The sequence below is a fragment of the Centroberyx gerrardi genome, chromosome 4 (assembly GCF_048128805.1).
Source record: "Centroberyx gerrardi isolate f3 chromosome 4, fCenGer3.hap1.cur.20231027, whole genome shotgun sequence".
NCBI lineage: Eukaryota > Metazoa > Chordata > Actinopteri > Beryciformes > Berycidae > Centroberyx > Centroberyx gerrardi.
In genome coordinates, this window is record NC_136000.1 from 14,753,424 (window position 1) to 14,897,602 (window position 144,179).

The 144,179-nt window shown below is 42.7% G+C and overlaps 3 protein-coding genes across 3 annotated transcripts; all 3 read right to left on the reverse strand.

The window, feature by feature from the left end:
* Positions 1-3,989: 3,989 nt before the first annotated feature.
* Positions 3,990-9,418, reverse strand: LOC139924508 (annexin A2-A-like). The gene is made up of 13 exons (XM_071915543.2): positions 9,319-9,418; positions 8,461-8,518; positions 8,228-8,321; positions 6,936-7,030; positions 6,690-6,803; positions 6,411-6,501; positions 6,142-6,221; positions 5,994-6,053; positions 5,495-5,588; positions 5,267-5,362; positions 4,993-5,051; positions 4,644-4,766; positions 3,990-4,520 (listed from the first exon to the last, which is right to left on the reverse strand). Exons 2-13 carry the CDS (start codon positions 8,506-8,508, stop codon positions 4,461-4,463), a joined length of 1,014 nt encoding a protein of 337 aa, XP_071771644.1. The 5' UTR covers positions 8,509-8,518; positions 9,319-9,418; the 3' UTR covers positions 3,990-4,460.
* Positions 9,419-9,837: 419 nt separating this feature from the next.
* Positions 9,838-17,982, reverse strand: ice2 (interactor of little elongator complex ELL subunit 2). The gene is made up of 14 exons (XM_071915590.2): positions 17,777-17,982; positions 17,304-17,649; positions 17,092-17,211; positions 16,857-16,991; positions 16,574-16,690; positions 16,104-16,263; positions 15,278-15,459; positions 14,321-15,188; positions 14,046-14,218; positions 13,761-13,890; positions 12,209-12,293; positions 11,891-11,941; positions 10,920-11,163; positions 9,838-10,239 (listed from the first exon to the last, which is right to left on the reverse strand). Exons 1-14 carry the CDS (start codon positions 17,803-17,805, stop codon positions 10,078-10,080), a joined length of 2,802 nt encoding a protein of 933 aa, XP_071771691.2. The 5' UTR covers positions 17,806-17,982; the 3' UTR covers positions 9,838-10,077.
* An 8,334-nt stretch (positions 17,983-26,316) lies between these two features.
* Positions 26,317-68,558, reverse strand: roraa (RAR-related orphan receptor A, paralog a). The gene is made up of 10 exons (XM_071915551.2): positions 68,431-68,558; positions 36,852-36,937; positions 35,202-35,343; positions 32,780-33,175; positions 32,026-32,147; positions 31,789-31,921; positions 30,597-30,704; positions 29,426-29,536; positions 29,098-29,210; positions 26,317-28,689 (listed from the first exon to the last, which is right to left on the reverse strand). The coding sequence occupies exons 1-10, from the start codon at positions 68,459-68,461 to the stop codon at positions 28,525-28,527; spliced, it is 1,407 nt and encodes a 468-aa protein (XP_071771652.1). The 5' UTR covers positions 68,462-68,558; the 3' UTR covers positions 26,317-28,524.
* Between the last annotated feature and the right edge of the window lie 75,621 nt (positions 68,559-144,179).

Sequence of the window (144,179 nt, forward strand, 5' to 3'; positions counted from 1 at the left end):
GCCTAGCTGATTTCCATCTCTTGCATGAAGGTGAGGCTGTGTTTGTGCGTGCGTCTGTGTGTGTGTGAGGAGGAGGGGGGTGGGGTGGGGGGGGGGTGTATAGGGTCCAGTGGCCGGTCTGACAAGGACATCAGTGACAGGGCCTGCCTTCAGGAGATGGGATTAAAGCATCATGACAATATGGATTAGAAAGCCCTCTCAGTCAATCCCGAGCCTCTAACAGGTTAGAGGCTCAAAGCCAAATGTTGAAACACAAATGAGCCTAGGCGCTGTGTTTGTGTGTTCTCACATGCGTTATGTAAAAGGTCATATCTCTCTGACAATTCTCAAATTTATCACGCTAGCTAATCTCTGTATATTTTGTTAGCTGTGACACACACAATATTGATTTACATCGTGCTCTGAGGATGAAAACATCTCAGATTGGTCACCTCATCCGTTGTTGCAACAAGCGTTATTTTACATTATTACATTATGTATGCAGGCATGAGTATGGCTAATGGATGCATCTAAAGCAAAGCAGTTTAATTACCCACCATCATTCAGTCTTATCTAGCTGCAGAGCACACATCTTATTAGCCATGGTGTAAATAAACATTAATATGCAACCCTGATAGAGAATGTCTTCCCCCAGTTCTTGGTATATTATCCTCATAGCTGCAAAGTACACACACCCAAGCTGATCCAGTGGCATGTGCAAACAACATAAGAGCTGCTGAAGCAAGGGCCAGACCATTACAACCACTTCACAGAAAATCATCATTAGTGTATCTGGCTGGAGGCCACACAGCCCCATCAAAAGATTAAACTGTACACACAAGACGCACATGCGATACACATATACATCCTGTATGATATAAATCTCAGTGAAATTCTGCGCTTCCTCAATCTATGGGAGACATTTGATCAAACCGAGTGGATGACAGCAGCCTTAGTAAGCGGCTCTTTGTCAGATAATTCCCTTTTGCATGTTTGGCAGACCGCTGGGGTAGCGAGTGGCAGAATAGGCACAGGGGATGAGGGCTGTCTCTGTGGGCCTATACTGGGGAAGGGTAGACGCTGGATATAGATAGAAAGAGGGTAGGTTAACCAGCCACGGGGTATTCTCATCCCTTCAGCACATGGCAATAAAGAGGAAGCTTCAAGCAAAGAGAAAACTCAGCATCAAGTCCAGCCCTGAGCATCAAATAGTGCTGATCTGATAAACTATATAAAAGTCTGCCTAAGTCTGCCTATGTCTCTGGGCGCACTTTTTGGCAAATGGGATTGTGATTAGTGTCAGACACGATCAGTTCGATGTAAAATAGTGACATTAGTAACTTGGAATTGTTTTAGATGCACATAAAAAGTACTGCACCTATTAGGCGTATCTGTAAGTATATTGAACAGGCAGAAATTGAAAAGGTAGATTAACTTGATGTTGAACTGGATGTACAGTGCTTTCAGTGCAACAAGGTTCTGAAAATCTACAAGCTTCTCGAGAATGTTTTTGGCCTCTCGGGGATGACAGAAGTCGAACTCTTCAAAGAGCAAAAAAAAAAACGCCGTGCTTGTATACAATGCTCTTTTATAAACTTCTCGATATGTCTCTTTGTCTGCAGACGGACTGACTGCAGCCAGAACTGAAGAGGAGACAGGCCTTATTCTGTTTTCGTATGTTGTTTCAATCACCAGTCTACTGTACAAAGGAGGCAGCGTGATGGCGTGACGAGCGCTGCACTCATCTGCCTGCGCCATTGTCTCAGTTTGAGCTTCATAAAAGGAAGCGGCCCTGACGATGCCAGAGGCAGAGGATCCGGCTCTGCGGTCTGAGCGGAGAAACGGCAGCGCAGCACCATTCTTTAGAAGCAGTTGTCCTTCACTGTGGTGCCAACTCTCCCTGGGGCAGCAACATAAGACACAGCCTCTTATTTACCATATACAGGATCTCTCTCTGCCCTTAATGAGCCAGGATATTCAGCATCAGAGACAAAGGCCACGCTTTCACTGAAGAAGCTGTGGTTTTGCTGAATTAAATAATGATAATTAAGAAAATATTAATCAAACCCTGGCTCTCTCGGCTCTGTAGTTGTGTTGAGGGAGCAGGTCTTCCAGCTTAGCCTGTAGGAGCTCTCATTTAAAGTATGCCTGCGACCCACTGAGCTGCAGGCATACACACACACGCACACACACACACACAAACATGCACACAATTAAATGCGGACCTTTGTGGCCTACTACTCTATAATTAAACACCCTTTGGTGCTCTGCACAAAAGTACTGAGCTGGGTTCAGATGTGTCAAGTAGAAGAGGATGAAAAGAAACGTTAAGAAGCTGTCGATTCTCTAAGTTGCAAGTTCTGTTCAATGCAATGAATAAATAAAAAGCACAAACTAATACCTTCCCAATGTGCAGTTGGTATGTCTGGCGGGCCGGCAGCAGCTATACAGCTGTACTGTGAAACTTTAATGCTGGTGGCTGCCTGAAGCGCTGCCTAGGCCCCGTTCCCTGTGAAGGGGGAGGGGAGGGGGGGGGGGGGGGGGGGGGTTCCACATGTTCGCTCTAACTGGGACAAGTACTGGAAGAGGCAAGTTTCTCTGACCCCTAAGGTTTAAACAAGACCACTATACAGTAGCCTGATACCTGGGAATAGTCACTGATTGAAAAAATATAAGCTTTTCTCAGAAGGCTATTAGATGGCTCCTTTCAAATCTTAGAATATGAGCAACTATCTTTATTCTCAAATTCAGATGTTATTAAGTAATTATACTGGAATACTCTTCACCTTTTAGGTTCTAGAGTGCTAGTCATTTGACGCTAGTTGTTATGGTAATGGAAGGCATCCCATCTCCTTCCCAGCATGCTCTGTGTTTTGACATTCATGGGGTTAAAGTCCTCTGAATGATGAAGTGCCAGCGTTTGGGACAGTAAATTGCATCGTTTCAATTGAGAAGAGAGTTCCCCTTGGGTTTGCTGGAGGTCCCCATGGGCTGGCCTTGAACAGAACAGCATGTTGTACATCCACATAAAAAAGGGAAAAATATGGCGCTACTCTCCTCTTTATGATGCAGAGATTAATCTGTCACCGTATTCACGCATAAATCTCACTCCCTGCTTTGCAAAATACTGTTTTACCTTACTTTACACTATATTTTATTTTTTTATTGGCAATAAACATAAACCATCACAAGGGGCTAATGCTCTCATCAATATTATTACAAAATGATCATAAATCCAATGCCTTGTTAAAATTTGAAGCCATTTCTCTCCTCGGTTATTCAACCATTGAAAATGATATTAGACAGTAGCATTATTTTATCTGACAGAGAATTTCAACCCTGATAAAAGATGATATTCTATCATTATTGGGGGACAATATACAACACGTTATTTTCATCATATTATAAAGTGTATGTGTTTTCTTTCACATTCTTTCCCTCATCAGTGTGTTCAGTAGTACTGATCTTGCCTTTTGGGGCCATTTTTGCTTATACTCCAGTAGAAATGCCTTGACAACACTGTGGTGGATATTTCATCCTGAGAGACCACAAACTAAACAGCAGAAACACACTGTATAGAAGCTTGTTTAGTGGTATGCAAATCATCTTTGCCGGAGGTAAAATTAACATTTTTAATTAAAATATTAGCACCAAACAAACACAGAAAAACACACTAATGATTAAATCATCTTGATAGAACCTCTTACTGGAATATGAGGAAGATATCTCATGATTCTCTGTATGAACAGATGCTCTATGTATCATAGCTAACTCTGTTTTTATCAAATGACTGCGAGAGTCTCTAAGCTTGCAAATGTTGAAGTTCAAGTTTTGGATTTAATAGCAACTATTCAAGATTGTTAAAATTTGCCACTTGCAAAAATATAAGTATTTTTGTGTCTTCTTCAAATAAAATATACAGCATGGATATAACTGCTGTTTTTGTGCATTTTCAATTAAGTTTCCCGTTTTTAATATTTAAGAAATGAAATGATGATGAGATGTATAAATGTCATTCATGATCAAATATTTTATTTTATTAAAAAATCAAGATGGCATCTAAGCAGTTCCTCAGCAGGCATCAGATAGTTTGAGGCCAGGGAACAGAGGAGCAGTATCTCTCTGCAGTGGCCTTTCACACTACTATAGCGCTCTCTGGTGGACTCCTGTGTGAACTGTAAGTGAGAACTCCACTAAATGGGTCAAGATGCAATAAAAGTAAGGAAGAGGACTTCAAAGGAACTTTATTGCAAATTTTTTGGTTTTTCAAAAGTAAGCTGTACTTCAGAGTCTTCACATGTTGAAAAGCTAAAATTATCTGGAATGTATCATCCATGCTGCAATAGGTAATGTTGAAAAAAGTAGAACGGGTACTGGTCCCATATAGTTTTGCCGTTGTGTGTTATTTGTGATCCACTGGTCACCCTCCCACCCACCTTTCCTGCGGTGGGAAGTGAGGACCTTTTGATAATGTTTCAGATTTAGTCGTCTCCTCCACACAGGCTGAGCAGAGCCTTCTGGTAGTCTCCCTTGGTGTGTTCCTACAAAGGGAAGAGAAGCACAGCAGGTTAGAGGGGTTGCATGACAGGACAAGCCTAACAGACAAAGAGTCTGACTGCAAATCCATAGGCGGCAAGGGCATGTTGTATTATTCTGACACTTACAGCAATGGTCTTGTGCAGAGACTGTCCATAGTGGGTCTTGAACTCGGAGCGGATCTTCTTGAGGTCGACCTCGCAGCGTGACACCATGATTCTGGTCACTACCTTCTCTTTGGCGCCTTTACTCTGAGCAGACAAGAGGAAGTCAGCACTTAGTAAGTAGTAAGCACTCCATACTTAACTACTGCAAGTGATGCAACGCCGGTGTAAGACATTTGCCAACTTTAGCTTCTGTATTCCTGCAGGAAAATTGCACTTTCACAAGCAGATGTACTTCTTACATCTGTTCCCAAAAAGTGTGGCCCTTAAAATAGCCACATTTCAGCAAGAAAAAGAAATATGCTGTAACTACCTTCATGGCTTCACTGAGTCTGTTGGCAAAGTACAGCTGTTTGTTTTCAAAGCACTGAACTGGAACAAAAGGAGAACAGAATAAAAATACATAATAAATGTGCAGTACAACTTGCATTTGATAAATCATTTTCTATTGTAGGTTTGGAGGTGATTCATAAAAGGTTATGGGGCCTGGCCTACATAAATTTATAATTATGATGAGGTCAATAAGGTCATTCTTAATCCTCAAGTAATCCTCTGCATTAATAAAATTATTTAATGATGAAAGGTACCTAGTGTCAGGAAGGACTTTTCCAAGTCTCCTTTGACTTCCTTGCGAATGCTTTCCTGCATGTCATAGGGGCTGTAACTCTTGTACCTCTCAAACACTGGCAAGGAGAGAAAATTGTTAGTCATCGACTGATACATTTACATTTTACAATGCGCAAACTATTAAGAAGTATTAGAAAGTCTTGTAATGCCATATAACAATAATGTCATAACAAAACAGGCTGCAGTACCTTTCTGCAGGTGGGGTACACTCCTCTCAGACATAATGGAGATCCAGGTAGCTACATCAGTTCCTCTTCTCTTTACTCCAGCATCATAGAGAGCCTGAGTGGAATCAACAAAATAAATAATAAGAGAGCCATCCACAAAAGTTCATGGAATACATTTTTAACAGCAGTACCACTTTTTTTCATAGACATTTGAATATGAGTCTTACAAAATTAACTATCTGCCATTTGATAAAAGTAACATCTGCTCTGACAAAATTATTATAACATAATATATAAGTTAAACCACATTATGATGACTTTTTAAAAGATAAAGGTGGCTTAAGTCAATCCTGATATTTATCTTGACTGACAAAATGATAACACTTTTACCGATGGAATGCTTTACATTTTGAGATATTGAATGCTGAATTTGAGGTAATAATTATTATTATTTCTTTTTTTATTTGTACTTTATTTTTTACTTTACTTACTCACAGACCAAGTCAAATGGGATACTTACTCTGGCGTCTTCATCAATCTTTTCATAGTCTACTATACTGGATGGGTCTGCCCTCTTTGCCTGCACAAAAATAAGGCGTGACTCAGGAAACTGTTTTAACGGTATCATGTCAAATAAATCATAAAGGCAGGCACTGCTAAGATCTCACCTGCACCAGAGCCAGGAGCAGCTTGGCGAAATCCCCCGAGGTGTCACCTGCCACATCCTTATCCAGGTCCTTCTTGAACACTGTGGAAAACAACATTTACATTTTAGGCATTTAGCTGAAGGCGGGAAAGCCTCTAACCCCTAGGCCTCATGAGCAGTGCATGAGAAGCTCAGGAGAGAGACAGCACAAGAATATATAGATGAGATAGTTATTGCCACACCTTTGTATTAATGCCTGGGATGCTTGTTTAAGACATATTTTAGACTTACACTCCTTATACACACTCTTGATCTCCGCCAGCTCAGCGTTGCTGCGAGAGCACACAATCTCAATCAGGGTCTCTTCATCTGTTCCTAAACCCTGAAAGAGACAGAAATCTTCTCTATTCATATTTTTATACACGATACTTTAAGAGATAACACAGCTTGAATTCATATCAGAGACTGAGAACTACTGCAAGGGGGAAGTTTTGTCATTTTACCAGGAGAGGGCAGTGTAGCCTTCCAAGACAATCCACTGGTGATGAGTGCAAGGAATGTGTTCTTTACCTTAATAGATCCTCTGATCTCGGAGGCATCGTACTGGGCTGTGCTCTTCATCAGCCCCAGAACCACTGTCTCCAGAGAGCCAGACAGCGCACCCTTCAGGGCGGTGATCATGTCCTAAAAATACAACAATGGGATCTGAATAAGCACAAACACCCTGCATTATCAAAACAAATGTAACAATTGAATTCATCTCATCAGTCTCAGACAAGGCTGGTTTGACTTGTTGCCCTTGTTGGCCTACTGTACCTTCTTCGCTCTCCTTTCATACGCAAAGGCAATCTCCCTCCTTTGGGAGTAGGTCCGCTTGGTTAGGACATCAATGATGGTCTGCTCGTCCACACCTAATGTTAATGTAAAAGATTCCCACGCATTAGGAGAGACAAATGGATGCAATTCAGTCTTACATTTATTTAATAAATGTAGAAATCTGATAACATTCCTACAATCAACAGAACTAACATAAATTAGGACTGCCAGCAGTTATGAATGCGGTCTGCCCGACATACTTCAAGAAGAAAAAGAAAGGGTTAGGAGAAAGAAGCAAGAAGAATATGAAAGATAGTGGGAGGATTGGAAATATCAGAAGTCACGTATTTGCCCAAATCACAGCCTGCATTGGTGCATAAGATTGTGCCATGTTTCTTCAGCTCTAATCTGGAGTCACTCGCACAACCTTCGGTGCCAATGACAAGTCATGAATTCATTGAACCAGCTTTCACACTTTGACCAAGTTTGAACAATGCCAAATGAAGTCCTGTGGATTGTTTATTGGTGAGGGCCTGAAGACTCTGTATAGCTAGTTTGGAGTCATTTGAATGTAAAATGTGAGGAGCAAGCAGTAATTAGTTTTGTAGTTTTTTATATAAACGGTGTGACTGACTTCATAAGTTGCAGTGAAGCAAAGGTTCTTCAGATATTGATGGATGTATCTGAAATAGTAGAGGTCTGTGGGATGTACCACTGATTTAATGCAGATTTGAAAAGGTTTTTAGATTATATTGACTGTTGTAGCGCCACCGTGAGGACTACTGACACCATAGTGTAGTGGGTGTCGTTTGGCATGCGACTAGACCTGTGTGCATAGTTTTGTGTATTTTCATGCATGGGAAGGCAGTTTTGGTTGGAAGAAAAAGAAGAGTACACAGAAATGCAAGAGGGAGCGGCCGCAGAGCTGGCTGGCCTGTAACTAATGACAAATGGTCACAAGATATTTTTCCTCATTCTACGTTTTATGGTGCAATAACTAAAGAAACATCACTTCATTTAGAACATGATGTCGTCTCATGAACTTTGAGGGGGTTATCGGAAGGTGACAGAGTGAGCCGTGACAATGCTGTTGCCAGTTCAGCATCAGTGGATGACTGGGATAACGCTCTGCCAGCACTGAGGCGCTGCCTTGGAGACGTTCCCAGCATGGTCAAAACATTTTAAGCCAGGAAGCTGACTCACTAATACCAGCTTCCCGTATTCTTTCCAGTTGTAGAGAGAAGTTGCAGAGGGAACCACTGATCTCTATAGCAACATGTTCAGTATATTACCTTTAGTTTTGATAGCAGTCTCTATTCTGGCAGCATCTCTGTCAGGGTCAAAGTCCATGGCAGCTACCACAGTGGGGTAAGTGGGTTCATGGGCCTGAGGATTCAAAGCAAATTAGAGTGTGTGAGAGATGAAATCAAACTCATTATGAAACAAACAGTATGCAGTGTATTTATTATACATACTACATTGGAATTTACATGATGACAAGTTTCAAAAGAAGAAATGGAATTACCCCGACATTAAGAGACAGCTGACCCAGGAACTCTGATACCATAGCCATTTTGATTGCCCTGAAAAAGGAGAAGAGATTGTCAACTTCAAATCAGACAATATAAAATCTTGTCACATTAAATCTCATTGTAACCCTATCACTGACTTGTGCAACTGGATTGAACCATGCACAGGTCATGTTTGTTCTATGTGTGAAGATATGATCTCATTCCTCTGCCTGAGCCCCTTAGGCACTGTCTTATAAACAGAGGCAGAGAAACTAAATTCACTCTAGTCATTGCTTTTGGCACAACTGAGTCACACAAGTTTAACCATTTCATCACGAGTTGCTTCTTTAATGCATGTTTTCACTGCTTTTATTTGGAAATCAGTTGCTGTATTAAGAAAAAAATAACACTCATCTGTCACACTCAGAGTAGGCTTCTTCAAGAAAATAATTGTTATAACAGAAATGCGTAGTTATGCTGACAGTTGCCAACAAAATGGTTTCAATGCCTAGTTCAGTTTGACACACATCCTCAACAGAAACCCAGTGAGACACACCCTGGAAAAAGTGCTACCAGACTACTGTGCTGCAGACAGTCTTCTAAGACACAGAGGGATTATGCTACAGAGCAAGAATTCTTTCATACTTTTTACCAAATCTCAAGCAAAGAAACAGCATAAACAGAATGGTGCTTGCTTGAACTGAATGGAAGCTATGAGGAATCCGCACAAATCATTTGTCATGATTGCCATTAATCAAAGCATGGCATCAAGCAAGTTGGAAAACTACATGAAACCCTACCGCAGTGGTAACGTGATCTAAATTACACACCCAGTTACTCCACAACTTTACATGTTATTACTGTGAGCTTACCTGACTTGGCAAAGTTGAGATGATGCAGAATAGTCCTGGCTATGGTAAGTGGATTGGGTGTGGAGGGCTTAATACCACGGGGTGTGTCTCTGAGCAGGAAAAAGTCTTCCCCTTTCACCTCCCCTAACTCACATGCCCTCCCCTTTCCTTTCCATGTACTGTTTTCAGACTCCACCCTATTCCACTGGAAGGACTGGCAGCCTGCTTCAGCCTCAGACAATGCAACTGCAGAGAGCAACATAATTGAGCAATGCAGCTCATTGATTCAGTGGGAGAGCTTTGTTGAAGTTGTTCCAGAGAGACTATTCAAAGCCACTGGAGTTAGTTCAATGTGCCTTAAGGTCCGGGTGATCTTTAACACTGTGTTTACACATTTCAGACAATGGAAACCATTGAGCATAGAGCATTGAGCGCTCCTCACCTTCTGTATTTGCCATTGAGCATAGACTTCTGTGCACTACAGTCAATAATCATACTCCATACTCCAAAATGAACACTTATAGAAAGTTTATTGTTGCTGTTTTCACATAACAAACATTACAATTGCTGATAAATCAAATAAAACGTAAACAAAACTCAAGTAATAAAAGTATAAATACTATAAAAGTGCTTCAACGTTGACATTTACATTCAAGTACATAAGGTATTTCTAGTATGACAACTCAAGTTTTCCCACATTCTTGTCAATGGTCTGCTTTCCTTGATCCTACAGTATCAGCTCCTCTTGTGGTTTTTAAGCTTATTCTATGGTGTGGGATTTTAAATGCATTTCTGAATTGTCTTTTTCATCCAGTTTTGACGTTTATTGGCACGTTTTCCTTTGTTCTTCTTCTTCTTTTTGCCTCCTGCATTCGACTTGGTCTTTGACTGCCCGGCTGTCTTGGCTCCATGGTTGTTGGACTGTGATGAACTATCCTCTGTCTGTTAGGATAGAGATGGTACAAAGGTTCCTTCAGTTTTTACTAACATCAATGGCAAATGCTAACTGTCAAATCCTCCTGGTCTACCTAAAAACTTTAAAAAGAGTGTTATTGGCCATCACTGATGAATGTAGTGCGTTGTCTCACACGTAACAAGATGCATCAACTTCTTCAAATGTGTGGAATTTCAGACAAACATCCAAAGAATGTCTCAGAGTACACGCCAATAAAACTCGCTTTGCTGTAGCTGATATTTCTATGCTCAGTTCATGTTCTCCATTGTCCCCGTTGTTAGTTTTGGGTTGGATGTGCAGGAAAACTGTGCTGTGGAACAGTGGTTCAGCCCTTCTGATAAGAAAATGGCCAGGGGCTTTGTCTGCAGAGACCACATGGTCGAGAGAATGCTTAGCGGGAGAGTAGATTATATTTGCTTTGGCTTCTGGAGAATCCCTGTGTGTGTGTGTGTGTGCGCGCGTGTATGCGTATGTGGGTGGGGTGTTTGAGAAAAGGTGTGGACTTCCTAGACAACATTAACCTTTAAATCGCTAACACTTTAAAGTTTCACCTCATTGCGATCAGTTTTTTTTTTTTTTACCATGACCCCCACTGCTAATGTCTGTTTTGCCACTGTGCCATCTGACAAGACAACAGTAACTATGGTGATATAGACCAGATACGCACCTTGTGGAAGGGCCTTGGTGGGAAGGTGCAGGGCGCACGACCATGTTTCCGGTGGAAGGGCAAGACTACAGCTGGGTCGACGGGGATCCACGGCACGAGGCCGGAGGCCGGGGGCTGGGGGACTGTGCTGTGGACCTGCTGCAGATTGTACGTCCCCCGACTCACCTTCCCATCAGCTGCTTTTAATATGGTCACAAATGGTTCCCCTGCCTTGTGTCCAATCAGGTATCGTCCCGCCTCTAACCTGCAGAACCGCAACGCAGATATTAAATCAATGAGGATGTGTTAAAGCCACTTCCCACACTAAAGCATGCTGTAGCACTGTCGGTGACAACTTGATTTCCAGCCAAATGAATGGAATGTAGGTAAGCAGAGCCTTACAAAAGCAGCAGGTGACAGATCCTTTGTGTGTGGTTGAGTAATAGACTGAGTAAGTCTCCAATACAAACATGAACACAGACTAGCAGCATGCTTTTCTGCCTGAAGCTGTCAAGACAAGGCTGTGATGTAATGGTCCTCGTGACGTAAAGAGTGAGCGATGTTAGACATGCACAGACAAAATCTGGAGATGTTGTCCAACTAAACACTGAAAAAATGAATGACACAAATCCCACACATTACACGTTACTGTACAGTTTTGTACTATACATGTAACCCACATTCATCTGTCCATATGTACAAATACTTACAATTATTATATAATTCACACTTGTGTGTCCACATCAGGACTAATGAGCCCAAAAAATAACACATCTAACCAAAAGATGTCAAACTTAAGCCAACCCAAACATTTTCCCCAAAGTTATTTATTGAAGGCAGTTTCAAACACAATAAGCTGGCATGGAGAAGTAGAAAAGTGGGGGTGGGGATGGGGTGCTGGCCAGAAAAAAAAAAAAAAAAAAAAAAGAAAAACTAACAACTAAACTGTATTCTTTTACAGTCTAAGATAATGAAGGCCCTCAACTACTTACCCAGTAATCTTTTTCAGTAAGTGATGAAGGATGTTCAGTGACTTAGATGGCCTGTGGATGGGAAAGAGAAATCACCACATTACATTTCATCCACTTTGGTAGGGATCTAGATTTCAACACTAATTTACACGACAAAAACCAGATTTGATGATGGCTACTGATGATGAGGGCAGACGCCTTTCAGCTTTCTACTGGGATACAAATAAACCGACTGGATCTCGTGATGAGATCTTCTAACCCTTAAGTACTGTAACATAATCATGCAGGGGTGATTAAGTTAAAGTTAATCATCGGCACATCTGTTCAAAGGATACTCACTTGAACTCACAGGAGATGTTCTGATTCCAGTCTTCAGGCAGCTTTCTTAGCAGAGCTACTTTTGATGTGTGTGCATTGATGTGAGCTAGTGACAGATAGAAAGAGAGGGTGAGAGAAGGAGAGAGACACTGAGAGAAGAACAAGAGCTAATGAGCGTGTACATCAAGAGCTTCACTTCATCATCAATGCCATTGCTAGTGCTTACAATGCAATTAGCCTGTGATGATTTGCCAGCGTTGTTGCAAGCTTGAGTGGGTGGTTCGAAATGCTCGTTGGTCCCCATCCCCCTGAAGCAATGAGCTTTTCCTACCTCCCACTCAAGCTTGTAACGCCTGGCAACTTAAACAGTGTCTTCCTTGAAGTACATGTCAAGTACAGGGCCTGAAACTACAGCCATAAATACACAGTAGGAAATGTCACATGATGAACCACATGATGAACCTCGAACCACTAAACAGAGGAAGTCTCTGATTAGTTATATCTGTTGAGTAATGTCATTAAGTTGGAGATTCCCTATACCGTTTCATACAGCTTTAATGTCATCACTGATATAATGTCATCACAGATATATCATTGGCTATTCCTATTCATGCACTGCTGTTGACAACCTAAGACACTTTGCCCTTCTCTGAGGTTGGAGGATCTGACAGTAGCACAGTGTTGTTTAAAATGAAACATTATAATTGCTAAGTCTAGATCTCTTTGTCTGATGGGGGGGGTTATATCCACTTTTTGGCACTGCCACTTAGAGACTGAAGTTAAATACAAGCTACCAGCATACAAGCTTCTATTGACCACAATACTGAGGATCCTGCACAGTTAAGGACTAATATTTCTAGTACTTTACAAGCTAACAGGCTGGAGGGCGAATAATTTACAGACTGCCTTTTATAAAAGCTCTATACATGAGACAGTGGAATGCATTACGCTGGGTAGACAGTAGCCTACATTCCAGGCCAACACCTACAGAAGGATTCACATCCAGTAGTGCTGAGAGTGAGACATGAAGTCACACTGTATAAAAAAATCAATTAATCAACCTATAGCATAAACATTAATTAAAAAAGAAAACATGGGTGGAGTCTTTCCCATAATCTTGAGCTAGAGATAAGCAGCACATAACAAGTCAAGCCCACAATAAGCAGTAAGGGAATTTCATTGAAGCTGAAAGCAATATTTAGCTAAGCTCTGTGCACAGCATTCTTTGTTAGCCCCCATAACCAAAAATGGCTGTAGTTATGGCAACAGAGCAAACTTAATCACCAAACAGTCAAGAGGGGTGGTGAGTCATCTCAGGACTATTCCATTGGTCTGTGGGAGGATCGGCCCTGCTCACTCCACCAAAGGAGAATGAGTCTTTCCACAAGCAAATGCTCTTTCTCAAGCCACATAAATGTTACTCTGACTACTTTCTTGGCATTTATTTTGAAAAATGAGAGGCTAAAGGGGAACTCCAAATGCCCTGGGACTAAGGACAAATTGGAAAACTTTTCTTCTTTGATTTTAACAGAGGTTAGAAAGAATGGGACTGAAGATAGCAGTGATGTTTTACCTATGTAGGAAACAGTGCTGGAGTGGAGCAGTGTCTCAGCCCACAGCTGGCAAGCCTCGCTGCTGCTTAGACGCTCAACGCCGTAACACAGCTGGTACTCCAGCTTGGGCAGGACATGGACTGGCACATGCTGTTAGGGTAGAAAACAAAGAACAGAGGTAGCGCTGGCCCATATATTGCATCATATTTTAAGATATACCACGCAAAAGGTATGCATTTTTCCAATACATCTTCAATGATATGTATATAAACTTCTGGAGGATGTGTACAGACTGGCAAGCATACCTGGTTGGTGCTTTTAGGGCCTACACTTCTGGTATGGGTCAGCGGGACGGAGCTGCGCACCATGAGCAGTAGGTCCTGCAGACTGTAGAGCTTGTAGAGCAGGTTGCCCTCCTCTGGCGCCTCGTAGTCTTGTTCATCCTCCACACTTGCCTGCAAGTCCTGTGAAAGAATTTCTGGGAGGGGGGACATATGTTAATGGAGTACGTGGCTTCTGTAATGCAACATTTTTCGTTCACACCTTAAATACATAGAATAATAATGACAAGGACACTAACTTTTCTGTTCTGTTGTATTTAAGTTGACCACTGATGCAGGTCCACTGTGAGGAGCAGAGTAGATCTCTCCATCCTGGTTCTGGTTGCTCTCTAGATATGAGGACACACAGGGCTTGACCAGGGATGTTGGATGGGAATGAAGTGAGGATCCCATACATTGTGGGGGTGAGACGGGCTCCGGGGATACGGTAGAGCATTTGGCTGGGTCCTTGGAAGGGTTGAGCATGGCTGTCTGCATGCGCAGGATCTGTCCGAGCTGGTCGCCAGGTACCTTAGCTCTTTTGGATACTCTCCTGCGCCCTGTAGCCTTCTGGGGGGAAGATGACTGTGGATTTTCGGGTGTAGACTCAGAGGAGGTGAAAATGGAGGCATCCGGAGAGCATGGTGTGGTCTCGGTCTTGGGTTGTGTTGTAGGTGTTGCAGCTGGAGTCATGGGGTCATCAATGACCAGCCTCTCATCCTCTGAGTCTTCTGCCTCTTTTTCACATTCCTGGGCAGAGTCCTGTCTCGTCCGCCTGGTCTTTGGAACAGTAGGGCTCTGTGGGACACTGGGCTCTCTAGAGCCTGGTTGCGTTGTCTCCTCTTTTACAGAATCACCCATGTCTGTCAATGAGGTGTTCGCCTCGTCTTGTGAACTACTGCTGGTCCTTTTAGAAGCAAGACGCTCACTGCATCTTGTCGCCTTACTTATTGGCGGGGACCCAACAGCTTTTCCACTTTTAACATGTGTGTCCTGCTCATTCTGAATCTTTAGCTTCTTGGAGGGTTTAACGGTTGTTGTCTCTCCGAATGTCTCCAGGTCAGTCAGGTCCACTTCAAAGTCAAGACCATTGTTTTCAGAAGACAACAAACTTCTATGGGAGCTCTCCTGTTTAAAATAAATAAATAAATAAATAAAAATATTGTTCTGATGCAATGAGATGTCAGCCAATAAACCTACATTATGTGTCTACATACCGGTGGGAGTTGTTTCTCAGCAGCAGGAACCTCTGTCATTAGGTGAAACACTTGTTTATTGTTAGTCTTGTTGATGGAGAGCTTCAAACTCTCCTCATGGTAGATATGACTCCTTTCTCTTATTGTCACCTCAGTCTTCAGCAAGGGAGAGTCTATGTACACAGTCTTCCTCTGACTACTGCCTAGGATGAGACATAACAAAAGGGACTATGGGAAATAGTACCACCATGAGGCCATTCAATGTCAACACATACCATGATTCCAAAAACACTGAAACACAATCGTCTCTAAACATAGAATCAGATAGCTCTTTCCCTTGCAAAATGTAGATATGCATTGCCAACTTTAAACCTTTCTTTGCAGTAAATTCAAAATTAGTAATCTTATATGCTATGTATGTGTTATGAACATAAGGACCTATGGATGTTGCAACATTACAATTTGTTTTTTACTTCAAAGTACACAATGACATAAAATATCTATGTATGTGTTTGTTATTAATTAGATAGTTGTTGTGTGTGGATTGCAAATGCTACTGCATTTACACTTTGGTATTAATGTGGCCAAGTGCATCTCAGACCACCCCCTGTGGTGGTTTAGCCAATCAGTTCACTTTCCGGCGCATATACACTGCAATTTTTGAATGGTTAAAATGTATCTGGATATAATCCAGATTCCCAAGACAAATGGTAATGCCAGGTTTCAATGGTATCATGGGATCATTCAAAAGTAAATATTTTACTGATTGGAAGTGAACCTTGAATTGGCCCTAATTAAACTGAACTACACCATGGTGGCGTGGGTATGTTGTATGTTGATGTTGTACCTTTTCCTGGGTTTAATTTGACCCAAACTGGCAGCTCCCATTGGTCCCCGAATTCAGGGCCATGGTTGTCTAGCAGTCTGACCAGGGCATCTCGCGTCACACACACATGAGGCTCATAATAGGCACACAGCTTCTCAGCATTACTGTCACTACTGATCGTCTGTAAAGAGAAAAAAAGATTGTGGAAATTGGGTAACATACACTAGAATGTATCTATAACATCACTCTGACAAGTAGTTGTCTACAAGTAACTGGACTTTGACAGTACTACATCCTAACATCCTGTAGAAACACAGTTAGTACTGGTTTGTGTAAGTAAGACTTGAACACCCTCTGGTGTCTTTTTGTGAAAATTGCAAGAGCTGCAGTAGAGTTACAATAGACCTCCGGTCATGAATCCCATTCTGACTTTAAAACATCTTTGTGACTTACTTTATTGGAGTAATTAAAAAAGCAAGACAATTGCTTACAGCGTGCTTGTCCTTAGCTTTCTTAGCTGGAGGATTCTCTGATGAAACACTCTGATAATCCGATGCAAGCTGTGCATCAGCAGGCACTATCTTGTGGTCGGTAATATCCACATTGCCCTGGAGAAATAAAGGGTGCAAATATGGAAATAGATGAAGTGAATCAGAAAAGTTAAACATAAAACTGGACAATGCCATTTCGAAACAACTTAAGTATATGAGTGATAAGTATACACTAGTAAGACTATAACTGTTACTGTGTGATGGTAACACACAAGCGCATTACCATGATTAGCAGCTGTTTTTCAAAGGTCAGAGCGAGCCCTGGGTTGAATGTTCCCCCTGTCAAACTGGTGATCTCATGGATCTGGTAGAGCTGCGGAAATGTCCTTACACACTCCAAGCAGCTCCTGAGGAAATCCTGAAAAACAAATGAGGGATTTCGATGTTTAAATACCCTGGGACACACATCTCACAGTCATGGGTGTTGAAGATAGGTATAGGCCTTGTATTATCAATACCTCTGAATACTGCATAGCTCCCTGTGATATGTAGTTGTAATCGTCAGCGCACATTTTGGACACATCATGCAGGTACCTCATGAACTGCATCACTTCATTGTCCACTTTCACCTTCAAAAACTGAAATGTCAGAATAGATTGTTTTAGCAAAGCAAAGCAACAAGGGTGATTGGCAGTATTAGAAAACTGCATTGAGAAGACAATGCTTGTACCTGCGGAGGATCAATGGGTTTTTTTCTCATCAGGATGCCAAGGTATGTATTCTGGTCTTTGCTGGACAGACTGGACATACAGGGGAAGGGTAATCTGGGTTCAGGATAAGCATTACCAGGCTCACTCTTAACCTTTTTGCATTTCACTTTTGACTTCTTGGCGTCCTTAGCGTCAGCATCGCTTGCAGAGGGATCATCACCATCACAGCTGTCCCAACAGGTACTCTCATCCTCGTTGATGTAACTGCTGTCTTTAAACTCTGCAGCACCCTCTGTGGAAGAGGGGCAGGGGAGGGTTATATCCCCACCCCCAGACTCTTGTTTTACATCAACGTTCTCTGTAGGACTTTAAAAAAAAAAAAAAATCAAGGGGGGAAAAGGTCAATATGTCAGTTCAGTAAACACTTACTAGCCTTTCATAGCATAGTGAAAGTGTAAGTGAATTCAAGTATTTTGTTAATTTATTACTGTACCTTTGTAGAAAGGCCCAGAGTTCTTTCATATTAGGTGCAAGGGAATATTTGTCATAAGTATCTCTGGTAAAGAATGGAGCTTCAGTGACTGGAGGGTCGTCCCTTAGAATAAAAGGAAAAAGGGAATAATGTTAAAAGGCCAATGTTGTGCTTATACGTGCACTGTTGCCATTTCTGCTCTGGTTTGTTTCTGTTCTAGGACAGATGTTAAATTTCATCAACCACGTGCTGATCAATGATTAATGAATGATATACATAAAGAAGAACATAAACACAACAGAGCAGAAACTACAACAGTTCGCCAGAAGTCGCAGCAGACTCAACTCCCCAATGTAAAGTCAGATGGAATACAATATATAACTTCCAGTCACAACCTTCAAAATAAAACCCTTATTGATGAAAGCGTGTTTTAAAGTTTTTGCGCAAGTACTACAAAAGCGAAAACAAACAAAGCACTTAAGGAGGAATCTGTAATTGATGAGAATACAATTGCTGTTTTCTTTGGTTTTCTTTGGCAAAACGTCCCTTGCATAGCATGCATTACAAGCCATAGGCCTACTCAAGACGCTATGTATACACAGGGCTGCCAAAAATATAAAATCAAATTCTCAAACATCAAACGCAAGACAACTTGGAAGGTTATCTACTATCTTACAGAAGTCCATTTTAAGTCCAAATGCTATGTAATTGCATTTGGTCCCTTATCAGGGCTAGGCTTGAACCCAGCCATTGCCTTTAGAAGAGGTTGGGACATTGAATAGATTAAAATTGACCTTTATCAGATATAATACCCTTACAAGTATGGTGTAAGTAAGTGTGTTGAGAATTTCTTCTGGTAGCCTTGTAGGCTTCCCACGGGCTCCTGGCTACTACCGCATGCTGTGAAAAGGACATAACAGTCTATTTAAAAGCTAGAATTTCACTCCATATGTAATATTCCATTAAGTATTTAAATACGGCATTTATTCTATACAATTACAGTAATTTAACTTTTCCACGAGTGCCAGATTTTGCGCTTTAAGTTTGAAGGCACAATCGCCCTACTTCCGGTCTTATTCTAGCATCTCTAGCTGACTTGATTCAGCTGCACTTCTCCCGTATCGACTGAATTATTAAACCAGTTAATTTAGCTATAGTTAATCAATGTTTGTAATGTCATGCTGAAAATTACATAACGGCACTAATCACTGCCAGGTTATGTGTAACGTTACTTTTAAAATAAGTAGCGTAACGTTAACATTAGGTTAGTTGCCAGTGACAAACGTTAGCAACACTCAGTCCGGCCAACTAGCTAGTTATCGGAAAGTTAGTTGCATGGTCAGCGTAATAACACTTAAATGTCCCACATCTATGGCATTTCTAAAAGTTTGCGGCGTCATTTTACTTGCCATACTAGCTCCATGACTCCAAGAATGATAACTGTCACGTTTGAACACCGTTTGACATGCGACGGTCTTCTTCTTCTTCTTCTTGTGGAATTGTGGCAGTGTGTAGGCGCCTCACCTCACTGCTGCCTCCCTCTGGATGTTATATTCGACCAGCAGTAGAAAAAGAGAGTATTTCCCATCTATTTTTTCACTGTATATATACAAGAATGTTCTGGATTGATGTGACCAGCTTTCTAAAAAAGAAACTTAAGATGAATGTTGAAATAGATATGTTTGATGTATTGCTATATTTTAGTCAAGATAAGATTGAAAATAACATGCTGTATATCATACAACTATTTATTATTTTGGGAAAATTCCATATTCATAAGAAGTCAGGAACCAAGCCAACTTTCCTGCACTTTATTAATGAATTTAAACAATATAGCACCATTTTATCTAATGTTAAAAACAAAAAAACTATTAAGACCTTAAAGTTATTAAGCGAATATAATATGTTGCATATAACATAAACTCTGGCATTGTAAAATGTAAAATGTGTTTTTTTGTTTGTTATTATCTTTTATCTTTGTCTCTATTGTCTATGTATCTGTTTGTACCTTTGTATATGAACTTGTGTACAATAAAGAAAGTGAAAAAAATAAAATAAAATAAAATAAAATACTCGACCAGCAGCTTTTAGCCTATCAACGACTTTCTTAGTAATTCGGCTTTGGTGTTCCCTCTTTAGTCCTGCAGTTTTCATTAGCACATTAGGCTACATGTTGCACTGTCTCCATCACACTTCTCATCCCTATGTTTCCCCAGCACCAACCAACCCCCTCCTCAGCCCACAGTGCCCCAGCCCTATATTGTCAGTTTAATATCATTCTCTTTACACACATTAATTGAACTTCCCTTTCTAGGGAACACTAGGCTGAATGGAAAAGTATTGTCTTCCCCAAACATCTCCCCCCCACTCTCTCTGCCATAGCCTGATAATTCCCTGCCTTATTTTACTACTAGGCTACCCTAATTATGTCTGAAGGAAACCCTCACATCAACTCTTATTCTCGTCAAAGCAGCCTTAGCTGCCCAATCTGCTGCCTCATTCCCTGGCTGGGACCCAAAGGAGCCCCACCTTGCATCCTTGTCTCTCCAACCTGTACAACTGAGTCAAATTTGGGGAACACTTATTCCAAACCCCGTCCTTCCACTCTCTTTAGACCCATCTGTATAAATGTTTGATCTCCTGCATCCTCAGCCCCTAATGCATTCATGATGCTCACATCCACATCTGGCTCAGGTATTAACCACCGGGGGAACATGTGACATTGTTTTAGTGTATATCTATAAAAAGAAAATAATAATAATAAATCCTCAGGAAACATGGCAGTGTTGTGTATAGTCCGGATACATGTAGCTCAAAACCCCTATGGTTGCTCCTAGCTCAAAATGGTGGACACCTTCACAAATATTCTAATGATGGGAAAGTGCTGGGTAGACATGGAAAAATCATTCAAAATTCACACAAATTGATCCACAACTTCATCACATTGCGGTTCATAATGCTTTATCAAAGTGGCCATGCCATCGCAGGGAAATGAGACGAGATGAAACTTTAATGATCCCCGTGGGGAAATTGGGTCATTCATTAAAATTATATACATATTTCACCCAAACCTGCTACCGAGATGTAGAATTTGCAACTACTCATGAATTGGCTAAAAATGCTGAATGTGACAGTGAAAGCATCCGGAGAGATTCTCTGATTCTCTGAACAGCTCTAGATTTTTTATGTCACCACAGGTTTAAGTCTTAGTTCTCTGTTTTCTGGCTGCAGGATGGAGTTGTTCATGTTCACATGTGCTGTCCAAGGCCATAGGAATGATTTCTAAAATTGACTGGTATTCCCTTTTAAGGCAGAAGAATTTTTGTTTTTTTAATTATACATTTCAGCCCAGATAATTAAGGTCTGAATTTGAATTTTGATGCACGCTCTATCATGAGCACTAAGCAACTACTCATACTGCTTAATGGGTAGTGCTAATATTGCCAGGAATGCACTAACATTGAATGCACTTATGATCCTATGAGGCACTTTGGACAAAAGCATCACAAATGGCACTTGGACCAGAATGGTTTCTCAAGGATTTTTGTTAGTTTAGGATGTGTTTGGTTCCAGATATGATCTTAGACTGAGTCCCAGTGCAATTTTCAGAGCCAGTTGCAGTTCCACAAAACTCATTTAGATGTAAGAATTAAACTAATTGAACGACAATGCTTTTTTAAATTTATTTGTTTGTTTGGAAGGATTTGGAAGGAATTTTCCAACAGTGAGGGGCACCAATTGTGATTAAGTGGTGAAACACTAACTAGGACAGTTAATGAAATTAATGCGGGTCAAAAATATGCTATTGGATTAATTTTATTAAAAAAAGAGAGCAGACAATAGAGAGACAGTCAGGAAATAAAAGCCCATTACAAGCGGTAAATTTTATTATGGGATAACAGCACATAAAGCACATCTAAAATCGATGTGTCCAATGCACTTTTAATAAAGGTAATATTAAAGGTACAGTTTCTAAGTACAATATAACAACATTCATATTAGAATGAAAAGTATTTAAAAGACAACATTAAATTTCTTATTTTTCTTTACAGCTGTATTTACAAAATGAATCAAAATACTTATTTTCATATTTAAGAATCAGACAAGAAGGAGCAAAACTACGTTTGTGAATAGACTACCTGCTAAAGAGAGTTCAAAAGAGCTGGATAAAAAGGTACATGATCATCTGTCCCCATTTTAACATCAGTAGCAAACATGTGACTTAGAAATTTGTGACAACCACACACTAGTTTCGGCTTTCCCATAGTTTGTACTGCTTTTGCATGGAAAAAAAGTTCCACCCCTATTCCACCCACCCTTCATCTTAAGTTACCCCAACCCATTGAGCTCACATTAAACACAGAACATTAAAGAAATCCAGATGTGTTGTATGCTTCTTTTACAAACACATACAAATACTTGATATACAATGCATTAGTAAATTTTCTGTTCTTAGTGAAATAAAAAAGTTGATATAAAACAAACAGAAAATGAAGTAATGTGGATTGCCTATTAGTTTTTGCCTATTCCAAAAACGTTGTGCAGGTGAACCTTTATGTAATATTATCAGCAAGAATTTATTCGACCATTCTCGATCAACGTGAAACAAACTTCCCAGTTATGCTTCTCAAACAAGGTATGGGTGTGGGGTGACGTGTACACTCTAAAGAGACGGTCTATACATTGAAATCCTTTAACACGGTGTATCAACCCACGTGAAAATGATTAACGACACATAAAGAAAGAATCTGAAAACCTCTGAAGCATGTGAGAGTGAGAATTCATCCTCATGTACAAAATACATTGTCACTTCAGTACACGTCTGGAAAACCACAGAAAAAGACAATCAAAACCATGTATGCATCTTGTTACACCGAGAGGCACTCAGTGTGATACATTGTGTATTATTGCAAGCATATTCTGACTATTCTGATATTTGCTACAGAGTGGAGAGAAAAGGTCAACTTTGTCCTCAAATGGCAATCCTTTCATGTACATTTTTAATAACACTTAAATGTGGTGCAAAAGGTTTATGCCACTGGTCTGAAGAAACCACTGTTTCAGGATAGTCTAAATGGGGAATAAAGAATGCATACCGAGGCTCTGTTTAATCCAAGCACCACTTCCCTGCATCAGGTGAAGAACTATGCAGACACAAGAGAGGTAAATATTTAGTATCTTAAAACCTGACAAACTATAGCCTCAGTGAGTGGTTTTTACAATCAGAACAAAGAAAAAAAGAACACAATACTGCTGTTTCAGTTTGAATATTATCATTTTTCCACAAACCAGAAAAGCAACCTTAAATAGCTTGTTAATTAGCAGATACTAGCTTTGCTATAAGTCAGAAGGAAATAAGCGCCTTATCCCAAGACGAGCACACTGATACAGGTACTGGCTGGGTAATTTTACCACTATCATAATCATTATCATTATTATTTATTGAGTCCTAATATCAATAATACATCAATATGCAATGAAATGAATGGACTAATAGGGTGGCCAGGCCTAGGAATCAATACTTTGTTCACAAAATTAACTTACCTAGCACCACACATCAGGGCAACACAAAATAAATGTCGGCACACCCTATCTCTATTAAACTAATCCTAAGGGAGGGAAGCAAACTAGAAACAGAGTTATCGTACAATATGGTGTAATTGATAAACAGATAAATATTTTCACTGGGTAGGCCTTAGTAGCAGTATTTTCCTCTTACCTATACAGACAGAAGTTACAAAGCTACCTTTATACATGTGATCAATAATAACATTAAATATGGTGGATAAACAGCCGAGAATGAGGGAGAGAGAAAGAGCGAGAAAATAAGATATACAGCATACAGGCCATGTCAAGTTCTTAGTTCTCCACCTGGGAACAGAACTGGTCAAATATACAGATGAAACATAAAAACATCCAGGAAATCAACACAAAATAAAACAAACCAAAAGTGATAAATAAGAGGTGTATTTACATGCAGATGTTCAAAGCCTATATGCACAAAAATCAAAAATAATACACGACATATATTATTGCTTGACATTCGATTATGGCTAAAAGTTGCTTTTCATTTTTTAAACTATATTCTTAAATGTATTTTAATCATAAATCCTTATCAGCTGTGCTTTGGAAAATGAGTTCTGTTAAAATGTAATGAAACCGACTCATAATTCTGGGTAACACACCAACACTCCAGTACATGTAACTTTTAAGCGTGACATAACACTAATCTTCACAATTTATGGCCAAGAACACTCATCTTCACAATTTACAGTCCAGAATGAACGATTCATCTCAGGTTAGCCTATGGCCATGCTCTCCAAAATGGTAGCGATGTGTGTTTCGCTGCAAAGTTAGTCAACGTTGCTTCACAGTATTCTGCAGACCTATGAATTGTTGAAGGCATTATGTCATGCTTCTAAAACCTACACCTATTATGGATGGATCAAGCTCAGCATTTCCAAAACCTTTTTTTTTTTTTTTTAAAGTCCAAAGAAAATCAAAACCTATAGACTCCTCGTCCACATAACCCTGTTCTTGTGTAATTATTAAAGCCTTGTCTGGGGTTTATTTTATTCACACACTGTGAGAACAAACACATACACACACACACACACACTATTGCTTTTTACACACAGACAACAGAGCAGAGACAGAAGGACCAATACATTTTACTGTATATACACTGATTGAATAGCACACTTAGCATCAATCCCTTACTAAACGTGGGATATCTCAAGTGAGAATATACAGAAGGACATCTCTTTACAGGCCAGTCTAAAGGAGCAGTTTATATAGATACAAGTATCCATGTGTTTGATGATCAATTCCTGCTATCCTGCCAATATCGCAACCACACCATGAGAAATACATAAGGTGATGAACACAGAGTGATGGGGTTTTATTACTTATTGTTCTAGACTGAGAGTAAACTTCTCAGATAAAAAGAAAAAAAAAAGTCATAACTGTGAGTCAGTTGTATGAATTAAGTCAAATCAAAAGGATGATGGCTACTCTTCAGAGACCCGTAATTGTAACACAAGGCTATTGCTTGTTTTATATTGTAGAGCACGTTACAAGCAACTCAACCATTTAGATTTGACTGAAAAGATTGAACAGTTTCACTGCATGAAAGAAGATCCCATTTGCTTGATACAATGATATAATATTCTATAAAATATTGAGTTGTTTTATGTAACCATCAAACAAGTTAACTACAGCCAAATGGAGCATCCCAAAATATGACAATTAAATGATTTCCAAGAAACAAATCAACTGCCTGAAAGTGAATGACACGAAATCAGCCAGTCTCACTGAATCTCCCTCTCTTCTTCACCATCATTTAAAATGGTAAGTGCTGTACTGCATGTTCAGTGTGCTATGCCAAAAAGTTCAGCCGCTTCCTATTATGAATTGAGAGAGAGAGATTTGTGAAGAGCTCGTAAAATTCACGTAAGAGCAAATCACTCGCTCCACAACTGTCCAGAGGAAAGAGAGCTGCTTCTTCGGTCTACCTGTTATCTCCCTGAGCGTTCACACCTCATCCTCTTCTCTGCTCTCGCTGGGCCGCTGGGCCTCTCAACCTGGATTGTCTAGCAGTGTTCCAGACTGGGTTTCTTTTGCTGGGAGACTGAGGTTTACTAGTCATAGAGGGCTTGTGCATATCCAAATAGCATTGGATTATAACAGAGATTATTACTTAGGAACAGCATATCTACTACAACCCAAAGAACAACAGATTTAGTATTGCATAAGAATATTTGGTTTTTCTAACAAAGAGGGTTATTTTTAAAGTTGACCCTGATGACACCATTTGAAACCAAACAAGATTTTTTTTTTTTGTGTGTGTGACAGGAATATGCTGTGTATTGATAAAACTGTGTTTTCAAAAAGCAATGGGGTTTGTTGTTTTTACAAATGCGATTTTCTTGAACTTGACTTGGGGGGGGGGGGGGGGGGGGGGGGGGGGGGGCATAGTGATCTTTCAGTGGCTGAAGACCCCTTAAGGACATCGATAATGTAAAATTCTGAACAACTCAGCGATGGATTTCAAATGTTAATCTCAAACCAGTTCTCATGGAACATCCCTGAACAAAAATATGAACTAAACCTAATGAGGACTAAGAGTACAACACATGTCCTCTCAAACAGAAAGCGCAAAAGAAACTCTTCCCTGAGGGGTGACAGCACAAGACAGTAACGCCTTGTACAAATTGCACGGCAGAGGAATGATAGTGTGCAAACAGAAAAACAAAAAAGAAAAACAACTGGATTCTATGTTAAGGTTGGTGACAGACGTGTTATCATGCTTTGATGGGTTTCTAAAGGGATATCACTGTTTTTTTTTTTGTTTTTTTTGTTCGTTTTTTTTTTAAAGATATTTCTAGAAGCCGCTACTGAGATTGCTGGAATGTCTTAGCAATCCATTCTACATTATAGACGGGTAGGCTGGAAAGCGGAAGCAACGACTACTGTTTGGCACATCCAGGGTTTTTTCTACCACTTTACTACCACACTGACAAGAAAGACACACTCAACAAAACAGAAGCACAACAACAAAGCATTCTGAAAATAGCACTTGTCCTACCATTTTTATGTTTCTCCCCTAATCATACAAACAACAGCTAGTCTAATTATTGCGGGAATATAGTTAAGTGCTACCTGACATCTTTTTCTCTCCCTCTTTCTCTTTCATGAGTTTAATAACCAAAACATGTTACAAAAATAGAAGCTTTACTACCAGACAAGGCTTTGAATATTCACTTTCCCTTCACTCTTTCTTTTGTGTCCTGTTGTGGCGTTGCTGGGCCGAGGCTGTGGTGAGAAGGCAGATAAAATCACTCAACAATAACACTGACAACACGATTTAAGAGAGGTTCATAGATGTGCCTTTAGGTTAGACCTTGCATCATTGTGTCGTTCAGCCATTAACTGGCTTGCTGTATCTCTACCTTCCACTAGATGGAACAATTGGATTACACAAAATGCCTGATCTGTCCAATCCAACCGCAAAGCTATTCAAGGTCGATTTTTTAAATCAGACCTGGGTCAGGTAACATTTGCAAATTGTTTTCATGGTCTCTTTTAGCCTCCTTTACAGGATAGGTGGGGTTTGCCACAATGGACAACAAAATGAGTACCAAAAAGTTTAGACAATCATAGCAAAGAATATGAAAGACAACTTATTATGCATCTCTTTGACTGACAACTTAACCATACACTATCTAAATTTTCCTGATGCGCTACTCATCTAGTATTCTAAGCAGGTTAAAACAAATGCTATTTAACCCAGGTCTGTTTATAACACAGATTAAAAAGCCATAAAATCTTAATAATATCACTACAGGTTTGTTGGCTGTGTACTGTTACGTGTGCATGCTTACAACAGAGAGTTTCAGAGCTACGTTTTAAGAGGTGTGGTGTTGGAGGTTTTTGAGCTAACAGGTGACGGAGTGACTCTAACCTGCCTTCTCCTCCAGGCCTCATTGCTGACCAACCACCAGCCAATGCCAGCCATCCTAACAGACAGCCCTCACACCACTCCCAGACCAGTATCATCTGCAGCTCCCAGGACTAGCCTCTGTGACCATGGTTCAACTTGTATTTCTTGTGCACATGCAACACATCACTAGGTAAATATACAAGTCTTAAATTAAAGAAAGGTGCAAATAAAAGTGCCTTATCAATTCAACAATTAAGAATGGTCTAACTACTAATATCATACATGTTATTTAAAATAGATTCTATAAACATTACTTTTTTCTGTATAGTAAGTACTTATGACCATATACCCTGTAGTACATTATAAAACAGGTGGAATGGACCCTTTTCATTGTGTTGGTGCCCTGTGCTTCTCCAGGGCACCTGTCCAGAGAAGGATTAATAGCAGATGGCCTTACATGATTTCACTATGCAACAACGGTGGATGGAGTCTTTGACAGCTAAAATCATTGCGTTTTGACTAGAATTACCAGAATTCTATGTTTCTTTTTTTAAACGATTGTCCATAGAGAGGTGCCGATTGCATCACCATGCCGACGGACCCTCCCTCAAAGTTGCTGTGAGTTTTCATTCCAAGCACTGCGTCCAAAAGATACAACTGAACACAAGAGAACAGCGGCTGAACTTGACCAAGATGTGCACATTTACCAGCCATTTATCTCAGTCTGGGGGTATATGAATGTGAGACGTCCACAACTGCTTAAGTTCTGAATACAAATGCCTAAAAATGTTTTTGGAGCGTCTTATGAAAATAAATATTGATGTGGATTTACTTTCTAATTGAAGAGGTCTTCAGCTATTTGAACTCCAAATGTTGAGTGTTGTTCATTAATTGTTCATATGATTACAGGTCAGATGCACAGCTAAATCAAATGTAATTTTAAAAGATGTGACAAGAACATATTTTTTTTAATAATAGTTTTGGTAATGCAATAAATATTGACAAAAATGAATGACAATAAGTCATGGGATCCATGCTGTAAACGTGCATGAGAAGGTCAAGTTCACCCGAACAGAAAGCATTTGTCCCTATCTCCTCTTCGTGTCCCATGGGGCATCGAGTCCCACATGTCTTCCAAACAAAGAGAACTAAATTCAATAAAGTAAACCTTGAGAATCAAATCCCTAAGCCCTCCCCTCCAAGGTAAAAGAAGAAGTTGAACAGCGTGCCATCCGTCCGTTCTGGTTTGTGCAGGGCACCGTTAAAGTGTCTCAGATTCCTCCTCCACATTCCCCTACGGTGGTCACACTGGCACCTGGCAGGGCTGCTACCCGTCAACGGGCATGGACTGCTCAAAGTCTGATCCGAACAGCTCCTTGTATAAGGGGGGGAAGTGGGCACGCACAATGTCTGGATATATTGCTTTGAAAGCTGTAAGCTTCTCTGTATGCCTACTGCACAGCGCTCGCAGTGTCGACACTTTGCATATCAACTGTGGAGAGAGAGGAGACAGGCTGTTTAGATTCACAGTGAGGCAAGGACATGGAGCAATGGTAGTGAAAAACATTCCTCCCTACAGTGTATTCCCTCTCACACAGGGGCAAACAGACTTGTAAATATTGAGACAAGCTCTCAGGCACGAGGAAAACTTGACACTTCATCTTATGGAGCTGGTATGCAATTGATAAATTGCCACGTCTCTACAAAAAAAAAAAAGGCACTATCTGTAGCATTATGAATGCTTCCCCTGAAATCTCTGTTGGTTTAATCTAATGTACTCAAAATGGTTGATGGGCTGCGGCTTAAGATCCTAAACAGTGGGAGGTTACACTGCTACTAGTGTAGAGCAAGCTTGGCGGACAGGGATAATGGATTAAGCGTATAGTGTACTGCACTGTACCTTTGTAAGTATACCATCCTCTCTGTGGTTCTTCTGCAGGACGTGCTGGAGGGCCAGTTGGATCTTCTGCTGGAGTTTCTCCACCTTCACCTTCTCCTGGAGCCAGGACCGGTCTGGAAGCAAAAGTATCACAACCATTAGTTACTCTACAACGACAGGCAGCTCCCCTCACAGCCAGCTTGGCTCATGTGTAAAGTAATGACAGTGTCACTAATATATTAAATTACAGTGAGTATAACTGATAAAGGCAAAAGAGGGGGCATGAGCGCTGCTTGTGGTGGTGAATGTATGCCTGCCTTCTTTTCTTTGCACTGTGAGTGACACCTACCAGCAGACATCAACACAAAGGCGGAGAACAGGGCGATCTCATCCTCAGACAGGTGCATAGAACACAAGTTTTTCCCAAACTCGAAGACGGAGCTGATCAAGTCGTCACAGCCTGCCACAGCAAAGGACACAGAGAGAGGGCTTGGGATGAGGAAGACCAAAGAACAACATTCACTCTTGATCTTTATTGGGAGAGAGGCACACAGGGAGAGGAGAGGAGGGGAAAGGAAAGAAAAGGAGCGGCATGCTGACAGCACATGGGAGCGTCTTAGGCAGAACAGGCAATGCTTTTACTGAGTTTTGCCTCCCAGACGAGTCACTTTTGGCAGTTGGGTGGTGTTATGCAAGCCAAAATGAGGTCACTATTGAGTCTTTTAGTTAAATCAATTATTGGGGATAGAGAGAGACAGGCGGATGCCACTGCAGCTCTGGAAGCCCATCACTCTGCCTCCCCCGCTGCGGACCCCTCTGTACAGAACACATAGGACGCTGGGACTCTCGTTAGGGAGACCACACATGGTACGGCAGCATTGTTCCTTAGTCATACAGACACACATGCTCACACTCACTCACACACGTACACACACAGGTACGCAGACAAAAAATGGTACACTCACACCAAGACACAGAATTGTACATTTATACTGCCACTATGGGACACATTTATATTTTTTCCTCAAAAGGCATTTGGAAATGCAGGAGAATTCATGGCGGAGAGTCTTAGTAATGTCATGGCATTCAAACACAAATGCTATTTGCTTATGCCTGAGATGTTCTACACCAGACTTTCAATGATGGTTTTGATAGAGCTCTCCCAAAAGGCACTCAATCTGGCTTTATTTATTCCACAGTAACAGGAGCCATATGCAGCAGAGCCTTAGTAACATCTCTATTCTGCCATAAATAACCATTGCAGAGACAGCAATGCCAGGTGAGGCAGGGATGAGTGCTCAGTGTTTGCTTCCAGGCCCTCAGTAATGTGGAGAACAGAACGGCAGATTCCAGTCTTGGCTATTACACTAGGGAAGGGAGTAAGGCGGTCTAAAGAGGTAGTAAAACACACACGAACACATGAGCACACAGACACGCACCTGCTCACACACATGCACGCTCAAGCACATGCGCTAGTACACACGCACACACTCCAGCGGACACTTCGAACACTTACTTACCTAATGACTTGAACACATCAGGCCCGGCATATTTTCCATCAAAATAGACTGTGTTGTTTTGCGAGTCAAAGGCACGGCACATTCTGACAAACACAACTTCCAAAGAGCCTGTGGAGACAGACAGGAATACGATGCCGAATCTGATCTTTGTTTCTTTTTTCCCCAACAGAACTGTAAGTTACACATCAGTCAGGGCTGCAAAAACACATGATTGTACTTTGTGTTATTCCCTTCTAATATTATTTGAATAACACTTTGAAAAAGAGAAGCCCATCTTATCAATGAAAAATCTATTACCTGCCTAGATGATAATATCATAGACAGAAGGCTATTCTCCCATAACGACATGCTAGATAAAACGTTCTGCTTCATTCAGTAGTGACATTGCTTATTCATTCAACCTTTATTTAGCCAGATAGGTAGAGAATTTATTCTCTCCTGCAATTTGTACCACTCTGTGGGAGTGGATAAGAGGATAAAGGAAATGTAACAGAAGCCATTACTGCCTCTCAGGGAGATGCCACTGTTTTAAAATGTCATGTCTGACAAGGGATCTCTGTCTCTATTTCATTATTCATATTGGGTGTGCTAACGTAAATAACACCCAGGGAAAGACCCAGGAGAGGTGTTTGTTTGCTGCATGTATGTGTGTATCTGTGTTTATGCATAAATATATGTGATTGTGTGTGCTTAAGAAGATATGCATTGATACAGGCATACAAGCATGTGTGCACAGAGCCACAGATGCACACAATACTCTGTATGTGTGTCTACGTGAGAGTGTGCACTGCTCAGTGATTAGAGTAAGCAGACATCATCTGTGTCCGGGAAAAGAGAGGGAAATGGCAGCCGTCAAGACGACTAGTATCTCAGCTACGGAACATGCTACTTATCTAATGCTGTGTCCCTCCCTGCTATGTATGTAATGAACAGAGGAAAAGAGATGAGAAGAGAGAGAGAGAGAGAGGGTGAGAGAGTGTGTCAGATAGAGAGAGAGAGAGAGAAAGGAAAAAGGAAACAGGCAGGGTGGGGTCTTCTCTCTGTGACACTCTCTGTCTGTGTGTGTGGAGAAGGCTTTGTGTAGTCAGGTCAGCTACGCCCTTGTGACAATGCCAGAGGGGGGTGGTGGTGGTGGTGGTGGTGGTGGTGGGTGAGTTTGACGGCAGCAGGCCGTGTTGACAGGCTGTCATACCTGCTTTCAGCAGCACTATCTGATCGTTCTGACACAGCTCCATGAAGCCGTCGATGCGCTTGGCGAACTCCACCACATACTGAATGGCCTCTGTTATTTTGATAGCACACAGCTGCCACATGACTTCCCGGGGCTAAGAAGGGATAGGACAGAGAATGGGTTATCTGCTTTAAAAAATGGATTTGATTACTGTAACTGTAACACAGGCGTGGTGTGGTGGGTCTGTGGTCGAGCTACCTTGTTCTGGTAGCTCTCCATCTCCTCTTGCAGGAAGGCCTGCCAGGTCATCTGCTGCAGCTCCTCCCTCAGGTACTGACATGTCTCCATGTGGGACTTGGAGATGTTCTGGGCCAGGTGCTCTGAAATACAACCATCGTAGCAAACCCAGAAGATCATAGTCAAGATCTGAACGTTACTCACAATGCTATGTGAAAGTGAAGACCTCACTGATGAAATACGCCACAGGAAAAGAAGATTTATTTACTGAGCTTTCAAGAAGTAGGAGAGGCGGATGCGCGTGGGCTTTTTTTGACTGGGAAAAGGCTTGTTGACATTTCCTTTTACTGCCTCAAGGAAGCTCATAGCTTAAGGTTGAGGCAAAGCCAATCTAGTTATGACACAAATGCAAGGAGAGGAGGAGGGGCACCACGTTACTCATTGAAACAAAGGTCACATTTTCTCTGAGAGAAATATTGAGTATAAGAATTTAAATGGTTTTGAAAACACATCTGTTAAAAGGAGTTCCTAGGCACAGGGGAGCCTAAAAAAATGATTTCCCCAGACGCCTGCCCTGCTGGATCCTGATTGGCCCTAATTAATGGAAACTAATTACAAAAAAGAGGCTCTTTTAATGAGTGTTGGAGATGAGTCTCCAACCTCCTGCTATTTTAAGCAACCTTTGTGTCGTTTGCCCCACGGTTGAGTTGTTCTCCCCCCCTCCTCCATTTTGCTCTCTCTCCTCATCTCCCCCTGCCTCTCCCCTGCTCCTCACCTAGTTCAGCCATGGACACGGTGGGGGAGGTTTCTCCATTGGTGAAGGAGCAGTAAGGGAAGAAGCCAGAGCCGGGGGCAAAATCGCAGATGGGCTCCGGCTTGATGCCGTTGATGTCCAGGCCTGACTGGTCAGGGGATGGCTGGATGTCCAGGTAGAAGCTGCTGACCGCGGAGTCCGGCTTGCTGCCATCGGGGGTGTGACCGTCCATGTACCCGCTGAGGTCGTCATGGAGCTCTGTGAGGCCGTTAGCTGAGAGGCCGTAGGTGGGCGTGAGCGGCTCGGCCTCACCGGGCTGCTGTTGGTGGTCGCGCTGCTGCTGCTGCAGCCGATGCTTCTGGACCTCAGCGTAGAGGCTGTCCCGCTGCTTCTTCGACATGCGACCAAACTTCACCGCTGTGATTAGAGGGACAAAATATGTGTGAGACTCTAAAATTAAACTGCACTCTGTTGTATGGATTTCTATAAGTGTTTCTCAGTAGTATCTAGAGGCCTCTTTGCACAAGATCAAATAATTTATATGCAGCCCAAACAATACGAGAGCCCCAGTAAATGAGTGGATGTGTAACTATGGGCTTTAGAATGTCAGTATGCCACAGAAATTCAGCACAGCAAGGGAAAAGGACTTGAATTTCGGAGCAATCTTTTTTGGGCACAGTTCTAGTTTCCACTGGCTGTAGCTTGCGTACCACATTCAGAGGTCATGTGTCAATCCCCGCCCTCCTGTGACACAGTAACTCAACACTAATCTATGAAATACTCATATGTCATTACTAGACAGACGTACTAGCAGTTACATACGCTACTGGATAACAGAAAAGCAGATTTCCATGTTTCAGGAGGTGTCAGTAAAGACAGAGATCATTACTAAATGAACAATTTCATAAGCAGACGTCTACAGGGAGAGTTGGCTACATTAAAACTCAAGTGACTAACAGCTTACCAGCCACTCAAACATGAGACAGGCTGAGTTGCTGCCTCCTGCTTCAAGGTTTCCAGACTAAACAGTGGTGGTGAGAATGAGCCTCCTTGGCCCGAGTTCTGGGGGCCTGGCAGTATGTCAGCTGGTCACTATGTGTGTGTGTGTGTGTGTGTGTGTGTGTGTGTGTGTGTGTGCGCAGAGTGGAAAGTGAGTGGAGCGGAGCAGAGGAGAGTGCGGGCAGATGGGCTCTGGTGTGTTGAGTGAAGGCAGGAGTCACCTTGGTCTGTCCTGATTGTGTGTGCATATGTGCACGTGTGTGTGTGAGCATGTGTCTGTGTGTGGCGATGCAAAGGCACTCATAAGTGCTAATGTGCTCCTGTGTTCATGCACATTCATGAATATGTATGCATGTGTGTAATTGAATTTAAGCATAGTAGTGTACGGAAAGATGTGCCAACGTCTGTGCATGTATGGTCAAGTCTGCGCCCGTCTGTGTGCATTCCTGTGTGTGATGCGTGTGTGTGTGTGTGTGTGTTGGACAAAAAGAAAAAGAGCAGCTGAGATGATGACCTGGCCCGATTGCAAGCTTTCGTCGGAGTGCCGCTCCGCTCTGATACGATCTGCTCAGCCCAGCCCAGTATAGCCCAGTCTGGGCCAGCCTAGCCGCTTGCCCAGCAGGAGGCCTCCAGCACACACCCCCACCTGTGTGCTCCCATTACTGCGCCTCAGCTGCACCAGCACTAATGACACCTCTAACAACCTCCTATTTCATCAAACCTACTTTCTTTCACAGCAGCAAATTAGGCCCACGGACAATACGCTCACCTGCTACTGCGGGAATGTGAACATAGAGTAAACTCTCGTGCCCATGATAAAGTTTTCTTGACATATGTGTTGTCTCCCTTGGCATTCCTGATCGTACAATATGATTCCCTACGGTACAGCGTGTTTCTTGGCAAACTGTATTTGAGGTATATACATCCCGTGTGTGATGTATTGTGCTCATTATGCTTGTTTGTGTGTGTGTCTATCCACCAAGATGTCATCACAACCGATCAAGATGGAGCCATGAAGCAAACAAAGAAAAAACAAACAGATTCCCTAATTGGGCCGTGGAACAAATGACAAAATACCAAGCACACTGTGGCGACTGAAAGGCCATTATAACTTAAACTTGCCTCTGTTGCAGTAGGGTTGCAGTAGTGATTTTGACCCTTTCATGTAGTATCCAATATCGATAATGATAAGAATAACAATGTGAGAGTCTATGGAGCCCCGTGGGGAAATTCTCTCTCCACTTGCCCGCCTCCACAGGGAGGTCAGAGTGCATCGTCAGCGACAGAGCAGCGCCCCTGGTGCGCTTCCTCAAACACACTCCAGCAGAGCAGATGCTTGCCTAGAAGGGGGCTTGAACGTGGGTTCTTCGGTTCTCCTTTTACTCACTACGCCGCCCTGCTGCAACCACCCACCAATATTCTGTTCTTCTATCAATTTGCTTACCATCTCGTGACATGCCCACTGCCAGGCACTTCTGCAGCCGGCAGTGCTGGCAGCGGTTGCGGCTGGTGCGGTCGATCAGGCAGTTCTTCTGACGGGGGCAGGAGTAGGCCGCATTGCTCTGCTGACTCCTCCTGAAGAAGCCCTGCACGGGAGAGGGGCATGGAAATACTTCGGGTTATTGGATGAAGCACCGTGGGTGGAAAATGTTCTGGGAGTGGAGATCATTTTGTATCTTTATAGCGTTTCAGTGCTGACAAAATTCATTACCGGCATTGGTTGTGATTGATAGCGATTTACTCTAGTCCTACTGGAGATTTTTTTTTTTTTTTTTTTGGCAAACAGTTGAGATAATAATACTGCCATGGTGCTATTTTCCTGTCTGCTATGTTGTGATGTTGGACATTCAAAGAGTGCTGTATTGTAGCTGTGTGTACAGCACAAGGGTGGTGTGTTTGGGTAGGAATGATAACAGTGGATGGTATTTTCCTTCAGAGGGGTTATTAGTGTTGATTAACACAGTGCTGGCATGTGCAGTGCTAAAGGATGGCGCACGCACACCGACTGGATTCCTCATCCTTTGACTTAATGAATTGATTCCAGCACATCATTAACATGCCCCACTCTACTGCTCCATACACATATGTCTTAATTAGCTGCTCATTGGCTGTTTAATTACAAGAAAACAGCTGACAGCTGCCAAGTTGCTTTATAATGGAAGCCATTATGGAAGCAGGCTATAACTGCCGGTGACAAGCAGCACTCTTTAATAATGCTATGATTTATGGTCCAAACTCTTGTACTCGCACATATCATTAAAGGCCTCTCTGCCTGGACTAATTAGCAATCATTAAAGATACATTTCAGCAGTTTATTCTTTAGTGTTTTGTTTCTCTCAACTCCTGTGCGAGGGAGAGGAGCGCTGGGAAGAACAGCTGAAAGGAACCTCTCTCTCTCTTTCTCTCTCTCCCACACACACACACACAGACACAGACACACATACAGAGACACACATACACACACACACACACACACACACACACACACAGGAGCAAACAGCAAAGGTGCAGGCTGGCTGAGGAATGCTAATGATGCGCCTGGTGACAAGCACAGGGACAAGAATACACTCTAAGCACAAAATTCCCCTCACTGTGAATGGCTGGTGCATTTGAAACAGTACAAAAGGCGGCTTCAATGGAAGCGACACACTGTAGCAAACAGCCAACAATCTGCTATAATTCAAAGCACTCCCCTTTTGATCATTTTATTTCAAGAAGAGCAGGCTGCAGCAAAAGCAAAAACAGTGAAAAGACATGTCCCTAGGAGGGAAAGGCAGAGCAAGGCAGAGGAATAACTTTGTCCTACTAATTGTGGTTTTCTGTGATGTCCTCTGTGGTGCTTGACCACTTTAATGATCATGTTCTGTGTGTTTACACTTCGTAGTCCCTCTCCAAATCTTCTAAAAACTTCAGCAACATTTTCAAACGCTTTTCCTAGCAAGCAACTTTCGTTACTTCCTCAGTTTTCTGTCTTCCCCCTGTCTGCTCCCCCACCCCCATACACACACACGCATGTACACACACACACACACACCCACACACACACACACACACCTTCCCTTGACACTCGCAGGTTCAATCTCTTGGTGCTTACCTTACAGCCTTCACATGTTATCACACCGTAATGGATGCCTGATGATTTGTCTCCACAGATCTTGCAGGGAATTATTTCGATTTGAGCTGGAAAGAAGAAAAGGAAATGAAAAAAAAAAAAATCAACATTTTGCTGTCACAAGTCACTGTACAACGCTCTCACCATGGATCCATGTTGGTACATGAAAGAGCACTGTGCTTCTAAAAACATCTCATCCGGTGGCTTTGAATCCTCACTTCCACAGAGCATTAACTGAATATTTACAGAGTTGTGTGTGTGAAGGAGGCCATTTTAAGTCCTCACAAGCAGCCAATGTAAACATGGTGTCAATTTGCATCCTAAGCACAACTTACATAAGGAAAAGCCCCAGCTACCCACAAACCCTAATACACCACACTAGTGGTAATACTAGCCTTGTAGAATGACAAAGGCTCATTCAGACACATGAGTGGACTTATTCCCTGTTGGAAAACTTGACTTCATGTAGTCTCTTAAACTTCAAAACCTTAAAAACCTCAGTAGTAAATCCACTACGGCCGCAAAGAATCATACCCACTGCGCTGGCGTGAGTGGCGGCAGTGATGTGTGTGTGTGACTTGCGCAAGTGTGTGTGCTACGGAGGCAACGTTCAGTGGGGGCTACAGTGTTGTGCTGTTGACAGGCCTGTGATTCACCAGCCATAGAGGACAAAAGCGCAGAGAGGACAGGCCTCATCCATCGTTGGCCTTCTCTTCAGGAGCGGACCACAGGGCAACACAACAGAACAGAACACACAGGCATCAGAGACACAGAACTCCCAGCTTGTCCCACCGCTCTCAGCTTTATCACTGCAGCCACTGATGCTACATCTCTCTCCACCTCCCCCTCTCTCTTTCTCTCTCTCTCTCTCTCTCCCTCCCCCCCCCCCCCCCCTCCCCCCAGAGATCTCTATCTCACAGCCCTCCTCCACATCTCCAACATCTCAGTCCCGCCATCCCAACAGTGCACTGCAGCGCCAGACGAACTCAGCTATCTGATCTAAATCGAGGAAAGATCACCGCGGGATGTTTCCTCACGATATAATGGCTTTTCTCTAACCGGCCGTGCAGCCAGCCAATCCGAGCACAAAGAGCTATTGCAATACAAGTCTATTCCAATTAGGGGAGAAATGTTTAAGATTTTGCCTTAATGAGATACAATAAAAATGATGATAATTAAAAAATAAACCCTAACACTAGTGGTAGATTCACTATGTCAAAGGATTACATCAGCCTCCCCCCTCTAGCCAGGCCTAACTGTCTACTCCCGGGCCTGATGCCTCTTCCAAGTCTTGGAGATCTATATATCCCTACTACACCTTAACAACCAACCCCTTTAAACCAGTTTGATCACATCAAAAGTACTTTTGCTGGGGTTCAATCCAGAGATCCCTGCCCTTTTTAATCAGCTGCCTGGGAGCCTGTGTTGTGTCATGTGGATAACGTCCTTGTCTCTGAGGCATGCCCAGGGGAGGCCCTTAACACAGAGCCTCTAATCCACTAACCCTGGAGCCACACTCCATTCATTCAGGAATCTGTGTGTGCTCTCCTAGCACTGCTGGAGTCAACAAGACTGGCCATGTTTACATGGAATTAGCCTACATTTCACTAAAATGAACAAAGGGGAGTGGTGGAACATGCACAATTAATTCTCCTCCAGACAACACCTCCTGTGATTATAGATTCTCACATACAATGGAGGGCAGTGCACCTCGTCGGCCCGGATTAGAGTGAAATCCAGGCAGGAGGCAGGCTTTGACAACCTAACTGAGAGGGTTAATTTATAATTAATCTTTTCCTTACTGTGCACAGTTGCTTGTTATTTCGGTTAGGTCTATCTCTGTATGAGTGCACTCTATTGTTTGTTTTTGTGTTCTCCCTGCATGAGCATTAGCAGTGCAGTGTGTTTCGACTCCTTTAGCATTTTCAGCCTCATTACTTACATAATTTGTTCTGACATGCACTCACAACAACTGAAGCGTGCTGTAATTATGACTAGCTGTGGTTATGGTGAACTAAGGGCTGTAGTGACAGACCCTAGCCATTGGGTGGCAGTGCAGGGCTGTGACTATGGTTGCCTTGCCAAGCTGAGCCAAGCTTCCACCCACCCTCTCCAGCCCACAGGCTTTTGGCTCTGAGCTCCAGCCTCTGATAGCTCTAGGCTTAGGCTGCTGCTAGCTTCCCCCACCCCCACAGCATAGCTGTGAGATGCCTTCATCTCTCCTGAAGAAGCAGAGCTGGCTGGGCGCTCGCTCGGGCCTGACAGAGGCTGTGCCACATCAGGTGAAAGCAGTGGGAGTGGAGACGCGGGGGTGCCAGGCCGGGCAGGGCATACACACACAAGCATGCTTCACAAAGCCCTATCTGCAGCAGGAAGGCCCTGAGTGCACACAGCCTCACCAGCTAACACCCTCTCACTCCACTGCTACACAAGCCCCTGGATGCTCAGTGCACTCAACAGTAAAAAGGGTTTGTCTCTAGACCGGCTGAAGCAGGCTCTGTAGTTTCTTGTGTGAAAAAAAGACCTCAGTCTGAATCTATAGTTATTTCCACAGTGGAATAAGCCGCTTTCAAAAAGATGTGGAGGAAGGGTCAGGGAGAATAAATACTGAGTAATGACAGAATGAAGATCAAATACACCATGAAGTCACCTGCGCCATCAGTTTAAGTCAATATTTGTATAACTGGTATAACTGTGCAAGCTGTCCTCTTGAGTGACTGGTCCTGGGTCCCCTAAGCTGCACTTCAGACACTGGGAATGATTTAAACTGAATTCACACAGGGGAGTCAGTCAAACAAAAAGGCCCGTGCTTATAAGCACTCCCAATCTGGGAGTCAATATCTATTGACATGAGCTGTGGTGTTAACTGCCTCTTGGTGTGAAACAGGCAGCTGCTGGCTCGGCTGAGCTTGACCAGCGCACTGCCACTGATCCCATTCACCGCGCCTGCCTGCCTCCCTGCCTGCCCGCCTGCCTGCCAGCCCTGCCTGCCTGCTCTGTTTATGACATCAAAGCCAGGCACAGTTAGACGGGCAGCCATGCTAAAGCCCATCCCAGCAGCCTGCCGCTCCTCACAGCACTGTGAGATGGCCTCCGCGCACAGGCCACTTCAAAGAGACCTGCTGAGACGCCAAGATTATGTGTGAATCACACTGCAGCACAATCACACCACGCACATTACCGTAAGAGCCGGACAGCGGCTCATGACTGATGTCCTGTATGCAGCATCGAAGCCTGGCGTGGGTTTCTTGGACAATGGGCATGGTAGAGAGAGGAGACAGTGTAGCCTAATGTTAAAGCTTGTTCTTTGTCTGTCTGTGGCTGAGCAGTTCAAGGACACTGATTCACCACAGTAGCAGGCCCTTTGAGGGGATGATGTGTCACTCACAGTACATGTACAATAGGGAGAGCAAGGCCTCTACATGTTCCCCCGCTGCCCTTCACTGTCTCCACCACAGTCCTGAGATCAACCCCTTGCTAAAACTGCACCACGTTATCAAAGACCTGGAAATTCACAGTCAAACGTGAACAACCGCAACATTTTGCCAAACGCATGCTAACGGCTTACAAGGGCCTTGTCATCGCTTATTTTATTATAAAAAACATCCACTGTCAGACGAAATGTTTCCCCCGATGCAATGCAAATGCAAGATTGCTTCATTTAAAGCTGTAGAGAATAATTCATATGATAAAAAGTGTGATGATGAGAATTGAATATCTGTGAAATATTTAGAAATGAAGTGACTATGCAGTGTGATTTCTTGGTGGAACAGTAGACACTGAGGCGGGCTTGCTATTTGTTCCTGCTGTAGTGGGCCTTAACCTTGTCAGATATAAACATGAATATTAGCAGGTTTTTGTTTTTTTCTAATGACTTCTGAACTATTTTAGAATGATACGCTTCATGTCTTTATTATAGTACACAATAAAACAAAACAAAACAGAAAAATCTACAGGCTGGTGCAAACATGGAAAATCACTAGTCGAAAATCTCCTGGCTGTTCCCACCGAACCCTTGGACTACTGACATAACATTGAAGGATTAAGATTATCCCTTACATTACAGAGCCATGCCCATGCCATCGTCATAATGCTGAGAGCTTAACCCATTACTCGATTGGACCATTAAATCATTTTCTCATGGACTGATCATTCATGATAGATGTGCACAATAAATGAGGTCTGAATCTTAGGCTTTTATATGCACAGCCATTTCATTGGGCCTGGTTCATATATACAGTATATATACACACACACGTACACCCAATGTATTCTCTATATCATCTTGAAAAGATGCATGTGAGGCAATTGGGGAAAAACAAATGAAAGACTGCAGTGATGGAAAGAATCACTGAAGGTATGAGGATGTCTGTTCTTTAGAAAGCTTTTTCGGCAGAGTAACAAAATGGTGATTTTGCTTGTCAGTGCGTAGGGGCCGGGTAGCTGTGGTGGTGGTGTGTGTGTGTGTGCGTGTGTGTGTGTGTGCTGACAGCTGTCAATGACCGAGTGACGCAAGCCAGTGGGCTCATGTCAGAGATTATGTAAGCAACTGGACAGTGTACAGCATTATGAGCAGATTAACAATGCTTCTCCCACCAAACAAAGCTTTTTATTAAATTCTCCTCCAAACATTTTACAGCACGACCAAACAAACGCTGAAAAGGATCATATTCCTGCTCCCAGGACTGCTACACAAAAGCAGATATTCTTAAAACACAATATTTACACATGGTCAGCACGCAAATGCCAAGGTCACTGAACGAGCTGGCAAATGTACAGTAAGCAAAGTTCCTCTATCATGATTTGCAGCAATTTATACCGCTGTATAAACTTTCCCCTTCGGTGGTGGAGATCAGCTGTCGGCTGATAAACAGAGTCTTCTCTAAACAGATACCCATGACAGTCAGATCTAGCTGTAGAGAAAGCGACAGCCTAACAAGAGCTGGAATCAGAATTCTGCCTCTTTTCATCTGCCAGGGCAATGCTGTCATGTGAAGTCGCACAACACAATACTTTTTTATTCCCATTTATGCAGCAGAAGAAAGGTTATTTGAATGTCAGCGGCAAAGGACAGTCGTGGCACAGAACACAGGCTGAATAGTATAAATGTGTTATTTGTTTAGGGATCGGAGGCTGTTGGCATATTACCATGGAGCCGTTCTAATGGCATTTGCTGGTTTGTAGCACAAAGAAACCACTGCACTGCACAGAAATTCACCTGCAGACCAAAACTCTATATCATCACTTTAAACAGCTTCCATTCAACCTACAAACACGCTGAAGTCATCAAAAATATTTTTGACCAGAGGGATTAGAGGAAGGAAAGACATAATTGACACATTTTGATGTCTCTATGTCGCTTCTTGCTAATTCTCCCCCATCATTTAGCAGTCTAAGCTATGATCCTCCATCGCTAGAGACCAGCTATATTTGAAGATATATTTCCGTTTCAGAAGACAGGCTCTATAAGCCTTTCCCTATTATTCCTCCATAGCAGTGCAGTGACTTTGCTAAAGCTCAGGTCTGGACCATAGCCCTGGGCTGCTTTTTGGATGAACTCATGCGTACATCTCTGTGTTTGTTTGTGTGTGAGGCCTATTAATATTTCAACACTGCCCAACTCCAGATGCCTGTACAACACAGCAGCGTTTCTCTCTTCATGTCTCTCCCTGTATTTACTTGACTGTCTTATTGAAGTGCATTCTGACACCCTCTATGCGGGGGAGCAGGAGAGGGGAAGATGTATTCCCAAACCGCAGCACAAGACATCTCTCTCCATGTCTTTTTCTCCACCAGAGTAACAGTAATTTGGGCACTAATTTATGTGTTGTTGTGGCAAAGATTGACGAGCTTCCTGACTGGGAGTCTGTGCGCCTGCACTCTGGGGGAAACAACAAAAGCCTGGATTTACTGAGCAGACGAGCACCATGAAGGGTAGCATGTGTGCGGCGCTCCTCTCCCCTCCCTTGTCTGCCCCACCTGAGCTCAAACCTCTTTCCCCATCACTCCTTACCTCCCTCTATCCATCTTCCCCCACCTATCCCTTCTTGTCTGTGACTGCAGTGACAGGTGAAGTTGTGCCCTGGTGCTGGGGACTCCGGTGCCACGGGGCACGCCCCTTCTGTGTGTGTGTATGTGTGTGTGCGCGTGTGTGTGCCAGGAGGGAGAAAGGCACACACTGTGTACTCTGATGGCAAAACACAATCTGTAGACAGCACTCACTTATGCATTCTACCAGCCCCTAGTTAGTCATAGAGAGCCATGAGAGCTGAATAAAAAATGTGTGTTGCAAATATTTACATGCTTTGTCTAACTATTTAGATCATTTGGTTTTGGGCCCTTCTCATAAAGCAACGGCAAATGGAATGTGACACATCTTCTATTATAATGACATGCATGTTTGAATGGGAAAAAAAAAAAGCTATTACATCTAAGGCTGTGTTCAAAATTTCCTTGCTTGTGCATTGTTTGCTTCACTCATACATTGTGCAGCAAGGCATCGGGATGCTCCAAAACTCAAAATCACTGAGGCCGAAATCACAAAGGACCAATTGATTGACTGGTGCAGGAGCTGCTGTGATACTGTTTGAATTCTAAGATTTAGGGGAGGATCATGTGCTGCTTTTGAACCTTGTCTGTCCACTTGAGCTAAGCAGGCAATGGTTAAAGCCTTGATTGTGGTACAGTGCCTTAGTTAAGCACCTCTCAGCCCCCGTCTCCCTGTAGGGACGGCAGCCTCGCAGCCCGCCTTAGAAATACACAGGAATATATAAATAATGAATCCTTCAAAACATCCACTGCAATTACACGCAGAAACCTTTACATAACAACAAAGAGCCTTGTTCCATTGCACCAGGGAATTTGCTACTGCCACACTGTACAACTTCCTTCCTCCTATAATTGCTGTATTAGTATGCATTTCTGTAAGACAACCAGGATTCTGCTGTGGGTTTTTCAATATGATCTTTCTACCGTTTCACACAAAGAAATCAAAAGTTACATCCATACAATTTCCTGTGTGGTCTTTTGCCAGTGGGGTGGCCGAGTAGAATGTATATACACTGCATATTTGTGTGCGCGTGTGTGTGTGTGTGTGTACGGTGTGTGTGTGTGTTGTAGACATTTGCACAGTGTGTGTTTAGGTAGTGTGCGACTGTGAACGATCCAACTAAGTCCAAATGGCAACATTGTCCCACAGTTATAGTGGATGTTTGGGGTGAGCTGGGGGGTGGTGGGGGGGTGGAGAGGAGGGAGGACAGGGAGGCGGGAGGCTGGAGGTCCCGGCTCATGCTGATGCTCAGGGTCAGTGGGTCAGAGGCACGGAGCCAGAACACACATGGAGAGCAGGCTGAATACTTCAGCTGACAGTAATTGTCCCTCTGCGGTCTCCTTAGGAAAACATGTTTCCAGACAACGCTGACTGGCTGCGTGGGCCAGATAGTAATCATGATCTTGATTTGCTCCATCGAAGAGGGAAGCTCAACATGAGCCTCCAGTAATGGCAGGCGTCAGTGTTTCCATTGGAGCTGACATCAACTGAAGCCAGCTTGGAGGAGTGAGGCAGCGCATGTGCTAATGGATCAAGTGAAGATTTCTATTCCAAAATGCTTTAAATCCATTTTGGGAAAAACAAACAAACAAACAAAAAAGACACATGAAGATAATTATTCAATATCTCCTAAATAAGGAGAATCCAGTCTGTAAAAGCGTTTTGTCAATCAAGGACTTGCGTTACTAATTATCCTTTAAAAAGTATAATACTCTGTTTTAATTGTGTGCTATCAATCATTGTGTCAGAGTAGGTTTCACTGTTTTCAAATGATGAATATCTGATTGTGGAATTAAACTCTTCAAATTTACTAAAGCTAAACTCCTTCATATCACAGACATATTGATAAAATATGCTATTTGAGCATATTTGAATATTTTCTGTGCTGGAAATAGCTAGCTCATGTGATGACAGCAACATTTCCCCCCGCTATCTCTGACTTGATTATAGTTTCATGAGGCACACTGGTTTTGTGAATAAAATAAATTTAAAACAAGAATAATAATAATAACCAGAATAATAAAATCATTCTGTGCTACACTCCCAACCATCATATCAGTTAAATAACATGTTTCTTTTACGCTAGACCCTGAGGTTGCCAAATCTGTCTGCTGCTGGTGAGATGTGTACTGAAGCAGCGGACAAAAAAACTGCTCTTAGAAGAGCTGAGATAAAAGAAAACTCTCTCACCAGCGTCTGAGGACAATGTGCTGACGAATTGTCAGATTGAATCTCAACATTAAAAGGTAAGTCGCCAAAAGATGTGCAAGCGTGTCTGCCTTTAATGAGAGCTCAGAAGTTATTGTCTGTGTGCTTCGACAGTGAACGCTCCATGCAGCGCCTCCGTTACTCAACAGTTTTTACGGCTGGGCTGATGAGCAGTTTTACACCACCTCTGCCATTCAGCTTGAAGGTCTTGGGTTTTCATCAGCTGAGAAAGAGCAGGCAAGGACAGGGAAGATGAATGACATCAATGGCCAGCCGATACTTCCAGGGACGTGTGATTGAGACAAATGAGCCTTGTTACATTAGCTGGGATACTGAATCCTGCTCACAGATCCAGAGCCTGATAGAGCTGAAACTAGAGGCACCCAACCTTTCCACAGATCACCAGTGTCATGGGGCCCGAGAAGGAGAGCTTTCTCAAACAGCCTGCTTCACTGGGCTCAGTCTTTCTGCTGTTACCTGGACCACCTTTGTTTTCCTCTCACGTAAGCCCTATTTGTGTGCAAGTACACACACACACACACACACACACACACACACACACACACATACACATACACATACACACAGCATCGCTATTTGGCCTTCAAAGATTTTCTGGTCCTCTCTTCCAGGTGCAGAGAGCAAATTAAAGTGAGAGAGAGACATTATCTAATCCATATACGGTGCCCTTGGCTATTAGTGTCTTAATAAGTGACTGTGAACATTTCCATCATGCATCATTTATCTTTAATGGTGCTAAATGTGCAAAATGATTAAATTGAAATCTTATGATTGCTACCATGTTAAATATTTACTTGTGATGAAATTTGCAAGGCATTTTAAAAATCAATCTGTTTATTTCATTTTGCTCCTGGCAGTATTCAGGGCGCTGATAACTAGACTGAGGCAATGAATGGGAATGGCTTGCTCGAGTCCCGGTCCCCTTCTATGTCACTTTATTAATATCCATTTACACATAAATACATATTCCAATGCGGGCATCAACTTAAAACGTCAAATACGGCTAAAAAGTTAAGTTGTATTTGAAACTTTAAAATATAGACTCAATACAGTAATATGGGTAATAACCCCTCTACAGTCACTGGAGAGGAGCTGCTCAGCAACTGTACTTTCGCTCTCCCTCTCCTCCAGTTCTAGCAGACCGTATGAAAGGCATTCCTAGACGACAGGGGAGCACGAGGAGTGTCTACTGCCACACAGAGTTCACAGACTGCTTACAGCGTGTGAGGCACATTCCCCCTGCACCACTGTTTTCATAGTCCTACAAACACTGGCCTGGTTTTGTTTAACATGGCAGGATTAAGCAGCCATGCGCAAAGCATGCTTCCCTCCTTGCACGCTTTGCTTACAGTGGAAGGCCCAAGCGCTTGCTGCTACCTTTTGGTGAACCAGCCTCACTGACTGCCGGTGAATGTGCCGCGGTGCTCTAATCCCAGGCAAATAAACAAGTGCCAAGATTAATGATTGCATAAACACATCCCAAAAGCCCTGGAATAACAATCAGCTCTTCAGCCCATTCTGCTCCCATGCAAAGGCTCTTGGAGTCAGCTGACAGCCAGCAAATCCCTCTCCCCCTCCCTACCGCCTCACAACAACCAGGAATCGTCCGTGCTTTGTTGCTTCATTAACGACAGGAAGCTGTCAATATTTTCCACTTGAGAGTGGGTATATGCAGCGCTGCATAGGAGGGAACTACTGAGCCAGAGCAGGACATAGGGTCCTGCACAGTTACATCAGCTATTCACTCCTTCCTTCTTCCTGCTAACCAAGGCCACAGCACTCACTCTCTGGCCCTGAGCGCCTGACCCAATGCACATGCCTGTCAGAGACCCTAATGAAGACAGGATGGTTGGAAGAAAGTTGATATCTCAATACAATCCTGATGACTTTGTCAGCCTGTTCCTCATTACAAGTTCTAAAAGAATAGAATCTAAAGAATAGCATAGAAAAAGGACAGTCGAGTAGATATCTAGGAAGACATTAAAAGTGTGTGTGTGTAGCAATAAATCACAACCAGTCCAGACCAAACAAGGCCATTAAAATGACATTAGGAGCATGGACCATCCTCTCATCCCTGTCATCCCTGGTCTGCGACTATCAGACTAGCTGCTTTGTGATGCGGGGGGAAGAGCGGAGACAGGGAGAGATAGAGAGAGAGATAGAGAGAAAGAGAGAGAGAGAGAGAGAGAGAGAGAGAGAGAGAGAAAGAGAGAGTCCAGTCCAGTGGTCCAGGGCAGGGGAGCGTGGGACGTTCAGATGAAGTGGGAGGCCCCTCTCCAGGAGGTTGCTCCTCAGCATGAAGGCAGAGGCAGCACCCCGCCTAATGAGGGGTGAAGTGGAGCCCCCTGTGGGACCCCCTCAGGCACATTCATTAGGAGATGAAAAAGCGTTTCCCGCGGCAGAGCAAGCGCCTGCCTTGGCTCGGACATGTTTAATTTAGGGCCATATGAAAACAGGCCACATTGGCCAGGTCCGCTATCGTCGGTCAGGGGAGTCAATGGCAGACAGAGCCACTGAGCCGGAGCTCGACTAAATGACTGCGTGCGGAATTGAATAATTTTTTTTCCTGGAAAGGTATTGATACCACATTTTAAGCTAACAATGCTCAGATTAATAAAAGGTCAAGTGCACTGATACTCCAACTGTGGGTGAAAAGTCGGTTTTAGACAGGCTACTACAGAGCAAATGTGTGGCTTATCACGAGTTTCATTCCCTTCAATGCATTGCATTTTGTTGCATCTTTTGTGCTCCAGGCAAAAATAATAGATTCATTTAGCTAGTGGTGGTTTGTGGAAGGGAACCAAGGATTATGGTAATGCAGCACTCAATGCTGCAAGCAAAATACAGTAAAAGAGAAATTGCTGCAGTAAGAGACACAGGAAGAATATCGGAGTGGTTAATTTATATGATTACAAAAATCTGCATTCAAAAATGTATCTTGAAAATCTCATATCTCCTCATATGCTGTTCGTAAAGACAATAGAAAAGACACTGCTCCTCTCCATTCACTGTATGAAGAAGGGCATTACAGGGTATCAGTCCATGATGATTCAAATACATGTCCGCTTATCACCGCTGCTTATCCTTGTTCCTGATGAATCCTCACATTTATTAAGGCTGTCTTCTTGCCTTGTTAGATATGTATAACCAATCTCCTGTAATTAGCAACTGCTAACCTTTGGGGTGCTAATCCCCCATGAATTGTGGATTTGTACATCAAAGCCCACACTCTCCCATATAGCTGGTGCTTGAAATTACACTCGATTTGAAACCTGCAATTATTTGTATAGCATGGATGCAAACAGCCTCCTCTTTTATGTGTCTGAGAATCCCGTGGGTTTGCAGTAAAGAATCCTTAATCCACTCCAGTGGAATCCAAATATAGAGTTAACACTGGCTTCCTAAAATTTAGATGCGCAGCCAAGTGCCTGCTGCGCACGTAAAGTGGAGAAAGCTTCCTTTTTCGCATAGTAAAGATTAGATTTCTTTGGTGGCTTAGATGCATCATATAAGAAGCAGGGGGAATTGCTAAGGGGGATAAAATCAAACATGCTTAAATAATGGAGCATGGCTACGCTTGTAGTTGTGAGCTTGTCCTTTTCACAAGCAATAATTGAATGTTAATTAAATAATCAATGTCTTGCCCCTATGTTTAATGTAATCACATGTCCAGGGCTCTGTCAATGAGGTGCATGCTCTTCTGTTTAGAATCAGCAGCAATTTGAACCCTCTCCCATTCAAGGCTGCGCTAAATCCACTGTGTAAGGAGGGGGGAGATTATAGAGAGGGAAAACAACTGAGATAGCTTCCCACACACACACACACACACACACACATACACACACACACAAACAAACACACGCACACACAAACTTGACGCTTTTGCAGGGAGGTTGCCCGAAGCATTTATTTTCTCTAATGAGAGACATGAGTCTCACATGTGTCAGTGATGCACAGCATGGGAACAATAGGGTGGGCTTTAATTCCATCAATCTACTGCGTTTATCCTTGTATCACATCAATACCTGTCAGTTAAGCTGGATGAGATAAATCATGTCAAGTAGATTGAGTCGGGGCCAGACTGAGCTCAGTAAATATGCAGACTTAAAACTCATCTTAAAACTCCGGGGGTGAATGCAGCTACATACAGTCGCTGACAAATATAGAGCATGGGTTTTAAGCATGGAAATACAAGAGATTACCTTGTGAGACAACATGACACAAAGATCATCATTCCTGCACTTACTCTGGTAAGTGATTAAATAGCTATGAATTAACAATGATGTTGTTAGGTATTTAGAGGCAACACTATACCTTGGCTGTCACCTAAGCCTCCCATGGAAATCTCTTTACTTACCTTACTGTAACAAGGATCCCACAGTTACACTTCTTTTGCCATGCTAAATGGGAACTGACACCTCACCTTCCGACACCTGACATAAAATGCATGCATAAGTGGGCAAGGTGCTATTCAATGTCATGGAAAACTTGACTGTGACAAGCAGAATCAAGATTCATATAGCTGTTCGGTGTGTTTAAGTGTGTGTGTGTGTGTGTGTGAGTGTGTATGCGCATATGTGTGAATGTGCCTGCATGTGTGTGTGCCAAAACAGAGAAATAACAGGCGGTGGGATCTTCAAAAGTCTTCCACACATATGTGCAATAACATCAGATTTATCGTCAGATAAAAAAGTAACATATGAAACACTTCGAGGATTGGCTTTGAGCGATAGCAATAACCCTGCAGGCAGCCAAATTATGATTTATGTACTTTGGCTTGAGAGTGCATGGGCCAGTAATGTATATGTCTATGGTAGCTGGGCTTCTGACTCTAGCATAGGACCAACTCAGAGAGAATAAACTTGGTGTAAAATTGCTTCATCTGTTTACAATTCCATTTGGAGTTTATGAGAAAGACAGGCAAACACAGTCTGATATATTGCCCCTGTGTCACGGCATGGCAGGAGCATCCACACAAAGATTCATCTCTCACTTAGAAGCCAAATGATACGTCTAATTTGCTGCGAGCACAGTTATTTTTAACCTCTCCAGCTGTCAGATAATGGAGCTTGACTGTCAGCGCTGGTGTGTGTGAGTGTGTTAAAAGGTTGCAAACTCTTTTCAATTTACCATTCCCTTTGAGTGAATTACAAAACGCACATTCCCATTAGTTTGCCTGATTGACGTTCCTTTTTCCCTTATCAAAACCAAAGGGGGTTTAAAAAGAGTTGACTGAATGTCGATGGAGACTTCCAAACAGCAATCTAAATTTGCCTTTCACATGCCTTGTCAATAATTACCATGGCTTGAAAACTTCTCAGAAACCACATGGAAGAGCAGGGCTGTTTTTCTGACAGTGTGTTTTATCACTTTTCTTAATGATCAAGTACTCCTGTGCTGTACGCTACGACGCCATCATGTAACTATTCACTGCATTGTCTGCCCTCTACAGTTGTTTCTACATTATTCAATCCCCGTTTAGCGAGGTGAGTCACCGAGTTAAAAAAAAAAAATCTGTTTCTACCAATGTACTGTTTAATCTTGGCAGCTTTTATTTCATGTAGTCATTTCTCTCTGACAAGGGAACAAAAAAAATCTTATTGTATCCTGACATGGCCCTCCTTGTCACTAATGGTTGAGAATAGCAACAATGTCCTCCAAGTAGTAACTCATGCACAGGGCCGGTTACATAAGGCCATTGGAAACTGTTCTTAATCAATGAGCTGGCAGTGGAGTGCGGGCTGGTGTCAGTGGTTTGGCTGATGTAATCTAGATGGACATTAATGGATCCTCCAGCCTCTCTTCATCAGACAGAGGTGTAAATCACATCACCTTCACTGAAGGCAAATTAGACATTTCTAACCAGTGGCGCTGGTTAGACTGCACAAACTTAATTAGCTAACAGAAACACATTATGTTCTCAAGACACAACAAGGTCCAAAGAACATAACAAAGGACCGGATGTGGGCAGTGACATGAAGGATAGATAGAATGAGTCATACTCATGTCAGTCTAGTTTTCCCGGCTTTACATTCAATGTACCCTCTTATCTTTCGCTTTTTTTTCAATATTGTATGGACTATGAACTAAGTGACAAACCAGTCACACACACACACACAAATCTTTTCTGAAAAGCTCATAACAAATGGCAGGAGGAAAACGATTGTTTGCCCCACACAGCAATCTGATTGTTCTACTGTAAATAGTACTCCAGTGAATGACTGCATTCCCACTGTCCCAATAACCAGTTGACCTCTGTTGTTTGCTAACTCCAGTTTAACAGTATGTTATGTAAGAGAAGTGAGAGGGACATCCGGGAACTGGGCTCTGTTCACTTGGTCAGTCAATGAGAGGCAGCTGTCTGCCTGCCCTCCTGCCTGCTTTTACGTCTCGTTGAGCTCTCAAAACAGTGTAGTAGCTCTTGGTGGGCTGTGATACTGCACAGGGACGAAGTCTGACCTCAGCTCTCAGGTAACCCAAGATACAAACCCAGCTCATGCCACGACCGTGGGTGCTCACAGTCCTGCACTTAGACCTGTGCTCAAGTGAACTGTTATAGAATAGGTCCTGACCTCAGTGTTAAACTATAATCTGTGGTTGTTACCACCTTTATGCCCTCTGCAAGGTGCTGTATCAAAGCTAAAAACTGCTACAGTATGAGAAAAAAGATAAATTCCCCTGTTCAGCAAGAACACATAAAGGCATCAAAGACATATAGTGCAACATAATACGGCAAAATCTCTCACATTAAATGCTTCCAAATTTCAAAAGCAGACTGGCTGCAAAATTCAAGGCACGTCAGTAAATTACTTCATATTTTGGATTCAGTTGATATGACCTCATATTAAATGAGAACTTCATGCCGATCATTAAGGACCTTATTATTTTGAGACTGAAAAAAAAAAAAAAAAAGAATCGTGTGTTGTGTTTGGAAGAAATGAATAAGTTAACGTGCTCCAAAATGATTTCGTAAGAATGGGGAATTGCATTCTTTCCTTCAAAAGATGCATGCTTATCATAACAGAATTTTTGCCAATGGGCTGATGCAGTACAATGTTGTTCTTGCTCAAAAAAGCTGCTGAAAAAGCCTTTGTTTATTCTAACCAAGTGCTCAGACTTCATGCTGTAGCAAGTGAGCAGCTATTGTATTGTTAATATGCTTCCATATTGGCAGGGTCTCCTTTCTCACCTCATATGGCAGCTAATCAACATACTCAGGTGCCAGAGGCATTACTCTTTAAGGGTTACATGAGTAGCGACTAATGGTGCTGGGGCAGTATTTGGGATCTAACCCTCAGAGGCAATATGATCCACCGCTACAACTTTCTACATGTTCCCCTGGCCCAGCAGGAAACACAATACCCTTTATGAATCTAAACAAACCACATACAGCGGTGAATCGCAGGCAAGAAGGAATGATCTCTCTCTCTCTGCCTTCTTGACACACATGCACACTAGATCCATTACTCTGCCTGTTCAGTTGGCATGAACAGCACCTCGTTATAAAGGAACACAAGGCTTGGGGAATTTTCTAGAAAACCCGTTGCAATTCTCCTCCATGCTAGTTAAATTACAGAAGAGGTCACAGCAGGGGACTCCAGAACACAGCTACCAATCAACTGCTGCAATTCTCCTGGCGTGTTTGTCAACATCGCTGCCTGGTATAATTGGCATAATTGTCAGGTTAGAGCTCGGAACAAACTGGGCGTCCTCTTGGCGAGCACAGGCCGTGTCATTAAAGGGACATGTTTCTGGAGGCGCTCCCGGGGACACATACATGCGAGCATGTTGGAGCGACAGCTCGCCTGATAAAATGGCTGCCTCTTATCTCTACTATGCATATGAAAGGCTTATGCCTTCTCCATGACAGATTCTACGCCTCATCACCACGGGATTTGCCCAGATACACCAGAACAGAAGCGGGGAGAAAAACAATGTATCACATGTATAGCCTCATCTTAACACTGTCAACTGCCACACTGATGTTTGTGTGTATGTGCGTGTGTGTGTGTGTGTGTGTCCTAGTGTGTGCGGGCATGTGCACCCATTCCTGTGCACACTTTAGAGAAATAAAGAGGGAACTTAAACACACCATCCATAACATTGATTCAGTGCCAATTTACTGTGGATAACAAAATAGCGTGTTTCTCTCCTGCACAGTAATTCCCAGTCTATTGGCAGCATAGTGAACTTGGCAATCCTGGAGCAAGCTTCAATTATCTTGATAATCTGTAGTGAATACTTGATATAATAATGATATAGTATCTATAATTACCATGATGAGGTGGGGTAGAGTGTGCTGAAAAATAATCGTTTGTATCATCACCGCTGGGTAGCATCATTATTAATCTGACAGCACTCATAAAGCGCTTTGTTTGTTTTCTCTGATTGCTCTTTTACTACCAAAATAAACAACTTGGCTCCTTTGAGTTACAGCTGTATAATTTGCTGGAACAGCAAAGGCATTTATCTATAAATTTATTTTCAATTTGAGGTAAGCTGCAGTCATGAAAGCTAAATCACTACCAGGGAGAAGATTATTCTAATTACTAACCAGCTGTCGCACATGCTGCATGAGCACAGGATGTGTCAGAACACAGAGCAACTAGTAATCAGTTTCACAGAATCATTTGAGTACACATTTACATCTCTCGCTAACTCTTAAACATCAAGTTGTTTTTATTTGTGTGGTAACGCTGTAAAACTAAAAGACGCATATGCTATAACATGGTGACTGAATTTATAAATACAAATTATACGGTCAATTTGTAATGACATCATAATACGTGAGTGTGTATGCAGCTGGAATGGGTCGAATGGTAGTTCAGTTTCCACTCTGAGAGGATTCAGTTAGAAGGCTACAGTATCCTGGGATACCCTGGACAAGATTGTGTAATACTTAGCATGAGGCTTTAACATGGACATGTTGACCAACTGACGGCACAAGAATATAACTGAAGTGTATGCTCGGACTAATGTGGGCCAAGTCCCTGATAAGAGGGTTTAGAGAAAGCAGTGAGTTTCAAGTCCAAAGGTATACTGTGATTCAGCCACGCAGGCTAGCAAGGCTACAGGCCAGAGGATTTTTCTTTTTTTTTTTTTTTTTACATGAAAGTCTGTCTTTTCCGTCCAAGCTGAATCTGAATTAGACCATAATGCTAGCATGGCTTGGTCTCCGGGGTTTTCTTTGCCATTTGCACTGCTAGCGCTGCAATCCCCCTGACAGGCCTGTTTATGGCTGCGCTGCTATCAGAGGGCTGAGCAGACCCAGGACGAGCCTTCATTAGAGATTAAAGTGACCGTCACCAAGTCCCAAATCACTGCTGCTTCCCACAGCAAGGCCAGGGGAGACACTGAAGGGGCTTAGGCACGTACATCAACAACAACTCCGTATCAGCCAGATCCGCTACTAATCACACAGTTCCATTTAACTTTCCATCTTCATTTATGAATAGCCATTTCAAGTCGTTTTTTTTTAGAAAATTGCAGAGTGTAGTTAACTCACAGGTATTCCTAATGCAATGAAGGCAGCATAGTGACATGAGCGCTGCACAAGTCCACCCGCATCCCGCATCCAAGTCATGTTCATGCTCCCTTGCCAAGAAACAGTCAGAGATGCATTTCGTCAAATCTATACCATGGATGACATTACCTTCTAGGAAAAACAACATTTCAAATAGGAATGACATTTTCACTCCGGTAGCAGACATTTATAACAGAGTTCAACAGTGGCTGCCAGGAAATGAGGATGTACTGCTCCATATCAGGATCAGATACAATTCCTTCCTCATCATACTTGTCTTCTACTGGCCATATTAAAGTGTGTTTCTAGTGGAGCCTCTCGCTCTCAGTGGTAGAGCTTATCCATCTCCTGATCCACAGCCACTGGAAATGATTGCTAATAGGTCTGAATAAAATGAGACAGAATACATGCAGCTGGATGGAAATCCTGGCCTTCTCACCATAATACTAACCAGAACTACTCGACATGCCTACCGTTCCCAGGCAGTGTGTGCCATGCACTCATCAGTATCTCTCCCACAGCCTTGTAAATTCACAGAGAGATGGAGATGCTAATCTGTTATAACGTTGATAGGTTTCCATGGGGAAAACTCACTGATGAGTTTACATTGAGAAAAGCTGGCAGTACTTTCACACCTACACTGTAGGTAACAAAGAGCGATGTAATGCATAACAATACTGCCCAGAAATAATGGCAGACTAAGGTTAAACAAAGCAACAAAGCCTTTATACACATTACACACTCCTTCCTCCTTCCATCAAAATTCCTCCTGTAACTCCAGAACAAAGCAGTTATTCTCAGAGGAACATGAAAGACAGACACCTGTCAATCACAGCTCCTCTGACTCCATATTCCCTGTGTCAGAGGCTGCAGGATGGAGAAATGTGCAATATTCTGATAATATTTCATGCAAACTAATGCAAGTCAGGACACTTCCCTGCTGGCCAGAAGGAGGGGAAATGAGAACAGGTAATTATCGGATTGCCTCAAGGCAAGAAATGATAGAGATTGCAGAGAACGGGGATATTTAGCCCTGCTAATGAAGGCCCATGTTTTGGGAGCACCAGGAAGGGGGAGCAGAGGAGAGCTTGGCTGTGGCTCGGCAGGAGGTAGAGCCTGATAAGACCATCTTACATAATGGCCACATCCAGGCCTGGCTTGCTGTTTGGACTGAGGCTCACTGTCCCTCACATTCTCTCCCGTCCCCTCAGCATGGCTAGCCAAGGGAGGCTAACATAGCCTGGGTATTATATTACCCTAAACATTACCATTCAATATGTTAATCCTTACCGAGTGGTACCCTTTTCAATGTTGAGGCTCAAATTGTTGAGGACAGGGGTTAGTTGGGTGTATTTACGGATATACGAATATAATAATGGTCATGATGTAAATTACTACTGTGCCATGTAAAGTCTATATGTATATAGCTTATTATGCAGAGTACATCAATACCACTTATGGTAATGTTCATTGAGAAGAGACACAGGGTTCCTATTATATGCCTCTGAGTGATTTGAGTGAAGGACCGCCCGCCCACTTGGCCCGGTCCATTTAACCCTATTGAAGGGTCTATGTTTGCCCATCTCAACAGCCTTACTTAAAGTGCTGAAAAATAAAAAGAGATTGCTTATTTTGTATATGCAGCACTTCCCCCGGACGGATATGAAATTTTAAACATGGCATTAGGATTCACAGGCATTCCCTTGCCAGACCTGCTTGCAGACATCAGAATTGCTAATTTGCCGGTTTGCCCAGGAAGGACTGGTTGGTGGGAGAGGAGGGGATGAATGGAAACAGGAGTCTGATTTGTCCAGATAACCTTGAACCCCAATGCTCAGCTTCCTGTGGAAATACGGAGCTCAATCAGTCCCTCTTTATCATGTTAATCTGAGCCGCTGTCCAGTGTGGCGGCCAGCACAGCAGCACACTACCTCTTACCTGACTACTTTGAGAATATGTCATCAGCCAAAAATCACTACCTGCTCTCACTATGTTCCGACACAGCCATTAACTTTCACTGAAATGTCACGAATGAATAAATACACTAAAATAATTGGTTTCAAAGACAATCTACGCTCTAAAGATCACAATCAGATATCAACATTAAGCCGAACAAAAAGCACAGTAATGGTAGCTCAATTTCTAATCCGAATAATTAATTTCCATAGCTTGAGATGTGAATCCAGTGGACGCACAGACATGATAAAGAAGAAAGGTCCTGACAGGGTTATGAGTCAGCAGAGATGTGAAATTGAAATTGGCCAGGCTAAGCAGTTTGGAGCTGATGGTGATTTGAGCAGACTGACTGGTCAGCCCTACAGTGCAGGAGCCCAGGGCTGAAAGATGGTGGAGTTACTCATGGGCACAGGTGCTATATCAGCAGATCACATGAGGAGGGTCAAGCAGTAATCGCTGTAAGATTCATCGAACAGCTCTCCGCTCTCCTCTACACCTGCTAAAAATATCTGATAAAAATACATTCATACAAGCCGAGTTTTCTATTTGTGTTCTGTTTTTCCAGATAAACCAAGCACATCTCCATGATCGGCGTTAGCTTGATCTGAGCGTGTGCGGGGGAAGTGGGCGGGATGGCTGTTCCCAGTCCATCATGAGTGCTGGACTCCTGCTATTAACAGAATCAAAGTGAAGATCTATCATTGGCAGGGGAAGATGGAGCAACAGGGGTGGAAGTCTGACTGTTTTCTGTCACAGCCTCAGCTGTGTGCACACACTCTCTTTGCACACTGCCATCTTTCACTCAGCCAGGCACTTGCCTCCTCGCCCACTGCGCCCACCATGCCTGGGCAGCACGTGCCACTGACAAACATCCATTTACTCCCCACAGGACTCCAGCACATCTGAAGTGGGCCTGTGAATGAGACCTGTTTAGACATTACTACGCAGAATGGCTTTACACACAGGTGAATACATGCTATTTAGTCAGGTACACACGCACACGCACGCACGCACACACACACGCACATGCGATGCACATAATTAAATGCTTCATTTAAAATCAGCTTTGATGATTTCTCTAGTAACACCTTGTCATGCCGGCCGGCTAGACTTGACGGAGGGTGGTAATTGCATCCCTGTAGAGGAGCCGGTAGCCTTACCACACATGTCCTCTGGTTTCAGCCCCGCGAAGCTGAAACACACGATCACAATAGCCGCAATGCACACATAATACAAAATATGTGCGTGTGTCTGTGAGTCTGTGTATTTGTTAATAAATTGTGGGCGCAAACATACAGTTTAATTGGCTAATATATGAGCAACATGACCCCCATGACCAGAGATATGTTCTCCTCAACAAAGAATCCCACCTCCAACATCTTAGCCTGGAGGCATGGTTTAACGCTAACCTGCAGATGCTGCCTTTGTCTTTGAAGTGGAGCGATGGATGCAGCGGAACAGATGGAGATGTTGGATGCTTTCAGGAATTATTAATGGCATGCTATGATCCCAAATGACCTTCAGCAAATAGTCTCCCAGCACTGGAGTACACAGGCAGCCCTGCACATCCATATTGTATTTAGACAACACACATGGGTCAATGGAGAAACACCGAGCCATCATTACTGTACTTCAGGCTCTAATCCAATCGGGAAGGCTCACTTCCTTTTCCCTCAAAGGCAATGCAGAGGCTTCCAATCACATTAAACACAATCGTATGTTTCAGGAATAGATTTGAGATTTATGCAGCAAACACACTAATTCCGTAAAGCCCAATTTGTTTCTCCCACAATGGGACCCATACACTGGAATTAATCTGCAGAAAGCCTTTCCTGTAGTTTTTAAAAATAAACCCCTCATCATTGGAGGCTTTTGTGGTTGCTCAGGGGATATACTATTGTGACATCAAATCTATCTTATGAACATACATCAGTAATAGCCATAAAATTTCTGTTGCCTATGGATAACATTCAGTTTACAATACAAACTGAACAACCCCTGGATTGCCCGGGAGAGAAACTGAGCTGTTGAAATACACCATTCCTGCTTTTCCCTCTCATGTGACGGAGCTGCAGTGAGTAAGACACAGAAACTTGTTTATGTTTATGTGAGCTGTTTGGGAGAATAAGAGGTTCAGAATGCTAAACTCCATTGAAATTCTAGAGCAAAGCTTATTTAAACATACAACATGCATACATGTGATTTCTGATACATGGTTCATTAGGAGTGTGAGGATTTTACAGTAGTTCAAGTATACAGTTCCATACTTCTTCATGATCTACATGATAAATTATAACGTAATTATTTTGATCTATTCTGATATATGTTCATAAGACATTTAACAGAGACTCTGTGTTTTGAGTATAATTATTTAGACCATTTTTGTGAATACTATCACTGAACCACACTCCAAGTAACTGAAGCTGCAGTGCTGCATCTTTTGCCAGGAAAGTGAATCTGTAATGGGGGTTACACAGTTCTTATATTAAAAGTGTGTGGGGAATTGCTGGCTATTAGGGTGATTCAGGCAACAATGTGCTGGAATGTTTGTATATGCAAGTTTTGTAGCCTTCGGTTTCTCGTGAATAAATGCTGTGGTGGTGCTCTTATAAGACACTGCATGCTTTCAAAGAGCTACATCTAAGGGAGAAATTGATCAGACACATCTTCTCACAGTGAAAGTAGAAAGGAATAAATTATTTGAGCGGTGTCTATCTCCTTATATACAGTAGCCTGTGATTAATTACCACAGGGCTTGCTAATGAGAATGTGTAAATGAATACAATGGCTCAGTATGTTTACTTAAGATTGCTCAAGCCTGAGAAAAAACAAATCCCTTATGTATAAATTATAATAATCCCACATCTAGAGAAAGAAAAAAAAAATCCTGCCGAGATCAAAGAATGAAGGGCCTATCTAATCATTGCCCGTGAAATGTGTCAAAAGATCAAAACACAACTTCCTTGCCCACTCAACTGGTTCGGTGTGTCAAAAGTACAGCACTTTTTAGTCTGATCATCCTCAGTTTGAGAGGAATCTGCCTCACCTATTTCCCCTTTTGCCTTCACCTGTTTTCTTTTGTTAGTGACTGTTCAAAGGGCCCAGTAAGATGGGGCTAATACATGAGGAAAAAAATAAGTGTGGGAATTTTGCCTGCATGAACCTGATGCTTTTGAATAATGGAATCTAAACATGAGGTTTAATTGATTGTTAGAAAACCATTGGCAACATTCTTTGATCTTAACATACCTTATAAAAATGAATGATACTTAAATGTGGCACGCAATCATAAATGCATCCGCATGAATGCATATAATTCACACAACTTTGAAAATCGTACGTAAAAAAAAATATACATAACAAAATCTGCTACATCAAACCACATACCGTCCAATAAATGGACTTCAAAGGCAAAGTTAACACATTTTTTTTTCTCAATATCTCACATGTACTCATTGACACCCCCCACCCACATCCCCACCACACACACACACACACACACACACACACTGGGAGGCGCTGTGGTTAGGCTCTCACATGGAACACGTTTAGTCTCTCTCATCACAGCAGTGCATCACCTTAAAACGTTTCATTTACAGAAGGAAGTAAAGCGCAGACAATAGCCATTTGTTCCTGGAACTGATGGTGTCACATCTGGTACTTTACTGTTGACCGCGGATAGAGGCACGGTAACATAAGCCCTAAATTAGCCTTCAGATATGTAGGAATGCACTGAATACACATGAGCAAATGACAGTTCCCGTCCTCTGTTTATTAGACTATTTGTATGTGTGCGAGCATGTGTGTGTGTAAGCAAGTTCGCATTGTGTGTGTGTTTGTCTGTGTGCCTGTATATATGTGTGGAAACAAATATTGTTCCTGGTAATATTTTTGTCTAAACTGTACAGTACAACATATATTGATTCTATTTCCACTGGGTAACAGAACATGATTTGTGCAGTAAAACTGCGGGTGATGTATTTGACAGTGGGAAGTCATTAGAGTACAGCAGTGGGCTGTACGGCTTTGATAATAATTGAGAACACTCTGTTTGGGCAGATTCCTCCTCTGTTGCCCTAAGTCACACATGAAAGGCATTAAAACAGCCATCAGCGCGGTGGGAACAGGACTGTCTTCCTTTCCCCTCCAACTATTGACAAAAACAAAACTTGGAGACGACAGCTGCTGATTTGTAACTTAGCGACAGATCCCTTCAAGCAAATAAAGCACTCATGCCAGTCTTTTTGCTAGAAAATTCTATTTGTTTCCCTGTGACAGAAATCAACTGAACGGCACATAAACCCTTAAAAGTTTACATGAACATACGTTTTTTTGAGTAACGGAGTAGCTATTTCTTTCAATTTATCTGATGCCTTTGTCCCATTCGCTGGATTCTGGGAAATGAGCAGAGAGAGAGCTTTTTTTACATCAAGGATGAAGATCATTTTTTTGCCCAAATTGGGCTCCTGTAAGAGGGTGATCATAAGCACATCCTGGGACTTTGAGCGAGGGTCTTTGCTGACGCTGCTGTTGTTGAGGCTGGACTAGGCTGAGCTGAGCAGCCAGGTTGACAAGGACCTGTGCTCAGCACTAGGAAAGCTCTCATCCAGAAACAAGAAGCCCAGGGGAACAAAGACAACAATATGCCAAAAAACCCACTTGAAACAACAAAACAACCCCAAAAAGCCTCTGAAAGAGTCAGTGGTGGGTGATTGCCAGCTGCACTCCAGATTAGCAGGCTCTCTGAGAGTGTTTTAGCAATCGCTCAGAGCTGTAGCATCATCTCCAGCTCCTTAATCAGTTCAGCTGGGGAGGGATGGATCCTGACATGCAAAAGGCTCAGCGCGATGGGGAATAAACTCATAATCAGCAATCAGATATTCCACATTGCTAGAGGGGGCGTGGAGCTCATCTCAGTTAGGTCAAGGACCTCTCCACAGCCAGTTAACCCCTTTGCTCCAGCTGGGACACGTCCACACATTTATTGTCTGGGAGGCAACTTCCTTAGTCGGCTCCAATGCTTCACTCACTGAATAGGATCTTGGGGCCAACATGTGCAAAGCAGTGCATCTTTGTTCCTCTACTAAATCAACGGTGTGAATAGAGATTAAATGTTAAATAGTAACGTATGAGTTCACAGGATTTCATTAAAGCACCATGTCCCTGAATAAGCCATGTGCTGCTGTGCCTTTAAACAAAGTTCATTGCCTTGCATATTCTACCTCCTTTCATCTTTGTAATTAGCACTGAAGCAGCATTTCTTTTATTTCAAATAAATGCATGTGCATAAAAATCAATCTTAAGCAGACTGCTCTGGCAAGGCTGTTTTGCTTTGTTATTTATGATGATAACAAAATTCCTTTCATGCAGCTTAGTTGGGATGAAGGCTGCCGAATGCTGGTAACCTTGAGAGTTAGTTTTTCGCCGGGGCCTGCGCAGGTTCCTTTGGGGCATTCCGACATGCTCTGATATGTTGTGCTGCGTTGTGGCAACATGTAACCTGTGAAGTTACGAGACAGCCACTATTGCAAAACTGTATTGGATATACAGTATATCGCTTTTCTTTCTTGCAGAGCACCCCCTGGTGCTCAGGAGGATTCGCACTCTTTGTTTGTTCATCAGTGCAGATGCTGGATCAGATGAGTGTAAATGATGCCATCCTACAAGTAGAACCCCTAATGGCCTCTGCTGGGACATGTAATCAAACGCCTCACACACTTCTCTCCCTTTTGTAATCAAGCTGCAGTGCACATGTTGTGACGACCTTTGTTAACGCTGCCTGCTCCCTCATCTCATCAAAATTCCATCCACCTCTCATTTTTCATCCTTTGTTCCCTGCCGGGTCCCTACATGCCACAGTCATTCTCCATGGAGCAGAGGGGAGCGTGTCTTAGTATGCTGTGACCCCTGACCCCTCTTCGTTCCCTGACTCTAGACCATTCTTTGGCTGCAAATTCAGTGTTGCCTTTACTCTATACATACACTCATACACATTGCTTCTACTATAATACTGCAGACTTCCACGTGTGTAACCTAGGAAATTAATTTCAACATAATTAATAGTTCTTGTAAAGAGTTACCTAGTTAGACGATCTAACCTACTGTGCCCATACCATAAGTGCTGAGTAAGCCGTACTGGTGACGGCTCTTTGCACTTGTCAGCAGCTGTCACAGAGCGCTCCTTTTATGTCACCCTAGGTCACATTAACACCAGAGAAGCACTCTACTCTCATCTCACCTCTGCTGGACTGACACAGGAGGAGGATAAAGGTGATAAACCACACAAACAATGCTCCTCTTCTTGCCTGCTGCCTGCATGCTTGCCTAGCGGGGAGATCTGATTACAGCTGAGAAGGGAGCAGCTTGGTGTTTCATGGAAAAGCAGGTCAACTGGAGAGTGCTGTCAGGGCTAGGAAGTAACCGGCCTGATGGAGGTGGAGGAAAAGCTATCTGACATGGCGGGGAGAGACGGAGGTTTGTCTCCAGCCGTAGCCTTACAGTAATGGGCTTTATTTACTCCGGTATTAAGGGCATAAAGGCAAGGAGAAATGATGGAAGCAAGAGGACTGAGCTGAAGACCCCAGGGAGAGATGCATTAGCGTTGTCTGGAGTTCCTCCTCACCTTCTACCTCTTTCTGTTTCTCCCCGTCTCCCACTGGCTCGCACTCAAGAGAGAGAGAGAGCTGCCCCACTGCCAACACCTAACTCCTTATGTGTTTTTCTGTCCTCGGTGTTTGAGTCAGACAAAACGCAAAATCAATAATGCTTTTTCTCCCCCATTTCCTCTTTGATGCAACTTCAAAAGGCCAGTGGACAGCCCTCCAGAGGCCCGCAGAGGAAAAAAGCCAATGGTACGAAACACGCACAGAATGAAAGTACAGGGGAAAAACTTCCCTTTTCAATCCCTTAAATCACTGTTAACTTCTAAGCCCCAACTGGCAAAGCCTATGAGGGCAAAGCAGGACAGTTAAGGCTGTAGAAATGTTATTTATGTGTATTATTATTTAATTTACTCTTATATTATTCTTATTTATTCTTATTATTAATATATTATATACATTAAAGCTGATCCATGATGAATGCATACATTCATCGTGGATCAGTATAGTGAAAAACCACGAATAAAAAAAAAATTTGAAATGTACTGCAAAGGCTTTCTTTGAATACTGACAGCAAATAAATCCCATCCCTACTGTCTGTATACAATCTAAAGTGATGGCTACTGGAAAAAAATTAAAAATTAAAAAATTAAAAAAATCTTTAACTCCATGGACTGTGGTATATGATTATCTAAGGTGTGCTGACAGAGGGAGTATTCTATCAGCAACTAAATGCTGCATGACAGGGAGACACTTCAAAGGATCCATAAGTGACTCCTGAAATACTCAGTGAAAGTAAAGTAGGAAATTACCCTTAAGTTAGAGACATTTGACTAAGCCCAGCTAGGTGTTTTACCTGACTAGAGTGCCAAACAGAAAACCCTGACTGAACTCCGAGGGAATGTTTTGAAATCCAAATTTTTTATCTAATGTAGCCAGACAGCAATCTTTGTTGTAGCCCACTGTTTGATTGGGCATAGGACAGCAGAGTCATTTAACCTTGCCTGCGATTGGACTTATCTGTCAAGACCACTAGGTGTGACTGACAAGACAAGATGACTGGCAAAGCTGTCCGGCATCCTGGCAAGGGCTTGAATGGAGTTGTGGATTTATCTTTGTGTGGCATGCATACTTTTCGTCATGGCTAGAGAAAAAGCTGTATTAATTGTTTGGTTACTGCAAGGTCTCCTCTCCCTCTCCTCTCTCTCCTCTCCCTCTCCTCTCCTCTCCTCTCCTCTCCCTCTCCTCTCCTCTTATTTGAGACTGCACGTTCCTATCGTCCCAGCCTCTCTGGAGCGAAATCAAAAATCCATGCTCTCAATGGGCAGTCAATATCTCATTAACCAGTCCCTCCACACACAGCCAGGCAGCCAGGATGTACGTCTCGGTGTGCGCTGCAGAGACTGGCACACCTCGCACACTTTAATAACCTGTGGGGACGCCAGTCCACTTCCTCAGGCAGCCTAGAGACAAGAGAGAGGGCTAGAGCACACACTGGCACGATACACACCCCACGCCTGTCAGAGTGGCTGCTGTTTGTCTTTTCTCTGCTCAGATATTATCTTTTCAATTTGACTTATGAATGGAACCTATACTTAAACAGGTGGTTTACTTTGACAGGCTCCCTTAGAGGAGGTGAAATGAAATCCATGCTGCATAAACACTTCTAATAAATACAGATTAAAAAATGTATGATATTGGGATTATAAACAATGGGGTTGTATTTTATATTAAAAATTATTAATCTGGATATTGGAATTATTTTCAAATTCAAATAGAAGTGATATTGTAGCCACAAAACAAGACCACTCCAAAAATACATACTTTGATGAAAGTATGTTTAAAAGATTTAAGAACACCTCTTCTTGCATTTTTCTGGCTTTGTAACTAGGTCTTTTATTTTAAACCCTTGCAGGTGACTTGTGCTATATTTGCCTTCACCTTAATCTGTGGCGATTTTTCCTTTGGCTCTTGATGTCCTCAGCCCCTAACTGGATAATAGCCAATCTTGTTAACCTCTGCTTTAATGTGTGAGAGCCTGCAGCACTGGGTAGTCAAGAGCACTTCAATGGGCCACTGATAGAAAGAGACAAAGAGTACCAAATCTACAGCAAATATTTACAGCCTTGTTAACATAGCCTTAAAGCACCTATCACAAGAAATTTGGCTTTACCTTCTCTACAGCCCCAGAACATTTTTTACAGTCTAGTACACACTCGTGCTAAATCACATATTTATGTGCAGTCTGCATGCACAGTAGTGGCTGACTGGGGTATGCTTTGGACAATTTCAAAAATTGCAGCTATACCCCCCCCCCCCCCCCCCCCCCACACACACACACACACACAAACACTCTTGACGAAGGGCTAATTATAATGTACTGTGTATGAGGCACACTTTTTACCTTTTCTGTCTATTCGCACATCAAACAACTTTCTTTAATTATGTAATTGGAATTTTCATCTTAATTGTGCTGAGTAGGCTGGCTAATTTGCATGGGGTAATGAGAGGGATGTTTCCATTACAGGTAATTAGGTACTTGAGAGGCAGTGGTGTGGCGGAGAGGCTGGATAGAGAGGAAGAGGCGGGTAGGGGGGTGGAGGGGAGTGTGTGTGTGTGTGTGTGTGGGAGGGGAGGGGGGGGGGGGGGTAGGAAGAAAGCCACAGAGAGACACAGAGAGGTATGTAACAATATATTGTCATTGTGCTACATGTAACACAATATATTGTGATACGAAAAAAGTCACACTGCATCATGGACCTGGAAAATGTATCATGACATCAGTTATGGCCATAATGAGATGTATATATACACTCATGTAACAAAATTCACAAATCAATAGCTAGGGCATGGCAAAGGAGCGAGTCATTGTGCTTTTTATCCATTTAACTACTAATTTTAAGGTAGAAAACAGTACTGTCATCTAAAATTGTTTCCTAATATACTGTTTTGTTCACATTTTAATTTAATTTCTGATATTGTCACAGTATCATATTATGAGACAAGTAGCTCCAATCAAACTGTATTATAAGCACCAATAAGAGAGAAAGAAAGAGAGAAAAAAACAGACAGAAATTGGCGATCAAACAGATTAACTGAGAAGTATACTGCCCATTAATATAAATAAATATAATTTTTTCTGAGAGGTATTTACAGCTGACGTCATATCTTTAAAAAAAAATATTCAGAGTTATTTTATTATATTGTTCTGTCATACTGAGTAGTGGCAATAAATAACAGAAACTCATACATAAAAGGTCTGTCAAAAATACTTGATTTCATAAAGAATAAAAAGGCCTTCACTGAAAATTGCATATAAAGGACATTAGGTCAGAGGCCATCTTTCATATAAGTCTCATTGAAAATAAGCTAGAAAACTGCACTTCCCCTCAATTTCACACAACTCACACATTTCACAAATGACTGTGAACTCACTAGTCTCACTTCATAAATGAAATCTCACACATTGTGATCAATCGAACAAAAAATTCACTCAACTATATTCAGAGCTATAGAGTTATATTTTATCTACTTCCTCAGAACCCGCCAGTCTCATACTAGGGACAATACATCATCTACATGGCATAACTAAATATGTAAAAATATAAAATAAAATGAGGGGAAAGAATTGTAAATATTACTGCAGTAAATATAAAAATTACTAATTATATATTACAATATAAATGTTACATTACGTACATTATATATCTCACATTTATTAATTATTTTCATATATTATGTATTCATGCATGTGTTTTGCTATTCATGTGTCAACAGTAATGCAGCATTTTGAATGTGTTCCACTGATATTTTTGCATGACAGAAAAAAAATATACATACTACTTATATATATATATATATATATATATATATATATATATATATATATATATACAGTATATATATATATATATATATATATATATATATATATATATATATATAGTATATGCTCTAAGCTGAATTTACCCTGGGACAGATGGAAAGGCAGAGAAGCAGCAAATATCAAATCAAATTTACATTACGGATATTGCTCATTTAACACAAAATGACAGTTGTCTGTGGTTCACTGTGCTTATTGTATGTGAATGCATCATGTGAGCACATATGTTTGGATATGCTTGTTCATGCTTTTTTTTGTACATGGCAGAATGAGAGTGTATTATGTGTGTGAAAAGACATGATTTGGTGTGTGTGTATGTATGCAAGCATGCATGAGATAAGTGTGTGTGCTTGTGTGCTATATGTTTGACTGCACTTTCAGTAGCTGTCTGCGCGCATGTGTGTGTGTGCGCATGTGTGCCGGTATGATGGAGGGGGTGGAAGAGCTGGGATTAAGCATGCTAGATCAACATCACAGCGACTGGGAGGACCCAGTCCTGCTCTCATGGCCACACATGTAAACCCGACTACCCAAAAAATAGGTCAGTGGAACACAACACACACACACAGATATACACACACATGCACCAGTATCAACTCAAAGAATCACAGTCTGCCAGTCGCGCCAGTGCCTCGTCGCCCGTCTGCGACCCACGTTCAACACTGCCACGCACATCTTCCCTCGGAACAGACACGTCCTCTGGACTGGAACAACAGGATTAAGAACGGGGAGGGGGGGGAGAAAGGAATAGCGACAGGAACCCCCCGGCCCCCTGCCCCCCCCCCTCCCTCCCTCTCCATGCTGCCTTACATCTATGCCAAAAAAACTTCTGCTCTGCAGCTGAGGAGCTACAGGGCTGTGCTTCTTGTCAGACACATATCAGTGCAATCATCACACTGGCTGTGGTTTCTGTAACACCCCACATAACACCAGCACTGACAACACACACACACTAGGAGGAATAAAATCACTGTTCAATTCAAACAAGCCAACATGCCAATACAGATGTTTTATAAGTTTAGGATTTTTAGCTTAATTTCTCACTCGGAATTAAAAAAAAAAAAAAAAAAGAAATTCTGCTCATGCATGAGAAGAGATAGCACAGCTTAATTCACTTGCACGCATTCAGGAAGCACCGTGTTACTGTATTACTCTCTCTCTCCCTCTCTCTCACTCTCCCTCTCTCTCACTCTCCCTCTCTCTCTCTGTCACACTCATGCCTTGCAACTGAAATGGAAAGAGTTGGCAGGCTATGAATAGAGGAGCCGTACTTCCCTACTTGTTACTCTGGGTGCGGGATAAGCATGCAGTTTTGCTCTTACCTTTCATAGCTGAAATCACAAAATACATCATTAAGCTCCGAGTCCATAAGAGAACACTATCACCAGCGCAAAGCCCTCCACTGCTGTCTCAGCAGCAGCTGGCCAGCACAGCTCTGTCTCTCAGCCTCCGAGCATGACCACACCAGAATCCATGTGACTGTGACATCAGTGTTCATGTCTGACTGCTCCCCGCCCACTAGCCTTTGATTGGCACAGCATGCAGCCAGTAGGGGCGCTGAGAGCTCAGGCAGGGAAGCTGGCCCTTTTCCCACTGATTGCAGTCAGAGCCTTGTCTACCGGCTTGCTAGACACAGCACACTCTCACTATCTTCTATTGCTTATCTTCTAGTGCGAGGATAAAGTCAGAACCAGTTCTAGCAGACATCAGTTTTCCGTGCTCTGTTCTGCCTCTTCCCCTCTCTCTGTTTTTTTTTTTTTTTTTTTTGCTTTTTTAAAATGGCGCAATGCCAAGGATAAGAAAGAAAAAAAAAGTCACAGAGAGGATAAAAGGCTAGACGGGGAAGAAGGGGGGGTTAATAGAGGGAAAGAACAGAAAAAACAAGAGACAGAGGAAGCAAAAGAGAGGGATAAAATGAAAAAGGAGACTGGAGAGGACGGATAAGAGAGGAGCTGTAATTTTTTTCTGTGGCTCGGTGATCGAGGCAGTTTCTTCTCCTCCTCTCTGTCTGTAGATATGAGTGATCAGTGTGAGGCCAGATGTCTGCGAGCAGCGGTGGGCCCTCCACAGAGCGAAGATGAGTGGAGCCTCAGCCGCTTCCCCTGACCCCTCAGAGGACCCGCACGCCCCTCTCTCTTACACTCCAACTGCTCTCACACACTCCTTTGACAGGTGAGGAAGGGGAGATAGTGACGGAAGGGTTTGGATGATCCCCTCCACCCCACAGCGACCAGAGGATGAGTTTCTCGCTATCGTTTCTTGCCTCTCCCTCCTGTGCCCCCCCACCCCCCCCCTCTCTCTCTCTCTCGCCCCCTGCTTCCCATTTCAGTCTCTGCTTCTCCACCTCTCTCTCTGGCTCTTTCTCTCTCTCTCTCTCTCTCTCTCTCTCTCTCCTCCCCCTCTCCTCGCTCATCCTCTCTCATATGATAATCTGTTCTGACTCCTAACCAGCTGGCTCTCTCTGATACAATATTCTGGTTTTAGTGCAATCCAGCCCTGGCCAATAACCACGTAGCATTTGGAATTTCCATAAGTAAGCTGGTGCTCATATCGTCTCGTCTCAAGACAAATAACAAACATTTTATAGCCTCAGTTTCAGACATAGCAATATTTGAAATCTCGAACTGAAGGGCAAAAAAGAACTTTGGCATAATCAACATTTCAAATTTGGAGATTTGTTTGACAATAATAACACTACTGCAACACCATATCATTGCAATGGCTTTATTATAATGCTGCAGGTAATTCATTGTAACAAGGCAATTGTAACAAATATGTTGTTTATTCGTTCATCCCTGTCCTACACTGCAAATAGCTACATTTTTATATTGTGTCAGGGATATTTTGTTCATTGAATAAAGGCAGTTATAACCACATACTATATGAAAATGAGGACTACTGCTGGCACCATAAATCCTCCAATGACAGTGTTTCATTAGGACCTCGATGATCCATTAGAGACACTAAACACATTAACTCACGTTGTGTCAACACTGGTCTCTCATTGCGCACTGTCTAATGAACAAAATATCATTCAGCGGCTGATAGCATCAAATGGAGCGTGCCTGGGATATAAACCAGGGAAAGACGGGCCCTGGGAAACTATTCAAAACAATGTGATGTCAGAGACAGCACAGTTGTTTCTTTTCTATGTTGGTGTCTCACCACAAGATCTTCAAAGTTCAGTAGATGAGTCAGTACCCAGGCCCACGCAGGGACATGTCTAACTGCCACTATCTGTGGTTGGCCCAGAGAAACTGACTGCAGTATCAATCAGTCTAGAGCCAACCATGGCTCGGCTCATTGTGGCTGAGCTCTTGTTTATAAGACAGCATGGCTTGGCCTCTGGGCTGCCCCCGATCTGACTATGTACATCTGTACACACACACACACACACACACACTCACACACTCTCTCACACCCATACACAAACACACACACACACAACCGCGATAGCAGGTGTTTAGTCTGCTGGTTGGTAATCTGAGAGCATCTGAGAAGAGGAGAACATCTACAGTACTATCTGTAGTACACCAGTAAGTGTGTACAGTCTATATGGTGAATATGTAAATAAGTGAGAGTATTTTTTTCCCTAAAGGTTACGAGGATTGTGAAACCACTCACTGGCCACTATCAACAAGAAAGCAATACCTGTAAAATGTCACACTGGAATCCGTGGGTGGGTAGCACACAGAAAAACATCTGATGGGTTTAGGTTTTTGCATCTTAGCAGAGTGGCATTTCACAGAGCTTTTCAAAGAGCTATCAACTTTGAATAGTTTTTGGAGAGCTGATCCTATTCTTAGGCCTCACAGGGCCTCATTGTCTACTGACTTGTCTTTCCTACTCTCACTTTACCAGTTTAATACAGCATTGATCAGGTTAACATTTTTGATAGCAAACACCACTAATAGTTAAGAAAGACTTCCAACTGTGTACATTATTCTACCCTTATAGCAGCACAACACGTATAGAACCTCCTACTGTATATGATTGTGTTTAAAAGTCCAGGCCTCTCTAAGGAGAGATGTTTCCAGCAAAGCTGCTTCATTTGCTCTTGATGGCACTCTCCCTTGACTGCTCCACATTACCTGTGACAGCACGCCGATACGCTGGTGATACTTAATTCATTAGAGCATTGATTAAGCCACAAAGCCACTGATGGTCAAACGTCTGCGAGTATGAATGTGGTGATGTATAATCAATACCATCATTTAAGTCAATCATTCTTTACCCGCTGAGTATAGAACATAAATCCTGATAGTAAAGGTGTAATGATTCCAGAAAACAGAGCCATTGTTTCTGTAAAGAAATGCCTTGCTACAGCTTAGAGGAAATAGAGTGCAGAAACTGAGCTGAACCAGGCCCTCCACACTGAATTTCTGCATTAAAACCAGCCCAGTCAAGTGTCCCACACTCCTCTCGGATTAATTCAAGCAAATGTATTTACTGTAAACAAGCCCAGTGGAATGGAATTCAATTGAGATGAGGTGCAGAGCATCCACTGGTGCCCCCGAAGGAGAAGAGAGGACCAGAGCTGATAATGGCCTCATTAGCAGTCTGTCAGTAGCCATTCCACGCACGGACTCACCATGCAGCTGATCCACATTAACTCTTACTGCTCTGGACTGGACTCTGAGACCACGGACCTGCATTCTGCGTCCTGTTGCGCTCTGTGGCCTTTGACCCCACAGGATGACAATGAGGGACTTCCTCACTTTGCGGCCTCAACATGTCAGGACACATTTCAGAGTCTTGAGAGCCGCCGCAGCAGCAGCTTATATTCCACCATAGAGCCAGCTGCGTGTTTGGAACTGCACCACCAGCCCGAAGCAGCGGCAGAATTAACAAGGTCCAACAGGCACTCCACGAAAACAATACAGATCAATTTAATATAGATGCCAAGGAGTGGAGGGCATAATATTAGAACCATAACAGCACTGGCCCACACCAGACAATCATAAACCAATTTAGGGCCATTCCAGGCAATTTCCTGGGGGCTTCCACTTGTGGGGAAGACTTCAATAAATCACACAGACAACAAAGGGAATATCTATTTCAGTGAAAATAGAGGACACTATTGGGTTACGTCCAGAGGACCGGAGAGTGTTGCGTTTAAAGACGAGTTTAAATAAGAGCAGTGAGAGTTTAGAAACATACATGCCGCTGCCGTGCCTGAGTTTCATGGTATAATGTGTAGCTACAGGAAATGCTGTTAACTCATTATGGGTAATGGATTTTCCATGGAGCGGCACAGTGTGGCACAGTGTCTCTTGTCTGGCGAGGGAGCAGCTGTAGGTAAGTCTCGCGCTCCTTACAGACTTAACACTTACTTAACACTCTGATCAGTGAGGATTCTCTATTAGTGACTATACATTGCTCTTCATATACACAGCCCCAGGCCAGCTCAGTACCACTCACACACACACAGAACAAGCATACTAGATGGACAAAAAGTGAACATACACACAAGCAAGTGCGTGCTTATATACACACACACACACACACACACACACACACACACACACACACAATATTTATAGAACAACAAGGCCAAAAGGAGGAGATATAAAAGCCTATCATTCCTACATAGGTGAAGTGTACACCTGTCAACTGTCGTGTAATCACAGTCAACAGCACAATACTTACAGTGAGTGCTTGACAAGGCTATAGCCTCTTATTGTTTTACTGCCACAGTTATTTATAGAGCTAAATCTAAATCTTTGTTTCTTTTCTTTTTTTCTTTTTTTGCATTCAAAACTAATTTAATCTTTGATTGAAAGATAAGAGCTTCCGGTATTTCCAAATCAATTGAATCAAACCGATTAGTCAAAGAATATTTTAAAAGCAGTGTGTCACCATGGCAGCATAGCCAATTTGTCCTCCCTGGACTGACCAAGCCTCAGATCATTTCAGGCAGACTTGCATGTCTGCTCCAAATTAATTGGCCCCTTCCAGGTATGAGTGAGATGGTGACAACAGGCAGTAAACAATATGATAAGCACTAAACTACTTAAATTGAAAACATGAAACGCCCCCAGCTGTTTTTTGGTTGCTATTTTGTAGTGGCTAGTTGTTGTTGTTGTTGTCATTTCTCTGTTAAATTTAAAATAAGTGGAGTGTCAGGCCCATTTCTCTGTCTTTGGGCACTTCTCATTTTGTAATAACAGCGACAAAAGTGTTTACAATCTGCACACTGGAATAGGCTGTTCATTTGATTGATACAGCCTAAAAAATAATAGGCCGCTCATGCTTAAAATCCTGTAAGGGACGGGCCATTTAGACAAGACAAGGAAATAAATATTCATTCATTCATTCACACAGGAAGTTATTTTATTAAACAAAGGTTGCATTTAACTGATGGGAGTCAATCAGTTAATTTATTTGGTTTATCAGAGGAAAAGGGCAGTGGTAAGGAGAGATCATCAGCGCTGGTAGAGTGCTACCATATATCTCATGGAATAATTTTTCAATAGATCAATAGAAATCAGATTTAACAATGAATTGCACTGCATCTCTTTTGTGCGAGGCTGCCCTTGGGGACAGAAAGGAAAGGGATAGGAGGATAGACAGAGAAGGAGCGAAAAGGGAGAGAGGAGGGGAGATTATCGCAGGCATGGCAGCCTGTGTGAGAGGCTTAGCCTTGCTAGGCAGGGAGGTGGAACCCTGTGAATTCTAATGAACTGGCAAGACTCCCCCAAAACCAGCTCCATCTCCATGGCATGAGGACGACAGGAGGGAAGGAGGAGGTGATTAGGAAGGCGCAGCCCCTCTACGGCAAACCAAACAGAGCAGGTCATTTTCCCTGTGATAATTATGGCTATAACCAGGCATGAGGGATTGGTAATGGACCTGCTTATTCTTCATGCCCTGCAAAGGAGCCACTGAGCCTGTCAAGGGGAAAAGCATGATGATGTGTTTTTTTTTTCCTTTGGTGGGGTGACTCTGGTAAGAGTTGGAATGGCTGTTGAAAAGGGCAGCAGGGGAACTTGGCCTTTGAGGGAGAAGTTAACGAATGAACTTCATTATTGAGGAGCATACCAGGGAGACCCCCCGGAGTGTGTGATGTATTACCTAGCGTCAAACTTACACACTCCCCCAACATCACCAATATAGCCCAACATCAACTCTGGGGGGAGGTAGGCGTGTAAACTAAAATAGTTAACCTTCTGGCTTAAGGCTAGAAAGAAAGAAGAAAACAGAGCAATAAACAGTGATGTACAACGTTTTTAGACATATAAAGTTGTTTTCACTAAAATTATATTTTAAAACCTTTAAATTCACTCAACGTTTCCTCTCCATTTACTCCGAACAATTTTACCATTATTCTCTCTCCTGAAACACTAAAGTGAATAATGAGGCAGTGCCTTTTCCTGTGACTGCTCAGTGCGGAAACTCTCAGAAGAAAACTGTTTTAGCTTAAACTAACACATATTTAATGCTCTCTCTGTGACTTCAGGTAATGTAGCTGGCCCGGTGAGGCAGTCCAGAACAACGCAATGTAGATTACACTCATTTATTAAAAAGGAGCACTGCTCAAGCATGAAAGTAACTTTTCCTAAGTTCTCAGAGCGTTATAAAAACAAGTGACCCACCAGAGGGACTTGTGTTTTCCTCAAGATTGAGGGAGATCTTCAGGCTATGCCCGACGTGCACCACTTAGCCTTCCCCCTTCCACAGGGCCTGGCTGGAGTTTCTCTGTGGTGGACGGGACAGAGGAGCTCTTTTAGTGAGCGCACTCTCAACACTTTTACTCTTGACTTATGAGGATGCCATGGGTGCAGGGGAGTGATTCATCACTGGGTGTGCTCCTCTTGCACCCTCACACATTAGTAATGTGGTCCGCTGAGGAGGAGTCCTGTCATCAGTCTGTACCTGGACCCTCTGAACAAGGTAGGTCAACAGGAGGCAGCAGCGGCTGGCCCACTTTTAGTCTTTCACAGCACCTTTAAGTTTCCTCCGGCTCTGCCACAGCTGAGCCTGACGGACATACTAAGACCAGCCTGGTCAAGGGGATACGCTGCCTCGTGCTGTAAGTGGTGTACACAGTATATCTGTTGACTCAGTGGAGCTCGTCCTCCCATTGTCCAAATACAGTAAGCTGAATGAAACTTGGTGAGAGGTTAAAGAGAGAGGGAAACAGAATCGTCATTCAAAATCTCCCAGAGTGTAAATACAAAAAACAAGAAATGATTCAGAGTTTGGATGAGAAGTTCCCAGACTTTTCCATCTGAAACCGCCTGGGGGAATTTCATCACAAGACTTCCTAGTCTTCTGTAATACAGGCGCAACAAAATAAGTAACAAACACATGATCGTCTGTTCTTTCATGAAATATAGAGCCACTTTAAGTCAGCATAAGCCTTTGACCTTAACACTGCAGGTAATACACATTTAAATACCTACCTCAGTATTCATGTTTGTCATTTTACTTGTGAAGATTAGGTGTAAAAAGGCTATTTGAAACCAAAACACAGGATTAAGGGATAATGCTGCTCTGTGTCTTGTGAGTCGACCTTGATTCTGTAATCCAGCACAATACTGGAGAACAGCATATTTCTCTCTCTTCTACATTCAATACTCACACTGTAGAACAGCTCACTCTGATGTAATGGCAAAAGCATAATGGTACCATGCTGAAAGAGAAAGTAATCTGAATTAAGAGGAACCTCATTGTAATATCTATGGTACAGAATTGGAAATAGTATTACATGATTTGTACAAAGCAAAATTTAATTGATAGTGCCATCACATTTGATTAAATATAAAAGAGGGCTGTATGAAAGAATGAGCTGCCAGGCAATGTTGTTATAAGTTGGAGAGGAGGAAAAAAAAAAACATAAGTGAATTGGTTTGAATTACGCAGACCTGCACTTTAATGACCATGTTGAGAAATGAACTTGATCTTTAAAGTGAACCAACCTGCAGTCAGCCACAGCATTATTAAGGACTGTGCCACTTAATCAGAGAGGACACCAATTTAGCAAGGAGCTAACTATGCAGGAGGGACCCTCCGTGGCACCAAACACATTATAGAGCATTGTGTCACCTGACACACCAGCAGGTAGTGTATACATACTCTGCTGCTCCCCTCTCTTCTCCCAATCTGCCTTATTTTCCTGACTCCATATCTCCTCGCCTGTTTTTTCCCCGCTCTGCCGCAGACACAGTAGAATGAAAACCTGCCTTTGATGTCTGGGATCCTATAATGCTGAGCAGTAGAAATCCGCATGCCTGTTATCTGTAGAATCTTAATGATAACGGCTAACTTCACAATGGGTTAACCACATTCCTCTGTTCTCACACTGCACACCCGCAGAAACACAAATTAATAGCAACAGGGAAAAAACAGCATTTCTCTAATAAAGCAGATTCAACAAAATGTGCACAATGCGATCAGCACAAATGTCAATGTATAATATCACCGAAAGCTTTTGTGAGCACTTCTGCTTTCTTCTCTGTAGATGTAACGTTTTTTTTCTACTTCTGCTGTCTGAACAGAATGATGCTCTTTGTAGGAATCATATCAACCTCACTTCAAATTTATCTATTTCAATTTCAATAAACATTTGATGTTCTGTATGCAAGCAATCTTGTTTGTTGTGTTTTGTCCCAACATATTTTCTTCTTCGTAGCCCTGTGATTATTATTGATCTTGGAGCGGTGCTTAAGAAATATTCCCAAAGAATGTTATTACAGGGAACATCTTATTCATTGCATGGTTTATTCAACAACATTCAATCTGAATAATTCAGGAATTAAATTATATATGTTGATTATACACCCCATTATTCACACATGATATCATTGCATCTGCATTTTCAGAGTCATTACAATTTAAAAAGCCCATAATGGAATACTTCTGACAGTAGGATGGAAGATTTTTTTCCATGTTGCCAATTAAGTGAAAAAAAAAAAAAAAAAAGGCTTAATTTGTCTGGTACTGTACTTGACTGTTTCAGTGAGGAGTGAGGACAGTAGATATCAGATAAATGATGGTCAGGGTGAGAGGCTTTGTGCACAAGAGGACAGCCTGTGCGTATGGCTGCGACAGAAGAACTTGATGATGGCACAAGGACATTTAATTATGGCCCCCATCTTAAAGCTTTCCCGTCAGCATCAGTCAGGATCATATCTGGAGGAGCTCCATGACCTCCGCTACTGTCGCCCTCCATGAATCAAACCTTTCATTACATGCTGACACTCTTGTCCTGTGCCGAATGTGTGTGCACCATGGGAAAGTGATGAGGCACGGGAAACCTGATGAGTGACGGATAACCTGCGCTCGTGCGAGGCTGGCCGACCGCGTGCCATAGCGAGCGTGTGGCTGGCCCTGCCCTCCCAGCCATGCCAACTGCCTCGCCTGGCACACGCCGCCATCTCAGCACAGCCCTCGCTCCCCGGCCCCTCTCACCTGAGGCGGCAGGCAGCCGGCAGAAGAGAAATCGCCCGCAGCAGATGGGGCCGCTTACTTTGGCTGGCCCATCCAAGCATTGTGTCCTTGTCACATGTCACTTACTCTTGTTTTCTGGTCTGACAACACTTCAAGACAGGGCCTTTCAGTTTTGGGTGAGACACAAAGGGACAGGGTGAGGAAAAAGCTGACGAGGCCTCTCCCCGCTCCAGCTCAAATTCTCTGAAAGAGCCGGCACCAAGAGAAGAACCAGATTAAGAGCCCACAAAGGCAGCCCCCCTCCAGCCCCACAAAGAGCTGCCGCGCACCCCTACGGCTCCCCTCACCACTCTCCTCCTTTTAAAACACACTGGGCCCCCAGGAGGCGATAAAAAGAAGCCTCCCTACCCTGAGAAACTTATGCAAAGAAAGTGCATGTACAAAGGCCATTTGCAATTTTACAAAATGGCAGACATAATGCTTTTACTGAAAAATGAGGGCCTGCCATATTGTGTGGGAAAGGAAAAAAAAGTATGGCAGGAGAGGAAAAATGGAGAAAAATCATGCTGGCCTGGTTTACGACAAATAGATAGCTCTATTGATTTCCCTTTTACAGTGACTGTCCATCCCTCACTGTTGTGATTACACTGACCTATTTCAGAAAAAAATAGCTGTCTATTATGGATTAAACCAAAATGTCCAAAAAGAAAATACTCTTTTTTGTGGAACAAACAAATAGAGTAAGATGAAACATAACCTATAGTACAGAGGGAGAAAAAAAGATTGTGTCAATTTAAACGTTCAATGTTGCTCTGGGAGGAGAGGAAACAACGAGTTCCAGTACCATGCTGAGAATCAAATAACTTTACCACAGAATAAGCGCCTGCACTTACTGGGGCCCTGCATTGTTGATTTGAATTCTAAAAAAATAAAAAAAACAACAACAACAAAAAAGAAAATAAACAACAAATGATTACATGATTGCTAAACCATGCTAAACGTTTAAACATAATGATGCTAATTTTTAGAAATTCAGAATAATTTTGAATGGCAACAATAGAGTGTAACAAATTTGTTAATAATCTATGTGCTACTGTATTGTTTTTATACTGTAATACACCACAGCACGGTTCAGTGTTGTATGCCTTGTGCTGATGATTCCTCTGCGTCTGTGTGTATTGCTGTGTGCGCTCGTCCTGTTCCAGTGTGCCTGTGTTGTGCGTCTCACTAGACTATCTCTCTCCATGTAGCTCTGGGGACTCTGGCTGGCTGATCTTCATTATCAGCCCTAGCTTAACAATGTACTGGATGCACTTCCCACATGAGTGCAACTAACAAATCCCCACAGAGCTGAATCAAGGCAACAATGTGATGAAACACCTTCAAACAACCACTGAGCATGGAACACTGAGCTATGCAGAGACAACTCACACTGCCCCGGGCGATTCCACAGGAGTACGCCTGTTGCCAAGCAAAATTAGACAGCAACTGGGACATATTATTCTCCTAAATTGGCACTGTACAGCACTATTAAGGACCATAAATCTCATGTTTGATTAACTGAAAATACCTCAAATCACAGAGCCAATACATTAGCATTCTACAACTGAGAAATTCAAGTGGGATCTGCCATGTCATAATAAGAGGTAAAGTAGATGCTTTACAAGGGTAAGACCCATCAACTTGCCATGCTGAACATAGAGAGCATTATTGGGATTAATAATGTTGTTAGCATATTTTTTCAACCATGCACCAGACTACTTTGATGGGTGTAGCGTGAGGAGAGAAATTTCAAAGGCACAGTATTCACAGTGAGCATGGTATCTACAATACTATGGCTTTATCATTTTGAGCAAGTCTGGTTTCATAATGACTGGTATAATTTCACTGTAACTCGCTGCACTTCTAAGGGAGTGCAGTGGTATCTAAATCATCTAGTTCACTTAAAAACAGATTGGCTGTACTGTGTGAGTGTAGATCTCTGAGGAGAGGAACTCAATACATGCTGCTGGCAAATAAATGAAGATGCAGGGGCAAGGCCATGTTTCTCAATCAGTGTAAGCCGTCTGTCACCACAATGGAGATAAATATAGTGCGGGACTCTCTACAACGTATCTGTGAGACTGAAGAGAGGAAGCCTCTTCTGTCTCCTCGCCTCCTTTACCAGAGTTGCATTTGTACTACTGCCTCCCTCTGGCCAGTCTACACCCAGACACACTACACACACACATCCAGCTACCACAACTTCTGACTCCTTCAAAATATAGTGTCCATTTTACTGGCGTCGATTGATCCTGTTTTGTGTGTAATCTCTTAAAAAGGTAACTGTGGGAAATTGTCAGTATTATTGAGGATATCCAGGCTTTCGTCTTGTTGTGTATCGTGGTCTGAACAGTCAGCAGACAATCAGTACATTGTGCGTCTACAGCTGCACGAGAGCAAAAGAGAGAGCGAGGATTAGCCCTGGGTAATCAGGAGATCTGCTCTGTTCGAGGAAGAGCATCCTGCCTAGACAACCTGTGTGTGTGTGTGCCCTCTGCGCGCTGCTAGCTCTCTGCTATCCGAGCTGTGAGACAGAGCCCCAGACTGCTGATGCTAGATTAGAGGTGAGACGTCTAATCTCAGTGTAATCAGCTGGTGCATCTGATCCTCCGCTCCACACCATCTCCCTCAACAGGCCCAAACAGAAACTCATCTCACAGCAACAGCACCCAGCCGGGGGAGGAGGAAGTGACGGTACGGATCTGGTGTCCACTACGAAAAAAACATAAACTACAATACAAAGAGAACTGCTTTTTTTTTTTTTGCTGCCATCACTAACACTAAAAGAGAGAATTTGGAAAACACCTTAGCAATTGTCAAAAATTCTTCTCATTTTCAAATAATTGATTAGTGAGTTTTTCTTATTTTACAAAAAAAATTATTATACCAATATTTGATTTTGTTTTTATAGGGGTTGAAATTTAGTGACGGCAGCCGGCGAATTAGGGATACTTCAACGGGGGGCTTTTCTGTGAAGTAAAACTAAATACAACGTCTATAAAACTGTCAGGGAAATGCAAAGGAAAACCGCACTTGACTCCTTGCTGAGAAATACAGCTTTGTGGTAAAAGAAAAGTGCTGCAGAGGGGCCACCCCTAATGGAGGAGGGAGAAAGAAGGAGGGAGAGAGAGAGAGAAAAAAAGAGAGAGAGAGAGAGAGAGAGAGAGAGAGAGAGAGAGAGAGTGCGAGAGAGAGAGGCTGCTGCCAGAGACAGTATATCTGTCTAAGTAAGTCCCTATAATGGCCTGAATGGGGCGAGGACATCACAGTCATCGGCACAATGATATAAGTATCCGTTTTCATCTAGAATACTTCACCTTCTTATGGCTCAATGATTAGTCCAGCCAGGTGGATTGAAGTGTGGTGGAAAGTATAGAGGGGAGAAAGATGGGGGGAAGGAAGAGCAAAAGGGAGCAAAAGGGAGTTGGAGGTATCAGGAGAGGAGAGGAGAGGAGAGGAGTGGAGAGGAGGGGAGAGGAGAGGAGAGGAGAGGAGAGGAGAGGAGTGGAGAGGAGAGGAGAGGAGAGGAGTGGAGAGGAGAGGAGTGGAGAGGAGAGGAGAGGAGAGGAGTGGAGAGGAGAGGAGTGGAGAGGAGAGGAGAGGAGAGGAGAGGAGAGGAGTGGAGAGGAGAGGAGAGGAGTGGAGAGGAGAGGAGTGGAGAGGAGAGGAGAGGAGAGGAGAGGAGAGGAGTGGAGAGGAGAGGAGAGGAGAGGAGGGGAGAGGAGAGGAGGGGAGAGGAGAGGAGAGGAGTGGAGAGGAGAGGAGTGGAGAGGAGAGGAGAGGAGAGGAGAGGAGTGGAGAGGAGAGGAGAGGAGAGGAGAGGAGTGGAGAGGAGAGGAGAGGAGAGGAGAGGAGAGGCGTCTGCCAGTGAACAGCTGCCCCTGTAATTTATATTGATGAGGGGACTGGCGTGGCGGGGAGCTTCCAGGAGTTTGATCACTCAGGCAGAGTGGGGAGTTAGTCAGAGACGCGGCCCATCCCTGTGGTCTGGGTTGGACTGGGAGGACCTCCTAAACACACACACACACACACACACACACAAACATACATACAGGCACGCACGCACACACACATAAGCAAGACAGCCTTGCTCATATTACAAGAGGCAGTGGCGGACTGGTATAGCGGGAAAAGCCAGTGTTTTCACTACGAAGATAGGAATAGATCTGGCTATAACCATGCAGGGTTGAGCGATCTCCCTCATTATTACTTCACCAGCCATAATCACCATGCTCCTCTCACAAAGACCTTCCCCCCACATCCTCAATGACCATTAACTGGCCCTTGAACTTCTTCTTGTGCACACAGTTTTGACGAGGCTCTATAGCTGCTTCCTGTCTGTGAGGCACAGCAATCAACTACTTGTTAAGGGGCTTTACTTTGATTTCCTCACATGGACAAGATTTGAATATTTCTCACTGAAATGAGACAGTGTAGTCCAGTCTCTGCCCAGGGCTTTGAACCCAAGACTCCTAAATCATGCTCTTTGATTTGAGCCCCCTTCCGGTGTAGAGGTGCTTAGCGCCGCACTAATTAAGATAGCGGGGCGGTGGATGGTGGGTCAAAGCAGTTCTCTTCTACCTTGAAGATATACGGACACACGCACGCACGCACACACACACATCAAACAAACACCACAGCCCCTCCAGACAAGCAAATAGCTTAACACACAATCACGCTGCTGTTTTGACGGGGCTGTTTGAGTCAGGTAGGGCTGTCTAGTGTAGAAGATCATATCCTTTGCCCTGCTGTCTGATGTTTGAAACAGCCAGGTTGTTTTACAGGGCGAGATGCAGCCTCTCACTATCTGAAACACTCCGACCGCTCTTACAGAAAAGCCCTCTGGCCTTCCCTCTCCACAAGTTTCATCAGAGTGATCAGAGCAAAAGGATAGCCTTCAGGCCTAGTCTCTTCCATCCACACAGTGGGGTAGGAACACACACATAAAGACACACACACACACACACACACACTGCAGTACACTACATGAAGGCATGTTTATACGCCATTTCGATTGCACTTCACACGTGTCAAAAAAACAGTACAAATCTCTTGGAAATCATTGATTTCTACAGGTAAGACTGTTCATCAATTCTTCATGAGCAGATTGAAATTGAAAAGGCAGCAGTGGTTAGAGAGGCAAAGCCGCTCACTATTGTTGGATTTTACAAAGAGCCCTTGCATCTCACATGTGAGACATGTGTCACATACTGTGTCTGTACCTTTCAATTTCTCTGATAGGATCTGTGCTTGAAGAATACACATTCTTGGTAGTTAACCCAGCCTCAAAGGTTACAAACCACACAACACCACATCCTTGTTTTTCAGCTGCAAGGCCTTGCAGAGAACAAAGGGGTGCTTCAGCACACTGGCTGCTTTAACAGTGCATGATTATCGAGCAGTCATAAGACTGCATAGCATTTTAATTTCCTCTCTGGGGTTATCATCATATTCTCTCCAGGATGGAGATGGAGAAATACTGAATAGTGAAAGGGGATGGCAAAGATCTTATTAAAGGTATTAGTTTATCACAATGCTATTCAGAGAACACTGTATAGCCACTGATGAAACAGAGAAAGGTTAACATAAACAGAAAAAAAATATGATTTTTATGATACTGTATATACCGTATATAAAACAAAAATAGTAGTTTTAGAGAATTTTTTCCACATTAATTCTCTATATACTGTAGAATGTGTGTAGAATGTGAAATTTCTACAGCCTTAAAATTGCAGTGCAACAAAAACAAGAACTGAATTAAAACAAAGTCTTTGTACTCACAGGTATGTGTCTTCTTTGTTACTGAGATACCTGCAAAGAGAAAATAAACATGAAAACCATGAATAAAAACATATTAAAAACCAACTGTAAAATACCCACACAAATCCCTCATTTACATGTAGTTGTGCTTAACTCTAGCTGTGATAGTAATGATGGCAATGAAGAAGAAGAGCCTGTGGTGCAGCAGACTGTCACTGTCCAAGGTCAGTGAGGTGACAGTCCTGGGGCAGTTATGTGTGTATGCGGGTGTCCCACCTACAGCCATGCTACAGAGCAAAAACGGCAACATCAACATCCACAACAAGGTGGTTGAAACTCCATCCTCTGTGGCCGGCTAATGAAAATTCATACGAAAACAAACAACATTTGGAATGCTAATGTGTTGAGCAACCGGAGTGATTGGGCCTGAGCACATGACTAAGCCTGTTCCCCAGAGCGGGCGACGGCGGCGCTTTGACCTCAGCGTGAGTCAGACCTGTGCCTTGGCTGAGGCTGAAGTGGAGTTGGGCTGCCACTGCTCATCCTTCCCTTCCTCGCCCCTTCGGGTGTCAACTCATCGAATGAGCCACTCCGGTTGCTGCTCTGGCTCCGGCTGCCTCTCCTGTCTGCAACATTGGTCTAATGCCCCAGGAGCCTGACGCGGGCGAGTGCACAGCCAGCCGTGGTCCCCAGCGGCCCCCCGGATGCTCATGCTTTGCGGGGCGAGAGCACACTAATAGATCCCACTTGTCATGCGGAAGCAATGGCTAATTTTTCTACAGCTTGCATTTGAAACTCGGGGGACGGCGAGCTGACATGATTCAATAACTCTCTGTGAAAAAGGCGTCTGGCCGGAGATAACAATGTTTCAGACACGTTTGAGGGGAAACGAGTCAAAGAGCAACGAGGGGGAAAACAAATAAGCCCTTCAGCCTCCTATAGACATACACATACACACACACACACAAGGAAACACATATCTGATATCAACTCCATTGAGCAGAAAGAGGGAAAACAGTCACCTAGGGGCCAGCAGTCTGTGATGGAGCTCTAGCATTGTTCCAGTGCTGAGGGCCAAAAGCATCCGTTCTGTCCAACTGCAACATTACGCAAGGAGGAAAACAAACGGTAATCCAGTCTTAATTCCACACCTCAATCAAACGACAGAGTAGTCAGCGTGAGCCGATGGCTCATTAAGGAGCGGTGGCGTCAAGGTGCTGCAACAGTAAGCAGCTGTAAATGCCTGAATTAAGCAGTAAAATAGCTCTTTGTTTTGATGGGTTAGACCACTGCTAAGACCATGTAGGGAACATAGCTGGTCTGCTCACTGGAAACTATATCAGAAGGACATGGCGAATAGGCAGCTTTTTCCTGGCTTCTAGTCAGACCTTACAAATACTATTGCAGACACATAAAACAGACGTTCTGAGACTATTTAGTAGGGGTCTGGTTACAGTTAGACTAGGAATTCTGAGATATTATTTAATCTAAAGGTACTTCATGTCATATAAAACAGACTATTTTGCATATTGAAGGTAGGAAAATTGACTGAAAATTACAAATTGCAGCATGTCTGTGGAACAGAAGTGCTGAAGTACTTTAACATTCTGTTTTGTCCCTGAACAGTCAACAAATATGCCTGCGCCTGACCAAAAGAGAGAGATCTTAAAGATGTAAACAACCATGTGGCTGTGCAAAATGTTTACGACAGAGGAAGTGAGAGAAACACAAGGTCTGTGTGTGTGTGTGTGTGTGTGTGTGTGTGTGTGTGTGTGTGTACGTGTGTGTGTGCCACACCAACTCTAGTATATATCCCACCCTACAAATCCCAAACACTTACTTTGTCAATGTCACTTGTGATATGAAAAGTAATCTCTACACAAATGTGTTCTCAGGTACAGTAGATGAGGAAACCATTACGGTCCTTTATTGCAGAGGCTCAGTCAGAAAAACAGCCTGTTGCTATGCAGGGTAGAGGAAGCAGGAGGGGTAGATAGGGAGCCCACTTCCTCCTCTATGTGTCATTCAGGGCCCTATGATTGGAGGTGGCAAGGAGAAGGGGCCGTAAAGCCAATGAATGAGTCAGGCAGTGAGAAGGAAAGGACTTAGCTCTGGGCACTGACATTGGCAATGCCTGCCAGCTCATGTCTACTCCATTGGATGGCAGGTTCAGAGGTCAGTTTGGAGGTGAAGCTCTCCTTGGCTGACAAACAAGCCGGTATAAACATGCTTACAGCTTGAGGATCCTCTATAAATCTTCTATACACCCTATATGTACATCTTTGTGGGCGTTATCTATACGATTAATAATAGAAATTCAACAGAATAAAAAGGAATACATGCTGTTTCCATCATTCGACTTGCTGCTGCATTCTCATCTCGACATTACTATTTGTCACAATAGAAGGAGGGACGGCTGTCACCGCACGCTCTTTGATCAGTCAGATTTTCCCTTACATCGGTAAACAATTCAGCGCATGTTCTGCAGTCTCTTCTCTTGAGACTTTGCCCATGCTATAGAGGAAGAGAGTGGCACTGTGCAGACGGCTGGAGGTTAACCTCCACCACATCTATCTGCAGGGGGGCACACATCCTGTAAACATGCCACTTAGACAGGAGGAGAGTGAGGCTGGGGTTTGGCAGCCAGAGTGCTGCAGCCCGCTGTGGAGCGCCGTGCCATCGCAGGCGACTCAAAGTGACAGCGCTGTAATGAAGTCTGAGGCGCACGGCAGGCTGTACGTCATAATTCCAGGTTCCTTAAAGCCTGACAGGGAATGATTATCATGGATGGTTATTGTCACCCTGCCTCCCTGGGAGACGAGGCGCGCTCTGGGGTTGTTGCACCGTGACATTCAAAGTTACAGTCTCCTTCATATAATGGAGCTGTCCTCTCAGCGCGCTAATGGGAGCGATCCATTTAACCTGTGCCAGAAACACACAGACGAGGAAGTTCCTAATGCGAGGCCTCTCCCGTGGGGACGTCACACTCTCCCCCTGGCTGCTCCCTTCCTGCTGCTTGATTCATTGACTGGCGCTCCTCACTTATCCTCATTCACTGTTCAGTCTGGGGAGACAGTGAGGCCCGCTTCCTGCAGCCTGCTCCACATGCCATTGCTGCACGCCCGCCGCACACAAGGACACAGCCGGTGCAACAGACCCAGCTGCAGGAGGAACCAGTGAGGGCCCAGTGAGGGACTGGCTAGACACCTACTGGAATTACGGGTCATTATCATAGGCCTTGGAACGCTAGTAGTATACACCCTTCAGTCTTTATAAAGGCCTCTCCGAGAGAAAAACACGAGGCACTAATGTGGAAGTTATGGTTATTACCCTGCCTTAATGATGGCGGTTGTGTAGTACTGTTAATTTTAGACTACTCCTGCGGTTGTTGGTTAATGACGGTAGCTAAGCCATGGTCATCTTAAGAATGACAGATGTAGCCACATACAGTAGTGCATACACCCTGCCCTACTGACGCACTGTCGCTACATTACTGAGAGGAAATAATTAGAAGCTTCTAATTTTGTCCTCTTCTTAACCACCAGAAAGCTCAAGAAAGAGTTTCGTAACCAATTGCTTAGGAAACACACTTTTCTGTGTACATGTGGTACTGTATATTTAAGAAATTCAACACACTCAGTACTAATTCAGGATAGAGGAAAGATGCAAGATAGGTGACTTATCAGACATACATGGTCTGAATAGGCAATTCATAGATTTAGTAAAAGAAGAAGAAACTCTTAAAACACAGTAGTGGCTCACCAAGAGAGACAGTAAAAAGCACAGCAAATGTACAAAGGCGTAACGCGTGGTTGCTCTTGCATTGATGCTCATCTCATCAAAAGTCATAAAATAAGACGGATGAGCTGAATCAGGGACCTCTGTGCTGTTCTAACTTTGGCAGTCTTTGTGAAGGCCAAGTTTCATACACAAAGTCATTTCAACAATCCTCCCCTTTGCAGTGACACACTTAGCCTTATTAGCTATTATACTGCTAGAAACTATACATGCAAAAATTTAATGATTAAAAAAGGCACAATGATTCTAATCAGCTGCCCCCTAATATACTAAAACACTTAATCCATGGAGAGGCCAACTCTCTGGAGAGGCTCAAGAGAAAAATGACTTCTCTGTCTCCAGGCGCTGTTATTTCTGGTCATTTCTAATTGGTTTTAACTAAAAGCAACCACTCCGAGACTCCACAGGTTACTCCAATGCATCGCTATGGAATTGTCTGCAAATAGAAGATATACATCCAAATTAGTTTTAGAGGACACCACAATTGTCTTTCAGAAGAAGAAAGGAGAAAGGAGAGGAAAAAAAAATACAAGCACACATGCCTTACTGAAAAAGGCAGTTGTAAGATCCCAGTGGGGGAGTGGTGCTATCAGGGTGACCCTGTGATCATAGGAGCCCTTGTTGACTGAGATGCCATGTCATACGCCCCTCGCCCCCTACAAATGTCTGCCAGGCTCATGCACAGCGTCTCCCTCAGTGCAGTTCTGCTTTGCTGGGCCCGCGAGTCTCCAGGTGAGTCCTCGGTGCTGTTTGGTGGCTCGTGAATTATACATTGCAGCAGAGGAATTGACGTGGCCCAGGAGGCCGCAGGAACAGCAGGCATGGCTGGGAGGCAGATTGAAGACTCTGACGGAATTTTAATTGTACCGCAGGGAACACCGCGATAAGCGCTATTGTTATTGGTAAGACACCGCTGCACAGGTTCACTTAGCGGAGTCCTTAAAGAAACGACAAGCTCCAAAAACAACTCTGTCGCACAACATCCGGGGCTCTAACATGGCACCCACGGCCCCCTTGTTAGAGGCTATTCTGAGGAGAACGGTTCATATCATTACTGTCATACTAATATTTACCATTGCGCTCTCTCTGAAAACTAGTATTTAATACAGTGCAGCACAGTGTTTATTTGCAACATACTCAGAGGACCAATGAAGGTGAGATGTGGCGGAGGAAAAGGAGTCAGGAAACAGCTAAAAACTAAACAATGAAAAAGCTTCAATCACACAAACACTGAGGCATTCCAGTGTTTCGGTGTGTGATTCGGTACAGTGCTGCAGGTGAAAAGCCAAAATGCTAGGGTTTCTGCTGCTGTGATGTTCTTCACTCTGATCCTGGCTCTAGCTGTACTATACAGTAATTCTCCTCTGAGTGCTCGCTGGTCCCTGGGGGCCTGACGGATGCAGGAAGGCCCTGGGCGCTGGTCAAAGTGAGGCCAGGGGCACAGGCAGGCCTCTGTGTACTCTCTGAGCAGGCGGTTCCCAGCCCAGCGGTAATCTCCCAGTGATCCAGCTTCAACCACACATGAAACCCAATAGCCTTCCAGCCCGCACCATAAATAAAGACAAACCACATTCGGCGGACCACCCTGGCTCACTTCACTGTTATTGAGCTACACTGAACTGTACCGGCCACTGGGTGTGTTTACATGCTTACATATAAAGACTCAGGGTTGGACAGCATGGAGTTTGAAATGGATATTTCATCACAACAACTATGTTTATTTATTTATTCCATAAGGTGTAATTATATATAAAACAGTGCAGTAATGATAATTTTCATCTGGGCCTATTTGTATTTATGGGTTCATGTTTACTGAGAGCACACAGGAAAATTCCCCTTAGCATTTCCTACTTAACAGTACATTGCAGAGGTTAGAGGTTGCTCTGTCTCTCTAGTAGACAACAATGATGCTCCCTAAGGACAACACTTGTGAATTCACATTCACATTACAATAAATTACCTGAGCCCCACACAGGTTGAAATCTAAAGGGGGAATACAATTACCTACAGTTCCTGGGGCATACATTCCAGTTATGCACATTTTACACTAATAGGTTGTAAGAGTTATACAATCGGCCAATAGAGATGTGCCCCCTTGGGCTAACCTATTCAGAAGGCCTTAAAATATTCAGGATAAGCTGCATACTACAGTTAAATAAAGACAATGAGGATCTCAGATCTATTACTGAAATCTATTTTTTTCTTCTTCTGTTGCTGTGCATAGTGTGCAAAGGATGATTCACAGGGCAAGCATCTGCTTCAGGAAACCACAGTGGCAGACTGCTTTTGCCAAAGGTAGATGTCAGTACAACAGATGAATTGTCGGTACACATTTGCTCATTCAACTGGCCTGTCCTGGTATGCATCTCATCTCATCTCTGAATGCACCTTACAACGAGAATAGCAATAGTAGAAGACGGGATTAGTACAGTGGAATTGATGTGTGCTCTGATAGCTAGTGACAATTTGTTAACAGAGCTGTCCAGGTCTGTCAATAGACTGTGCTCACAAGACTGCTTGTATAATCACCTAGGGGGGGAGACTAGAGCTTTGATGACAAACTAATGTCAGCTAATATCAGCTCTATAAAGGCTGACTCAAAAATATATTGAAACCCTTTCATTACCATCACTCATTCAGTCTCAATTCTAATCCAGCAAAGTACAGTACAGCAGACACTTGTCTAATGAACAGGGGTCTATGGGGAAGGATCACTTTATGTGTGTGTGTGTAGGAAGCCAAGGTCCCACAACAGTGGACTCGTGGCTCTGCTGATAAGGACTTGGCTGTAATTGCTCAGAAGGGAGGGAACTGCAGCCCCATTAGGTCTGGTCTTAGCACTTGCCAATAAGCCAAACTGCCCCTCTGAAGCCTCCCATGTAATGAAAACTTCCTCTGAGATGAATTACATGTCTGTCAATCCACTAATTAATATCATGGACTTGTCTTTTTTGCTTCTCCACTGTAGCGAAAGGAGAGGGATTGAGGATTTTTTGAGCACTGGAGGACATAGAGGAAGGAAAAACAGAGGCAAACTAGCAAGCTTGCCGCTACTGTGATTCACTGCAGTCATGGCCGGCACTTAGTGCAGCATCTATTTTTCATGTATTTCATAATTAAAACCTGCGAGTTCTGTAAGCCCTCCATGCTCCACGCAGATCAAAGGTAGTCCTATTAGCAGGGAGTTCATCAGTGGAGCCACTCTTCCATTTCCAGGCAACAGAGCCACGCTTAAAGCACAAATACCCTGTAATTACACACATGTGTGATAACGGGACAGCCAGGGAGCTGGACTATGATTAATAGAACACAGATCACAGTTTCCCCCTCTGTTTTTCAAAGCTAACACAACAGAGGACTTTACACACGAGGATAACCCATGCGCGGCAGATAAAGAGGTTGATGAAAGACTGAATACATATTTCACGCATCGACTCTTGTGGTGCAGGTGGAGTGTGCTTCAGTTTGTTGCCTTCTCCCTCCCCGCTGCATTCTCTATGTAAATGTAATCGGAGGATAACACAGGATAAAGCTCTGCAGAGCTGAGACATGATGCCTCCCTTCTGCCGGGATAGAGGGAAACAAACCTACCTCACATGGTGTAATCAACGGAGTGAGCTGTGTTGCGTTATTTATTTGTCCCGTTGACTCCTGGGTAACTCTACGCCACGGGGCACGCTGTCTGGATGCTGGGGCTATGAGCGACTCTTTCCACCAACACCACAACTAGCTAGCTGACGAACACCGGAATCCTATCTGTTCTCCATTTTGAAATAACCACAAAGCAATGCTACAAATAAAGCACGTTGGGCTGGTTTCATGGACAGGGATTAAGCCTAGTCCTAGACTAAAAACAAAATTCAATGGAGATATCCATTGAAAAAGTCCTTAGACTATGACTAGGCTTAATCTCTGTTCATGAAACCAGCCCTTAGAGTATACACAGTACTTACTTTCATTTTTTTAAAATTTGTTTTTTAGCTCATGATGGCCATTAAAAAGTATATACGTACAATTCATATCTAAATATTCTGCCTACTGTATCTTCTTGCAACAAAGCTTCCTGCTGTCGTGGTTATTCTTATGCTATTGCATAACAATGTCAGAGGAAGAACTTGTGGTGAAGTCATATGAAAGAGGAACTATAATTAGTCTTTCCATTTGTTTATTCATAGCCACGGTAGTTTAGTTGTTTATGCGTTCTAAATGAAAGCACTGCACTCTGGAGCCAAGTTAACAGTAGGGCACAAACTGCTGAACTTCCTCTAGGCTCATGAGGTCAGTTACAGTTCACGCTACTATTGCCCTACACTAACAACTGGGCAAGGTAACAGGAAGGGCTGTTGTTTTATCGAGTAGGAAGATGACAATCCCAATATACACGATGAAAACGGGGCATTTGTCCTGAAGGCACAGCAAGATAACACATCCTACAGCCAAGGCAGGTTACAGAGAGGACAGACAGAGGGCAGGGATTTTGCACCTTACACAAGAGTAATATCCAATCAGCTTCAGCAATTACAATGCTGCTCGACAACAATAGCAGTTCAACTTACTAACCTTCCCCATGGTTTTCAACAAGTCTTTCTGGACTACTGGCCAATAGAATATCAGTTACTGTTTTTATTACAACTAGGAATGGGATGATATATTGAAATTCAGCATATAGCAATACAAAAATGTGACAATATGTATCATGGGGCAGAAAAATGAATTATGATATTAGCTCCATTTTATTCTGCTGTATTAACCATAGATGAGACGGCATGCCCATCACAATTTCACAAGCTTTCCATCAAAATGATATTTTTTGCATTTTGTAATGACATTTTTAAATTGTTGTTTAGGTTCTAGCAAGCCAATGGCATTGCTAGAAAGATTTGTGGCTCAGAAATGAACATAAGTCATACTTTGTCATCATTCAACTTTTATTTATTACATTGTATCGTGAACCCCATATCGCAAATCAAATCATATTGCGAGATAAGTATATCGTCCCATCCCTAATTACAACCCTTCTTATGAAATGTTATAATGTGAGGGTTAACTGTGTGGTATAGGCAGCCAGACACACTGTGTGAGGATCATACAGAATGTATAGACTACTCACAAATGGACTCTTGCACATCACAGACATCCCCAACGTATGCACAGACTGCACACTGACACTCACTGTGAATGCACTCAAGGCAATCCTCATGGCACAAGGGGTCTGAGGTTGAGGCCTAGGCCATGTCTATACTGTAGCTCCAGCCATATACATTCTCAGCAGTATGAAAACTAGCAGCCACGGCCTGCAGTAATAATTAATAGCATAGTCTATAAGCATTCCATTAGGTGCAAGCAGCTGTCATAAACATCTTAATTAATTTACAAAGCAAGCAACTAGGGAATTATGGCGACGTAAAAATCTGCTTCCCTCTGCCGCTCCATAGCACTGGAACAGATCGGGCTTTTAAATTTTTAAACATGCCTTTCATGTTCTCTAGAGCACTAAAAAGCCTTTGAACAGTCAGCTTGTTAGGAGATGCACCTAGCAGCCCAGTACCTAGGGGTCGTCTTGCTATTCTTTTCATACGGTGACAAGAGGTTTCGGGTTTCTCTTTGCTGCTCTGGCTTGACTCAAGGAATCTCTCTCTTCCTGTGTGAGTATCTGCCCTCCCTCACGATTTCTTTGTCATCGTGTCATCGCTGCTGCTTTTCCCTGTTTTTCTGTCTAATACTCCATCCCTTCCTCCTTATGAGCTCTCCATCTGTCTCTCTCAGTTTGGCTATCTATGTGTAATTTCCAATATAATATTTGGACTAGAATTGTCATATCTGTATTTTTTTTTTTACAGTCAATCCATTCATCAGATTAACAACTGCATGCACTTTGATTAATTAAAACATCTTTCCTTGAGCCACTGTCACAGATTTGATCAGAATATCAGCAAGTGTAGCAATTCAATAGTAGAATCATGCACAATGATTTCAGACCCAAAACAACAACTGCTACTGTGTGCCTTACGTAAGAGGGGCATCCTCCTGAGGATATCGAATGGTGCTGTCGAGGGACAGCGGTGCCACTCCTGCACTGTACTGCAGGTAATCTGGACAGTACAGTGCCAAGCGGAGGGTCAGAGTGGTGTGGTAAAAACCCTCTTCCTTACCTGCTCTCACTCAGAGAGGGCAAGATTAGACTGGCCACTCCATTATAGGAAAAGGGCTTAAGAGCATTTCCACTTTCAGAGCCAGGATATCAGCAGCTTCTGACACTAAGCAGGGCTGACCCATCATTTTGGAGGGGGTGGGGGAGGGTATCAGCTGTCTGGCCGGCAACAGAGTCTGGCCTAAGATCGTTTTCCCTGACCACTACAATTTCCACATTTCTCAGAGTTGCTCAGCACTCAGAGACAACAGAAAACATGTGGCTTTTTTTTCTTTCTTTTTTTTAAGAAACAAAGCCAACACCCCCTCATGTCATTAATATATATTCACTATCTGCAATTATGAATCAATTTAACTATGCATAACATCTATGCCATTTACTGAGCATACATTCAATTTTAATGTGCCCATTACTCTCTGATGAGGGATACCCAGGCATAGCCTATCCCTTCTTTTCTCACTCCCCTTCTAACCTGTCTCTTCCTCCCCATCTCTCTCCATTTCAGCCCATGCCATATTTGCTTAACCCAGCCAGTGTGACAGCACTCAATGCTAAAGCACTCCCAAGGCAGATGATCAAAGTCAGCAGTCAATTCACATTACAATGCATTGATTTGATGTTTCCTAACCTCCCAGGCCTTTCTCTAATGCTGCCAAGGACCTCGAGGATATTTCACAGCATACCTCCTTTCCCAGCTTTCTTTCTTTCTCTCGCTCTCTCTTTCTATGTGTGTGTGTGTGTGTGTGTGTCTACACTATCTGGAAACACAAATATGGTTGACTGAAAATGTTTCTCTGGTCATGTGTGCATATCATTCCAGTATACTCTCTGTCTGTCTGGTTAGAAACATCCATTTTAAACAACAGCCCCAACTGAATACACTGCAAATATTCATATGAGGCCTACTGCCATCCATTCACCATGTAATTATCGCCCCTTCATTCACCTGCTGTTTCAAATATTATTTTAGAGTAAATCATCTTGTTCTCATATGCCGCACTTCGTTTGCTCCTCATCACTTATTCATTTGCTATTCTTTATTGAGTTGCCTTCTATGCTTTAGTGACTGCCATTTTCCTCCGAGGGGGATGTTCAGAGCACTTCCATGTTTTATTCAATTATGGAAACCTAATATGGTGGAAAGGTGTTGGCGGAGCTCACTCATAACCATGCTTTATCTGACACGTGTTTACTATGCCGCTGCATTGTTGGTTGCCAGAGACGTGAACAAGCAGCATAAACAGATGCTTGCTCTTTTTTTTTTTTTCTGACCTTGACCCCCAACTATAGGGCTAATAATGGGCACAGAGAGAGAAACAGACTGAGAGAGAGAGTATGTGTGAGGGGGGGGGGTAAAGGTAGAGAGAGAGAGAGAGAGAGAGAGAGAAATCATATCCCTGTAAAACAACAACTGAATCCATTACACTTGCCTTGCTTTCAGTGGGAGGGGAGTTAGTTTTTTTTTTTTTTTTTTTTTTTTTTTGCACTGGGAGGTTGTCAAAATGCGTAAGCATCAGGGCCATGGCACAGTGACACACTGACCTACAAGCACAAAGGAGAACTTTGTCTGCCTTGATAAACACACATACACACACTCAGAAAGAGAGAGAGAGAGAGAGAGAGAGAGAGAGAGAGAGAAATAAGAACTATTGATTTATGTAAGAGAGGCATTCCTTAAACAGCATTAGTCATCATGGCTGTGTGCAGCAAGCTAGCTCTTTAATTATTCCTCAGAAGCCAGACAAACTCAGCGCGGCGTGAAGAGCGCCTATTGATTTCTGCCTGGCAGACGGGACACACTTACTTATGGCAACTCACAGAGTGGGTGGCAGATCAGAAAGACACAGAAGATACTTATCTCCTGTTCAATCTACAGAGCAACAGAGAAACACTTGCAACTGGCCATTAGGCAGGTGAGATAGACTCAAGAATATATCATGTCATCCCACAGAGATAAGGGACCTGTTGTTTCGTGGCGATTGTATCCGACTTGTGAGTGGCACCTGTTGTGGCGTATCACAGTGACGGGTCCCGCCCACAGGAAGCGAAAGGAGATGAGCTGCACCTCTTTGAGCTGAATGTAAAGGATGGGATGACTGAGAGGAAGAAGGCGGGGGAGACGGCTGACTTATTTACAGGCTTATGATTTGTGTCGTGATCTGTGCACAGCGCGAGTGTCTGTCTGGCTGGGCTCTTGTGAGAGAGAGAGAGAGAGAGAGAGAGAGAGAGAGAGAGAGAGAGAGAGAGAGAGATAGAGAGATCTACAGTAACATTTTGGAGTACTTGGTACACTTAACCTGCTGTATGAATGTACTGTGCCATATAAATATCAAATCATACAGAGCATATACAAGATGCATGTGTGCATAGATATTTTGAATAAAAGTGCATGTATTATCTAGCTGGTATGCACCTTCTGGAGCTGAATGCTGCTCTTCTGTGAGTGCTGAGGTTTAAAAGTGACACTCTATTGTTATTTCATGAGAAGGGCTGAGCACAGAGCCAGAACCTCATCTGAGCTGTGGAAGGAGAATTCCCCTGCATGGCTACACAATACACAGACAGCGCATTTAGAGATGTCAGCCCCTAACGAGAGACTAGCCAGTGAGGTGAACCCACTAACCCCTCTATGCATGTCTTCACCATGTCTAGCCAGGCTGCTCTGGAAACCCCAGTTAAAAATGCATTTTTGGTGTAGCTGAATGCAGCGGGCTAGCTGGGTTATCCGCGCGCTCAGAGGCCTGGTTAGCGAAATGCCACTACTGTATGCCTCATCACCACTGCCTGCCCTGCACTTACATAATTTACACAAGCAAGGGGAGGGGAGGACAGCAGGGGGTGTTGGGTGGGGGGGGGGGCGGGGACAGGGGGCGGGTTGAGCTACGGGGAGCTCACGTCCAATTGCGTTTGGCCATGTGGAGAGACAAATACGGCAGTACGAGGAGAGCTCCAGCCACAGCGGGCTTTGATGACTACATGCTGAGACGCCCCTACGACACGCTGACAGACAGCAGAAAGACCCCACCCCTCCTTCGCATTTACGAAGCCAAGCGGAATATAGACGCAACAGGAACAAGGCAGAGAGTCGGAGCACATTAGAGGTGCACTGATCCAAGACCATGGCATGGTTATTTATTAATCAGCTGAGCTTAGCTAACTGCCTGCTTAGATGAGCAGCGCAAGCCTGTGGTACATTGCAGCATCAGCCCCAGCCCCAAGACAGCAAAACAGTTGACATAATGCAAGTTAAAATGCATGATGCATTAACTTCAGGTATAGCTATTTTCTGGTGAAATTGTGTAGTTCCGTATAGTTTCATCTTCAAGTAGCATGTATCACATTTCCTTTGCTGCCCACAGTGCGGGTGTGAAAATAAAACAATCTTATACAGTGAACAAACAATCTAATGCTAAGAACTGTAAATCCATTTGTGCTTATTTGGCTGCAAAACAAAACATTACTATGTGTTCCAAAGTAAATACTGTCAGAGTGTACAGCAAACAAAGAATGTTTGCCCATTTACACATTATTCATCTCCTAGGGTGAAGTCAGTGATGAGTAACAGCATGGTGATGTTGTCAGTAAATACACTCTAACATACACAAAATCACCCCTTTCATGTTGTACTTTTGGAGTTCACTGGCACCACAACACTGTGCACTGACAATGTTTTTTTGCCAATTTCAACACCTCACAGTTGGGGTGTCAGCACATTGAAATGGTGTTGAGAAACATAGCCTTTTAACTGAGAAGAAACATCTCTTGGAGAAAAAAAAAACAGAATGGGATGCAATTCTCCAGAGTGTATCCCCCTCATGTCTTCTCCACTGTTTTTTTGGCAGGCCGGGTAATACACAGGAAAGCGCTGGCACACAACTCTCTCTCTACCTGAACACAAAGGGAAACATCTTAGCCTGGAGTTTGGGCTTCGGAGACTAATAGGAGAATTGCACATCACCACAGGGGAGACGGGGGTTAGGCTCTCCATTGGCTTATACTGTTGATGCAAGCTTTACAGTCTGAAGTGTTTTTGGTGAGTTGTTTCATTACTTCAGGAGCCATTTAGAAAGGTGCCAGGGAGAAGCAATGGAGGCTTCTGGAAGCATTTCGGGAACAGGCAGCGAACAGGAGAGGTGGAAAGTTGATGTGGTCATTACTAGACACTTCCTTTCATCATTCCAGAGACTACCTCACACATACTTTCATTCTCTGACTCTTCTGCAGCACTGAGCAGAGAGAGCCTAAGCCTCTTGGACAGTTCATTTAGGATAATGCAATGATGAGAAATGGGGAGGGAGAATCCTGTGCGTGTGCCAAATCATGTCTGATAAATGTATCTTTTCAAAATGTTTCCTCTGACTAAAATGCATTTCAAGCGAGATGCAAAAAATGTCAGCCAAGACAAGAATGATTATTTTCATAACCTGCTGAAACATAAAAAGGCAATCTAAAACGCAGACATATAATTATTTTATGAATTGCAATGAACAACACAAAAAGGATATTTCAAAGAAAATTTCACATAAAAAAGATGGGACAGAAATTATCTAGGGGCTTTTTTTCCCTTTCTTCAGACTTCAGAAAAGAGAAATTTATTTCTGCCTTCATCTCTAAATTGGATGCAATTTATTGCCTCTCCAAAGCTCATTTTTCACTGGCTTGCAGGATCCATGGGCCATGGCAGGCAATGCGTATCTGCCTGCCTCCCCTGGCCTCGGGTGCTAATATGTGGAAACTGGCCTGGGGATATGGAGCCCAACCAATGGAAGAGGAGGCAGAGGGACAGAGGAGAGAATCAATCCCTAATCGCTGAGGAGAAGGGAGTAGGAGGAGCGAAGAGGAGGCAAAAAAGGAGAGAGAGAAAAGACAGAAAGGAGTGTGTTTACCAGCAGACATTTGGGTGCTGTCAGCTGACTGCCAGAGCTCTGGGATGTCAGAGAAAGAAGGAGTTATATAACCAGACTGTTAAAGCAGAGAGAGAGAGAGGGGGAGAGGGAGAGAGAGGGAGAGAGGGAGAGAGAGAGAGAGAGAGAGAGAGAAACCAGAAAAAAAAAATGCCAGTGAAAGTGACAGGGACAACATGGTCAAAGCAAAAACAAACACGGAGCACGGTGCTGCCTGAACACACACCAGACAGAGGGAGGTGAGTGTCCAACTAGCAGAGATCTCTGGTGAATAGTTAAAAATGCAAGTGCCACACAGATGTGAACACAGGTCAGGGGTTATTACATCCATCATGTATGCATTATCTTGGCGCAGGGTCTCATGTAAGCAACGCTTGCATGCCCCTGGAGCCTCATGGTTGCCTGGTTACCTCTGCGCTGTGGAGCTTTTTGGGCTTCATCCAACTCTGCAGAAAGGAATCTCAGATAGGCCAAGCCTCACCACAAGCCAATGCCCACTAAGGCCACTAATAGCCTCTAAAAGTCCACTCAACCCCACAGTGCCCACCCATCAACTACCATTAGCTTTGCACTTGAGCTGGACTCCCAACAATTCGGTATGTACTACACTATTACAGCTTACTGTAACATAATCAATAATTTAACAGTCCCATTTGCAGAGGACTGCAAAACAGCAGCTTAATTTGAGATATCTGTTCTGTTCATCTCCACACACCCTGTGCAGACACGCACAGACATTAAGTACAGTTAGCTCAAGGTGCATTCTGTCCTGTGACCTTGCTGTTACACTTCCGCAGAGCAATGAATAACTATCGCATTTCTTTGGCTGACAGCTGACACCAAGAGGCCCAGGTGATATACGAGACATGACAAGTGATTCTAATTAAATGTAGAGCTTGTGGATGTAAAGTGGCAGGAAGGGAACAAATCCTGTCCAGGCAGCAAGCGGCCAAGCGGCATGCCCTGCTCCAAACGAGATGAGCCGGGCTGTCAGGGCTGCCTCAGCTGTCCTGTAAACCTGGGCCCGGCTCCCCAGGGGGACTGACAGGTTTCAGCTGGAGGGGAGAAGGCACACCGCAAGCCTCCTGCCCTTCCACAACAACAAACACATGACACACAAACAGGCAGCGCCAATGCAAAGCAAAAGCCGTGTGGACCATGTGCATTTGTCACATCACTGTGTACTAACAAGGTACAAAGCATGGTCGTCTGTATCCTGAGCCCGGATGAAGCCTGTCATGAATGCATCAGCTCCAGTGTGATTCGGTGACTAAATAGAAGAAACAGCCTACGATCACAAAGAATCAATAGGATACAGGAAGAAAGACACCAGTGTTGATGCTGCATCCCCCTTGTATTTCAGCCATGACTGTATTCATCCAGCCTGGGTTGGGAACAAAGGGCTAGACATGGCAAGAGTTTTTCAGAGACAGCAGCTTTTGTTTTGTCGGGACACAGTGGAGGACCCAATGGTACTCAAGGCGAACATGAGTGTGTCAGCGTGTGACACAGGACTGCACTTTACAGAGGACATTCACAGGGCCTTCAGCTCCCCAATCAGACCCCCGGAGACTGGCTCCACCACATCAGTTAACCTCTGACCCCTCTGGAACAACTTTGGTCCCAAGAGTCTTGGTCAGCCAGCTGACAAACAATGTACATCGCACTCTTCTCAGCCGTCAGTAGCAGGCATGCCAGTTGGCGTCTGTCCACTCGGCCAAATGAAGGAACAGCAGTCTATCATAAGCTCATCTAATGCTGGCCAGGAAAAATTTCTTTGATAATACAAAGTCATGGCTCAATGCTTTCTGTTCTCTCCCGCAAAGCAGGGGCTAACTTCATACATCTGGTTTGCAACCTGTCGTTTTTTCCACCGCGGCAGCATAATATACTGTCTTGAGCGTGACTCTGAAAATGTACTGTCAGATTCAAACACACAGGGCATTGAAATGTGTACACTTTGTAGCTGCTCCTGCCTGAAATGTGTTCTTAATTTGAGTGTGTCCCAAAATTCCATGGGATATATGGGAGGCTTTCTTAGCCAGATCTCCCGCAGTCTTTCCACTGTAATGACTGTCATGTACTGTAACTGGCCATAGTACAGAGGCCTGACAACTACCTAACTGCAAATAAATCACAAACTGGAGTACACATCAATTCATAAATAAAGTCGGGAACAGTCGTCCTTGCCAAATTATTAACGGTGGCTTTCTAAACGTCTAACGCCAACAAGACTGACTTAATCAGAAGAAAAAACATTATATAAAAGAAACTACTGTGAAACAAACAGCAGCTTTTTTAAAAAAGTTATCGTGGCATATTTAGCTCTATTAGCCTTCACCATGTTGGATTGATTTACCGACAACATATGTGAAAATTGGAGCTACATGTACAGTATTAATTGAGATTGATAACCTTGCTAATATGAGTGCAAATCACATGATTACTGGGCATGTTCAGTGGGATCACGTCCAATGAGAGATGCAGCTGAACAAACAGTCCAAGGTATTTAAAAAGCCGCAATGGCTGCTCAATGTACACAGCATTCCTCTGGATTAAATGAAGGTCTCACTATTCTGCTGTGAATGAATTGAATGAATTTCGAATGCCTAACAGGAAGACCAGATTTTTTTTTTTTTTCCTAAAGCAAAATATGTTTTACGCAAGGCAAAAACCTTGAAATTAAATGTAAGGATATGCATTTTAGTCATGTCAAGCTTGTTACACCTTTCATTTGCGATATCTGTCTTTTTCAGAGGCTTGCTGCCGGGCCCCAGTCCATTCACTTTCTTTGGCCCTCGGCTACCAGACCCCTTCAGTGTGCCCCGCCCCCCTGTCCAGCCCACAATCCCTCTATTTTGGGTGTCTCACAAAGCCGCTGATGTGATTAGAGAGGATGATGATTACAGTTACATAACAGAATCAAATTAATTTGTGGCCTGAACACAGCGGTGGCAGCAGGAAATCACTCAAGCTCTCAAATCTCCCTTTCTCTTGGTTGCTCCTGTGCTCCCTATCTCCCTCTATCCCCCACCCCTTTCCTGCACCCACTGCCCCCTCCCAGAACACACAGACACACCCCTCTCCTCCCTGCCCCTCCCTCTAGTCAATTAAAGTCACATCGAGGGATTAAAGGGAAGTAGGTCAGTGGAGCATTGCTGGGGGAAAAAAATGCAACAAACCACGTCAGAAGTCACTGTGTCGACCTTGTGAAACACAGATGGGCGGGACCAAACTAGCGCCGGCTTGTGATCTCACCCTGCCTGGACCAATGCTGGGGCTCACCAACTGAGCCGGGTCCAAAGCGTCCAGATCCAGGCCCGCGGACCCAGCCGTCCCCTCACCTTGCGGCTTTGCAGCTCACAGGAAACCCCCCTGGAGGGCAGCCTGGGGAGCTGGGCTTTGGTGGCGGGGGTTTGATAGCCTCTACAGAATGCTTTGTCTCCAGTCGCCCCCCCTCCGCCCCCAACAGATCCTCTTCAAATGCAGGATTATAGCTGCGCTGGAGGCAATGAGAGGCCCATAGCTCCAGTGCGAGCGGGCCATGCCAACAGCCACCATGCGAGGCAGAAACAGTGCACTTGTTGTGAGACACTTTTACAAGTGGCCTCCGCTGTGTGATGGAAACTCGGTAGGGGAGGCGAGCAGGGGGGCGTTGCTTGTGCTCTGCCAGGACAGAGCGGCGCTGCTGTCAACATACTGTACTCTATTTGTCCAGCTTAATCATTTTCATACCCACCACACAACACAGAGGGATGAATAATAATGGGAAACAAAGTAGCAAGCTTGTCAACACTGAACATTAACAAGTGAAAATTAGCTTAGCACTAGTTACATGCTTGCCAGCTGTGAACGTCTGGGCAGCTAACGTAAAAAGTGTTTTCCTACGACAGTCATGGATACAGACGACACAGCTAGTCGTTTAGCAACAACACTTATTGAGATGAGAATAGGTCTGAAGTAGAAAGATGTTACAAGCCATTTGTTTACTCTCTTGATAACAGCAAGACTACGAAGTGACAAGAATAATAGGTTAGGCATAGAGAACAATGAGGTTGTAACAAGTCAGTGATTTGTGATTGTTTTGAATAGCATAGCAGCATTACATAGGCTATTTTATTTAGAAATATTTTCTTAATGTTTTACTTGGGAGTTTATTCTGAGTCTGAGGCTTTAATGGTAAATATACAATGTATTATTTTGACGCGCCAGACATTTGGTGAGGAGTTATTTATTGTACGCACTAATTGCAATTGTGGTTGTAGCCCATTAAACATGATTTCATAATTCGTGTGAACAAATGAACATGTGCCACTTGCCATATTTAGCTGATTTCACTTGATTGCAGTGATTTATTTAGTTTAATTATTGTTCATAAAGATATATTGAGTTGAATTTTAGACATGAGCAGTTCAACAAGGCAGAAAGTCCTACAGTCTCTTAGCGACATCAGCACATGTAGATGCTTGTCTGGCAACCTTAAAAAAAAACTTTAAAGAATTTGCCCTGTGTCCACCAGGCACCTCTTTTTTTAACTGACCACTAAATAGATGTTTGTGGGAATGGCAGGTCATGGCTCTTGTTATTGCTATGCAGCTATTGAAAGGATGTCTGAAGCATAGTGGGTAAGATTGGTAAGATTTATAACTTTCACCACTCAGCGCTCTGACCGCTAAACAAATGCTAAACTCAGAGTAAATCAGAAATATGCAACACAGTGCATCCTCTCCATTGTGAACATAAAAAAACAGAGGTAAAGAGAGGTGTTCAGTGGACATATAGCATTAAGCCTTTTCTTTCATACTCTTTTTGAGTTTAAAATTGAACTTTTATGTTAGATAATAATTTACATTTATCATTTTATTCCAGACAGTTCCAGTTTGTAAATGACAAAACTGTATGATATAATTTTTGCTGGTATATAAACGTACATGCTAGACTGTAAACACAGAATACAAGTAGCACTTTCAATGGATCAATTCCAAGCCTTTGAAGCTGATGCACTGACATCTCTTGACCACCACTCCACCTGATGGAATTGACAGATATGTACTAAACTCAATATACAAACAAACAGAAAGGACTAGAAAGTGCAGTCATTGATCTGCAAAGCTGATTTACAGAGTCGGGCTGAGATCTACGAGGCTGATTTAAGGTGTGGGCAGACAAGCAAAGCTGCAGCCCCACCAAAGTCAGAGGGATTTGCAGCGCCATGTCTAATGCTCCCTGATGACCACTAAAGGGCCTAGGAGGAGGAAATGAAATAATTCCTTTTGACATCAGATAGTCCAAAAGACTTTCCCAAGCTGAGCTCATAATGCAGCTCTCTTACTGCCTGTCTCACTCTTTCCAAAATACAGTATCTGCACTGCTGCAGTACAAGGAAACCATTATTATTTTAAACACTATAATGACTGCCGATGTGACCGTCACAGCTTCTGTTAGTTACTTCTTGAATTATATTTGTTTTCCCTGTTTTGTTTTTTCCTGTCATCACTAAAACCATATTTTTGCAATGATTTTTCTGTTTTATCTAATAACCATTATACCGGGTAACTAATACAATATTGTGCATTAGCCCTGATGAGGCATGAAACTAAGCAGAGGAATCAATGCATTCTGCTGCAGACTGCCATCACTTCAATTGAGTGAACAACAGTGTTTTGATATTTTCTGCTTTGCGCTTGACCATGCTCATAATTTCATTTAATGTTGAGGCCTACTCATCCATTGTATTTACTATCATTATTATTATTATTATTAGTTATTATTATTATTTACTATTATTACTATTATACTATTTACTGAAAATATTTCCCCTTTTCTTCCTAGAAAGTCATCTAAAAATAGCATTGTGGAAACTACTTGGAAAATGTAAACTGATGATGAAAACTAAACTACTAACTATAAGGAATCTCAAACAAATTCTGTTCAAACTACAGTGGCTTTCAAAAAGTAGTCCAACTTGATTAATGACATGAGAAATGACAGACATGAGAAATGACAGACATGATCATAGCGAAACACTACTGACACTTAACAGCTGAGCAATTGTCACCCAGTTTTTTTGTAGGGAGAAAAACCAAGAACAAATGTGAAGAGGAGGAAAAGTTAATCAACAGGAAAGGTAGAAATCAGAAATTAATATGTAATATGTATTAATATACAGTACATGCAAATAAGAATCTCCACCACTGCCCTAGACAATGGGGGCATAAAAAAGACTGAAAAGAGTATGATTTGAATGTAAGTAACTAGTATAAAAATACTGCTAAATTTTGTTTAGGTGTTTAACATCTCACCACCAGCGATCATACGAAGGCTGCAGCTTGGGATATAACAGTCTTATTATGGTATCACTGCACTATGATGTTCTTTATTGGTCCAAACATATTAATGCATTAACTGCTGCATTAATTGCTAACAATGTATTAACCTCACTGATTGATTAGTAATTACATTGTAATATGATTGCTTTTGATACTACATAACTAAAGTACTACAATGACCTACAATGTATTCTGCTTAGAAATATGACTGTTGGATTCCTTCATGAGAGACAGGTCCAGATACAGTATATACATCATCTTATCCCCCAGAATCATTGTAGAAACAGTGAATGGCAGCAGCAACTTGTTAATGGTGCTTAGCAGGGCTATATCTCACTACGAAGCTTTCAATAAGGCATCAAAATAAAAAGCAAATTGCTCCACTCCTAAACAGCGGTACACTGGGAACAATGTTGCTGCTCGATGATGATAGCCTAATCAGCTTCAGATGCAACTGGAGACAAACACTTACACACCGACTCATCATCCAATCTGCCTATGCGCTGTAAGATGAAACACTGCGCTGTTTAAGACATTGATTTCTGATAAAGAAGCGGTCAAGGTGAGGCAGAGCTGCCACATCAACACTCCATCAGGACAACGCCCTAGCAGGGATGTTGGCTTGAGTCCATCTGCTCACACTGCCTCCGTAATGAGCATGTTATCTCATCCTGATTTCAATTAGAGCAGGACACAGATCTAGACAGCTGCATGTTAAACAGCCTGCACCTCAGGATTCCCCATATTATCAGATGCGAAGAAGACTGAGACAAACCTGATTGGTTCTGTGACAAATTGCCGGAGTTCATGGTTTAAAAACGACTCGAGAATCCATTTGTTGCGCCTATCATATGGAGAAATCACAAGATATGAAGATATGATTTGGATTAGATAAATGTTGTCGAGGATAATGTAATGCTCATACCTAGAGTACTCACATATGGAAGATTGTCTATTGTATGTGAAGTGGACAGGCCCAGCCAGCAAAAAGACCTTGCATTCAACCCTTTAGCTGAACGCATGAATGGTGATATAAAACACATGAAAGGGATTATTATACATTTCTTGCAATGATATACAAAAAAAAAGAAGACTTGAAGTGTTCTGCCCTCTGATAAACAACAAGGCTAACAGATTCAGAGCAAATTCTTTATGTCTCCATACATATAGACAGTGGCTCTGTGTTTGTCTTTGCTTTATCAAAGCGTTGTCAAAAAAGTTCAGATATATTTTTAGAGGTAAAAATGAATAAAGATAGCAATATTGCTAGCAAGATTAGCCAATCTGACCCTTTGAGGAAATGGCTGTGACAGTGTGAAATTCCATAGACTCGTCGCTGTGGGGATGAAAGTCTAAGAAAAGCAAGGGATGAAATCTGCATCACCAAAAGAGCCTGCTGCTCTAATCTTTGCATTGTGAAGGCAAAAGACGGGTGAGTCAGATTTACGTCACTATTTGTTTGCTCTTTTTTCCACCCACAAATGCCTCTTCCTGCTTCCTCTTTCAGACTTGCCTTTAGGAGATGAATCGGTTTACAGTTTAGTTCCTCATTTAAATGAAGTGGGCGGGATGTGGGGAGGGTATTTTAATCACTTATATAAATATTTGCATTCGCATGGGCTGACCCTTGGAATAGCCTATTACTTCATCTCTTTCACCCCCTGGCCCCCACCTCTCATCCAGACACGCTTATTTACCTCTTCTGCTCACCCATTCAATAAGACTCCAACCAGCCCAGAGACATTAGCATAGCCACACAGCTCCATAGACCAGACGGCTATGCAGCTTTGTTCTCCGCTTTGTTCTGAGGGGACAAATAAAGCCTGCTATGTGAGACTAGGAGGAAAGGAGGAGAGGGGGGTTGGACCACTGGGGAGACTGGCAAGTCCTCTGTGTCTACCCTCTAATGCTTTGACAGGGAGTAATAAATTGATCATAGCGTCGGGCATGATGCCGACCTTGAGATTTCCTCTTAAAGTGGCGGCTGGGCAGCAGAAAGCGAGAGGTGGTCATCATCAGACTACAATGTGTGTGTGATTTACTGGGAAGACTCAACGATAGTGATCTGGGATGGATCTCAGAAGAGACAGGGCTCCTGCATCTTTAATTGTTCAGAGGAACAGAGCCTCATCACAATTATAGAGCATTCAGGAAGCCTCCAAACTCATTTAGCTCTCCTCATCAGGGAACAGGAATCCACTAAACACAAATTCCTCTTCTGCCGCCCGCGGCAAAAAGCCTTTTTTTTTTTTTTAAAGATTAATAAGATAAGAGATTTAAGAATATCCAAAAGACGGAGGAAAAGACTCATTGTTGAAAATGAAACATCTCGACGTGTCAGCATACTGGGGGGAAGAGGGGAGACGAAGTATCAATAGGCACAGAAAAACTTAGCAATATTACAACACCCTTATTGTCCATTTCATGATTTTAATTAGACCTTTAGTAAGCTCTAAAATGATTTTTCTCTAGACCAAAACACTCTCATATTGTCTGGTCTTTAGTGGCTGCTCATTGTCTGCCTGCTTGTAGTGCTCACATAGGGACAGTGAGTGAAACATAAGCTCACGAGAGAGAAACCTGCACAGAGCAATACACCTAACATTCATTACAAACCTTCTCATCTCTCTAAGCACCCTTAATCTACTTCTCCTTCCACTTGATGAGGTAAATTACAACCATAATTGAAACATTGCACATGTTTAGCAAATGTGAGCTCTCTCATCCATACGACTGCGGCAGGAGATGCGTTAAAACAATAAAACACAAATTAATCAAGTCAATGTTGTGCGACACGCTCGTCAAAGATAAACACATAAACAATTTGTACCAGTGTTGCACATCATGATATGAAGTGAACGATGGCGATGTTGTTTGAATAGCTTTGGGCGTGTGCACAACACGCCAAAGACACTGAGTTATTTTCTTTCTTATCTTAATGGAAATATGGCTCTATATACCGTAGCCATTGTAGAGGATTTCCCTGGGCACCGGCAGTAAGTGCACTCTGTTGTGGGTGCCTTGCATGGCCCTCAGTGCGATGCAGCATCCCAGAACGAAGCCCAGAGTGAGAGACAGGTGTGACCAGGTGTCTCTCTCCCTCTCTCTCTCTCTCACACACACACACACACACACACACACACACACACACACACACACACACACACACACACACACACACACACACAGAGCAAGCCCAACTCCATATCTCCCCCCTTCAAGCAATCTACATTGAAGCTTTCAAGGTCCATGAGAGTGAATAAATATTTGAGGGAAAGTAAGCATCCTGTACTTTTGACAGTGTACATTTTTAATGCTGCCTCAGACTGGCCAAGCACTTTATTGTTCAGTATTTTCTAATGAGGGCCAGGACTATATGTTGTGCTCTCCAACAGTTAACAGCAGTAACAGGAGTGTGGAGCAATAAAATTTTAGTCAGAAAAAAAATAATGTCACCAATCTGCACCTGTAGAGGGCATTGTGATGCATGTAAGGAAGAGTGTCCCCGCTATGTGCCTTCTAAAGCTGAAAAAACAGACATAGCACTACTGTCACCACAGTGAGAGTCTCCCTCTGTGTAATCACATCACCCTGATCACGGCTCTTTAGTCATCATGGTCACATGAGAGAGGAAAAAGAACTGACATAATTTCCTCCATTTCAGCACATCTGTTCCACATCTGACAGCCATCCAGACAGATTTAGTGAGGTTTTCTGCCCCTGCTGTGGAGATTGTAAACAGGCCATTCAGCTTGCGTTGTTAACTCAAACAAGATGTGAGGCCCCGGGCCAAGTCTGCGCTCAACCTGGGGCCCTCTGATTAGGCTGGACTCGGGACAGATTGCCTTCTTGCTGTATGTCAGCCTCAGCCACAACACCTGGTCCGAGATCAGTGAGGGAGCACAGAGAAAACAGGGGCTCTGAGTAGAGGGGGTCTGTCTGTAGCAAGCCAGGGCCGAGTGCTGAGCAGATAACTCAGGTTGCATAACATTGCCCACTTCAACACTGGCCTTAATGAGGAGAGAGCCTTTCAATTTCACTCACAATGAAGAGCTGTAAACGAGAGAGTGAGAGAAGAAAAGCGTGGGGCTGCAGGAATCCCATTTGTATTTTCAAGATGAGCTCTTTCAGACAAAGGTGTCGCTCCTAAGTGTCGCTGTGTAATGTGGCTAATCTCACACTGAAGATATTGTAAATGGCTGCTTGAGACCTCTCATTCATCTGCTGCACCGCTGGCACTTATCCATTGGATCGGCATCATTTAGCGCGTAAACATGCTGCTGGTGACAGGTATCAGAGCTGCCTCTCTAATCATACACATACCTCAGCACTGTGGCATGTCCTCATCTATCTCCCTCTCCTCAGAGGCAGCACAGCCTCCCAATCAGAATGGATAATACCCTGTGGACCAACTACCACTGTCTACACAGACAGAGAAACACTCTACAGCTGAAAAGAAAAGACAGCGCAGGCCCATTTACCATAGGTGTGTTGACACTGATCGACACGTGAACTACACCCTCATGTTTGAGAATAAGGATATTATGCAGACACCCAGCCATCCTTTACCTTTCCTCCATAAAGTATAAGGTGGCGGAGGAACAATTGGTTTCATGGGTGCTATGGAGTATCATTTGGTGAGGTCTCCCTCTCTCTCTCTCTCTCTCTCTCTCTCCCCGCCTGCTTTGTGAGCTGGAGCTGGTGGAGTTTAAGAGGAAGGGGTATTATCTCAGACTCTTGCCAGCCCAGTGCACTCTTTGGGATAATGTTCTTATTGGGCGTGATCCTCCGACTGCAGAAGTCATGCTGTCTTTACTCAGAAAAGCAGAGGGGGACTTGAGGTGGGTGGCTGGTTTCACCCCAGCAGATTTAAAAAAAAAAAAAAAAAAAAAAAAGTTCTGCGTCACTTGCTTGGACCCACGTGTTGGCAGAAAATTAGAGTATTAGTATAAACATAAAGGTGATTCATATTGTCAGAATTACTCATATAATCACATAAAAATGGAATACACAAACTTATAGACAGTATATATCCCATTTATTACATTTTACTGACCATATGGAAAACAAAAAGTGTTCTTCAAAAGTAGGCTCATTATCTCTAAGTTTGAGATTTTATACAGATAGGAAAATGTAAAATTCCATTTAGTTCTGTATACTCACTTTCAGTCTACCTCAGCCAAATATTGTACGATGGAGAATATACTTGAGCATGTCTTGACCAGCAGTCTTTGTGCACCTGTTTGACTCTGCTCATGCCAAACAAACTAACCGCTCAGGAGGTCATGTGGACCAAAGACAGAACACTTCATCTATTCTCTGCTCGGTGAACTTTGAAGAAACTTTCTCAGTGTAACTGTAAGCTGTGTCAATATTGAACTCAGGCCCTGACAGGATGTTCAGTGGAACCCACAGGGATATGCAGTGCCATAAGAACATTATAACACAGGAATGCAATAACAGTACGAGTGTCCAATAACGCTGTATGGGCATACTGTAGAGACGGGCACGACTTCAGCAGCCCAGCAAAGGCTCATAAGCAGTGCCACGACTCTCTCTTACAGCTTACAGAATTAAACATAGCATTATGTTAGCATCTCCCCTCCAGCATCACATCTGAGAGTCTTTTGAAGAATAAATAAACAATCTATGAGGCTTCAGGTGACAACATAGCATACTGCCAGCTTCCCAACATCTGATAAGGTCCATCTCCTCGCCTGTGGCTCACAATCAGAGGGATCAATTTCAATCTGGAGACGTGATAAAGAGAGTTGACAATGTGCCCCAGCAGCTGTAAATACACAATGTCATGTCTGGAAATAACTGATGAGAAATGATCTAAGCTCAAAATGTACATTGATTTCATTACTGCATCCCCACCATTCCAATAATGGCAGCTATGAGCTCTACTGTCTACTGTGCAACTCCACAAAAAATGTAAAAGTCAACAGCAGGATGCTATTCTCAAATGCATAAAAAAAAGAACAGCCTTTGTAACATAAGAATAAAAGATTTTGCAGCCTTTTTTCCAGGGTGGTTTCCCAGTTAGCTAATCTAAATGACACAGTGTCATTTCATAAAACAAATGTGTTCTTTATTAACCAACAGACATTCCAGTCAGACGGTGCTGTTTGCCAGACGGAGGTGATTGTGTTATCTGTGAGGCCGGCTGTGCAGCTCTCCGCTGGGCTCCTGCAGCTCGAGGATTGTCCCTTACCTCGCCACTACCCCGAGCACTGCTTCTCCCCTGCACTCTAATTGCCTCCATTACTGTATCTGCAGTCAGATAAAATGCTAATTTCACAGCACATTAATTTCTCCAGGCTGAACAATAAGCAACACAAAGCCCAGGCCGCCTGTCTTTGCCTGGGCAAGCACGTCTGCAGCGCTGGGCTCCTTCCCAATGGTAGAGGAGTGAGAGCACCATTATGCACAGGTCAATGAAACGAAGGAAAAATCCATCGATTCTACATTTGAAAAGAAAACACAGGAGAAGGGCTGGGGCAGGGTGATTTATCAGTCTCAGACGGAGTCTGGCAGTCAGGCCTGGAAAAGGCTGAGGAGAAATGCTCGATCCCTATTGGCCTGCTTCAGCCAGACTCACAATACAATGACACCTGTCTGCAGATAGATCCAGCTTTTCAACCTTTAACTGTAATATACAGGAACTTTTGAAATCGAATCGTTGTCTCTTTTAGTTGAAGAGATAGAAATGTAAGTTGACTAACAACGATCTAGTGTGGATTCTTCCACAATGTGGATTTTTAACATTACTATATCTCTGATCTGATTAAGCTCCATGGGGTGAATTAACTAATTTCATATCCATCATTCTTTCCTTCTGGAGTTCATCGATCATCCCTATTTCTCTTGCTCAGAAGCACCCGTCTGTGTACATCAACCTAATGTTCTCATATTATATGCATGGCTTGATTCCACCCTCCAGCATCCCCAACTGTCTCTGGATTAGCAAGTCCACACCCCACTTCACAAATCAAAACGTTTAACATAATAGCTCCCATCCTCTAATGGCTACACAACACACTTCATTTATTCAGCCACAGTTTTTAATAAGTCATTATCAAATTCTGCTTAATTCTATTCAGCCCTCCAGGACAGCAAGAACACTGAAGGAAGTGCTGTTAACCCTATGCAAAATGTGTGTTTGTGTGTGTGTGTGTGTATGTGCTTGTGCCAGGAGCAGAGTGAATCCTGACCCAAGGACAATCTCTTCCTGGGAGAGACAGATTTCAGCCCTAGAGTGAGGCTGGCCTCTCCTCTCTCTGATAAGCCCTTCACATTTAGAGCACTGGAGGGCACACTACAGTGTGCACCAACATAAACAAGTCAAGTCAAAACACCATTCATTCTGTGTGATTACATATCAACTCAGGTCACAGAAATCCTAAACTGTCAGAGAGGTTGTTTGGTGATGAACAACCAGGTTTTGGTCTGGGTTCAATGAGGACCATGTGCTCTTTCCAGAGGATGAGGGCATCTCTTTGAAGTCAAGAACAGTCTGCAATTTGTTATTTTACTGAGTGATCATGAAAAAAGTCTCAACATGCTGGGTATGGATCTGAGAATGTGGGAAACTAGAAGAAATAGAGTCACTTTATACTCAGTTATCTATATAAAAAAAACTTCCAAAAAAATTACAAGGAACTATTTGAAAAATGAAAAATAAAACATCTAATGATTACGTTTACATACAGTATATACAGCTTGCCAGAGTACAGCAAGGTTCAAATTTCCTCATGTAATAACATAGAAATACCTCAATGTCTAATGTAAACCTGCACGGTGTTACAAAGTATAAACATTCTCACTTGACAATTTCAGCATGTTTACCATTCACACAACTGGAATGGAACTGAATATCTATTAAAACACAGTGAGCTAGTGTAAGGCTTAAGTGTGGCAGACCGAGTTACATCATAGCATGGTATTAACCCCCCGTTTCTGCATGGGGCCTGTTCTGGCAAGTCTGTATGGTTCCTCCTGTTTCCATTCAAACACTCGGAGTGCTGTGGAAGTGTTGACAGACTGAGCATGCCCGCACTGGCTGGCTGGCTGGCTAGGGACTGGGTGGGGTGGAGAGGCAGCCTGCTAAAGGAAAAGGAAAGAGGATAGAGGCTGGGGCCACAAGCTGCACGTGGGACAATGAACAGACTAGCTCTGTTAACTCTGCCTCTCCGCGTGCATCAGCAGGCACAATGCTAACAGCTTAAAAAGATATCAATCAGATAGTGTTTATCAAAGTGTGTGGAGGAGGACCGATAGATTGAGAGGTGTCTCTGGTGGAGAAATCACTTGGTGCATGTTTGAGAAAAGATGGCAGGTGGGCCATGCCATGATGCCTGCCTCCCCTCCCCTAATTAAACCATTACTGCAGGGCGTGGAGACTTGGAGGGGATTACATAATGCACTCCAATGTGCTGGAATGGGCCAGTCCCAATGGACAGAGAGCAGCGAGAAAGACAGACAGAGAGACAGAGAGAGAGAAAAGGAGAGAGGCATTTGAGGCATTTGAGATTAAGTCCCTTTCATCTTAAACCAGACTCATATTTCCTAAAGTTAAGTACTAGATGAAGACTGTGCGATTACTCTCTCTCTCCCTCTCTCGCTCTCTCTCTCTTTCTCCCTCTCTCGCTCTCTCTCTTTCACACACATACACACACACACGCTCTTGCTCTCTCTCTTGCCTTTAGTGGAGGACTCACGAGATGTGCATTCAAATGCCTGTGGAAGACTCAAGCTCCCAATCCCCAGTGCTAAATGCAGGAATTTCTAAGAATCACAGTTCAAAAAGGAGACACTTAGCTATCTGCGCTCACATTTCACAAGAGAACCAGAGTCAATGGCTGGGCAAGGATGCTTACAGTAGATGCTTCAACATGCAGTGGATTATCTCAAATGTCTCACACAAGGGTGGAGGGTTGTCTAACCAGACAATGAGGGTCATTTGTAATAGCTTCATTATTACATTTTTGGGGATAAAATAAGGGCGGTGGCTGGTGAAGAACTGTATGAGGAAACTATCTTCGTACATGTAATCAAAAAGGGGAAAAAAAAGACTACAGAAACCTGATGGAGAAAATGTGTTGTGGTGAGAGGAAATACAGACATGTGCTTGTATTTAAGGAAGCATTTCTCTTATGTCATACACAGCCCAGACTCACAGTAGGCAGTCGTTCCAACATCACGTACCCTACCAGTCAAAAGTTTGGACACACACATTTTTTATTTTTTTCCACATTTCCAAGAGTAAAGACATCAAAACTATGAAATACTGTAACACAAATAGAATTATGCAGTGACCAAAAAAATCTGAACTATCTTATATTTTAGATTCTTTAAAGTAGCCACCCTTTGCCTTGATGGAAAGAAATTCACTATTTATATTTGTCTAAGAAACAAATTTCAAGCATTTAAGCATAAGCTTTTAGATCAAAATGGCTTTAAGATAATGAAAAACATAGTACATTCAATCAGGTGTGTCCAAACTTTTTACTGGTATATATTTAGCACACAGCTGTATCGCTACCAGCACAGGTCATATGTCATAGGTTACAAACAATACTTTGCTTTGCTTCTTGCCCGAAACACCAGTTGATGATGAAACACAGTCCACATCACAGTTCACATCTCTAACCACTGAGATACACTATGATAGGAACCGGTAAAACAAGCACAGCAAGCCTCAGACAGGTCACATGTGCACAAGTAGATGGATATATTATTCCAAATCTTGTGTGTGATGGAATTGTTTCAGCCAGATCCGAGGCAGGAGAGTAAATCACTATGATTGCTCACAAACAGCTAGATTCAGTGGAGATAGGCTCAGGTTGGGGAGCTATCACTCAAGCCCCGAGAGACAGAACACTCAAATCCGCTCTCACTGAGCCCTCTCCATGCCAAGTGGATGGGGGGATATCATGACATGAAATATGTCTATTCTCTGGCTCCAATCACACAGGCCCTCATATGATCAAGGCAATGCGGCAATCAAGCAAATGCCTGTATGTGTGTGTGTGTAGTGTGTGTGTGTGTGTGTGTGAGAGAGAGAGCTCCATCGGGGCAGGGCTTCTCCACTCAGCAGTGTTTGCTGAAATAAATCCTGCATCTCCAGTGGTGCCAGACAGCAGACGCTGTCTTTGCCAGCTGTCTGCCATGCCGCTCTGCTCCATTCTACTTGCCGTTCGCTGCCGTGACTGCTGTCCGACGCTCAGCACTCAGCCCCTTGTTTTCATAACAGTTCCGGCGCGGACGGCTGGCACAGCTGTTCTGTGGGTCCCCACGGCCTTTTAAAAAAGGCAATAAATCAATCTAGGCACTCAATACAGGCGGGAAATTGACCAATTAGAGTGGCCCAAGATGCTTATGTTCAGGCGGACGATTTTACAAATTGGCTATCTATTTATACCAACACAGGCACTCCACAAGAAAAATCCACTGGCTGCAGTCAGTGCATTAGTGTTTTTTTCTCTGCCAATAGACACGGCATCATAGCATTCTGCTGCCCTGCTCCTTAATCACACATCGCTCATTCACAGTCTTTGTATAACTGCAGCAGTTATAGTATAATTCCCACTGTTGCTATTAGCAACACAAAGAAAAGATGTGGTCAAATATCAAATGGTGCTCAATTGTTTTTGTTTGTTTTCTTTTTGTTTTCAGTGCAACAAAATGGTCTCATGCAGAGCTTATAGCACTCAGGACTTCCTTAGCACGTACACTCACAACTTAGTCTGTTAAATCCTGTCTTAATGTGAAGATGTTGTTCATCAGTGCTACTAAGCAACTGCCTGAATAGCATATCAAAGTTTACCAGATTAGCATTCATTTGTGCCATACAATGCACAGATGCAAATAATGTAGCAGTACAAAGTGTTATATTACAATATGATATGACTATATGATTTATTATATTTGTAAATTATGAAAGAAATAGTTCACCCTAAAATGAAAATTCACTCATTATCTACTCACCCTCATGTTAGTCAAAACACCAGTTAAGTTTGTATGTCCACATAACACACAGCGACTTAGCTAACACAGCTCCATGTCAGCCTTCTGCAAAACAACTGTAGTCTTTAAAGGGCAAAAAGGGCAAAAATAAAATCACTCCAAACAGCTTGTGTAGCATAGTTCAAGTGTTTTGTCACCAAACAACTGCACTCTGAGTCCATAAGTCCAATATTTACCTCATTACCTCACTCTTGTCGCCCTACAGCAATCTGGTGGAAGAGCCTTGCTGCCTTCATTTGCACCTCGTCAACTCGTACTTCTGAGTTTTACAGTCGTGAATGCAACACGTCACGCATTCAATTACTTTTTAGTCAGAAATAACAAAATGGACCATGAAACAAAAATGTTAGGAACCAAGTGGTACAGAGCTACTTCGTGCTGCAACAGCAGAATGAAGAGGAGAATACTCGCATCAGTTATTTTTGACTAAAAGTTGTTATATGTATATGCGTGACACCTAAAAGTTAAACAAAGAGTGAGAATGTCCCATCTTGGTATCTTGGGTGTCATGTAAAATTAGACTTTCTCATTTGTATTTACCACTTAATTGGGTTGTTCAAGCATGCTCTACCCGTAATTACAATATTTCGACATTTGGAGGCAACATCTGCTTGCTACTGTAGGGAGACTGTTGGTGTGTTGTAAGTGATGAAAATCAAGGAGATAATGAGGTAATGAGATACTTGTGGACTCAGTGTAATCGTTTGGCTTCAGAACACTTGGATTATGCAGCACGAGCTGTTTGGAGTTATTTTATGTTCATTTTTGTCATTTTTGTTTTAGAGAAGGCTGACATGGAGCTGCGCTAGCTAACTACCTCTGTGTTAGGTGGACATACAAACTTAGATAATGACAAAATTTTCATTTTTGAGTGCACTATTCCTTTAAAGTAGACAACATAAGGCCAGGCCACTCATAAATCTATAAGGCCACCAATGGATTATACAATCATATGTTATATACATAATCATGCACTAGAAATACTGAAGTAACTCTATCAATAAATAGTCTTAACTCTTTCAACTGCTGTCTCCTTGCTGACTACTTGCTAATCTTTTTTCTTTATATAAGCCTATACAATGTTCTATTGTTCTGTTTTTGTTTTATTTATTTTTTTTGCACCAATAGACTTAGTCTGAAAAAAGTCAGACTATACAGTTTTTTATAAATCCAGTGCCAGCTATGTTGTCTAGCTTTTATTTATGATCACTATGAACTTTGATCCATGCAGCAACAAGCAACACCATGATCATATTTCACTATTACTGCACCACGAATATTATTCTTTGGCAGGTCCTGGACCAGAGGCCCATTGCCTTTCTAACACCTTTATTCCCCCCAAAACAGCCAATCAGAAAATTAACTGAGAAAACCACGAGGAGCTACAGGTGGGCTGGCATCTGTTTGCAATCTGTCTATGTACTGGCATTTTTTCATGCTCTATCTAAAAAGCATTTATTGGAAGCTTTTTCATGGAGCAGACTGAACATCATCCTGGTCCCTTTGTTGTGTGATTATCAATCTCTAGGCTACAATCAAATAACAGGCTGCATGCACCTGTACGGCTGTGTCTCCATATGCCGTTCTCATAACAGGTAGAAGTTAGCATTCATCCCCAGAACTGGCTGATGCAACGCTCGGGCTAAATCAAGCACACGATTCAGAGAGGAGCCACAATGGTGATTTTGTAGAGCCGTTGGCTAAATGTGGTAAAGCCTAATTAGTGCTACTCCATAACAAAGTCCACTGACTACATGCTAAAGAATGCCATGAGCACAAGCAGCAGTCCCTTATGTTATGCTAAGTAGAACTCCTGAACATCATTATCATTCACAGTCTACTTGCCTGCAGACTCATTTATGCTTACATGTCACTTTCCTTCTCCCATATAGTCTAATCAGCTGATTAACACACACGCATACACACACACACACACACACACACACATACACTTAAATCCTTAAAGGTTACTGTCCTTACCCTGAGTACTTAATCTCGATAACCCTGTGTATCGGGTTATCAAGATTAAAATAAACAGGAAATGAAAACAAATAGCACTGGGCTGTTTCTCTCTCCCATTCTTTCTCCAAAAAAGGATGGCTCTTGGCTCTTTAGCTGCGGTAAGGGAGACAAACCCCACTGCTTATCTCATGAGTCAATCCCCTCTGCTTGGCACAACTCATCAGCCAGTCATTTGTGTGTTTCATTCTCGTCTGTAACTGTGTATGCCATCCACAACAAGGCTCAAGGGTTACATTTGTACTTTTTAAAAAAAAAAAAGAAAAGAAAAGAAAATCGGTTTAGGTGCATTTTTAGTACATATTGTAGCAGCACTATTAGAAATATTTAAATAATATAATAGAGTTCAAACACTTCCATTTTGATGCTATCAATTACCCTCTTTATTCCTCAATTCCAGCCCCTTAAATATTAATATGATTCCATAATGAGGCTGAGTGGTCGGAATCACTCACTGTCCCTCAAGGCAGCTTCGCAGTGGACGAGTGCACAGACCTCGCTTGATGAATAAAATCATCCCATTAAACTACACTTCACCACTCATACATGCCTCTGTGGAAATTTTGTCTTCCTCTTTGTCATGGGAACAAAATAAAAGGCTCCATGCTCAGTCTGCAGGTGCCGCTTCTAATAACTACATTCTTCAACTGGTCTCTTTGCGCTCCACACTGCCAAGTCAGATTAAATATATCATCACAAGTGTATGTGTGTGCATCTGTGTGCATGCACATGCATGTGATTTTGTTGGGGTTTTTTTGTGTGTGTTTTTTTTTTTTATGTGTGCATTTGTATATTAGTGTGCTTTCTCGGGCAAGGCTACTAGACTGTACAAGATGAGGACTCAAGGAAGAAAACACATTTGACATCAACAGCAACTTAAACAATTACCAGCTTAACATAAGTAATATACCAGCAGCTTAAACAATTACCAGCCAAAAAAACTGTCATTCTGCTCCTATCGTATTTGGCGTCCTGTTGGACTTGAATAACAGCTTTTCATGCTTCCAAATGAACTGCTTGATAAATTCTAAGGGGTCAGTGGTTTACAGGCGAAGGAGGACCTTTCAATTACTGCCTGATGAGGCCTGAAAAGAGACAGTCCTCAGTGGAGTGCACAGAGTGAGAAATGAGACGCTTAAGATCAGTGAAATTGTTACATTTCAAAAAGCAATTTTCTTAAATTGCTGAACAAGTTACTAAAATCAGACACCCAATTAGGATCTGATTTTTGAGAGTGGAATTAAAGGAGTGGCTGCGCTATCAGCACTGTCTGGGGTACAGGCAACCGTTGCTCATCTCCACAGCGAGGCTTTTATGTGTAGGACCCCATATCATGCAACTCACACAATCTAATTAGCTCCTCTCGAATGGGAGAACACTCATTTTGAAATGCAGCTAAAAAACGGCACAAGATAACTTGGGCTGGTGTTATTGTCGCATTTATCGACAGATCCTCCCTTTCAAGTGTCATGTGAAAATGAGCAGCCATGCTACTGAATCATCACTATTTAGACAGTCAGCTAATACACTGTGAAATGAGCACCACTTCACCATCACAGAGCAAAATAAATCATGCTCTGAATAGAGCTTTTGACAAGAGCGTATATTATTTCTATAGTGCTAGGAACTTGATACTCCTTGTAATAGTGTATTAGGAAATGATCCTCTCTTGGAACTGCGCTGACCTTTCACTGAGCAACTTAACGCTAATATCCTTCAGAGAAATTAAGTGGCAGCAGAATCTGCTACTCACTCACACATTCAATAGTTATATAAACACTTCCTTATGTGAACGCATGCACGTGCATACATGCACACTTACAAACGCACACACACAGACACAGACAGAGACACACGTACAGACTCACACAGACAGACACACACACACACACACACAAGCTGAGACGAGGCAACCAGTGAACCATGAAACATCTTCATCCATCTCTGTTCCCATGGCAACGAGTGAAATCATATTCCTTTTACAACTTTGTTCTCCACTCAAAAATGTTACCATCTGCTAAAAACATATAGTCACAGAGAAAAGTTATGTGATGAATATTTTAGGGGGCTTTGCTAGCGGCTGCAGGCATTATGGTCCCTGGCCAACGTCTTCCCACGAGGCTGAAAACAGCCACATCCTCCCCCACTGTGGATGATGCTGAGGGGGACGTCCTTCTTCAGGAGTCCTGGCTGCTGGCACTCCCATACGGCTATGATTCTTCTAGCAGAGCACCGCAGCATTAGAGCTGGCCTGTCTTTTCCCTTTTTGAATCAAAAACAATTTGTACAGTGACACAATATATACAGATTTAAGTTTCTGTGAGCATGCTGTAAGATTTGTGCCAGATAACTGAATTTGAATTATGTGTTCTGAATTTGTATGTGATCAGTGAAACTGAATGTTGGCATTTGAACCATCATTTTTCAAAATCAAACTTGTATTTTACTTGTATGAAATTCAGTTTTTTCAAAATTCAGTTTCAATTTAATTGGAAAGCAACATTTAAAATTACTGTTATATGTACTACAAATTTGTCTACCCTACGTAACCTTTGAAAGCCACGATTTCAAATTCAACTCTTGAAAAGCTTTCAGACTGTGGCAACATCCAGGTACTTTGGAAAAGCAGTAGCTTGCAGATAAAATCAAACTAGCTACTGAAGCCCTGAGAGCCAAGGGAGGGGGAAAAAATTGGGATTCTCTTGGCAAATCCAGATATCTATGTTTCGTCTATTTTTTTCTCCCCTGTTTATCTAAATATATTGACTTACCAACACATGGAAAAAATTGCCAGGATCCTTTTTCTGAGTTCTACCATTTTTTCTTCTTGTTGCTATCTCAGCATATTGACTCGTGAACAAGCTACCAGAATAACAGGTAGCATATTAAACTGCAGCAACACTGGAAGGCCCCACTAGCTGCTGAGTGAAGCAGTATAATCCTCTTTGGTGCAGCGGTAGTGTCAGTGGGTTCGCACCAGGTCACTATTTGATTCTGTATAGTTTTCAGCCACAGGAGGGCAGTAATGCACCACTGCTCCGTGTTCAAAACAAGCCGTACGCATTTTTGTTTCAGGAAATTAACGATCAGTTTATGAATTCCACACCTTGGCACGCATTTACCTTAGCCTTCGTTGGTTCTTTCACGAATGCACATTGATTGAGTCGATAACTGCACTTCGATGATGTGCATGTTAACATCAATTTGACTTTTTTTTCTCTCGCTCTAGAAAAATGTCAAGTGTCAAGTTAAGTGTTTGTGAGTATCCTTAATGGTCATAATGTTATGCCTTAACAGTCTTGGTGATGCATTTTTTATAAGCTTACTACGAATGTTTTAATTTTAGAGTCTCTCCATTCTTTAAGGATCAGTCTTCCAATAGCATCTTTGTTGATACGTTTCAGACAACCCTGTTCTGGCTGAATTAGTTGTTAGAATTCCTCAGTGTAAGTCTACACACCCACAAGTACAGAGTTGCCTTCAGCCATCTTTTGAAACATGCAATTATCTATGCACTGTTATTGCAGAATAGTAAAATCTTTATTGGGCATGTTATACAAGCATTGATCCATGGACTATAAATATACTATGGAGGTGACTTAGAATGTCAAACACTAATTTACCAATATTTGATATCACGCTTGTCCCTTGCCCACCATAGTTTCTCTTACCAGTTGTTACTGCAGACAGAGCCACCACATAGTAGCTAGTATTTGGTATTGGAGCACTTTCAGTTAATTTATTGACAAAGGCAAGCTGAATTTGTTCTACGATAGACACATTTATTGATGGGTGAGAATTATTACAATAGGATGCACTGTGTAGGATAAGCCATTATGAGATTGACCAGTCAGAGAAACCAAGTAGGCCAATACAGGAATTACACATAGCCTATGGATCAGCATCTCCCTTGTGTAAAGAGGCTGCTGTGATTGACAAGCTTTCCGTTTACAGCTAGGCAAGAACAGATAAGAAGGCTAGGCTAAAAGACTGCAAGGTGCGGAACTCATAAACTTGAATCATAATCGTGAATGTTCTTCCTGAAACAAAAATGCGTTAGGTTTGTTTTTGAATTTGGAGCTTTGGTGCATTACTGCCCTCCTGTGGCTGAAAACCACACAGAATCAAGGAGCAACAAGGCGTAAACCCGGATGTCGCTGTCTCCAAGCACTGAAAACAACACCGCACCAACTTAGCAGCTAGTGGGCTCTTCCAGCGTTGCTACAGTTTAATATATTACCTATTAGTCTACCTTTTTTCATCTGGTAAGTCAATATATGTGGATAAACGCGGGATAAAAAAATATTAGATGAAACTTAATATTTGGATCTGCCAAGAGAATCCTTTTTTTTTTTTTTTTCTCTTGCCTCTCAGAGCTTCCAAAGTCAGTTTGATTATTTGATTATATCTGCAAGCTACTACTTTTCCTAAGTACACACAATCTGAAAGCCTTTAAAGAGTTGAATTTGAAATCGTAGCTTTGAAAGGTTGCTTAAAGTCTGCAAATGTGTACTACAAATAACAATATTTTTGAAGAAAAAAAAGAATTTCAAACAACTAAATGCAAGTTCAGTTTTTAAAATTCTGATTCAAATGGCACATACAAATTCAGAACACATAATTCAGATTCAGTTGTCTGGTGGCCCTTATCTCACCCCTGACATTTTCACTTTGTTCTCAATAACTGCTACAGAGCTTTTGGAAAAGAAAAAAATCTGAAGAAAATAAAAATGAAAGCAAATTTCAAAGTGCAATGCCACCAAGTAGCCTCCCTAATGACGGCTATGCTACAGAGCAGAAAAAAGTCCCAGACAACACTGCTCAGACCGCTCTCACTCCCAGTCTGGACCAGTGCCAGAGAGCTTCACATGGGCTGAAACCCCATTGTGTACCGGTGGGTTTGCGCCTCATGCAATACATCACGGGCAGACAGGACACTGCCGAGGAATAAAAGGGACAACTGAGCCGGTATATTAAGTACAACAGCATCCAATCCATAAAAGTCAGCATTAATAGCCAGGCTGGCCATTTAATATTTCATCTACAATGAGGCCAATTAGAAGAGTTGAAATGAGCTGTTGGAAAGATGCCCATTTTTTACCGCCGTGTCACAAGACACAGGCACATTATTTATTCCCCCCTCTGCCCCCTTCACCTGCCAGAATTAATGGCTGACAACAAGCTAATTATCCGGTTTAATCTGGATTATAATGTATGTTCTCCTGACCAACAGCAACAGTTTGTGGAGCATATGTAGCGAGTCTGTGGTGTTCTGCTGACCTCGTGTCGAACATTACTCTGGAGGACTGACACTCTACACACCAGATGGGGAAGACCAAGCTCGCTGGATTCAGGAGAGTTAAGAGTCTGGCTAAAATAACTCACACAACACCGCAGCCAACACATCTGCTTCATCCTGTGGATATACTTGAATTCCTCTGATTTTTTTTTTATTCTTCCACTTTTTGTTTGTCTGGGACCAACCTTCAGTGAGATTGACTGGGCCCAAGAAGTGGCATGTGGTCCACAGGAAATGTTTGCCTTATTTTGCTTGAGTGTAATGAGAACTTCAAGTTCAACCACAGACATGTAATGAGCACTATTGTGGATTTCTGAGGCTCTTTTTTTCTTCTATTTGTATTCTGGAGAGTTGGCTTTTGCACACACACACACACACACACACACACACACACACACACACACACACACACACACACTCATCCCCTCCCTCCAGACTCATTGAAGAGCCTTAGATAAAACTCACACACTCAACTTAACCGACTACACTACAAAAAATATATGACATTGTAGGCACCTTGTGGTTATTTCATATCACCACAGAAGAGCTTCTACTGTAAAATGAGTCAAGGGGAATTGTACAGAACAAAAAACCCTATTTGCCAATGTGATCACAAGGTAAAAGTAACACTCAGCATTTAATTCACCTGTTTCCAGTGCAGCCTCAAAGTATATACATGCCACCTGTTGAATAACTGCATATTGAGCTTCTTCTGCTCTTCAAAACAATTAATTAAGGGCAGACTGGCAGCAGAACTCAGCTGTCTACCAAGTTATGTGTAGCTTCAAGACACAGCGACACTCAAGAGAGTTGTCTATCTGTGTGTTGGTAGCGGTGACATTCTCTTGTGTCTACAGTAGTAACACTGACACCTGCTGGGTGTGGAGTGACTCCAGACTGAATTTGGGGACAGGTAGGGCACCAAGAGGAGCCGGTCCAGAGGCCTCAGACCCAGCGACAGCAAGGTTACACTGTATGAAGAGGGGCTTCTGCCTCTAAGGTATCAGAGCCTGCTATATTTCATCTACAAGATTCATTTTGAGGTTTCACAGTGTCAAACTTAATGGTGTCATAAATTCACACAACCCACAGATGCACATGGACAGCACATTGGGGGCGGGATGGGGGCTGGGGTTAGTGGTGGGTGCAGGATTTTAGCTTAAATACAAATACTCTATCTATCCTTCCCTTGTTGACTGCATCCCCAGGCTTAGAGACAACTTAAAGTAAATCTTCCCCCTTCCCTCCACCTCTTTACCACAGCTCTGGAGAGTGGAGGTGGCACTGGAGGGAGGAATAAATCATTTGGCACTTGAGGCCCCATGAGGAGACCAACTTTGCCTGTAAAATAATCACAAATACAAGTGAAAATGTTCCATTTTGAACAGCATGTTTCCTAATGTAAAAGTGGCAGGTGGCATATTTCAAGTGGGCTTTGATTGATCCCCAGCTGTTTGTAAAATTGTCTGTCGTCACAGAATTCAGGTCAGAGTGATAAGCATTGTGGGCACTTCCTCTGGGAGTGCTGTTCACATGTTCTCATCCAGGTGTCTGTGTGGTACCACCATGGCAGGGGCCGGCTGGCGCGACGCACTCAACTGAGCCGAGCGCGGGGAGAAAAGAAGTTAAAAGCAAAAACAAAAACAAAAAAAAACATATTCAAGACGTGTACCATAAAGTGCCCTAAAAATGTTGATGCCCTAAAAACGTTCATGACATAACGCGTTACTGTGTTATTTCTCCAGCAATTAATCTTAAAACATTTGGAACATAATATTATATCTGTGCAGTATAAGCATTATAAGCTTCAACCACTATGCAAAATTAGAGTTCATCCTTTCCTCAGTAATATGCTGTGAGTTTTCTATAGATAACCAGAGGAAAAAGAACTACTGCCACGAAAAACTAAAACAAGCAACATTAGAAAAGGTGGCAGCTGTTTTTTTGTTTTTTTTTCACCATTTCATTTTTTTTTCTCTCCCAACCTGGCGAATAATCAAAGCCTCCCACAAAAGAAATGTGGGGGGGGGGAGGGGGGGGCAGAAAAATGAAATAAAAACTACATGAGCAGTCATACATTTCTAATGGGACTCTTTTAATCTTGAAAGGGAGACTTTCAATAGTGAATTAGTCTTTTTTGTATTCCTTTAATGCTTCCAAGAGAAATATATGCAAATCTCTGGCTAATGCTAACAGCAGTGACAAAGGAGCCAGTTCTTGTGTGCGACTCAGTGTTACCCAGCCGGCAGTGCAGCAGTGGCCGGCATAATGCCTCCAGATTCCACCAAGGCCCACTGGATCCAACACTAATGAATACATCTGGATGTCCTCTGCTAGGAAGATCTCTATCTTCTCCCAGCAGCACCTTGGTCAAGGCTTCATGTGTTGAAGCCTCACCAGGCTGGGAGTTTAGCCACTAGTGCTTTTAACACATTTGGACAAAGAGTAGACATCTCCATCTTCTTTTTTTTCCTTCCCTTTTTAAAAATTCCCAAATATTTTTCAATGAAGAGAAGCAACTATATTTCAATTACAGAAATCAAATCTGAGAATGTTCAAGAGGTTTTACTTTTAAAAAATGTAGGAAATGGAAATTTGAGAGAGGAGAAGGATAGCCTAACTGTCAGGATTTCACAATTAAATATTGAGAAATATTGACATCTCGGCTATTTATTTTTTTTCAATGCAGATTAAAATAACACATAACCCATGTTATACTTTCCAAAAATAATTGTGAAAGTGCAATAATAATATTACATTGTACATCACAGTCAAAATATGACCATGATCAATTTTTACCTGCAGAATGTAAAGCTGACCAAATTGTTGTTCACTCAGCTCCTCATAAAACCATGAAACAAAAGTCAATATGCAGGCATTATTCACTTTATCTGCACTACTGCTGTCATGAGAAAATGTATATATATACGTTGGAAAAAAAAAAGATTAATGAGCCGTAATTATTGATAAATTGATAAATGCATTGCCACATGATACTTAATGAGACAGGATCAAAACACATTGAAGTAGGCATTGGAAATCCATCTATTTTCATTTTGAGGGCCTGCCTGGCAAAGTCTAAACGTGGTTAACTAGTAGAGGCAGAGTTAATCCTTTTATCTAGATCCCTGCTGCAGGGGATCCCAAACACTCTCTGATTAAAAAAGGAAACGTGGGCAATGAACAGTTTAAGAATCATGGGCCCTAAACAGATAAAGGCGGAACATCTTGTTGCTATGGCAGTGCATATGGAATGACTTGCGACAGTGCTCTCCCTGTCTAATATATTCACATTATTTATGAAATATTTTATAAGTAGCATAGCAAATGCTAAATATAAATCCCAAGGAGATGCTCTCTGCCTTTCCAGTTGGAGTTGTGGAATGCCAGTGCCCGTGTTACACAGCTTCTCCTTTGGAAAGGCTGGGTGTTTGTTCACAAGACACACTGCTTTTGATTCCCCCATCCTCCTTTTCCCTCAATAAGAAAAAACCCTCAAAAAAAAAAAAAAAAAGAAGCTTCTATCTTTCTACATTGCCAGATAGAAACTATGAACAAAAGAGACAATTTGATCTGCTCATGTGGGAAATCAGATCCCCGTCTGAGATTTATCCAATGCGCTCCAGGATACTAGTGAGCAACGGCCAAAAAAAAAAAAAAAACGAATAGAAAATTATAATATCATATAGAAAAAGTACACAGAGTAGCTTGAATAAGAAATAGAAACATGTAAAATGTCCATAAGATTAGAATTATCCAAGTGAAAATGAAGAGGGAATAATATTTAGCAGCAGCAGCAAATGGATTTTTTTTTAAAGGCAGACTGTGTGAGAATCCGACATGTGAACTAGACATCTAGAGTATAGGACAGGTTACCCCCCTCCTCTCTATATGATGTGACGGAGCAGGACAACTGCACAGCCATTTCTCCTGTCAATACTCTCCCAGCATCCATTTTCACCTGGCTGACACCTTTTACTGGTCAAGGGATGAATAAATCACACTTAGTGTACTCCCCTGGTAGTTTGACTAAAAAAAGGATATCAACATGAAGGAGGACTGCAGTGTTTTCCTGTCATCGTTGCCCCTGAGGTACGGTGAAAAATTACCGTTGATAAAATATCATTTTTCAAAGAGCCTTATTGCTCTTTTAATCTATCCGCCACAATGGATGGCTTCTGGGATGTGTTTCATTTCATCTGAACACAAACAATCTTTCAAAGGGCTTAATAACAGTTACACAAATGAGTGTCATTAATTACCTGCTAATGGAATAATAGATGTGCCACCTAGTACAGCTCTACAACAGGAAAGGTGTGCGGTTTGGAAAAAAAAAAAAATAATTATCTAGGACTCCACTTGTCTTTGAGCTTCATTAGTGCTCTAACACAAGCACCATAATGCAAATACAGGCACATAAAATATGCTGATCATATTCTCTCTGATTCTGGTTATCTGTTTTGCCTGTTTACATAATGATAGAAAGTTCACAAATGGGAATCATTTCGGCTCTATAGAAAAATGCAATGCAAAGAAATACTGCAAAATGTGCTGCGCTCTGAACATTATTGTGTAGATTTCCAACAAATGTAGTTTTGTTTTCTTTCTCAATATCATTTTTTTTTTATGGTATTCCAGTAGTAAGACCAAATTGCAGTTGAAATGTGTCGTTACTGCAGTGATCTAAATAAATTACTTCAGTCTAAGACATTTTTAAGCCCTGTTGCAAATGACAACTACTGCGCATCATTATGGCTTCTTTTATTGCTGTAGAAAGAATTTAACTTTGATTAGCAAATCACATCTGATTAAACTGACACACTTACAGCCAAAAATCACATTAATCTTCCCGGAGAATCAAAAAGTAACACACTGGTATTTTTCAACCTAACCTTACTGATAAAACTAACAAATAGAGATGGATTTAGGGGAGAAAAGAGTAGTTAATGAATGATGAATTAGAGACGAGGGGAAACATCATAAATTCTGACAAGGCGCTGTTGTCTGCTGGATGATAAACAGCACTGTTGGATGGAATCTGCCTCTCTGTGTATCTCTCAGACGCTGGCTGCCACTTTATCTCTTCCATCCTGCTAGATTACACCTCCAGGGTTCAGGTGGGAATCAATCATTGCTATTATTACCTGAAGTCACAAGATGCATCTATCACCACTAAGGTTACCATAACCTCAATATTAACAGAGGAAAAGCCCCCTCTAATAAACAGCAGAAAGGATGGGCTGGCTGGTGGGATTTCATCTTCCTTTCACTTTTAATAAGGCACTCAGAGGAATAAAGATTACAGGCCATATTTAGCATGCAGAACAAATCAGGCTCTTCCAGGCTCTTCCTCTCCTCCACTCCTCATTCTGGTTAGTCATTAAGACTAGGGGGGGTTCTAGCGTGGAGAGGAGAGGCGTTCCCTGGTTCAACAGTCATGCCGCCTGGCTCTGTGTTCTCCTACTGCCTGCAGCTGCTGTTAATAAGACTATTCTATGGCCCAATACGTGGAAACTTAGCGGTGAGCCTCCGCATGCCTCCACAAGCCCGGTTAGACCACTGGCACGCTCAGACCTCGACAGTGTAGGACCAGACAGATCCAGTGGAGGAAGACTGGTACAAGTCCTGGGGACACAGCCCTGCTAATGTTCATCCTCTTTCATAAGCCACCATTACACAATGGTGTCTCTGTAAAACAAGATGCAGAAAGAGAGTGAGCATCAGGGCAAAAATGGCTAAGCTTCTTTGAGGATTAATGGAATTTAGTCAAGTAGGAGTCTGTGAGTGCATTAGAGCAGCTGACATGGGGTCATGGCACTGCCGAGTGTTTTCACACACCACCCTTGACATGAATCATTCATTATCATTCAAATGAATATCATCAGCCGAATGAAATACCATTAACCACTGCTAAAGTCACTCCATAATAATATACCTCCAATTAAACTATGATCAGAGCATCAAGCCTGATAATAGATTCATACCAATTAAGTTAGAAATATATTCAAAGGACTTTTCACTTTGAAACCAGTCTTGTTATTCCCCTCAACATCCAACAACAGCACTCATTACAGTGGCTCCGAACTAGAAATGGAGAGACCATGTAAATATTTAAAACCCTCACAAATATATAAATATTCATTCCAGAATGATTTGATGCACTAAATAAATAATCCCTTGTTAAATAAATGACACCCTAAATAAAACTTTAAAAACAGGATCTGGGGAAATGAAGATGAGATGAATCAGAGAAGGGAGGATTCTGGCAAGAGGGGAGTAAGGGGGAAATGTCAGCTATCACTCCACCCTATTTGAATTCCTAATGGCAGCCATGCAAACGAGCCAAGCTAATTAAAGCCCAGCAACCAATTAGATGAGCTTTAGCTGAACCTTTTGGGGAGGTACTGAGGCTGAGCCACAGAGGGGAATATCTGTTTGGGAGGTGGAGCCACGGAGTCCCTGAAAATATTTCTCCACTTTTTTCTGTCTGATGGTAAAAAGAGTTACAGGTTTATTTCTTTATTTTGTATTTATTTCTTCCCAGTCTTTTAGATCAACATACTGTAGGCCTTTTCTGAGTGCCAAGTGCAGCATCATGCAGGATATGGAGGAAGGAGGTAAGTAGGGAAGGGAACACATAAATAAACCAAACGTGAGAAACCTCAACTGATTCATCTCACATCTTCCCTCTGATAATTATCAACAACTTCTGTTAAAAGGCCTATTGTGAGTGGGCTATCCCTATAATTAATTTCTTCATGAAATGAGCAAAGCGAGCAAATTATTCATAATGTTCCAACGTCACATACATGTTCAATGAAAAATCCTGAACACTGTTATCGCATAACTTTTCTTGTTCTCATCGCGCATTCGGAAGTTATTACTGTTCTATTGCTTCGGCCCTGAGCCTGACCTCCTCTGATAGATGTCTGCTCCTATAGGCCTGTGTTCTCCCCATACGGTGGAACAGACATAATCTTGGGTGTCGCCTGGCCTATTCTCCTTCCCATTTGACTGCCTTTTCCAGCTCCCTGGCTCTCTGGAGGGCCGGGCCTTTATGCTGCCGCAGCCTGTCCTATCACACACTGGGCTGCAGGAACAGCGCTTTTGTGATGGCTGTGATTAGTCTTTTGTGTTCCCAGGTAGAATTAAGATGAAATTCTACAGGCAGTCATTGTGTTCCTATCTTCAGGACACTCAAAGAAATATGTTGGGTTTTGAAGGGGTGAAATGAAGCCCGCGGGGCCTTGGCAGACCTTGCTCTGTGGGGAAATACACAGTGGAAACACAATGGGAACAATCTTGTCCTTCAGTTTCCTTTTGTACTCTGCTGAACCTTAGTCAGACCTGCCCATTTACTGTAGCCTCTTTTTAACGGAGCAGTATTGTCTCACTCTAGTCTGCCTTTCCCTTTTTGCTAGCTTCTGAGAAAGACCCAAAGGCTGATGAGATGACAGCCGCGACTTTGCCAGAGTCTGGGAGACCCTCAGGGTTTATTACCCACATCCCTCCAAGTGTTGGGTATGCAAATAAAGTTTGGGATGGCGGCTTTCAGATGTGATAATTATGGATTTATTTGTAAGCTGTCACTTCCCTTAATGCTCAGGGACATCAAAATAAGTTCAAATAAAACCATCAGAGAGGATCACATTTGCTAGAGTACCAGAGATTCAAAGAACATGTGATTCTCATGACGCCAAAGGTCTGTCAATAACCACTCATTTAGACAGCAGTGTGCTTTGGAGACCTTCACTGCATGCAGCCCCGCTCAAAATGTCTGGTAGAAAATATTTACATTTTCTCATTCGGTTAGATATTCAAACATCAAGGCACTTTTATCAGCGGGTAACATACAAACAAAGACGGAGAGCAAATTTTCATTGCCACCTCATCCCCCCAAACAGACTGGAGCTGTGTACAACTGTTTCAATCAAACCTCTGATTAAAAACAGACGTAGCTGCTTAAATTTTTACACTGCAGAGAGGGCCAGAGATGGCTTCGTGTTGTAACAGACCTCAAAAAATAAATAGTCCTATCCTTTAACATCTGTAGATCACATCTAGTCAGTCTCGTGACAGGAGGACGTAAACTAACAAACACATAAAAGGGGACCAAAATGTAGCCACGCTAGAATAAGGACGGTTACTATTTGAGTCTTCGCAGATGCCTTGAAAAAGACAACAAAGTGCCTCACAATGATGAGTTGAGCTTCTATTGTCTAGCGTGAAGTGGTGCTTAATGGGAGGAGAGTAGGTGAGAGTTCCCAGCTGCTGTTTCAGCAGGAGAGGAGAGGAGAGGAGAGGAGAGGCAGGGCAGAGCGCAGAGCGCCGTGCCTACCTGAGACACAGCCTTGCTGCCAGGGCTGCCTCACATCACACGCTCTCTGATGGAAGAAAATGGCTGGGCCCGGAGAGCACTATCTCCTTCCAGCTCAATTCGCAAACATTGGTCTGTCGTCTTCTAGGAGAGTTCTCTGTCACTGTATAAGTGCACATTAAGGGCTGATAAAAACTATGGAATCCAGCCATCCATCTTGATTTACCAGTGTTAGTGGGTGGGGAGTATAAGAACTGAATACCTGCCACTCAGTGGAAGAACGCCGCAACTGTAGGTGGCTGGCCTCAGAGAAAGACAGACACCTCTACTACCATTTACACATCAAGTGATGGGAAAAAAAAAGATCATTCATTTTTAATTGGAGGAAATAGAAATTTTCTCTTTTAAATAAGAATCCATTTTGGGAGAATATCCAGGGGTGAAGTGGAGGGAGCGTTTCATTTACCACTGCACCACTGAGGGTATTCAGATCAGGTTTCTGGTGTGCAGTTACAGATCTGTTGCCCACTTACCTTGCATGTCTTTGTGTTTATCAGAGTAGAAGTACATGCAATAAATTTCACATTTAAACTAAACGGTGCATGCATCAACCATCAGGATGCAAACATATTGAGTTGTGTATTTAACAATGTATGTCCTGTTGTTCTACAGTATCTAGTAAATGGATTTCAAATGCCAGCAGTTTAATTAATGGTCTTCAGTGAATGCTTGTGTAGTAGCACTTACCTTTAAAATGTGTTTGCATCAGATGAAGGCAGAGCGCAGGGAAGACCGCAGCACCGGAAAGAAAAGAGACACAGACCATTCATATCTCTGCTCAGGACTCACTAACAGCTGTGACAACTTACATTTTCAACATGATCATTTTCAAATCATCTGTAAAATAAATTGAAATATTCAGAAAGAAGAAAAAAATATAGTGAACGTCATTAAAAAATGGCACTTCAACAGCAGAACTCACACCAGTGCACTAAATCATATGAAAGCATGGGTTCATGGAGGACAAGTGGTTGCAGACAAAGACCTTACAACACGCCTGCATTAGCCCTCTACTGGCTAAACAATGCACAAAATTTGTCCTCTTATTACAGCCGGTTGGTTGCAATATGTAATAAGAATCAGCACAATGACAAACTGAGGTTAAACACTGTACCCTACTGGCAAATATGTGTGTTATACTGATAAATAGAACTAGTTCCCAGAGTCTGTCTCTCTGTCGGTCTGTTGGTCTCTCTTTCTCTTTTCCTCTCTCTCTCTCTCTCTCTCACACACACAAATAATGATACACACACACACACACACACACACACACACACACACACACACAAACACAGACAGACAAACACACAGATAGATTGAACTCACACACTTGCACACACGCTGAGACGGTAGCTCTCTAGGGGCTGTTTCACAGTGGCGCTGGGCTGCCTCAGAGCACATTCTATCACCAGCGCAAGATAGCATCTGATGACTTGTGCGATGTAATTGAAGTGTAGATTACTATCTCTCATGTGCTTGCCAGATCAAAATAATAAAAATGCAGGGAGGGAGGGAGAGAGAGAGAGAAAGAGAGAGAGAGAGAGAGAGAGAGAGAGAGAGAGAGGGAGAGAGAGTGGAATGTGAGCAGGCTACTCCGCTGTGGCAGAGTGGCAGTCTGGATCGTACATGCCTTTCCACTGCTGGAGAGAGAAACCTCACTATCCTTCTCAGGAGAACGTTATGCCACTTAGAAAATCGAATCCCCCCTCCTAAACTTCACTCTGGATGAGTGTATGACAGGCCGGGACATGTTCCCCTCATAGAAAGCGAGGTGCAAGCCTGGGTGTTGAGAGATGGAAAGTGTTGGAGGACATGGGCGTCACTGAGAGCTGACTGACAGCTGTGACAGCGCTGAGATGTCAGTAGTGGGCTTTACAGGAGTCGGACCTGGATGTGCCCGAGCAACTAACAGTTCAAGGACACAGCAAAGCATGGGACTCCAAGCCTGGGCGACCTCCAGACATATAACTGCTTCTGTGGACGCTCAGCTATTTAGACTGGGGACACAGAATGCACACAAAAACCAACATAAATATCTTATTTTGTTGAAATACTGCATATTACAGTATATCTAAAATGATAAGCTGCTGCACTACCAAGAAATAAATCTTCCTTGAATCTCGAATCGGCTGAAATAAAGAGGGGATCAATGAGAGGAAAAATGAGGGGAGAGACGAAGAAGGCGGGATGAGATGAGAGACGAGAGCGAGCCAGAGAAAGAGAGCGAGGGGAAGAGGGAGAAAGAGGAAGAGAGAGGGAGAGAGCAGACGGCAGAAAAGAGGGAACGCACAAAAAATGAGAAAATGATCAGGTTCACATGAAGCGAGGCCACCAAATTTGTCGTTGTGTAGAAGAACCCCTCATTACTGCACCTCATGGGCACTCGGCTTGGCCTTTGAAGTGCTTTGAGGTACATCATCCCATGAAACGAGCATAGTTAATCCACTTGTTAATCAAGTGTGCTCATGAGCTTATGTCTGAAGTGGCCCTTTTTCCTAGGAAGGCTGAAAGCGTTCAAAGGAAATTGTGGTGATGTTGAAAGACGAGTTACTGAAATTTCCGATAAAATCCAAGTGCAGCTCAGGCAAAAAATGCACAATAAACCAAATTCCACCTATAACAGCCACTGACTTCAAAATGACTAATGTCATTACATTTCTAGAAACCATTCATAATATTATGTGTCTCTCAAGTATGCTAAATATATTAAACTTGTATGCCTTCCAATATATCCTTTGTAATACTGCCTGTATAAGTTAAGCATATCTTCCTCGTTTAATAGAATAAACAGGAGGATTTTCAAATAAATAAAACTCTTCAGGTTCTGGTATGCGAACTGAAATATGAAAGGGGAGACTGGGAAGGGTGGAAGCTGGCTTCTCATGGTTGTCTTCCTCCTTTCACTCCCCATCCATTCCTGATGAATGGGTTGTCTCCCTTTCTCTCCACAGCAAACAGGAAACAGACAGAAATGAGAGGAGGATGGCTGCCTCTCCCTCACTCCCTCTCTCCTCCAAAGCCTGTGGGCCGCTCTGAGGCAGAGCCACAGAGGCCTAGCGCAGCCTCCCCCTGCTGCGCCAACAAGTCTCCTTTTCACTTCAATTAATGAGCCATAAATAACCCAATGAAGGTGTCAACAAAAAGCACCATTTATCATGGCTTTCACCACTCTACTTCATGTGACGAGAAAGCTCATTCCCAGCCTACAGCTCCCCCAAACAGAGACAATGCAAAAAGAGAGAGATTTATTCCTGGACGAACACTCCAACCTAGAATTCATCTTGCGCAGGGACTCTCACAGGTGCAGTGATTTGACAAATATACTAGGAACAGTGGGCCCGTGCCTTTGTTAGATTTTCACAGTCAGACTAGCAATAAATTTGGTTAAGAGCGGGGGACAACATTCTCACTAAGCTCCCAAGGGGCTGCCAGGGAGCCCATGTTAAAGACACTTCTTTCTGTCTCAGTCTACTTCGGGCTGTGGATCACAAAAGGCAGCCAAGGTCTCCCTGAAAAAAAAAGTGAATACAAATGAATGAGAAAATCTGTTGAAAATACAGAGCTGGTCTGAGCAGCAGGAAGAATTGCTTTATCAGTGTGTCCCATAAATGTCACTTTGAGTCAACAATGAAGAAAAAAAATATACAGCACTGAATCATAGACCCTCCTCTGAACTGAATGGCTCACAGAATCATGCAGCAAGCAGAGGTACAGTACTATGCTGAAGTGCTTCGGAGAAAAGACGAAAACTCCTTGAATAATATATGACAGCTTGGGTTTTGAATCCAACATTAAAAGTGATGACGTGAGTACAAACTCAGCTCTGCTTCATCTTGGACCCACAAATCAAAACCTAAGGCTTAAAAGTAATGTTAAATAGTCCATCTTCACAGTGCGAACATTTACAGAGTAAAAAAAAAAATCAAAAATAAGCAGGAGCTTCTGAATACATCTGAACGCAAGCAATTTTAGCCTTGAAGCTAAGCCGGAACTTGAGTCTATATGAATCCTGCTAAACCAATTAATGGTTCCTGTTAACCCACTCATCTTTGGGGAGGATTGTCTTTCTAAATAATACAGCAAGATGTCCCCTATCCAGCATCCAGCCCACACACACGCTCTGACAAAGACTAGCAGATTGTCACTTGAATCTGGGGGCTCTTCTTACACCACAAACACACACTTCAACTCATAGATTTTGCAGAATATTGAGAATGCTGGAAGTCTTTGTCTTGGTGTGGAGTGAATCCCCAATCTAAACGCCTCCACACACCAGACACTTTGATGGCGCTCGATACATACTTCATAAAATAAACTAGGAAGTACAGCATACGACGTCGAGACTATTCCGACAAGGGAGGAGAGGTAAGGGAACAACATCGAATCCATTACAGCAAAGGGATATTAAGTGCCACTATCACACAAAAACATAGCATTTGTACAATTTTCCAAGCCACCCCCAGTGATATAAATGTCCAGCAACCATAATCAGTCTGGGTTACAGACACGGCCAGAAAGCCGCGATAAATGACATTTCCCAAAATCACGCTGACATTTTCCCTTATCAAGCAGCAGGCACTGGCATGGTGAGAGCAGGCTTGTCAGTCAGAGGCAGACAGGCCTCACACCTTATCACAAGGGCACTCAGCCTCTCTGGAGCTAATGCTGGGGCTGCGGATGGAGTTTAGAGATGGGGCTAAGCATGGCCGGGACAGGGGCAAAGACCGGTGCTGAAGCTGAGGCTGGAGCTAGAACAAAAAAAAAACGGGACGGCACAGCTTCAGGAGGTATTTAGAAATGGAAGCTTGCCATTGGACTTGAGATGAAGCTGATGTAGAAAACAGTGGTGCTCTTTTGCTTTGGCTGGAGCTGACTTTAAAGCAGCGGATGCAGATAAGGCTGATACTACAGCACCACCCTCTCCATCCCGCCCCCCCCCCCCCCCCCCCCCGCTGCTCTTCCAGTCAGCCTCCCTCGGAAGCAGACACAGAGCGGAAAATTAAATATTTAAGGTTGATAATGACGCTCTTCATTAACATGTGATTCCGAATAAAAAGTGGAATACATAAATAAAGAAATAATAGAATGCCTATAAGCGGACATGTTGAATGAATATTGGTGGAGATAGAGGGAGGGAGCGAGCGAGAGAGAGGGTTTTCTTGGTTGGGGAGAAAATGATTGAGGCTACGGGGAGGAGATTGGAAAGAAATGGCAGTCGGGGAAAGAATTGGACACGGTGCTACTGTATTTTAGAGATTGTCATAGTTTATAGGTGAACTCCATACAGAACGTTTGTCACTGTATTTGTTGTTTATTGCGTTGCCCATTTAGCTGCGGCCTTCCCATTTGAGATTTTTTCTCTCATTACAATGATAGCTCTATTCCTTCATTTTCGCACAGTCCAGATGGTACGTTTCTCACTGTCAAAACTAAGACCGGACTCTGTGAAAGCAGCTGGCTCAGCTTCACAACAGTAACAACCATCATTGAGATACCTCTCTCCTGATGACATGCAGTCACCTAACGCAACACAAAGTGGGAGAAGAACCACGATATTCTCCTGGCAATTTCACCGAGGTGCTCAAATTGTAGTCAGCAATCTGATTGGTCTGCGCTTATGGGGAAACGGACTCGAGGGACGAAAAAAGAGAAGTTGTCTTTTTGGGCGTAGCGAGGGATTCTGTTTGAGGTGGCTGTCTGAGGCGGCATTGTGGCGGTGAGACAATACAAGTGGGGGAGTAGGCCTCTATCCCTGGCAGCACATGTTTGAGTCAGAGCAGTAGATCCTGCTAAGCCTCAGTGACTCACAGCACAGCTCACAGTGAGAAGCATCAGCTGTGGCTCTCTGATGTGGAGGAGCTTTTCAAAGTCAAAAGCATTACTTCATGAATGCAGGGTTAAAATCTGCATGAAATGAAAGACTCACCAAATAAACACCAGTGTTTATGAGAAGAGTACATACATAAGGAACAGAATTTCCGTTATACAGATCGACGCCATTAAGAGATTTTCTTTTTTCCCCACGCTGAATAACAGTGGGATCTCAGCTTGTAGCTAACTGTATGCCGGGAGGTGATGGATGGGTTAACAGGGTATAAATTATATAACAGCAGGTAAACGCAATACACTCATTAGTTTCCAATGCTTTTATTTTTCCCCAGGAGTAGCTACAGTAATTGATGCCTCGCTCTTCTGTCTGTTTGTTTTACCCTGACAGAATCAGTGAGATAATTCACACTCGGCTGCCACAGTGGCACCACATACAAAGCAATACCGTTTTCCCTGACTACACGGAATAAATGGAAACTACAGAGAAAACTAACTTGGAATATGATGATGAAGCAAGCACTCGTAGTCGACTTACATGAAAATGGGAAAATAAGAGGTCAAATTGGCATATCGTTCTCTGCAGAAAATATTTTGTGGCGCTGGATGGCGCATGGATGACATTACCACTGCATCACCTCATATGGCAAAAATAAGATGTAACAGCTGTTAAACTTAACCTATGGCTTGTACAGAGTGAGTAAATAAAACTATTTACACAGCCACACTGAGAAAGATGAAGCGGTCTATGAAGACAAAGAAACAAACACAACTGTGTAATGGTATCCGCTGTCTTCCTGTGTGAAAGTCTCTGAGTGAACAGGTTACACAAGAGTCACTCACAGAATCCCCACGGAATGATCCAAATTCCAGCGGATTGAATTTCAATAACGACCGAGCTAAGGACCCAGTTATGGTATGGCGTGCGCGCAAGAACATAATTATTTGTTTACTGCCGCATGTCCCTGGAGTCTTTTGAGCTATCGTGGTGTTTATCGTCCCCATTGTGCAACAGTGACTTTACTCCTGTTGTCAAAGAGACGCACAAAGAAATGATTCATGGCCCTGTGTGAGCATGTCACTGACAGGCCCTGCCATCAAGAAAAGCAATCCTAACATTGCTTATACTTATAATTTTGTTCTCATTCTCTTCTAAAACATACCATGATAAGGTGACCTCTAGACTCCAAGAATGAAAGTAGTCAAAGTCTAATTTAGTTCAATTTCAACAGTCCAACATTTTAGCAATGGCCAAATATGTATTACAATGTAAAGCAAAATTCAATGAAGCTCTTAGATTTAATTACAAGTGAACACTTGTTGTTTTATGTCAGTACCTATATACATCTTTAGGCACAGCTCTCCACCATTATGTTTGTTTTCCCATTGGTGGTCTTTACCCCACTCCCTTCAGTGAAGTCATCATCCCAGATGGACCAAATGTGAGCAGACAATACAACAACAGCAAGGAGTTTTTCATATCATTCTGAGCATATGGGCTGCCATTTCTCTTTATAATCTTCATGAAAGTCCACTCTAGCGGTCTATTACCGAGACGAGGCTACTCCGAACCCCCGGCCTGTGTGCGGCGGAGCTGCTTGGGACATTGGTCCTATTCATTTCCCTCTTACGTTCTTTCTTCATTATGAAGTGTGCCTGTGCCTCCAGCCAACAGTCAGCCTGTTCCCTGTCCGCTCTACGTCTCTAAATGGGACAGCAATATTGAGGAGCTTTGGAAAACTGTTATTGCGGGACAAGACATAAACAGAAATGATCATGTCAAAAAGAATAAAATATACCTGGGGAATCGGTATCAGAAAAGTAGACATATCACTGCATTTTCTATTGACAGTCCACGAAGCACACTGCTACAATGCTCCATGTGAGCAGTGCCTCTTTAATAGAAAAAAGAGAAAATAAAATAAAAAAAGTAGTGATGCTTACCATTTGACATTCATTTTTCAGGGAAGACATCTGACGCCCAGCACACTAGCTGTGATCAATATCTAATCTGGAGAAATAAATTGCGGCTGTTTGTCTTTCATCTTTGAGGAAATGTATAAGCATTCTGACAACACCGTGGAAGCATTAATCAAATAATGAAATAATGATTTGGGGAGGGGGAAAAAGAAGCATACTGTAGTCTGCTCTGATATTCACTGTGACCTAGCGCTGTTGACATCCTGCATCTCGTATCACATCTTGTTACTTTGGTGCAGTCGGGGGGACTTCAGCAGAGATCATCTCCTCTCTTTGTCAGAAAGCAAAGCGATGAATTGGATATCTAAGAAAAGGTATCGGTCCCCTGTGTACGTTGTGAATAATACACTGTAACATGCATGGATGTCATACACTTGTGCTTTTGACCTTCCTCTATCTGACAGTAAAGAACTTTTTTTTTCCATTTATTCTCAGCCCTTGTCTTTGCAATTACCATGTTCCAATCTTGCCTTGTCCCCACAGTCACCCACAATACCCAGAAGGATCGGCAGTCTTTCTTCTGGTGCAGCAATTACCGTCCCTATCTCTTTGAAACAAAAAGTTTGGTGTAGGATATTAGAAAATGTCAAATTCAGGTTATATTTCACTTTAGTCCAAAGGCGATGCAGTGCTCTCAGGAAACACTATCTTCACAGCCTTTGCATTATGCATGAACCTTGTGGTCCATCATTATTTTCTAGAGGAGGCAAAGAAAATATTGTTTGCTATGAGTAACATGTGTAGACCACATGGTTAAAAAAACACAGACACAGACCTTGCACTGAAGTTCATAATCGAGAAAAAAAAAAAAAGGTGCCTTAGAAGCATGTTTTGTCCAAGCAAATTTATGAGCAATTAGCTCAATTATCAAATGAAAGGCGATTAACTTTAAATTTATTTGCAAACGTATTTTACTTTTTTAGCATTTCTTCTTAAAGCATCACGTTTTGAGAGTTGAGTCAAATAGTTGCTCCTTCAGTGATATGCATGAACTGTGGCCTCTTATCACATTCCTGCAGGACAGGCTAATCACATTCCAGTCTTTCACCTGCATGCCTGGCATGCTTTGCTAGAGCTCATGATGAACATTCTCAGGCACGCTTGGTACCATTCTGTCACTGATGGTGCCAGACTCTCAAGAAAGGTTCCCTTCTCATTTGTAAAAAATACTACTACTACTGCTACTACTGCTAGTTCTACTACGGCAAATAATGTTAATAAACCTTTCTACAGCTTCAAAATATATTTAAACGTTATGTTTAGCTGTCATATGTCACTGAATCAAAAGCTCCGACAAGATATTTCACTGTGAAAAAAGTCATCAACCAAATAAATCACTAAGTAAACAAAGCCAGTAGTGTTTCAACAGGGGCCTCCATACAGAAATTACAGATGGGCCCTTTTAAACACATCATTAAAACTATTACAAATCCCTATGGCAATGTATTTTTAATCAACAAGTTAACTACAAAATTTCTACAAGTTTTGAAGCTCTAAGTAAGTAAGAAGAGTGGTTCGATCAGGCTAATAAGTGGTGTCGATGTGTGTGCTGATTTTTGGCTTTAAACCATTTTCTCTAAAAAAACAAAAAACAAACTATAACTTAAAAATAACTTGTTACATTTGATCAAAGGTTAGAGTATCCAATTTTTTGTTTTACCTAAACCAAAGTCTATTCAGTAATTTCATTTAATTCTCTCTTTGCCTTCTTTATATTATTTTGTAATTATGTAAGTGTGATACACCAGAATAAAATAATGATTTGGCTTGAAAGGGAAAGCACCAGTGTGCTGCTCTTCTATTAGTTTAAGCTATGCCATTACGTCTGCGCTCTTACCTGTCCATCTTCTTCACTGTGCTATTTGTGACCAAGTAGGAAAAATGCTTATATGTCCTAAGAAGAAATTCATGCTTCTTCTTTGTAAAAATTAAGCATTTTATTCCCAAATGAGATATTTGGAAAAAGGCACATCATTTTGCAAAATTAATGTTGGTGTAAAGTTACAGTAGAAATCGGTAAAAAAAAAAATACAATTTATGGATGGAATAATGTGAAAAATTTGGTGATGAATTTTTCTGAAACTTTTCTCTTTTTTAATTTATGCATGGCATTCTAAAAAGAAAAGACTGAGAGATTGATAAATTCTCAGTTGAATTCTCAGTTGTCATCACTCAGCACTCAACATCACTGCCTGGGAGATTATGGTCCTCCAACAGACAAAGTGCCCAGTCTGAGGGGTGTAAATGTACTTCAATTATGCTGTATACTGTATAAAATGTGTCCAAAGTTATACAGTAGATAACAGTTCTGAATCTCTAGCAGGTCTTTCCAAGCAAAAAATGTCCATGTTGTAGTGCTAGTACTGACCTTTTCACCATTCTGAAACCCACATCATGTTTTGAAACATTTTCACAGATGTAATGAATCTGCTGATTTATATCTTCTCATATTTCTCACCTTGTAATAAATTGTGTTTTAACCAAATGGCAATTTTACAAAAAACTGAACAATCTCCTGATAAACTTTTGGACCAAAATCCCTGTTCTGTTACTGTAAGTGACTCTGTAGTCAGCCGAGTTTCACTGTGGCGAAGTCTGTGTGGCCGAATGGAAAAGTGGAAAAGTGTGGTGACGTAACGCCCGCTGAGGCTGAACATTCCACACCCTGTTCCTCTCCCTGCTACCGCCACCTCCTTCCATGACTCTTCTTTTCCTCCCCATTTTATTGTGGCGATTACAAACACTGACAAAGCAGAAGCAGGGCATCACAGATGACTTTTGTTAAAGCGCCGTGTGACTAAATATATCTGTTTTTCCAAGGCCGACATAAGCAATGTCTGCTTTAAAATTAAAAGCCTCGTTGATGAGGTCACTTCTCATAGTGAAATCTGAGCCTGCTTGGAAAGACACCGTTGATGAAGTGTTATGAAAAGGAATAAAGCTGTGTAACAAAAATGAACGGGACTGGCGAATAGTTCACTCACATCTGTTTTCTACTAGTTTAGCAACTTTGTACTGGTTCAGGCTTGGTAAGGCCAAGTAAAGAGTTGCAGTTGCCATAGAAACAAAACAGGATGGACAGTATTGTCGCTGCTGTGGTTGAAGGTCTGGGATGAATGGGCTTCCATTGTGTTCTCTAGTTGGCGTAGCAGTTTCAACTCAAAGACTTACAGTAATATCCTGTTTTGGCTGTAGCATAGCTTGTTTAACCTTTAACCCTCGATGTAATTTGTCAAGGGGAAACTGAACAATATCCCACTGGCCAATTCCCAATTCAGGACAGCATGGACGAAGCTGAAAACAGAAAGGGTCCTAGCCCAGAAAAGTGCACTCCAAAGTCAAGGTGGACAGATGGCGATGCTCCGGTTCGAGCCTCATCATTTCAAGTGAAATCAAGCAAAGGAAACAACTGTCCTTTTTACACATTCCCTCAAAGGAATCCTGCTTTGTTGCCTGTTAAAAACATAACACAAACAGGTTCCTCATTTTCTCCAGGTGAGTTCAGAGGGTTCCCACGCAAAACTAAGAATATCCACACTGTCACTTTCAATTCAGTGATAGAAACTCATCTGAGCAAAGAACAAAGCCTTCTCATTACCTGACCTCTGAGAAGAGCCGTATTCTCTACCATTAGTGAATGCACATTCAATTACACATGCTGGAAACAGCTTCAGGGTGCTGGGATGGGTGAAGAGAGCCAGACAAGACAGAAATTAAGCTTGTTACAGACTGATTTTCAACTTCACTTAATTCAGCTTCCCTTTACTGATCCCTCCCATACCCGAGTGTTTCTCGTTTTTTCCTCTCCTCAACATGGAAGCGGGATTTACATATTGCAGGTAAACTGGGGAATAAAGAATGCAGATCCAATTAAACCTCTAGGGAGCTAATTAGTTACAATTAAGTTTCTGCTTCACTTGTTGTGTGGGATTATTTGGTAAACACCTACAGAATGTTGAAAGAATCTTGGCCTTTTCCCTGAACTTAAGAAACGCTCTATTCATCTAGTGGAAACTTAGCCTTTGTAATGAATTTTTTTAATCATATTAATTAATCTGTGAGGATCCTGTGGTGAATTATTGACATCAAAGTTGATAGAGACGTAGCGAAGGAACAGATCATTTATTCTGTCTTTAAAAGGCATCTAAGTAAGCCGAAAGGTAAATGAAGTGTATAATCTGACATGGTGAACACGAGGAGTGACTGGTGTTATTATCAAAGCGGGTGAGAGAAACATTGTATCGCCAAGGCCTGCTGGTGAGTTAATTGCATGTTGACTTCATTAACCTTGATGCTCAGTATTAAGTACCACCCACTTCCCCACTCCCTCATTATGCCTAAACCACATCAGTTGGAAAAAACTCAAGCTAACAAATAACAGGGACAAGACAACATACACTTGTTTGTGTGCTGCTTGTTGCTCGCCGCAGAGGCTGGTGACTGAACCATTAGCAACCAACAAAGAGCAATGTCACATAACATAAAACAACAATGGCAAAGGCATTTCACCTGCCTCTGCAGAGTAGCCCAGAGCCAATCATAGGTGTGTTCAGTGGCTTTGTCCTGTCATCACATATCACTATTCATTTGTGCGTTACGCACTTCCACACAACATGTCCTTTCCTGTTATGCTGCCCACTAATTGACAGACAGAGTTTCAGCTGGCTTGTCAAAGAGCATGAGTCCCATATGCAATGGAGAGATAGGATGGAGGAGGCTAAACACGATTCCCCATATCTTTAAACATTACCAGCTTAATACCAGCTGAGCTTAACAAGCAGCACATAATTGATCCTTTTCCAGGTCGTGCAGTTGGTTTAAAAGGAGGTCTGTGAGCTACATGTGTAAGTTGGCACCGGACACAAGCAAAGCATTCACTGTGCTAGCAATATAAAGTATTTCATATTATGATAGAGAGGGAAACGGCACCTGCTGGGCAAACACGCCGTATATTGTAATGTAGCTTAGCACCGCTTCCCCGCTCCTTGCACTACAAAGCAGTCCATCAAAGTGAGATCTGAGAGGTAGAGAGAAGAAGATCATGACTCTTTTCACACCTTGTCAGACTGACTAGCCTCTGCCAATTCCAGACCAGTCCGTGCTTTTTTCTTGCACTAGAGGAGCACTGCCAGGCTTTTCTCCAGCCAAAAAATAAGACTGTGG

Bases quoted from the DNA above. Each gene is read 5' to 3' on its own strand.
- LOC139924508 (XM_071915543.2), bottom strand. From the start codon at position 8,508: ATGGCTATGGTATCAGAGTTCCTGGGTCAGCTGTCTCTTAATGTCGGG. The intron at 7,031-8,227 runs GTAATATACTGA...CATTAACATTAG, and splicing joins GACTGCTATCAAAACTAAAG to GTGTGGACGAGCAGACCATC. The intron at 5,589-5,993 runs GTAAGTATCCCA...GATTCCACTCAG, and splicing joins AGATTGATGAAGACGCCAGA to GCTCTCTATGATGCTGGAGT.
- roraa (XM_071915551.2), bottom strand. From the start codon at position 68,461: ATGATGTATTTTGTGATTTCAGCTATGAAAG. The intron at 31,922-32,025 runs GTAGCTCGACCA...ATCCCTTCTTAG, and splicing joins TGGAGAGCTACCAGAACAAG to CCCCGGGAAGTCATGTGGCA. The intron at 29,211-29,425 runs GTAGGTGTCACT...TTTTGCTTCCAG, and splicing joins CTTTGTGTTGATGTCTGCTG to ACCGGTCCTGGCTCCAGGAG.
- ice2 (XM_071915590.2), bottom strand. From the start codon at position 17,805: ATGAAAGAACTCTGGGCCTTTCTACAAAG. The intron at 17,212-17,303 runs GTACAAGCATTG...CTGACATTTCAG, and splicing joins AACCCATTGATCCTCCGCAG to TTTTTGAAGGTGAAAGTGGA. The intron at 16,264-16,573 runs GTAAGCAATTGT...TTCTCTTTACAG, and splicing joins AAGCTAAGGACAAGCACGCT to ACGATCAGTAGTGACAGTAA.